This window comes from Triticum urartu, chromosome 1A (genome assembly GCF_056163025.1).
Source record: "Triticum urartu cultivar PI428250 chromosome 1A, HENAU_Tu73, whole genome shotgun sequence".
NCBI lineage: Eukaryota > Viridiplantae > Streptophyta > Magnoliopsida > Poales > Poaceae > Triticum > Triticum urartu.
In genome coordinates this window covers 501,520,432-501,664,610 of record NC_141873.1, presented here as the reverse complement: position 1 = coordinate 501,664,610, position 144,179 = coordinate 501,520,432, and positions in this window count along the sequence as shown.

Below are 144,179 nucleotides of genomic sequence, written 5' to 3'. Positions count from 1 at the left end.
TCAGAAAATAGTTGGTGTCATGGGGTGGCAATGGCATGGTTCTTACATCGATTTTCACCGTCTCGCGGCACGAAGTTTCACCTATTGACACGCAAAAACACTGAAAGAAAGAAAATAAGCGGGTTGACCGACTTAAGAGCCTGCCTCACGATTTGCGCCCTGGGCAGTAAAGTTTATCTTAGCGGTTCGGCAGGCTGTCTTGTGTCCATCTTGCCCTTATCATTTTCCATTCCAACCAAAAATGGAAAGAGTTCTAAATTTTAATAGTACTCCCTCCGTTTCCTTATATAGTGCGTATAGTTCTCAGCTCATATACCAATGAGTGAGGTGGAGGGTGTACTTTGGACGATAATACCCATGTCCTTCCATCCGGTCTCAAAGAGTACTAGTACATCTTTTTCTCTCCCCGTCTCGTTTCTCTCCATCTCTGCTTGGAGCAATGTCACAAATAAATTTAGATAGCTGGATTGAACTCACACAACTAGTGCGTTGATTTATTTGCCGAACAGAGGACGAACTGGGCAGGCACATACTGAGCTGAGCGTTCACTAAAACTTGGAGAAGGAGCGGCCACCGCGAGCGTGTACTCACCGGTCGAAGTGGCAGGGAGCTGTAGCGGCTTGGTCTCGCCGTTGGTGTGTCCTGATGACTTGGTCTCGCCGGCCGTGGTGAACGAGCAGACACCGGCCGTGGATGCATCCTCCAGTCCTCGAACAGCGGTGTCGCCACCAGAAAAGGCGCCGCTCCGTGTCCAAGAACTCGCCCAGACTCGTCGGCGGCTCCGTTGGCGTCGTCGCGGCAAAGCCATTACCAGCTTCCACCCTGCCGCCGATGGTGCACCGGCAGTGCTCACCAACCGCCAAATCGGAATTTTTCCAAAAAGCTTATGCACACTACATAAGGAAACGGAGGGAGTATGTGATTTGTTGATGGGGATGGTGTCTTTGTTGGCGATTGAATGTTTGAAGTTAAGGCCGGAAATTTTGTTACTATTAATTGGTTGCTTGATCCTAGGACAGGGTAGCTTGAAAATTAACCTTCCCAGTTTCAAACGAATGGAAAGGATTTAATGGCTTTTGACGTCTCATGTGCTAAATTTAAGTGGGTTGTTACGTATCGGCCGGCGGATCTTTATAAAATATCAGATCTAGCAAAATCGAGCGGCTGGACATCTTCCCCTACTTTGCAACTGAGGTATGTTGCAGAAACATTTCTAAGAGAGACTGTGTTGTGGATATATTTTTTGCAACATAGGTTGTGTTGCGGGATTGTTTTTATTTTTCAACATAGGTCGTGTTGCGGATTTTTTTCCCATTTTTGTTTTCACTTTTTTGCAACAGAGATATTCTTGCAGAAAAACTTTGTAACTGAGGTGATGTTGCATTTTTTGTTTGTCGTTACCTTTATATGGTGTTATGGAATAATTTTTTGCAACATAATCGATGTTGAAGAAATCTTTCTTGCAACAAATTGATTGTTGCAAAAAAATTGCCATTGTTGTTCACCACGATCTCCTGCCGGACGGCGACAAGGGGGAGAGGAGCCACCCGTCCCCGCCATCGTGCCGCTGTTGGCGTGCGCCCGCAGGGAGGAGCGGAGCCGCCCGTCCCCGCCATCGCTGCCACCAACCGCAAGGTCATCCAGTCCCGACCGTTGCCAAACCTTGTCGCTGGTCGCGTCGGCCGGCTAGCTCACATGCCCCCCCATGAGCGCTTGGTGTTGAAAGTCACTAGCTGCTGCATGCATCTACCTCCACGGGTGCTCTTCATCCTAGGCGTGCTTGGTGCTCTCCATCCTAGGCGTGCATGATGGAGGACGTTGAATGGGTTAGGGAAGCAGAGAAGATGTAAGGTAAAAGAGATCTCGATGAGAGTCCTTGGGGAGAAGATAAGGTAGCGGTGTGTGGGATGACTGGGACATGCGTTGTCCGTAGGAGGCGACGGGTGCATTGGAAAAATCAGCCGGTTGAAGGAAATCTTTTCCCTAAATTTAACCTTATCTATTGGTAGCGAAAATAAAGGGAACTTAAAACTTCACCAAATTATTCATTTTGCTATTTATTTATGGAAATGACTGCATCAAAATAAAATTGAATGTTCGGTTGCTATTAATTACCCTCTCCTATGCATTATCGGTTACCCTATGAAGGTGTCTGGTTCGTTGATTTCATCCCATAAATTGATAACGCTACGGTCCAAAAACGTTATAATTGTTTCATTTACATAGGTGTGTGATCAGTTGCCACGTATTCCCTCCGTACTAAAATAGATGACTCAACTTTGTACTAAAGTTAGTACAAAGTTGAGTCGTCTATTTTGAAATGGAGGAAGTAATCAGATACGTTGTTATTCATTGTTGGTTACACCCAAGTCCGCCATAACAAAATTAATGTCGGCATAGCACCTTCCCAGTCAATCCCTCCTCCAGTGGAGGAGCATAGCCTCACGCAACAAGATTCTTCAACATGAGCCAAGATCAACTCGGTGTTGGTTTTCAAGAAGAGGGTGGATTTGGCTCCTAAGTACACGAGGCTGCAAGGCCCGCGAGGAGATGATGGCTCTTGGGGTGGAGTAAGCCAACAAGACGGCGATGAAAGTGCATAGTTGACATGAAGGATCGGATCTAAATTGTGAGCATCCAAGTGTTGTTTTCCCTGATCTTAGTTCAATTTTTTTATTGTTCTGGAATTGGGGATTTTAGGTATTCCTATACCTACAAAGAATTGCCATCGCATGCTCCTTTGTTTTTGAAATGTAATTATTGTGCTTGCGAGTTTCCATGTTTAGTTGATGTTCTAGGGGTCAGCAATGAGACTGCATTTGCATATTGTTACATGCAGGAAACAAACAACTTTCAGTTTTCCACGTTCCATTGCCAACACCAGCACGATATGCTTACGTTGTCGTTTTGCGTTACCCTTTTCCTCAACCAAGCATCTTCTAAATGTTTAATGGAAAACGACAATACAACAAAAATGATTTCTTTTTTGTTGTTACTCCTACCTCCTTTTTGAATTAATTGCTTTTCATTAGGCTACACACATTTTATCGTCAACACAATTGTACTCTTTCATGGTCTGTCACGTGAACATGCCTCTGCGCATACTGGTATATTGGGCACTACCGAGAAATCGATGTCACGATGCATAGCATGCGGGTAGCACAACAAATTGTGTGTGTGTGTGTGTGTGTGGGGGGGGGGGGGGGGGGGGGGGGGGGGCCAACTACACAAAATTCATATTTACGCACACAATCGATGTTAACAAGCTTAAAATTAGCCAGCGGTACATATTAAAGTATATCGATCTCACGTGGAAGAGTAACTTTATTATGCTTGCTTTATATATATTTTATACTAATGTATCGTGTTGCTACTCAATAACACGTTATATAATTTTTATACTAATGCATCATCTTGCTACTCTATAATTGTAACGCCCGGATAATTAAGCTACAGTAAAACTCTTTTAATGATGCCATGTCATCTTTGATTATTGTTGCTAAACTTTCGTTAGTTTAAACCGATTCAAAAATCAATTCAAAAAATGGCAAACAACAAAAGTTTTCAAAAATTAAAACAAAAAAATGGCCCGCGCCCCTGGTGCTGCTCCCCCGCCTCCCTGCCGCCGCAGTGGCCGCGCCCCTCCCGCTGCCTCCTCTGCTGCGCTCGCCGGCGCCGTCCCGCCCCGCCTCTGCCGCTGCTTGTCGTCGCCTCCATGCCGCCAGGCCGCGCCACCCGGACCTCGCCACCGCCACCCTGCTTTCCCCCACCCCCGCTGCTGCAGCACGCCTTGCGCACGCCTTCCTCATCGGCGCCTCCTGCCGGACGGATCTCGACGAGCCCTCGCGCTCTGGCCGCGGCCACGGCCACCGGCGCCAAGCCGAGCGCCCGCACCTTCGCCCGCTGCCCCGCAGCGCCCTATCGGGCTGGCGCTCATTGCCCGATCCGCCCAACGCCCATGCGCCCGTTTGCCCGCTAGGCCTCTGGGCCACTCCACATGGGCCTCATGCCCTGGAACGTTAAAAAATAATAATTAATTAATTAATCTTAATTAATTAATTAAAGAATTAATTAAACTAATTAATCCTGATTAGATTAACCAAAAAACTAACTAAACTAACTAAAATGTTAGAGTAGACTAAAACAGTCAATGACAGGGGGTCCCACCCCCGTTGACCAATCAATTGACTGGTCAACTGGGTCCCTCTGGCCCACCTATCAGCCACTGGGTACACTTTCGTGTACACTGTGCTGGGTGCGCCTAGCAATTTAGCAGTTATTTTCGAATTAAAAATAATTTCAGAATAAAAATAAAATCTTTACAAAATCATATCTTTTAATCTGTAACTCGGATTAAATTATTTTCAACATGAATGTTGCTCAGAACGATGAGACGAACCCGGATACGCAGCCCGTTCGTCCGCCACGCATCCCTAACCTATCGAACTTGCAACTTTCCCCCTTCGGCTCCTCTGCCCGAAAATGCGAAACACCGGGGATACTTTCCCGTGTGTTTTCCCCCTTCCCCGGTATCACCTCATACCGCGTTAGGCGTTAGGGCACCCCTAGCACCGATACTTGTCATGTCATGCATCGCTATGCATCTGTTTGCTTAAATATTTATCGTTTCTTCCCCCTCTTCTCTCGCTAGACACCGAGACCGACGCCGCTGCTACCCAGTACGACTACGGTGTTGACGATGTTGGGGATCGTAGCAGAAATTTAAATTTTTCTACGCATCACCAAGATCAATCTATGGAGTAATCTAGCAACGAGGGGAAGGGGAGTGCATCTACATACCCTTGTAGATCGCTAAGCGGAAGCGTTGCAAGAACGCGGTTGGTGGAGTCGTACACGCAGCGATTCAGATCGCAGTCGATTCCGATCTAAGCGCCGAACAACAGCGCCTCCGCGTTCAACACACATACAGCCCGGTGACGTCTCCCGCGCCTTGATCCAGCAAGGAGAGAGGGAGAGATTGGGGAAGACTCCGTCCAGCAGCAGCATGATGGCGTGGTGGTGGTGAAGGAGCGCGGGACTCCAGCAGGGCTTTGCCAAGCACTACGAGAGACGAGGAGGGAGAGAGGTAGGGCTGCGCCAAGAGGGAGATCAAATCATATGTTGGACAGCCCCCAATACCTCAAGTATATATAGGGGGAGGGCAGGGGCTGCGCCCCCTTCTAGGGTTCCCTCCCTAGGGGGGCGGCGGCCCTAGATGCCATCTAGGGTGGCGGCCAAAGGGGAGAGGAGAGGGGGTGCCCTAGGGTGGGCCTTAAGGCCCATCTGGACCTAGGGCTTGCCCCCTTCCCACTCTCCATGCGCCTTGGGCCTTGGCGGGGGGCGCACCAGCCCACCTGGGGCTGGTCCCCTCCCACACTTGGCCCACGCAGCCTTCTGGGGCTGGTGGCCTCACCTGGTGGACCCCTGGGACCCTCCCGGTGGTCCCGGTACGTTACCGGTACAATTGATACTCCTACTTGATTTCTACTTTCACGGTGTCAAACATCGCAAATTGCTCAAGGATCATCATGTCTATCCCCGATATGTTATAGTTCATCACGAAGCTCTAATAGCTTGGTGGCAGTGACTATGGAGAACTATCACTATCTCATCTGGAAGATTAACTCCCACTCGATTCAAGCGATTGTAGTACTCAGACAATCTGAGCACATGCTCAACGATTGAGCTTTTCTCCCTTAGTTTGCAGGCTTAAGAAACTTGTCACAGGTCTCATACCTCTTGACGTGGGCACTAGTCTGAAATCCCAATTTCAGTCTTTGGAACATCTCATATGTTCTGCGACGTTTCAAAAAACGTCTTTGGTGCCACAATTCTAAACCGTTAGTATTACGCACTGAACTATCACGTAGTCATCAAAACGTGTATGTTAGATGTTTCCCAACATCTACAGACGACGCTCGAGGTTCAACGCACTGAGCGGTGCATTAAGGACATAGCCATTCTGTGCAGCAACGAGGACAATCCTCAGTTCACGGACCCAGTCCGCATAATTAATACTGTCAAGTCTGAACTAAATTTTCTCTAGGAACATATCTAAAACAGTAGAACCAAAGCGTGAGCTACGACATAATTTGCAAAGACCTTTTGACTATGTTCATGATAATTAAGTTCATCTAATCAAATTATTTAATGAACTCCCGCTCAGATAGACATCCCTCTAGTCATCTAAGTGATACATGATCCGAGTCAACTAGGCCGTGTCCGATCATCATGTGAGACGGACTAGTCATCATCGGTGAACATCTTCATGTTGATCGTATCCACTATACGACTCATGTTCGACCTTTCGGTCTTCCGTGTTCCGAGGTCATGTCTTTACATGCTAGGCTCGTCAAGTTAACCTAAGTGTATTATGTGTGTAAATCTGGCTTACACCCGTGGTATGCGAACGTTAGAACCTATCACACCCGATCATCACGTGGTGCTTCGGAACAACGGACCTTAGCAACGGTGCACAGTTAGGGGGAACACTTTCTTGAAATTATTGCGAGGGATCATCTTATTTATGCTACCGTCGTTCTAAGCAAATAAGATGTAAACATGACAAACATCACATGCAAATCATAAAGTGACATGATATGGCCAATATCATCTTGCGCCTTCGATCTCCATCTTCGAGGCGCGACATGAACACCATCATCACCGGCATGACACCATGATCTCCATCATCGTGTCCTCATGAAGTTGCCTCGCCAACTATTACTTCTACTACTATGGCTAACGGTTAGCAATAAAGTAAAGTAATTACATGGCATTATCATTGACACGCAGGTCATAAATAAATTAAGACAACTCCTATGGCTCCTACCGGTTGTCATACTCATCGACATGCAAGTCGTGATTCCTATTACAAGAACATGATCAATCTCATACATCACATATATCATTCATCACATCCTTTTGGCCATATCACATCACATAGCATACCCTGCAAAAACAAGTTAGACGTCCTCTAATTGTTGTTGCATGTTTTACGTGGCTGCTATGGGTTTCTAGCAAGAACATTTCTTACCTACGCAAAACCACAATGGTGATATGCCAATTGCTATTTACCCTTCATAAGGACCCTTTTCATCGAATCCGATCCGACTAAAGTGGGAGAGACATACACCCGCTAGCCACCTTATGCAACTAGTGCATGTCAGTCGGTGGAACCTGTCTCACGTAAGTGTACATGTAAGGTCGGTCTGGGCCACAATGCCGCCGAATCAAGATAAGACTAGTAACGGCAAGCAAATTGAACAAATCATCGCCCACAAGTACTTTGTGTTCTACTCGTGCATAGAATCTACGCATAGACCTAGCTCATGATGCCACTGTTGAGGATCGTAGCAGAAATTTAAAATTTTCTACGCATCACCAAGATCAATCTATGAAGTAATCTAGCAACGAGGGGAAGGGGAGTGCATCTACATACCCTTGTAGATCGCTAAGCGGAAGCGTTGCAAGAACGCGGTTGGTGGAGTCGTACACGCAGCGATTCAGATCACAGTCGATTCCGATCTAAGCGCCGAACAACGGCGCCTCCGCGTTCAACACACGTACAGCCCGGTGACGTCTCCCGCGCCTTGATCCAGCAAGGAGAGAGGGAGAGGTTGGGGAAGACTCCGTCCAGCAGCAGCACGATGGCGTGGTAGTTGTGGAGGAGCGTGGGACTCCAGCAGGGCTTCGCCAAGCACTACGAGAGACGAGGAGGGAGAGAGGTAGGGCTGCGCCAAGAGGGAGATCAAATCATATGTTGGGCAACCCCCAATACCTCAAGTATATATAGGGGGAGGGGAGGGGCTGCGCCCCCTTCTAGGGTTCCCTCCCTAGGGGCGGCGGCAGCCCTAGATGCCATCTAGGGTGGCGGCCAAAGGGGAGAGGAGAGGGGGGCGCCCTAGGGTGGGCCTTAAGGCCCATCTGGACCTAGGGTTTGCCCCTTCCCACTCTCCATGCGCCTTGGGCCTTGGCGGGGGGCGCACCAGCCCACCTGGGGCTGGTCCCCTCCCACACTTGGCCCACGCAGCCTTCTGGGGCTGGTGGCCCCACCTGGTGGATCTCCGGGACCCTCCTGGTGGTCCCGGTACGTTACCGATAGCACCCGAAACTTTTCCGGTGACCAAAACGGGACTTCCCATATATAAATCTTTACCCCCGGACCATTCCGGAACTCCTCGTGACGCCCGGGATCTCATCCGGGACTCCGAACAACATTCGGTAACCGCGTACATACTTTCCCTATAACCCTAGAGTCATCGAACCTTAAGTGTGTAGACCCTACGGGCTCGGGAATAATGCAGACATGACCGAGACATCTCTCTGGTCAATAACCAACAACGGGATCTGTATACCCATGTTGGCTCCCACATGTTCCACGATGATCTCATCGGATGAACCAAGATGTCAAGGATTCAGTCAATCCCGTATACAATTCCCTTTGTCTACCGGTATAGTACTTGCCCGAGATTCGATCGTCGGTATCCCGATACCTTGTTCAATCTCGTTACCGGCAAGTCTCTTTACTCGTTCCGTAACACATCATCCCGTGATCAACTCCTTGGTCACATTGTGCACATTATGATGATGTCCTACCGAGTGGGCCCAGAGATACCTCTCCGTTTACACGGAGTGACAAATCCGAGTCTCGATTCGTGCCAACCCAACAAACACTTTCGGAGATACCCGTAGTGCACCTTTATAGACACCCAGTTACGTTGTGACGTTTGGTACACCCAAAGCATTCCTACGGTATCCGGGAGCTGCACAATCTCATGGTCTAAGGAAATGATACTTGACATTAGAAAAGCTTTAGCATACGATCTACACGATCTTGTGCTAGGCTTAGGATTGGGTCTTGTCCATCACATCATTCTCCTAATGATGTGATCCCGTTATCAATGACATCCAATGTCCATGATCAGGAAACCATGACCATCTATTGATCAATGAGCTAGTCAACTAGAGGCTTACTAGGGACATGTTGTGGTCTATGTATCCACACATGTATCTGAGTTTCCTATCAATACAATTCTAGCATGGATAATAAACGATTATTATGAACAAGGAAATATAATAATAACTAATTTATTATTGCCTCTAGGGCATATTTCCAACAGTCTCCCACTTGCACTAGAGTCAATAATCTAGTTCACATCACTATGTGATTGCAATGAATCCAACACCCATGGGGCTTGTTCATATCTTGCTTGTGAGAGAGGTTTATTAGTCAATGAGTCTGGACCTTTTAGATCCATGTGTGATTTACAAATCTCTATGTCATCTTGTAGATGCAGCTACCACGTGCTACTTGGAGCTATTCCAAATAGTTGTTCTACTATACGAATCCGGTTTACTACTCAGAGTCATCCTGATTAGTGTCAAAGTTTGCATCGACGTAACCCTTTACGACGAACTCTTTTACCACCTCCATAATCAAGAAAATTCCTTAGTCCACTAGTTACTAAGGACAACCTTGACCGTTGTCCTGTGATCCATTCCTAGATCACGCTTGTACCCCTTGACTGACTCATGGCTTAGCACACTTCAGGTGCGGTACACAACATTGCATACTTTAGAGCCTACGTATAAAGCATAGGGGACGACCTTCGTCCTTTCTCTCTATTCTGCCGTGGTCAGGTCTTGAGTTTTACTCAATACTCATACCTTATAACACAGCCAAGAACTCCTTCTTTGCCGATCTATTTTTGAACTCCTTCAAAATTTTGTCATGGTATGTGTTCGTTTGGAAGTACTATTAAGCGTTTTTGATCTATCCTTATAGATCTTGATGCTCAATGTTCAAGTAGCTTAATCCAGGTTTTCCATTGAAAAACACTTTTCAAATCACCCTGCATGCTTTCCAGAAATTCTACATCATTTCTGATCAACAATATGTGAACAACATATACTCATCAAAAATTCTATAGTGCTCCCACTCACTTCTTTGGAAATACAAATTTCTCATAAACTTTGTATAAACCCAAAATCTTTGATCATCTCATCAAAGCATACATTCCAATTCCGAGATGCTTACTCCAGTCCTTAGAAGGATTGCTGGAGCTTTGCATACTTGTTAGCATCTTTCAGGATTGACAAAACCTTCTGGTTGTATCACATACAACCTTTCCTCAAGAAAAACGTCGAGGAAACAATGTTTTGACATCCTATCTACAAGATTTCATAAATAATGCAGTAACTGCTAACATAATTCCAACAGACTCTTAGCATCGCTATGAGTGAGAAAGTCTCATCGTAGTCAACTCCTTGAACTTGTCAGAAAACATCTTAACGACAAGTCGAGCTTTATTAATGGTGACACTTACCATCATTGTCCATCTTCCTTTTAAAATCCATCTGCACCCAACAGCCTTATGACCATCAAGTAGTTCTTTCAAAGTCTATACTTTGTTTTATACATGGATCCTCTCTCGGATTTTATGGCCTCGAGCCATTCGTCGGAATCCGGGCCCACCATCGCTTCTCCATAGCTCGTAGGTTCATTGTTGTCTAGCAACATGACTTCCAAGACAGGATTACGTTCTACTCTGAAGTAGTACACATCCTTGTCGACCTATGAGGTTTGGTAGTGACTTGATCCGAAGTTTCATGATCACAATCATAAGCTTCCACTTCAATTGGTGTAGGTGCCACTGGAACAACTTCCTGTGCCCTGCTACACACTAGTTGAAGTGACGGTTCAGTAACCTCATCAAGTCTCCACCATCCTCCCACTCAATTCTTTCGAGAGAAACTTTTCCTCGAGAAAGGACCCGTTTCTAGAAATAATCACTTTTTCTTCCGGATCTGAATAGGAGGTATACCCAACTATTTTTGGGTATTCTATGAAGATGCATTTATCCGCTTTGGGTTCGAGCTTATCAGCCTGAAACTTTTTCATATAAGCATCGCAGCCCCAAACTTTTAAGAAACGACAGCTTAGGTTTCTCTAAACCATAGTTCATACGTTATCGTCTCAACGTAATTGTGTGGTGCCCTATTTAAAGTGAGTGCGGTTGTCTCTAATGCCTAACCCATAAACGATAGTGGTAATTCGATAAGAGACATCATGATATGCACCATATCCAATAGGGTGCAGTTATGATGTTCGGACACACCATCACACTATGGTGTTCCAGGCGCTATTAGTTGTGAAACAATTTCCACAATGTCTTAATTGTGTGCCAAACTCGTAACTCGGATATTCATCTCTATGATCATATCATAGACATTTTATCATCTTGTCACGACGATCTTCAACTTCACTCTGAAATTACTTAAACCTTTCAATAATTAAGACTTGTATTTCATCAAGTAAATATACTCAGCATCTACTCAAATCTTCTGTGAAGTAAGAACATAACGATATTCACTGCATGCGTCAGCACTCATTGAACTGCACACATCAACATGTATTACTTCCAACGAGTTGCTTTCTTGTTCCATCTTACTGAAAAACGAGGCCTTTCAGTCATCTTGCCCATGTGGTATGATTTGCATATCTCAAGTGATTCAAAATCAAGTGAGTCCAAACGATCCATCTGCATGGAGTTTCTTCATGCATATCTACCAATAGACATGGTTCGCATGTCTCAATCTTTTCAAAAACGAGTGAGTCCAAAGATCCATCAACATGGAGCTTCTTCATGCGTTTTATACCAACATGACTCAAATGGCAGTGCCACAAGTACGTGGTACTATCTTAAATCTTTTGGCATGAACATGTGTATCACTATGATCGAGATTCAATAAACCATTCATTTTAGGTGCAAGACCATTGAAGGTATTATTCAAATAAACAGAGTAACCATTATTCTCTTTAAATGAATAACCGTATTGCGATAAACATAATCCAATCATGTCTATGCTCAACGCAAACACCAAATAACAATTATTTCGGTTTAACACCAATCCTGATGGTAGAGGGAGTGTGCAGTGTTTGATCACATCAACCTTGGTAACACTTGCAACACATATCGTCATATCAACTTTAGCTAGTCTCCGTAGCCTTTTATTTCGAGTTACTAACACTTAGCAACCGAATGGTATTTATTACCCTGGTGCTACTAGGAGTACTAGTAAAGTAACAATAATATAATGTATATTCAAAATACTACTGTTGACCTTGCCAGCCTTCTCATCTACCAAGGATCTAGGGTAATTCTGCTTCAGTGACCGTTCCCCTCATTGTAGAAGCACTTAGTCTCGGGTTTGGTTCAACCTTGGGTTTCTTCACTAGAGTAGCAACTAATTTGCCTTCTCATGAAGTATCCCTTCTTTCCCTTGCCCTTCTTGAAACTAGTGGTTTTATTAACCATCAACAATTGATGCTCCTACTTGATTTCTACTTTCACGGTGTCAAACATCGCGAATTGCTCAAGGATCATCATGTCTATCCCCGATATGTTATAGTTCATCACGAAGCTCTAATAGCTTGGTGGCAGTGACTATGGAGAACTATCACTATCTCATCTGGAAGATTAACTCCCACTCGATTCAAGCGATTGTAGTACTCAGACAATCTGAGCACATGCTCAACGATTGAGCTTTTCTCTCTTAGTTTGCAGGCTTAAGAAACTTGTCAAAGGTCTCATACCTCTTGACGTGGGCACTAGTCTGAAATCCCAATTTCAGTCTTTGGAACATCTCATATGTTCTGCGACGTTTCAAAAAACGTCTTTGGTGCCACAATTCTAAACCGTTAGTATTACGCACTGAACTATCACGTAGTCATCAAAACGTGTATGTTAGATGTTTCCCAACATCTACAGACGACGCTCGAGGTTCAACGCACTGAGCGGTGCATTAAGGACATAGCCATTCTGTGCAGCAACGAGGACAATCCTCAGTTCACGGACCCAGTCCGCATAATTAATACTGTCAAGTCTGAACTAAATTTTCTCTAGGAACATATCTAAAACAGTAGAACCAAAGCGTGAGCTACGACATAATTTGCAAAGACCTTTTGACTATGTTCATGATAATTAAGTTCATCTAATCAAATTATTTAATGAACTCCCGCTCAGATAGACATCCCTCTAGTCATCTAAGTGATACATGATCCGAGTCAACTAGGCCGTGTCCGATCATCATGTGAGACGGACTAGTCATCATCGGTGAACATCTTCATGTTGATCGTATCCACTATACGACTCATGTTCGACCTTTCGGTCTTCCGTGTTCCGAGGTCATGTCTTTACATGCTAGGCTCGTCAAGTTAACCTAAGTGTATTATGTGTGTAAATCTGGCTTACACCCGTTGTATGCGAACGTTAGAACCTATCACACCCGATCATCATGTGGTACTTCGGAACAACCGACCTTAGCAACAGTGCACAGTTAGGGGGAACACTTTCTGGAAATTATTGCGAGGGATCATCTTATTTATGCTACCGTCGTTCTAAGCAAATAAGATGTAAACATGACAAACATCACACGCAAATTATAAAGTGACATGATATGGCCAATATCATCTTGCGCCTTCGATCTCCATCTTCGAGGCGCGGCATGAACACCATCGTCACCGGCATGACACCATGATCTCCATCATCATGATCTCCATCATCGTGTCTTCATGAAGTTGCCTCGCCAACTATTACTTCTACTACTATGGCTAACGGTTAGCAATAAAGTAAAGTAATTACATGGCGTTATCATTGACACGCAGGTCATAAATAAATTAAGACAACTCCTATGGCTCCTGCCGGTTGTCATACTCATCGACATGCAAGTTGTGATTCCTATTACAAGAACATGATCAATCTCATACATCACATATATCATTCATCACATCCTTTTGGCCATATCACATCACATAGCATACCCTGCAAAAACAAGTTAGACGTCCTCTAATTGTTGTTGCATGTTTTATGTGGCTACTATGGGTTTCTAGCAAGAACATTTCTTACCTACGCAAAACCACAACGGTGATATGCCAATTGCTATTTACCCTTCATAAGGACCCTTTTCATCGAATCCGATCCAACTAAAGTGGGAGAGACAGACACCCGCTAGCCACCTTATGCAACTAGTGCATGTCAGTCGGTGGAACCTATCTCACGTAAGTGTACGTGTAAGGTCGGTTCGGGCCGCTTCATCCCACTATGCCGCCGAATCAAGATAAGACTAGTAACGGCAAGCAAATTGAACAAATCATCGCCCACAAGTACTTTGTGTTCTACTCGTGCATAGAATCTACGCATAGACCTAGCTCATGATGCCACTGTTGGGGATTGTAGCAGAAATTTAAAATTTTTTACGCATCACCAAGATCAATCTATGGAGTAATCTAGCAACGAGGGGAAGGGGAGTGCATCTACATACCCTTGTAGATCACTAAGCGGAAGCGTTGCAAGAACGCGGTTGGTGGAGTCGTACACGCAGCGATTCAGATCGCGGTCGATTCCGATCTAAGCACTGAACAACGGCGCCTCCGCGTTCAACACACGTACAGCCCGGTGACGTCTCCCGCGCCTTGATCCAGCAAGGAGAGAGGGAGAGGTTGGGGAAGACTCCGTCCAGCAATAGCACGACGGCGTGGTGGTGGTGGAGGAGCGCGGGACTCCAGCAGGGCTTCGCCAAGCACTACGAGAGACGAGGAGGGAGAGAGGTACGGCTGCGCCAAGAGGGAGATCAAATCATTGTTGGGGAACGTAGTAATTTCAAAATTTTCCTACGCACACGCAAGATCATGGTGATGCATAGCAACGAGAGGGGAGAGTGTTGTCTACGTACCCTCGTAGACCATAAGCGGAAGCGTTAGCACAACACGGTTGATATAGTCGTACGTCTTCATGGCCCGACCGATCAAGCACCGAAACTATGGCACCTCCGAGTTCTAGCACACATTCACCTCGATGAAGTTCCCCAGACTCCGATCCAGCAAAGTGTCGTGGATGAGTTCCGTCAGCACGACGGCGTGGTGACGATCTTGATGTTCTACCGTCGCAGGGCTTCGCCTAAGCACCGCTACAATATTATCGAGGATTATGGTGGAGGGGGGCACCGCACACGGCTAAGAGATCAATGATCAATTGTTGTGTCTATGGGGTGCCCCCCTGCCCCCGTATATAAAGGAGTGGAGGAGGGGGCCTGCCAAGGAGGATGGCGCGCCCTAAGAGGGAGTCCAACTCCCAGAGGGAGTAGGACTCCCCTTTTTCCTATTAGGAGTAGGAGAGGGAAGGAAGAAGAAGGAAAGGGGGGCCGGCCCCCCTCCCAATTCGGATTGGGCTTGGGGGGGCGCGCCCCATCCCTTGCTCCTTTCCCCTCCTTTCCACTAAGGCCCAATAAGGCCCATATACCTCCCAGGGGGTTCCGATAACCTCCCGGTGATCCGGTATTGTCCCAATCTCACCCGGAACCTTTCCGGTGTCCAAATATAGTCATCCAATATATCGATCTTTATGTCTCGACCATTTCGAGACTCCTCGTCAAGTCCGTGATCACATCCGGGACTCCGAACAACCTTCGGTACATCAAAATATATAAACTCATAATGAAACTATCATCGTAACGTTAAGCGTGCGGACCCTACGGGTTCGAGAACAATGTAGACATGACCGAGACACGTCTCCGGTCAATAACCAATAGCGGAACCTGGATGCTCATATTGGCTCCTACATATTCTACGAAGATCTTTATCGGTCAAACCGCATAACAACATACGTTTGTTCCCTTTGTCATCGGTATGTTACTTGCCCGAGATTCGATCGTCGGTATCTCAATACCTAGTTCAATCTCGTTACCGGAAAGTCTCTTTACTCGTTCTGTAATACATCATCTTGCAACTAACTTATTAGTTGCATTGCTTGCAAGGCTTAAGTGATGTGCATTACCGAGAGGGCCCAGAGATACCTCTCCGACAATCAGAGTGACAAATCCTAATCTCGAAATACGCCAACCCAACATGTACCTTTCGAGACACCTGTAGAGCACCTTTATAATCACCCAGTTACATTGTGACGTTTGGTAGCACACAAAGTGTTCCTTCGGTAAACGGGAGTTGCATAATCTCATAGTCATAGGAACATGTATAAGTCATGAAGAAAGCAATAGCAACATACTAAACGATCGGGTGCTAAGCTAATGGAATGGGTCATGTCAATCACATCATTCTCCTAATGATGTGATCCCATTAATCAAATGACAACTCATGTCTATGGTTAGGAAACATAACCATCTTCGATTAACGAGCTAGTCAAGTAGAGGCATACTAGCAACACTTTGTTTGTCTATGTATTCACACAAGTATTATGTTTCCGGTTAATACAATTCTAGCATGAATAATAAAAATTTATCATGATATAAGGAAATAAATAATAACTTTATTATTGCCTCTAGGGCATATTTCCTTCAGTCTCCCACTTGCACTAGAGTCAATAATCTAGATTAGACAGTAATGATTCTAACACCCATGGAGCCTTGGTGCTGATCATATTTTGCTCATGGAAGAGGCTTAGTCAATGGGTCTGCTACATTCATATCCGTATGTATCTTGCAAATCTCTATGTCTCCCACCTGGACTAGATCCCGGATGGAATTGAAGCGTCTCTTGATGTGCTTGGTTCTCTTGTGAAATCTGGATTCCTTTGCCAAGGCAATTGCACCAGTATTGTCACAAAAGATTTTCATTGGACCCGATGCACTAGGTATGACACCTAGAGCGGATATGAACTCCTTCATCCAGACTCCTTCGTTTGCTGCTTTCGAAGCAGCTATGTACTCCGCTTCACATGTAGATCCCGCCACGACGCTTTGTTTAGAACTGCACCAACTGACAGCTCCACCGTTTAATATAAATACGTATCCGGTTTGCGATTTAGAATCGTCCGGATCAGTGTCAAAGCTTGCATCAACGTAACCATTTACGATGAGCTCTTTATCACCTCCATATACGAGAAACATATCCTTAGTCCTTTTCAGGTATTTCAGGATGTTCTTGACCGCTGTCCAGTGATCCACTCCTGGATTACTTTGGTACCTCCCTGCTAGACTTATAGCAAGGCACACATCAGGTCTGGTACACAGTATTGCATACATGATAGAGCCTATGGCTGAAGCATAGGGAACATCTTTCATTTTCTCTCTATATTCTGCAGTGGTCGGGCATTGAGTCTTACTCAACTTCACACCTTGTAACACAGGCAAGAATCCTTTCTTTGCTTGATCCATTTTGAACTTCTTCAAAACTTTGTCAAGGTATGTGCTTTGTGAAAGTCCAATTAAGCGTCTTGATCTATCTCTATAGATCGTAATGCCCAATATGTAAGCAGCTTCACCAAGGTCTTTCATTGAAAAACTCTTATTCAAGTATCCCTTTATGCTATCCAGAAATTCTATATCATTTCCGATTAGCAATATGTCATCCACATATAATATCAGAAATGCTACAGAGCTCCCACTCACTTTCTTGTAAATACAGGCTTCTCCAAAAGTCTGTATAAAACCATATGCTTTGATCACACTATCAAAACATTTATTCCAACTCCGAGAGGCTTGCACGAGTCCATAAATGGATCGCTGGAGCTTGCACACTTTGTTAGCACCCTTTGGATCGACAAAACCTTCTGGTTGCATCATGTACAACTCTTCTTCCAGAAATCCATTCAGGAATGCAGTTTTGACATCCATTTGCCAAATTTCATAATCATAAAATGCGGCAATCGCTAACATGATTCAGACAGACTTAAGCATCGCTACAGGTGAGAAAGTCTCATCGTAGTCAACCCCTTGAACTTGTCGAAAACATTTCGCAACAAGTCGAGCTTTGTAGACAGTAACATTACCATCAACGTCAGTCTTCTTCTTGAAGATCCATTTATTCTCGATGGCTTGCCGATCATCGGGCAAGTCAACCAAAGTCCACACTTTGTTCTCATACATGGATCCCATCTCAGATTTCATGGCCTCAAGCCATTTTGCGGAATCTGGGCTCACCATCGCTTCTTCATAGTTCGTATGTTCGTCATGGTCAAGTAACATGACTTCCAGAACAGGATTACCGTACCACTCTGGTGCGGATCTTACTCTGGTTGATCTACGAGGTTCAGTAGTAACTTGTTCTGAAGTTTCATGATCATCATCATTAGCTTCCTCACTAATTGGTGTAGGTGTCACAGAAACTGGTTTTTGTGATGTGCTACTTTCCAATAAGGGAGCAGGTACAGTTACCTCATCAAGTTCTACTTTCCTCCCACTCACTTCTTTCGAGAGAAACTCCTTCTCTAGAAAGGATCCATTCTTAGCAACAAATGTCTTGCCATCGGATCTGTGATAGAAGGTGTACCCAACAGTCTCCTTCAGGTATCCTATGAAGACACATTTCTCCGATTTGGGTTCGAGCTTATCAGGTTGAAGCTTTTTCACCTAAGCATTGCAGCCCCAAACTTTCAGAAACGACAACTTTGGTTTCTTGCCAAACCATAGTTCATAAGGCGTCGTCTCAACAGATTTTGATGGGGCCCTATTTAACGTGAATGCGGCCGTCTCTAAAGCATAACCCCAAAATGATAGCGGTAAATCTGTAAGAGACATCATAGATCGCACCATATCAAGTAAAGTACGATTACGCCGTTCAGACACACCATTACGCTGTGGTGTTCCGAGTGGCGTGAGTTGCGAAACTATTCCGCATTGTTTCAAATGTAAACCAAACTCGTAACTCAAATATTCTCCTCCACGATCAGATCGTAGAAACTTTATTTTCTTGTTACGACGATTTTCAACGTCACTCTGAAATTCTTTGAACTTTTCAAATGTTTCAGACTTATGTTTCATTAAGTAGATATACCCATATCTGCTTAAATCATCTGTGAAGGTGAGAAAATAACGATATCTACCATGAGCTTCGACATTCATTGGACCACATACATCTGTATGTATGATTTCAAACAAATCTGTTGCTCTCTTCATAGTACCGGAGAACGGCGTTTTTAGTCATCTTGCCCATGAGGCACGGTTCGCAAGTACCAAGTGATTCATAATCAAGTGGTTCCAAAAGTCCATCAGTATGGAGTTTCTTCATGCGCTTTACACCGATATGACCTAAACAGCAGTGCCACAAATAAGTTGCACTATCATTATCAACTCTGCATCTCTTGGCTTCAACATTATGAATATGTGTATCACTACTATCGAGATTCATCAAAAATAGACCACTCTTCAAGGGTGCATGACCATAAAAGATATTACTCATATAAATAGAACAACAATTATTCTCTGATTTAAATGAATAACCGTCTCGCATCAAACAAGATCCAGATATAATGTTCATGCTCAACGCTGGCACCAAATAACAATTATTTAGGTCTAATACTAATCCCGATGGTAGATGTAGAGGTAGCGTGCCGACCGTGATCACATCGACTTTGGAACCATTTCCCACGCGCATCGTCACCTCGTCCTTTGCCAGTGTTTGCTTAATCTGTAGTCCCTATTTCGAGTTGCAAATATTAGCAACAGAACCAGTATCAAATACCCAGGTGCTACTGCGAGCTCTAGTAAGGTACACATCAATAACATGTATATCACATATACCTTTGTTCACCTTGCCATCCTTCTTATCCGCCAAATACTTGGGGCAGTTCCGCTTCCAGTGACCAGTCTGCTTGCAGTAGAAGCACTCAGTTTCAGGCTTAGGTCCAGACTTGGGTTTCTTCTCCTGAGCAGCAACTTGCTTGCTGTTCTTCTTGAAGTTCCCCTTCTTCTTCCTCTTGCCCTTTTTCTTGAAACTAGTGGTCTTGTTGACCATCAACACTTGATGCTCCTTCTTGATTTCTACCTCCGCAGCTTTTAGCATTGCGAAGAGCTCGGGAATTGTCTTATCCATCCCTTGCATATTATAGTTCATCACAAAGCTCTTGTAGCTAGGTGGAAGTGATTGGAGAATTCTGTCAATGACGCAATCATCCGGAAGATTAACTCCCAGTTGAATTAAGTGATTATTATACCCAGAAATTTTGAGTATATGCTCACTGACAGAATTGTTCTCCTCCATCTTGCAGCTATAGAATTTATTGGAGACTTCATATCTCTCAATCCGGGCATTTGCTTGAAGTATTAACTTCAACTCCTGGAACATCTCATATGCTCCATGACGTTCAAAACGTCGTTGAAGTCCCGATTCTAAGTCGTAAATCATGGCACACTAAACTATCGAGTAGTCATCAGCTTTGCTCTGCCAGACATTCATAACATCTGGTGTTGCTCTAGCAGCAGGCCTGGCACCCAGCGGTGCTTCCAGGACGTAATTCTTCTGTGCAGCAATGAGGATAATCCTCAAGTTACGGACCCAGTCCGTGTAATTGCTACCATCATCTTTCAACTTTGCTTTCTCAAGGAATGCTTTAAAATTTAACGAAACAACAGCACAGGCCATCTATCTACAATCAAACATAAACAAGCAAGATACTATCAGGTACTAAGTTCATGATAAATTTAAGTTCAATTAATCATATTTAAGAACTCCCACTTAGAAAGACATCCCTCTAATCTTCTAAGTGATTACGTGATCCAAATCAACTAAACCATAACCGATCATCACGTGAAATGGAGTAGTTTTCAATGGTGAACATGACTATGTTGATCATATCTACTATATGATTCACGCTCGACCTTTCGGTCTCAGTGTTCCGAGGCCATATCTGCATATGCTAGGCTCGTCAAGTTTAACCTGAGTATTCTGCGTCTGCAAAACTGGCTTGCACCCGTTGTAGATGGACGTAGAGCTTATCACATCCGATCATCACGTGGTGTCTGGGCACGACGAACTTTGGCAACGGTGCATACTCAGGGAGAACACTTTTATCTTGAAATTTAGTGAGAGATCATCTTATAATGCTACCATCAATCAAAGCAAGATAAGATGCATAAAAGATAAACATCACATGCAATCAATATAAGTGATATGATATGGCCATCATCATCTTGTGCTTGTGATCTCCATCTCTGAAGCATCGTCATGATCACCATCGTCACCGGCGCGACACCTTGATCTCCATCATAGCATCGTTGTCGTCTCGCCAATCTTATGCTTCCACGACCATCTCTACCGCCTAGTGATAAAGTAAAGCATTACAACACGATTGCATTGCATACAATAAAGCGACAACCATATGGCTCCTGCCAGTTGCCGATAACTCGGTTACAAAACATGATCATCTCATACAATAAAATTTAGCATCATGTCTTGACCATATCACATCACAACATGCCCTGCAAAAACAAGTTAGACGTCCTCTACTTTGTCGTTGCAAGTTTTACGTGGCTGCTATGGGCTTAGCAAGAACCGTTCTTACCTACGCATCAAAACCACAAAGATAGTTTGTCAAGTTGGTGCTGTTCTAACCTTCGCAAGGACCGGGCGTAGCCACACTCGGTTCAACTAAAGTTGGAGAAACTGACACCCGCCAGCCACCTGTGTGCAAAGCACGTCGGTAGAACCAGTCTCGCGTAAGCGTACGCGTAATGTTGGTCCGGGCCGCTTCATCCAACAATACCGTCGAACCAAAGTATGACATGCCGGTAAGCAGTATGACTTATATCGCCCACAACTCACTTGTGTTCTACTCGTGCATAACATCAACGCATAAAACCTAGGCTCGGATACCACTGTTGGGGAACGTAGTAATTTCAAAATTTTCCTACGCACACGCAAGATCATGGTGATGCATAGCAACGAGAGGGTAGAGTGTTGTCTACGTACCCTCGTAGACCGGAAGCGGAAGCGTTACCACAACGCGGTTGATGTAGTCGTACGTCTTCACGGCCCGACCGATCAAGCACCGAAACTACGGCACCTCCGAGTTCTAGCACACGTTCAGCTCGATGACGATCCCCGGACTCCGATGCAGCAAAGTGTCGGGGATGAGTTCCGTCAGCATGACGGCGTGGTGATGATCTTGATGTTCTACCGTCACAGGGCTTCGCCTAAGCACCGCTACAATATTATCGAGGATTATGGTGGAGGGGGGCACCGCACACGGCTAAGAGATCAATGATCAATTGTTGTGTCTATGGGGTGCCTCCCTGCCCCCGTATATAAAGGAGTGGATGAGGGGGCCAGCCAAGGAGGGTGGCGCGCCCTAAGGGGGAGTCCAACTCCCACAGGGAGTAGGACTCCCCTTTTTCCTATTAGGAGTAGGAGAGGGAAGGAAGAGGAAGGAAAGAGGGGCCGGCCCCCCTCCCAATTCGGATTGGGCTTGGGGGGGCGCGCCCCATCCCTTGCTCCTTTCCCCTCCTTTCCACTAAGGCCCAATAAGGCCCATATACCTCCCGGGGGGGTTCCGATAACCTCCCGGTGATCCGGTATTGTCCCAATCTCACCCGGAACCTTTCTGGTGTCCAAATATATTCGTCCAATATATCGATCTTTATGTCTCGACCATTTCGAGACTCCTCGTCAAGTCCGTGATCACATCCGGGACTCCGAACAACCTTCGATACATCAAAATATATAAACTCATAATGAAACTGTCATCGTAACGTTAAGCGTGCGGACCCTACGGGTTCAAGAACAATGTAGACATGACCGAGACACGTCTCCGGTCAATAACCAATAGCGGAACCTGGATGCTCATATTGGCTCCTACATGTTCTACGAAGATCTTTATCAGTCAGACCGCATAACAACATACGTTTGTTCCCTTTGTCATCGGTATGTTACTTGCCCGAGATTCGATCGTCGGTATCTCAATACCTAGTTCAATCTCGTTTCCGGCAAGTCTCTTTACTCGTTCTATAATACATCATCTTGCAACTAACTTATTAGTTGCATTGCTTGCAAGGCTTAAGTGATGTGCATTACCGAGAGGGCCCAGAGATACCTCTTTGACAATCGGAGCGACAAATCCTAATCTCGAAATACGCCAACCCAACATGTACCTTTCGAGACACCTGTAGAGCACCTTTACAATCACCTAGTTACGTTGTGATGTTTGGTAGCACACAAAGTGTTCCTCCGGTAAACGGGAGTTGCATAATCTCATAGTCATAGGAACATGTATAAGTCATGAAGAAAGCAATAGCAACATACTAAACGATCGGGTGCTAAGCTAATGGAATGGGTCATGTCAATCACATCATTCTCCTAATGATGTGATCCCATTAATCAAATGACAACTCATGTCTATGGTTAGGAAACATAACCATCTTCGATTAACGAGCTAGTCAAGTAGAGGCATACTAGTGACACTTTGTTTGTCTATGTATTCACACAAGTATTATGTTTCCGGTTAATACAATTCTAGCATGAATAATAAACATTTATCATGATATAAGGAAATAAATAATAACTTTATTATTGCCTCTAGGGCATATTTCCTTTAATCATATGTTGGGCAACCCCCAATACCTCAAGTATATATAGGGGGAGGGGAGGGGCCGCGCCCCATTCTAGGGTTCCCTCCCTAGGGGCGGCGGCAGCCCTAGATGCCATCTAGGGTGGCGGCCAAAGGGGAGAGGAGAGGGGGGCGCCCTAGGGTGGGCCTTATGGCCCATCTGGACCTAGGGTTTGCCCCCTTCCCACTCTCCATGCGCCTTGGGCCTTGGCGGGGGGCGCACCAGCCCACCTGGGGCTGGTCCCCTCCCACACTTGGCCCACGCAGCCTTCTGGGGCTGGTGGCCCCACCTGGTGGACCCCCGGGACCCTCCCGGTGGTCCCAGTATGTTACCGATAGCACCCGAAACTTTTTCGGTGACCAAAACGGGACTTCCCATATATAAATCTTTACCTCCGGACCATTCCGGAACTCCTCGTGACATCCGGGATCTCATCCGGGACTCCGAACAACATTCGGTAACCGCGTACATACTTTCCCTATAACCCTAGCGTCATCGAACCTTAAGTGTGTAGACCCTATGGGCTCGGGAATAATGCAGACATGACCGAGACATCTCTCTGGTCAATAACCAACAACGGGATCTGGATACCCATGTTGGCTCCCACATGTTCCACGATGATCTCATCGGATGAACCAAGATGTCAAGGATTCAGTCAATCCCGTATACAATTCCCTTTGTCTACCAGTATAGTACTTGCCCGAGATTCGATCGTCGGTATCCCGATACCTTGTTCAATCTCGTTACCGGCAAGTCTCTTTACTCGTTCCGTAACACATCATCCCGTGATCAACTCCTTGGTCACATTGTGCACATTATGATGATGTCCTACCGAGTGGGCCCAGAGATACCTCTCCGTTTACACGGAGTGACAAATCCTAGTCTCGATTCGTGCCAACCCAACAAACACTTTCGGAGATACCCGTAGTGCACCTTTATAGACACCCAGTTACGTTGTGACGTTTGGTACACCCAAAGCATTCCTACGGTATCCGGGAGCCGCACAATCTCATGGTCTAAGGAAATGATACTTGACATTAGAAAAGCTTTAGCATACGATCTACACGATCTTGTGCTAGGCTTAGGATTGGGTCTTTTCCATCACATCATTCTCCTAATGATGTGATCCCATTATCAATGACATCCAATGTCCATGATCAAGAAACCATGACCATCTATTGATCAACGAGCTAGTCAACTAGAGGCTTACTAGGGACATGTTGTGGTCTATGTATCCACACATGTATCTGAGTTTCCTATCAATACAATTCTAGCATGGATAATAAACGATTATTATGAACAAGGAAATATAATAATAACTAATTTATTATTGCCTCTAGGGCATATTTCCAACAGACGACCCCTCTCTCTTGCTAGAGCAACCAGGCAAGCTCCCCCCTTGATCACCAGATATTGCCTACTCTCCTCTATACTGCTTGCATTAGAGTAGTGTAGCATGTTACTGCTTTCCGTTAATCCTATCCTGATGCATAACATGTCCTTGCTACTACTGTTGTTACCTTTACCTGCAATCCTAATGCTTAGTATAGGATGCTAGTTTATCACCAGTGGCCCTACATTCTTGTCCGTCTGCCATGCTATACTATCGGGCCGTGATCACTCGGGAGGTGATCACGGGTATATACTATATACTTTATACATGATACATGTGATGACTAAAGTCGGGTTGGCTCGAGGAGTACCCGCGGTTGATTCACGAATTGGGGGCTGGAAGGACATACTTTCCCGACAGCCCTCTGTGTGGATCTTTGTGGCGAAGCGACAGGGTAGGTTGAGACCACCTAGGAGAGAGGTGGGCCTGGCCCTGGTCGGCGTTCGCGGTTATTTCAAGATAACACGTTTAACGAGATCTTGGTATTTGATCTGAGTCTGGCTACTGGCCTATACGCACTAACCATCTACGCGGGGACAGTTATGGGCACTCGACGTCGTGGTATCAGCCGAAGCCTTCGTGACATCAGCGACTGAGCGGCGCGCGCCGGATTGGACTGGAACGCCTGCTAGGCTAGGTCTGCTTCCGGCCGCGTTCGCAACGTGCAGGTGTGCAAAGGGCGATGGGCCCAGACCCCTGCGCCATAGGATTTAGACCGGCGTGCTGACCTCTCTGTTGTGCCTAGGTAGGGCTGCGACGTGTTGATCTTCCGAGGACGGGCATGACCCAGGAAAGTGTGTCCGGCCAAATGGGATTGAGCATGTTGGGTTATGTGGTGCACCCCTGCAGGGAAGTTAATCTATTCGAATAGCCGTGATCTTTGGTAACAGGACGACTTGGAGTTGTACCTTGACCTTATGACAACTAGAACCGGATACTTAATAAAACACACCCTTCCAAGTGCCAGATACAACCGGTGATCACTTTCTCACAGGGCGACGAGGGGAGGATCATCGGTTAGGATTATGCTATGCGATGTTACTTGGTGAACTTACCATCTACTCTCTTCTCCTGGTGCAAGATGGAGGTTACCAGAAGCGTAGTCTTCAAAAGGACTAGCTATCCCCCTCTTATTCCGGCATTCTGCAGTTCAGTCCACATATGATACCCTTATTCCATTTGATACCAATGCATACATATGTAGTGTAGCTCCTTGCTTGCGAGTACTTTGGATGAGTACTCACGGTTGCTTTGCTCCCCCCTTTTCCCCCTTTCTATACTCGATTGCTGCGACCAGACGTTGGAGCCCAAGAGCCAGACGCCACCGTCGACGACGACTACTACTACTCGGGAGGTGCCTACTACTACGTGCTGCCCGCTGACGACGACCAGGAGTACTTCAGGAGGATCCCAGGCAGGAGGCCTGCGCCTCTTTCGATCTGTATCCCAGTTTGTGCTAGCCTTCTTAAGGCAGACTTGTTTAACTTATGTCTGTACTCAGATATTGTTGCTTCCGCTGACTCGTCTATGACCGAGCTCTTGTATTCGAGCCCTCGAGGCCCCTGGCTTGTAATATGATGCTTGTATGACTTATTTTTATTTGTAGAGTTGTGTTGTGATATCTTCCCGTGAGTCCCTGATCTTGATCGTACACGTTTGCGTGTATGATTAGTGTACGATTGAATCGGGGGTGTCACAATAATCATATTAGGGCATCATCAAGGCGGACCCGCAAACCTCCCGCAACAGTCTGACCGCGATGTCCAGACTGCGGAAGGTATCCAACACGGTCATGTATCGGTCCGCGAGGCGGTCCAGACGCGTTGCGGAGACAAAGTGGGAGGGGGCAGTGGGAGTCCGGACACCCAAAATGTAGGACTTCAACACCCACGGCCCACCCAATCCCCCCTCTCGGTCCCAATTCCTTCCACTCCGCCCTCCCCCCTTGCTTTGCATGCGCATCCTCCACCTCCGCCGCCGCTGTTGTTCATCTCCGGTTGCCACAGAGGCATTGTTCGACGTCCGCAACCAGCACCGACACTCCCGCTCGATGGAGCTGTCCATCCTGAAGCCGTTTGTACCCAGGTACACTCCGCCCCCTGTCGACGACCTCCATGGCGGACACCACGCCTGGCAGGTGTTCGGTCAAATGTCATTGAGCTTATTTTTAGATATTATGTCATTTTCTAGAGTACGGAGGATGGTTGAATTACTCAACCATGGTCCATGAAGGATGAGCTGTTGTGCGATGTGTTGCTGGCCGTATCCACATATTTCATAGGCAGGAGAAGTGGCGAGCCCTTCCGGAAGCAAGTGCATGAAAAGCACAATTGCACCTTACGACATGTACATCATCCAACCACGCAACATGAGGTCGTTGTTGTATCGCTGGCACGCTATCCAGATCAGCGTCACCAAGTTTTGCGACGTGGTTCGTCAGCTCGAGACAAGGAGGCCATTGTACGCGCTAGAGGACGAGATCGTAAGTTTTACTTCGTCTTGCTCGACTTGTTGATTGATCCATTCACTCAATGTTGGTCTATACATTATATGTAACCCACACGCGCCGTCATGGTATACCATAGGGCAAAGGCACAGCTATTTACGTGTGCACGCCGTTGGATGAAGCTGAAGAGGGAGTATGTGTGGAATGACATGATCCGTTTATGAAAAACTTGTTCGACATCCGGGATCTAGTCGAATTAGAGACATTGTTGTACTAGACTTAATTTGCATCCTATGTATGGATGATTTGTGCTTTTTTCTATTCGAACTTTGATGAATATCAACCGGTTTGCATGAATTTCGCCCGGTTAGTTAAAATGTATGCGGCTAGCGTTGGATGTCGTCTTTCTGCATCTGTGTCTGCGGACCGGTCCCCCCATGTGCGAACGGATGCGGGAGAAAATTTACAGGTTGCCGTTTGAGATGCCCTTAGTAGAAGAATGGTTAGAGGAGGGAGTATATGATATTTGCAATGCCATGTGTTATGGAAGGCACGAGTAATAACCCCCGTGAAGTGAGTATAGCTCACATGGTTAGGATCCTTGCCGTGGAACCATATCCACCCGTATTCAAGTCCAAAACTTGATATATAATACTTTTTTTCTTCTAGTTTTTTATTTCATGCTTCTTGGCGATGTTCTTTCAGGAAAACGTCTTTCCCGTCGGTTAAGAGACACCTACGATAAATTCGTCAATGTCAAGATTTATCGGCTTAGCCTCTCGGACCCGGAGATGCTCATAGGTTTGATAGGGGTAGAGTGTTCGTGTGCGTTTGTACCATGTGTCTCAGAAAAGAAAGAAAAGTGAGTAGCAATACGTGTCAATGGCTAACGGCTAGGTTCCCCGTGTGACAAGAAGTGGTGAGAGTTTCGTTGCAGAACATGGAACCAAATGCACATTGCACGGTGCATTAGATGAAATCATAATAAATGGGGTTAATTGGATAAATGCCACTTGAATTTTGGCGATTTCAAAAAATGCCACTGCAATTTTCAACTTATGAAAGATGCCACTGTAAAGTTTGCAAACTTTAAAAAACGTCATTGCAGACTTTGGAAAATGCCGTTAAGTTTGGGAATTGCAGCGGTGTTTCTCGGAATCGCAAGAATCCGAGTGACATTTATCAAATTAACCTAGTAATATTAAAGTTCGCAGTTGGTGTAGGGAAAAGCATGTTTGAGAAGAAACCGAAAAATTCACATTCATTTGAGTATGGGACCAAATTCATACCTACATTTATTTATTTTGTGAAATACCTATTTTCTTTTTGTTTGAGCATGATATATTCATTTAATTATTCTCTTTCAAACATGACCGAGAAAAGCGAGACAGACTACTTGTTGCATGGTAGTCATATTTTCAATTAATAATACTTGAGCCAATAAGCATACAGAGTATTTAGCTTCACAATTCACATGCACTCCCTCCGTTCCTAAATATAAGTCTTTTCAGACATTTCAAATGAAATACAACATACAGATGTATGTAGACATATTTTCGAGTGTAGATTAATTCATTTTGCTCCGTGTATAGTCATTTGTTGGAATCTCCAGAAAGACTTATATTTGGGAACGAAGGGAGTATGAAATATTTCAGAATACTTGCTCTCCAGTTGTCTTTTTTTCTTTTGAGGCAAACTTACTCGCAAGCTGTTGCATGTCACAACGCATTTGTGAGCCAATTTTGTGCAGGCCTACACGTAATCGGATCCTTGGCGGCCCATGCTCTTGTACTCCCTCTCACTTTAATGGTCTAAACGCTTTTATATCTCTTTGCAGGTGAAGTAATCAACAGCAAGATGCCTCCACGCTGAATGGTTCAGACTTGACACAGCTTCATCATACTTGCGAGGGAAACGCGTCCGTCGACCTGTTGATGGAGCAACTCGTGTCGTTTTGCTTTGATCAGTGCCGGTCCAGAATACGTCAATGGAGATTCTTGGACGTGTGAGGCGCAGCGCACAGCCTTGGATGTGTTGAGAAGAGTTGGAAGCAGACACGCGGTGACAGCAACTACTATAGCTACTAGTAGTACTGTCAATGATTCGTCGCAGAAGGGGAGGAAAGAGTACTACTGGCAATTATTGGAGGCGGAAAAGATGTTCCCTGTTAAGCCTAGCTCTCCCGAGTCTTGCCCAGCACAGACATGTTAGGCCTGCATTGTCGTTTGTATACACTGTCACTGTTCGTCAAGACTTGAGATCTCCGGTGTGTGTACGTATCTCTGTACAATTGTGCTGACTGTAGTTATACCGAAACAAATCCCGTATTCTTAGCGTGAATCTTGCACCCATAAGAGCATCTTCACTAGCCTCCTCAGGACGCTTACAGGACATCTTTTTAGGCTCGAACGGCACTTTTCGTCAAAAAACGGCCCAACCACATCCACGCTCCCCAGAACGTCAAAATAGTGCCGGCAAACCCAGGCGAAACCTGGCACGCTGGGGTCTCTTGGGAATGCCGGCACAAGTTTCGGCGAATCGTGTCTCACCACATGTCCTTTTTCTTGGCCCACTTAATCATTCTCCTCACAAACTTTTGCTTGAGATGGGGTGTGACTAGAAAGACGCTCTCTTTATTTCACCGGATTTCGCCGGATGACCCCAAGACACCAACGTTTTTTATTCGGGTGATGTTTCTGGGATGCCAACGGCTGAAGATGCTCTAACCCATTTGGAACAATCCAAAACCCTCTGAACAAAGTGTGCGCAGGACGACGAAACACGTACCGGAGCTTCGGCATGGATTCTTCTCCGTCCGGTGCTCGGGGCAGAAAGCCCTGCGCTTTTTAATCGCCGGAAAGAAAAAGAAAAGAGAGAGCGGCGCTTTGACGCGTCTCCAGGGAACGCATCAAACGGCTGACACCGTCTGCCCCCTGGAATTTTCTTTTCGGGCCGGTCAGAACAAGTCGTCGGCCGATCTGCCGCCGCTGCCGACGTCGGCCAGCTCCCTTTTTTTCACCCCTGCGGCAGCACAGAGACCGCCGTGCGCAGCGCGCACCGGAATTATGACGTGCCCCGAGTTTCCCTGAAAATGAAAAGGGTAGGATCGCGTGGTACTCCGCACCCGACGGGAACGGGAGGGAAAGACCCGACGAGCGACAAGGCGGTGCGGTAGGGTGGGGTGGGGTGGGGTGGGCCTGTCGCCTGTAGCCTATCCATGGCACGCGAGAGGGGACCGCGTCGTGTACTTGTGTCGTGCGTAACGAGTCAAACGACCGGTCGTTCGCATCGCATCACATCTCGCGTTGCCGAACCCAAACCTACCCGCGAGCGCGACCCGGCCAAGTTGTTGGTTGACCCGAGGCGGCTACAGCCAGGGCCGCCTTGTTCGGTGCAGTTGGGTGGGGTGGCGCGGTCGCTCGCCCACACGCGCCCCGGGGGCGAGCCGGCGTGCGCGACTTTGCGCCATGGACTCACACGTCCCTCGCTCGCTCGCTGGCTCGGCTAAAAAATGGTTGGTGACAGCACCCGGTCAGTTCGGGTTTCAGACGTGCAGGAGTGGGCGAGGTGTGTGTGTGTGTGCAGCTTGCGGATAGAGACGTTCAGTTGTGGATGGACACCTTCCATCTTCCGTCTTGGTTCTATTCTGTAGTGAGTAGTAGTACTCCTGCAAGGCAATGCACTACTGATGCAACCGACATGCAGCCGATGTGATCGAGGCGAGCAGGGGGACGTGTACCTGGCTTCGGTGGAGCGCGCGCGGTCTGTTTCCATGGCACTATCGCATCGAGCCGAAGTAGACGTTTCGTTGGGGACGGACGGGGCAACTTCTTCTTCCAGCTCCGTGATTATATTCTCCTAGCTAGGTAGGGTGTGCTCTTATTCGGCTCTGATGCAGCCACCGCAACCGATGCCATCGAGGACACGGCTCCGGAGATGATGGCACTCTTCCGTATGTGTGCAATGGTGCCACACTACTACGGCATCAACCCGACGAGCAGTGTATGTATTAAAAAGAAGAGAGTCTCGACGAGCAATGTGGCCATGGATATGGACTGGTGGCCGGCTGAACCGAGATCCAACACCTGGAATCCGGAATAGAGCCGGGGCATGACGACGCCACGCACGCGGTCCGCAGCGGCCGAAACGGCACGGCGAGGGATAATAAACTCGGTCGACGGCGATGGGCTGCGGCCAGCCGGAGCGGGTCAGCGCGGCGACATGGTATACTGGCGCCACGGCGGAGGCTCGCGTGCGGTTCCCACGATGGAACGCACGCACTGTGCGTGTTACGAACGCTCATTGCTTGCGGGCAGTGGTGCCACGGCTCTCACCACCACACATCTTGCCCTCGTCACTTGATTTTTCTTGCTGAAATCCAGTCAAAATACGTACGTACTAGCATGGAGTTCGGTTCCTCGTTTTTTTTTGAGACAACGGTTCCTCGTAGGTTTTTTTTTTGAGAGAACAACGGTTCCTCGTAGGTGGTCGCAGCTGCCGAACGTGCCATGCTTCTTCGATCCTTCTCTCCTTTAGCCAAATAAAAACTAAAATGGACCGGTAGTGGGCCGAGGTTGAACCATCACGATTAAAATATCTCTACTATTAAAGGAGAATCGAATATCAAAACACAAAAACTCATAATACCGATCGTCATAGAATTTTAAGCGTGCGGACCCTACGGGTTCGAGAATTATGTAGACATGACTGAGACTCGTCTCCGGTCAATAACCAATAGCGGAACCTAGATGCTCATATTGGTTCCTACATATTCTACGAAGATCTTTATCGGTCAAACCGCATAACAACATACATTGTTCCCTTTCTCATCGGTATGTTATTTGCCCGAGATTTGATCGCCGGTATCTCAATACCTAGTTCAATCTCGTTACCGGCAAGTCTCTTTACTCATTCCGTAATGCATCATCACGTAACTAACTCATTAGTCACATTGCTTGCAAGGCTTATAGTGATGTGCATTACCGAGAGGGCCCAGAGATACCTCTCCGACAATCGGAGTGACAAATCCTATTCTCGATCTATGCCAACTCAAGGAACACCATCGGAGACACCTGTAGAGAACCTTTATAATCACCCAGTTACATTGTGACATTTGGTAGCACACAAAGTGTTCTTTCGGTAATCGGGAGTTGCATAATCTCATAGTCATAGGAACATGTATAAGTCATGAAGAAAGCAATAACAGTAAACTAAATGATCAAGTGCTAAGCTAACGGAATGGGTCATGTTAATCACATCATTCTCCTAATGATGTGATCCCGTTGATCAAATGATAACTCATGTCTATGGCTAGGAAACTCAACCATCTTTGATCAACGAGTTAGTCAAGTAGAGGCATACTAGTGACACTATGTTTGTCTATGTATTCACACATGTATTATGTTTCCGGTTAATACTGTTCTAGCATGAATAATAAATATTTATCATGATATAAGGAAATAAATAATAACTTTATTATTGCCTCTAGGGCATATTTCCTGCAGTCTTCCACTTGCACTAGAGTCAATAATATATATTACACAGTAATGATTCTAACACCCATGGAGTCTTGGTGCTGATCATGTTTTGCTTGTGGAAGAGGCTTAGTCAACGGGTCTGCAACATTCAGATCCGTATGTATCTTGCAAATCTCTATGTCTCCCACCTGGACTTGATCCCAGATGGAATTGAAGCGTCTCTTGATGTGCTTGGTTCTTTTGTGAAATCTGGATTTCTTTGCCAAGGCAATTGCACCAGTATTGTCACAAAAGATTTTCATTGGACCCGATGCACTAGGTATGACACCTAGATCGGATATGAACTCCTTCCTCCAGACTCCTTCATTTGCTACTTCCGAAGCAGCTATGTACTCCGCTTCACACGTAGATCCCGCCACGACGCTTTGTTTAGAATTGGTCCAACTAACAACTCCACCGCTCAATATAAATACGTATCCGGTTTGCGATTTAGAATCGTCCGGATCAGTGTCAAAGCTTGCATCGACGTAACCATTTACAACGAGCTCTTTGTCACCTCCATAAACGAGAAACATATTCTTAGTCCTTTTCAGGTATTTCAGGATGTTCTTGACCGCAATCCAGTGATCCACTCCTGGATCACTTTGGTACCTCCCTGCTAAACTAATAGCAAGGCACACATCAGGTCTGGTACACAGCATTGCATACATGATAGAGCCTATGGCTGAAGTATAGGGAACACTTTTCATTTTCTTTCTATCTTCTGCAGTGGTCGGGCATTGAGTCTTACTCAACTTCACACCTTGTAACACATGCAAGAACCCTTTCTTTGCTTGATCCATTTTGAACTTCTTCAAAACTTTATCAAGGTATGTGCTTTGTGAATGTTCAATTAAGCGTCTTGATCTATCTCTATAGATCTTGATGCCCAATATATAAGCAGCTTCTCCGAGGTCTTTCATTGAAAAACTCTTATTCAAGTATCCTTTTATGCTATCCAGAAATTCTATATCATTTCCAATCAACAGTAAGTCATCCACATATAATATTAGAAATGCTACAGAGCTCCCACTCACTTTCTTGTAAATACAGGCTTCTCCAAAAGTCTGTATAAAACCATATGCTTTGATCACACTATCAAAACATTTATTCCAACTCCGAGAGGCTTGCACGAGTCCATAAATGGATTGCTGGAGCTTGCACACTTTGTTAGCACCCTTTGGATCGACAAAACCTTCTGGTTGCATCATGTACAACTCTTCTTCCAGAAATCCATTCAGGAATGCAGTTTTGACATCCATTTGCCAAATTTCATAATCATAAAATGTGACAATTGCTAACATGATTCGGACAGACTTAAGCATCGCTACAGGTGAGAAAGTCTCATCGTAGTCAACCCCTTGAACTTGTCGAAAATATTTCGCAACAAGTCGAGCTTTGTAGACAGTAACATTACCGTCAGCGCCAGTCTTCTTCTTGAAGATCCATTTATTCTCGATGGCTAGCCGATCATCGGGCAAGTCAACCAAAGTCCACACTTTGTTCTCATACATGGATCCCATCTCAGATTTCATGGCCTCAAGCCATTTTGCGGAATCTGGGCTCACCATCGCTTCTTCATAGTTCGTATGTTCGTCATGGTCAAGTAACATGACTTCCAGAATAGGATTACCGTACCACTCTAGTGCGGATCTTACTCTGGTTGACCTATGAGGTTCGCTAGTAACTTGATCTGAAGTTTTATGATCATCATTATTAGCTTCCTCACTAATTGGTGTAGGTGTCACACGGACCGGTTTCTGTGATGAACTACTTTCCAATAAGGGAGCAGGTATAGTTACCTCATCAAGTTCTATTTTCCTCCCACTCACTTCTTTCGAGACAAACTCCTTCTCTAGAAAGGATCCACTCTTAGCAACAAATGTCTTGCCTTCGGATCTGTGATAGAAGGTGTACCAATAGTTTCTTTTGGGTATCCTATGAAGACACATTTCTCCGATTTGGGTTCGAGCTTATCAGGTCGAATCTTTTTCACATAAGCATCGCAGCCCCAAACTTTAAGAAACGACAACTTTGGTTTCTTGCCAAACCAAAGTTCATAAGGCGTCGTCTCAACGGATTTCGATGGTGCCGCATTTAACGTGAATGCAGCCATCTCTAAAGCATAACCCCAAAATGATAGCGGTAAATCAGTAAGAGACATCATAGATTGCACCATATCTAGTAAAGTACGATTACGCCGTTCGGACACACCATTACGCTGTGGTGTTCCGGGTGGCGTGAGTTGCGAAACTATTCCGCATTGTTTCTAATGTAGACCAAACTCGTAACTCAGATATTCTCCTCTACGGTCAGATCGTAGAAACTTTATTTTCTTGTTACGATGATTTTCCACTTCACTCTGAAATTCTTTAAACTTTTCAAATGTTTCAGACTTATGTTTCATTAAGTAGATATACCCATATCTGCTCAAATAACGATACCCGCCGCGAGCCTCAATATTCATCGGACCACATACATCAGTATGTATGATTTCCAACAAATCTATTGCTCACTCCATAGTTCCAGAGAACGGCGTTTTAGTCATCTTGCCCATGAGACATGGTTCACAAGTACCAAGTGATTCATAATCAAGTGATTTCAAAAGTCCATCAGAATGGAGTTTCTTCATGCGCTTTACACCAATATGACCTAAACGGCAGTTCCACAAATAAGTTGCACTATCATTATCAACTCTGCATCTTTTGGCTTCAACATTATGAATATGTGTATTACTACTATCAAGATTCAACACAAATAGACCACTCTTCAAGGGTGCATGACCATAAAAGATATTACTCATATAAATAGAACAACCATTATTCTCAGATTTAAATGAATAACCATCTCACATCAAACAAGATCCAGATATAATGTTCATGCTTAACGTTGGCACCAAATAACAATTGTTAAGGTCTAAAATTAATCCCGAAGGTAGATGTAGAGGTAGCATGCCGACGACGATCACATCGACTTTGGAACCATTTCCCACGCGCATCGTCACCTCATCCTTAACCAATCTTCGCTCAATCCGTAGTCCCTATTTCGAGTTGCAAATATTAGCAACATAACCAGTATCAAATACCCAGGTGCTACTGCGAGCTCTAGTAAGGTACACATCAATAACATGTGTATCACATATACCTTTGTTCACCTTGCCATCCTTTTTATCCGCCAAATACTTGGGGCAGTTCCGCTTCCAGTGACCAGTCTGTTTGCAGTAGAAGCACTCAGTCTCAGGCTTAGGTCCAGACTTGGGTTTCTTCTCCTAAGCAGCAACTTGTTTGCCATTCTTTTTGAAGTTCCCCTTCTTCTTCCCTTTACCCTTTTTCTTGAAACTGGTGGTCTTGTTGACCATCAACACTTGATGCTCCTTCTTGATTTCTACCTCCGTAGCCTTTAGCATTGCGAAGAGCTCGGGAATTGTCTTATGCATCCCTTGCATATTATAGTTCATCACGAAGCTCTTGTAGCTTGGTGGTAGTGATTGAAGAATTCTGTCGATGACACTATCAACAGGAAGATTAACTCCCAATTGAGTCAAGTGGTTATGGTACCCAGACATTCGGAGTATATGTTCACTGACAGAACTATTCTCCTCCATCTTGCAGCTGTAGAACTTATTGGAGACTTCATATCTCTCAATCCGGGCATTTGCTTGAAATATTAACTTCAACTCCTGGAACATCTCATATGCTCCATGACGTTCAAAACGTCGTTGAAGTCCCGGTTCTAAGCCGTAAAGCATGGCACACTGAACTATTGAGTAGTCATCAGCTTTGCTCTGCCAAACATTTTTAATGTCATCAGCAGCATCTGCAGCAAGCCTGGCACCCAGCGGTGCTTCCAGGACATAATTCTTCTGTGCAACAATGAGGATAATCCTCAAGTTACAGACCCAGTCCGTGTAATTGCTACCATCGTCTTTCAACTTTGCTTTCTCAAGGAACGCATTAAAATTCAACGGAACAACAACACGGGCCATCTATCTACAACAACATAGACAAGCAAAATACTATCAGGTACTAGTTCATGATAAATTTAAGTTCAATTAATCATATTACTTTAAGAACTCCCACTTAGATAGACATCCCTCTATTCATCTAAGTGATCACGTGATCCAAATCAACTAAACCATAACCGATCATCACGTGAAATGGAGTAGTTTTCAGTGGTGAACATCACTATGTTGATCATATCTACTATATGATTCACGCTCGACCTTTCGGTCTCAGTGTTCCGAGGCCATATCTGCATATGATAGGCTCGTCAAGTTTAACCTGAGTATTCTGCGTGTGCAAAACTGGCTTGCACCCGTTGTATAAGAACGCTGAGCTTATCACACCCGATCATCATGCGGTGTCTCGGCATGATGATCTTTTGCAACGGTGCATACTCAGGGAGAACACTTGTACCTTGAAATTTTTAGTGAGAGATCATGTTATATTGCTACCGTCAATCAAAGCAGAATAAGATGCATAAAGGATAAACATCACATGCAATCAATATAAGTGATATGATATGGCCATCATCATCTTGTGCCTTTGATCTCCTCCTCCAAAGCACCGTCATGATCACTGTCGGTGTCAAAACCGGCGGATCTCGGGTAGGGGGTCCCGAACTGCGCGTCTAAGGCGGATGGTAACAGGAGGCAGGGGGCACGATGTTTTACCCAGGTTCGGGCCCTCTTGATGGAGGTAAAACCCTACGTCCTGCTTGATTAATATTGATGATATGAGTATTACAAGAGTAGATCCACCACGAGATCGGAGAGGCTAAACCCTAGAAGCTAGCCTATGGTATGATTGTATGTTGTCGTATGGACTAAAACCCTCCGGTTTATATAGACACCGGAAAGGGCTAGGGTTACACAATGTCAGTTACAAAGGAGGAGATATACATATTCGTATTGCCTAGATTGCCTTCCACGCCAAGTAGAGTCCCATCCGGACATGAGACGAAGTCTTCAATCTTGTATCTTCATAGTCTAACAGTCCGGCCAAAGGATATAGTCTGGCTGTCCGGAGACACCCTAATCCAGGACTCCCTCAGTAGCCCCTGAACCAGGCTTTAATGACGATGAGTCCGGCGCACAGTAGCCTGCCTCAGTATTGCATATCGCGGGCTTTGTAGCCCTCTGCGAGCTGTTTCTGGGTATCGAAGCTCATTTCAGACTGTGGAAGGAGCTATTTTGCCTCGTGCCCCGTTCCAAGAAAGGGTCAATGTATCAAGTGGGCGGAGCCGAAGTATGGCGCATCGCCGGGACCGGATATCTGTCCGGAACCCCAAAGAAGGCGTCCGAAGACTGGCCCTCAGAATGGTTCTATATAGAAGACGTCCCGCTGTCGGACCCTGTCCGGATCGGCCTCCCAGAGTTCGATAGTGCTCCTTTAAAAAAGCGCCTAAGCTGGCGTCCACGGAGCCCTCAAAGGGAAAGCAACAGGGACATTGTTTATCTTATGGGCCGAATAAGATTGTTAGCCCATTCCGGACTAACCATGATCGGAGTTATGGCCAAATGCGTCATGCGGGGGGTGCAGCCGCTTCAGTACAAAAGCCACCCCATGTGGGATTTCAACGGGGAGGACGACGCCACCCGCTACGGCCGTAAAGGGCCAGATTCAGTTGCCACTCTATTAAAGATCTTGTCCACTTTGTACAAGGGGGAAGAGGAGGAATTTCTCCGCGTCAACCCACAGGGTGGATTCTCTATGCACAATCCCCCAAGCTGGGTAAGTGGTCGCTTTTACTTGCTCATCCGTTTAGTGTTCCCATTGTTAAATACTTAGTCTGATGACTTCAACGCAGGAACTGCGCCGGGCCGTAAAGGACATAAGCAGCCCGCCTCCACAACCTGAGGACTCAGGACGGTCTCTCGGGAGGATCCGGACATATCTGTGGAGTTGATTGATGGAGTGTTCCATCAATTGAGCGAGGACAGCGCCTTGGTGGCCATTACGGCCGATTACCCAGGGTTAATCCGAACACCCCAGGTACCTAAGACCGAAGTCCTTGTACCCCGGACAGGGATCCGTCCACGCGTGTTTAATTTCTTGATTGCAACCGAACTTTGCAGGGGAGGTTTCTGAGGCAGAAGGCCGAACCTGCGGCGACAAACCAACCAGGGGCTGCAGGGCCCCATGGGCAGAAAAGAGGTGCAGTTCAGACTGAGGTGTCAACGCGAAGGTATGGCGCGCCCCTTTATCCCAGTCGTTATACCTTCGAGGCACACTTGACACTCGTGCCCTTTTCAGGACGAAGAGACCTCGCCGGGCTATATCCGGAGAGGCTGCTAATCGTGCCTCCACCAGCCAGGCTCCAAGGCCTGGTCCGGGGGCGGAAGCGAACGCAAGGCGTGTGCCGGATGTTCCTCCGACGGAAGATGCGGACGGGTTATCTGCCACCAACTCAGAGGTGGAAAGTGCCATGAACCACAGGCGTCGCCGGACAATTCTTCGCGACGCTTGCTTCTCCCAAGAGGCATTAGATGCCTTCAATTCGGGAGATGCACACCTCCGTGCCGCTCAAAATGGTCTAGCCAGAGCCACAGAGAAATATGTAAAAGACATACGGGTAAGAAATTTTTGATAAATATATATGTAGCAGTAGCCCCCGAGACTGAAAACAGTTAGAATAGCTGGTTTAAGGATCATTTGAAATGCAGGTTCTTACAGAAATGAATTCCCTATTGACCCAGGAGCTGGAAGAGTGCAAAGCCCAACTGGGGGCCGCACTAGCCGCGGCAGGGGAGCCTAAGGAGACCCCCTCTGGTAATATTCATTTCGAAAGATAAGTATGTGGTGAAGCATGGCTTGTGTGTGAATCTGACAAATAAATTCGCAGATGGCACCGGATTGAATCCGGAAAGGCAACACCTCGAACGCCAACTAAAGGCTGGTGAGAGGGTGCTGTTAAAGGTGATGGGGGAGAAGAACTTTCTCCAAGATGCCAACACCCGGCTAGGCGTTGAGCTAAAAGATGTTCGTGCCCAGCTGTTAGACTCCGTGAAGGAGAATCAGCGGCTTCGGCGCGACATATTTAGTAAGTGCTTGAGCGAACCTTTTAAAAGAAAGTTTGGCAGAGCCGTTGATTAATAGAGCAATATCTGTAGGTATGTTAACAGGTCATCCTGCAGAGGAGATGCCCGGTTCTACGAGTGACCTTCTTCCCGAGCTCTTGCAATTGCTCGATCGAGCTCGGCAGGCGATGCGAGGCGTCGCCCAAGTCCTGTGGCCATCCGTCTCCACACCCGAAGGTCTTGGAGAGCTTGCGGAGAAGCTGAGGGGAGCACGGCGGCGATTCCAGTTGTGGAAGATATCAGCCTGCCGTCAAGGCGCTAGGGAGGCCTGGGCTATGGTGAAGACGCGATATTCATAGGCCGACCCCAACCATATGGCCGAGGTTGGTCCTGTAGGGCCCGATGGGAAGGAGATCCCTGTGAGCTTAGTATACGGCCAAGTGGAGTTGGCCGCAAAGTAGTCCTAGCAGGACTGCAAATTAGACAGCCTGTTAGATGGTATTAAGGAGGAGGAGTACAGTCAGTCAAAATGACTATGTAATTTTAATTGACATTTATAATGCCTTCTAGCCAGATTGTAGATCATTTGTCATGGCCGACCTTTTCGCTTCAGCCTCGGGACCTGACGGTCCGGAGTGTGTCCGAATTCCCATGCGGTTATATAGGAACCGGGGAATGCGTGGAGACCAGGCGTAGGGGTCATTGTGGCGTGAACAGACAAGTGCCCGACTAGTTATGTTATATTACATGGTTAGTAAGAAACATCTTCCAGGGAGAATAGTTCCGTTAGGGGTTCCTTTCCCTGGGAGGCATGCCCTAAAGTGCATGTCCATGCTGCGAAGAGAAACACAGAAAAAACATCTGGGGGCACGTGGAAAAAATAAAAAGATCGTCTTTAGTTCACTGACCGAATATTCCCTTAAGAACGCTAGCTTTCGGCTTCACCCAGTCTGAGGTACACGTCCGGCTGACCCGGCAGTAACAATCGCAGAAGTGCTCCGTTTACCGCCTAGCCGAACAATCGGGAACGTAGGGGTAAGCAAGGAGCCAGGCAACCCAGCTTGGCCAAAACTTAAGTCATATCGATGCATATAGTGGTGAATAAAAGGTACATGCGGAAGTTTGACACATGTGTTGGACGTGAAGCCCGTAGAAGTAAGCTTCTGTCAAAAGAAGCCCCCAGGTTTGCTGAGCGCGGATAGCGCGTCACTTTGTGAGCCTCTAAAGGCTATAAGAGGGGAAGAGATAGAGGAGGAGAGAAATTTACGGCAGAAGGTATATATAAAAAATGCACAGAGTAAGGAGACGAACACGGGATCCGGCGCTAGGCATAGAATCTTCGGAGGCGGGCGTCGTTCCATGGGTTCGGCTCGAGTCGGTTATCCGATGCACTTCGTAGGCGGTACGCACCACCAGTCAGGACTTGGTTGATGATGAAGGGACCTTCCCACTTGGGCTTGAGTTTGTCCTTTTTCTTGTGCGGCAGGCGTAGAACTAGTTCGCCAACGTTGTAATTTTTGGCCTGTACTTCTCTGCTTTGATATCTTCGAGCCTGCTGTTGATAAAATGCGGAACGGGCCTTTGCCACGTCACGCTCATCCTCTAATGCGTCCAAACTGTCCTGCCAATCGAGCTCGGCTTCTCTTTCTTCGTACATGCGCACTCGAGGTGAGTCATGAATTATGTCGCAAGGCAAAACTGCCTCAGCGCCGTACACCATGAAGAATGGTGTGTATCCGATGGTGCGATTCGGCGTGGTCCACAGCCCCCAGAGTACGGAGTTGAGCTCCTCTACCCAGTGCGTGTTAGATTCCTTGAGGGACCGCACTAACCTGGGTTTGATGCCGCTCATGATAAGACCATTTGCACGTTCGACCTGGCCGTTGGTTTGTGGGTGATAGACGGAAGCATAATTGAGCTTGATGCCCATGTTTTTGCAGCAAAGTTTTACCTCGTCGGCCGTGAAGTTCGTGCCGTTATCAGTGATGATGCTGTGGGGGACGCCGTAACGGTGTACAACCCCGGATATAAATTCTATCACAGGTCCGGATTCGGCCGTCTTAACAGGCTTGGCTTCTATCCATTTGGTGAACTTATCCACCATGACCAGTAAGTATTTGTGCTTGTGGGTTCCGCCTTTAAACGGTCCAACCATGTCAAGCCCCCAGACCGCGAAGGGCCAAGTGATGGGGATGGTTTGGAGGGCAGTAGGTGGCATATGGCTTTGGTTTGCAAAGAGCTGGCAACCGGTGCATTTTTGGACTAAGTCCTGGGCATCTGCCCGAGCCGTCGGCCAATGAAAGCCTATACGGAAGGCCTTGCTTACAAGGGACCGAGCTGCAACATGATGACCACCGAGTCCGGCATGAATTTTAGCCAGGAGGTCCCGCCCTTCCTCTTCGGAGATGCACCTTTGAAGGACTCCGGTAGTGCTTTTCTTATAAAGCTCTCCTTCATGGACTTTGTAGGCTTTGGATCGCCGCACTATGCAGCGTGCCTCATTTTGGTCCTCGGGGAGTTCCTGCCTAGTAAGGTAGGCGAGGAATGGTTCTGTCCACGGGGCTATGAAGGCCATTATTACGTGGGATGAGGGTGTTATTTCATTGGCAGAGCCGCCGATTGTGTCAGAATGTTCAATGTCGGGCAGTGCGGTTGGGTCCGGGCTGTTGTTGTGTGTATCCCCTTCCCATACTATGGATGGCTTGAACAGCCTTTCCAAGAAGATGTTGGGGGGACTACATCGCGTTTTGCGCCGATGCGTGCCAGGACATCTGCCGCCTGATTATTTTCCCGGGCTATGTGGTGAAATTCAAGCCCTTCGAACCGAGCTGAAATTTTTAGGACGGTGTTACGGTAAGCTGCCATCTTTGGATCTTTGGCGTCGAAGTCTCCATTTATTTGGGATATTGCGAGGTTCGAGTCCCTGCGCACCTCTAGGCGTTGAATGCCCATGGATACTGCCTTCCGGAGACCATGTAAAAGGGATTCATATTCGGCTGCATTGTTGGAGTCCGTGTACATAATCTGTAGTACGTATTGAATTGTGTCTCCTGTGGGGGACGTCAAAATGACACCAGCCCTAGTCCGGCTAACATCTTGGAGCCGTCGAAATGCATGATCCAATTTGAATATGTGCCGTACTCTTTAGGGAGTTCGGCCTCCGTCCATTCTGCGACGAAATCGGCCAAAACTTGTGACTTGATGGCTCGTCATGGCTTAAAAGTTATGTCGAATGGGAGGAGCTCGATGGCCCATTTCGCGATCCGGCCCATTGCGTCACGGTTGTTAATAATGTCATTAAGTGGTACTTCCGAGGATACTGTTATTGAACACTCTTGGAAGTAGTGTCGTAGCTTCCGGGATGCCATGAATACCGCGTACGCAATCTTTTGATAATGCGGGTACCGTGATTTGCAGGGAGTGAGGACAGTGGACACATAATAGACAGACCTTTGAAGGGGGAATTTGTGTTCGTCCGCTTCTCGTTCGACGACGAGCACTGCGCTTACAACCTGATGTGTTGCTGCGATGTACAATAGCATTGGTTCGCCGATGTTTGGCGCGGCCAGGACTGGGTTTGTTGCCAGTATGGCTTTTATTTCGTCGAGTCCGGCCGTGGCTTCGTCCGTCCATTTGAAGTGTTCAGTGCGCCGAAGGAGGCGGTAAAGGGGGAGGGCCTTTTCTCCCAGGCGGGAGATAAAGCGGCTTAGAGCTGCCACACATCCGGTTAACTTTTGTATTTGTTTGAGGTCCTTTGGGATATCCAATTGCGAGAGAGATCGGATCTTGGCTGGATTGGCTTCAATTCCTCTGCTGGATACAATGAAGCCCAAGAGCTTTCCGGCTGGAACGCCGAAAACACATTTTTTCGGGTTGAGCTTGATGTTGTATGTTCGGAGATTATCAAATGTGAGCCTCAAGTCGTCTACTAGAGATTCAACATGTCTTGTTTTGATGACCACATCATCTACGTATGCCTCCACTGTTTTACCGACCTGGCTTGCCATACATGTCTGAATCATGCGCTGATATGTTGCGCCGGCGTTTTTGAGCCCGAAGGGCATTGTGTTGAAGCAGAATGGCCCGTATGGTGTGATAAATGCCGTTGCGGCTTGGTCTGATTCTGCCATCTTGATTTGATGGTAGCTAGAATATGCGTCGAGGAAACACAACGAATCGTGTCCTGCGATGGCATCGATAATTTGATCGATGCGGGGGATAGGGAAGGGATCCTTTGGGCAAGCCTTGTTGAGGTCTTTAAAATCGACACACAGGCGCCATGATTTGATGAATCCGGCTTCCAATAGCTTTGCTAGCTCCTCTCCCATAGCCTGTCTCTTAGGTTCAGAAAAACGCCGAAGAGCCTGTTTGACAGGTTTGAATCCTGTTTGGATATTTAAGCTGTGCTCGGCCAGCCTGCATGGGATTCTTGGCATGTCCGAAGGATGCCAGGCGAAAATGTCCCAGTTCTCCCATAGGAACTATCGCAATGCGGCGTCGACATCAGGGTTTAACTGTGCCCTGATGGAAGCTGTTTTGTTGGGGTCCGTTGGATGGACTTGGAATTTGACTATTTCGTCCGCTGGTTTAAAGGAGGTGGACTTGGATCTTTTGTCGAGTACCACGTCGTCCCTATTCACGGTAGAGCGCAGCGCAGTCAGTTCCTCGGCTGCTAGGGCTTTGGATAGTGCCTCAAGGGCCAGTGCGGCTGCCTTGTTTTTGGCGCGGAGTGCTACATCCGGATCACTAGCGAGAGTGATGATCCCGTTAGGCCCGGGCATCTTGAGCTTCATGTACCCATAATGGGGTATTGCTTGGAAGATTGTGAATGCTTCCCGCCCTAGCAAAGCGTGATAACCATTGCTGAACGGGGCCACGTGGAACGTGACTTCTTCGGACCTATAATTGTCCGGCGTACCGAACACCACATCCAGTGTGATTTTTCCTGTACAGCGCGCTTCCCGACTGGGGATTATTCCTCTAAAGGTTGTGCTGCTTCACGTGATGCGGTTCCAGTCTATATCCATTTTTTGGAGGGTTTCCTCATAGATGAGGTTCAATCCGCTGCCGCCGTCCATGAGTACCTTGGTGAGACGAAAGCTGTCCACTATTGGACTGAGGACCAATGCGGCTGGTGCTCGGGCTGTTCGGAATTTAGGTTCATCATTGGCGTTGAAGGTAATGGCCGTGTCACTCCACGGGTTTACTGTTGCTACTTGGTAGACTTTAGCAAGGCTGCGGAGTGTCCTTTTTCGCATATTATTTGATGTGAAGGTCTCGAAGACTGTTAGTACCGTATTGGAGTCTCTGGGGTGGCTTTCTGTGGTCTCCGTGATTAGGAAGTCTCTCGCCGATCTTGGCCACCTACCGGAGTATCCAACATGCTCTAAGGCTGTGAGTTGGTATAGCGTCCTCTGTGCTATGAATTTATAGGGTCCATTAAGCCATCCTTCTAGTACGGTTCCATGCCCTGGAGAGGGTTTTTCCTTTTTGGTGTTTGACCCGGGTGTCTGGCGATGATGCACCCTCTTGTTTCGGACTGGGCTTGCATTAAGGGCCGGATTGTCCCAAAATTTTGTTTCGGTTTTCCGGGCGCTTTCCATCGCACAGTACTTTCGTACTATGGATGCTAAGTCGGCGAAGCGTGTAATATCACGACGACCTATGGCGTTGAGTATTCCCTTGTCTATGCAATTATTGCAGAAGGATAGAATTGCGTCTTCCTCGCGGCAGCCCTTTATCCTGTGCATAACCAGGAGGAATCTGGCCCAGTAATGATGTACTATTTCGTTGGGCTCTTGCCTGATTTGGGATAGATCGCTAATGTTCGGGTGGGTGGGTGGAATTAAGTCCAAAGCATTACCCCTTCCGAGGCTCATAGGCCGAGGAATTTCCGAACTCGAAAATTTGGATTCCTGGATGTCGTCCAATGAATCCAGTCCGTCGCCTGATTCTAGGTTCAGGTCTTGAGTGATATCCTCCCTCCGCGGACATCCGGCTTGGAGGGATCAGGAATCCGGACGTAGCGAGTCCTTTGGATAGATGAAGGGTCGCCGCACTGTCCCTCTACCACGGCGACGTGGTGGGTGGCTCGGGGAGAGTTAATCTTTCTCAGATCGGTTTTAGGCCCGATCTGGTCATAATCCGTAGCGACTCCCAGGGCGGCGAAGCGGTCCAAGAGCTTGTTTATGGAGGAAAGCTCTATTGGATCTAACTGCTCGGCAAGTTCCGAGTTGACATGAAGATTGTTTTCGATGGCTCGAGAGGTCATCATCGGTGTAGAAGCCGAACAGGTGGTCATAAGAAAACCACCTAGCCGGAGGGTTTGGCCGACAGCCAAAACTCCCTTAGCAATGGTGCCATCTTTAAAGACGGGGCGAGGCATCCTTCCTGATGGCGACGACACAGAGGAACTCTCAATGAAAGCACCAATGTCGGTGTCAAAATCGGCGGATCTCGGGTAGGGGGTCCCAAACTGTGCGTCTAGGCCGGATGGTAACAGGAGGCAGGGGACACGAAGTTTTACCCAGGTTCGGGCCCTCTCGATGGAGGTAAAACCCTACGTCCTGCTTGATTAATATTGATGGTATGGGTATTACAAGAGTTGATCTACCACGAGATCAGAGAGGCTAAACCCTAGAAGCTAGCCTATGGTATGATTGTTGATGTGTATCTTGTCCTACGGACTAAAACCCTCCGGTTTATATAGACACCGGATATGGTTAGGGTTACATAGAGTCGGTTACAATGGTAGGAGATCAGAACATCCGTATCGCCAAGCTTGCCTTCCACGCCAAGGAAAGTCCCTTCCGGACACGGGACGGAGTCTTCAATCTCGTATCTTCATAGTCCAGGAGTCCGGCTTGAAGGTATAGTTCGGCTATCCGAACACCCCTAATCCAGGACTCCCTCACCAAGCACGGAGAAAGAGGGGTTATGATGGAAGACAATGAAGAAGAAGAGGACGACGACAGCTATCCTGGCCATGGGTTCCCTGAATACGATGATACAACAGTGGGGGAAGAAACTGAGCCTGCAATGCGGGAAGAAGGTGAAGAAGAGGCATCAGATGAGCCCACTGATGATCTAGATCGGGCCATTGCCGATGCAAAGAGAAACTGCGCAAGTGATTTGGAGAAGAAGAAGTTGCAGCGCATGTTAGAGGATCACAAGAGATTGTTGTACCCGAATTGCGAAGCTGACAAGAAAAAGCTGGGCACCACACTGGGATTGCTGCAATGGAAGGCAGAGAATGGTGTATCTGACAAGGAATTTGGAAAGTTCCTGATAATGATAAAGAATATGTTTCCAAAGGACAACGAATTGCCCGAGAGTACGTACGAAGCAAAGAAGGTTGTCTGCCCTCTAGGGTTAGAGGTGCAGAAGATACACGCATGCCCTAATGACTGCATCCTCTACCGCGGTGAGTACGAGGATTTGAACGCTTGCCCGGTATGCGGTGCATTGCGCTATAAGATCAGCCGCGATGACCCTGGCGATGTCGAGGGCGAGCGCCCTAGGAAGAAGATTCCTGCCAAGGTGATGTGGTATGCTCCTATAATACCACAGTTGAAACGTTTGTTCCAAAACAAAGAGCATGCCAAGGCGATGCGATGGCACAGAGAAGACCGTAAGAAAGACGGAAAGTTGAGAGTACCCGCTGATGGGTCGTAGTGGATAAAAATTGAGAGGAAGTACAGGAAGGAGTTTGCAGGTGATGCAAGGAACGTATGGTTTGGTCTAAACGCAGATGGCATTAATCCTTTTGGGGAGCAGAGCAGCAACCATAGCACCTGGCCTGTGACTCTATGTTTGTATAACCTTCCTCCTTGGTTGTGCATGAAGCGGAAGTTCATTATGATGCCAGTGCTCATCCAAGGCCCTAAGCAACCTGACAACGACATTGATGTGTACCTAAGGCCATTAGTTGAAGAACTCTTACAACCGTGGAATGGAACAGGTGTACGTGCGTGGGATGAGCACATGTGGGAAGAATTTGACCTAAAGGCGTTGTTGTTCGTGACCATCAATGATTGGCCTGCTCTCAGTAACCTTTCAGGACAGACAAACAAGGGATACCGCGCATGCACGCACTGTTTGGATGATACCGACAATATATATTTGGATAATTGTAGGAAGAATGTGTACCTGGGACATCGTCGATTTCTTCCGAGCAGGCATCCCTTAAGAAAGAAAGGCAAGAATTTCAAAGGTGAGGCGGATCACTGGACGAAGCCTCGCCACCGTACTGGTGCTGATGTACATGATATGGTCAAGGATTTGAAGGTAGTCTTTGGAAAGGGTCCTGGAGGACAATCTGTTCCGAATGACGCTGACGGACGCGCACCCATGTGGAAGAAGAAATCTATATTTTGGGACCTGCCTGATACGTCTCCAACGTATCTATAATTTTTGATTGTTCCATGCTATATTATATCCTATTTTGGACATTATTGGGCTTTATTATACACTTCTATATTATTTTTGGGACTAACCTATTAACCGGAGGCCCAGCCCAGAATTGCTGTTTTTTTGCCTATTTTAGAGTTTCGCAGAAAAGGAATATCAAACAGAGTCCAAACGGAATGAAACCTTCGGGAACGTGATTTTCGGAACGAACATGATCCAGAGGACTTGGACCCTACGTCAAGACATCAATGAGGAAGGCACGAGGTAGGGGGGCACGCCTACCCCCCCAGGTGCGCCCTCCACCCTCGTGGGGCCCATGTTGCTCCACTGACGTACTTCTTCCTCCTATATATACCTACGTACCCCCAAACTACCAAATACGGAGCCAAAACCCTAATTCCACCGCCGTAACTTTTTGTATCCGTGAGATCCCATCTTGGGGCCTTTTCCGGAGCTCCGCCGGAGGGGGCATCGATCACGGAGGGCTTCTACATCAACACCATAGCCTCTCCGATGAAGTGTGTGTAGTTTACTTCAGACCTTCGGGTCCATAGTTATTAGCTAGATGGCTTCTTCTCTCTTTTTGGATCTCAATACAAAGTTCTACCCCTCTCTTGTGGAGATCTATTCAATGTAATCTTCTTTTTGCGGTGTGTTTGTTGAGACCGACGAATTGTGGGTTTATGATCAAGTTTATCTATGAACAATATTTGAATCTTCTCTGAATTCTTTTATGTATGATTGGTTATCTTTGCAAGTCTCTTCGAATTATCAGTTTGGTTTGGCCTACTAGATTGATCTTTCTTGCAATGGGAGAAGTGCTTAGCTTTGGGTTCAATCTTGCGGTGTCCTTTCCCAATGACAATAGGGGCAGCAAGGCACGTATTGTATTGTTGCCATCGAGGATAACAAGATGGGGTTTATATCATATTGCATGAGTTTATCCCTCTACATCATGTCATCTTGCTTAAAGCGTTACTATGTTCTCTTGAACTTAATACTCTAGATGCATGCTGGATAGCGGTCGATGTGTGGAGTAATAGTAGTAGATGCAGGCAGGAGTCGGTCTACTTGTCTCAGATGTGATGCCTATATACATGATCATACCTAGATATTCTCATAACTATGCTCAATTCTGTCAATTGCTCAACAGTAATTTGTTTACCCACCGTAATACTTATGCTCTCGAGAGAAGCCACTAGTGAAACCTATGGCCCCCGGGTCTATTTTCCATCATATTAATCTTCCATCAACAAGCTATTTCCTTTTCCGTTTATTTTGCTTTCTTTACTTTGCATCTTTATCATAAAAATACCAAAAATATTATCTTATCATATCTATCAGATCTCACTTTCGTAAGTGGCCATGAAGGGATTGAGAACTCCTTTATTGCATTGGTTGCGAGGATTTTATTTGTTTGTGTAGGTGCGAGGGACTCGCGCGTGGCCTCCTACTGGATTGATACCTTGGTTCTCAAAACTGAGGGAAATACTTACGCTACTTTGCTGCATCACCCTTTCCTCTTCAAGGGAAAACCAACACAGTGCTCAAGAGGTAGCAAGAAGGATTTCTGGCGCCGTTGCCGGGGAGTCTACGCAAAAGTCAACACACCAAGTACCCATCACAAACCCTTATCTCCCGCATTACATTATTTGCCATTTGCCTCTCGTTTTCCTCTCCCTCACTTCACCCTTGCCGTTTTATTCGCCCTTCTTCTGTTCGTCTTTCCATTTGCTTTGATGTCCTAATTGGCTCGTTTGCTCGTTTGGTTGGAACAGTTGTTTATTTATTACTAAACAGAGAACCTATGATCTATGGATCCTCATCCGTTTGCCAATCTTTTTAAGAGATACAATTATGATGAACCAATTGCTAGTGAGTTTTGTGCACTAGATTATCTTTATGAAGTTTTGCTTGAAATTTGTGAATCTGAAAATTGTGATGAAGTACTTTATGGGGTGATTCACGATGGATCTTTGAATAGAAAGCATGATTGCAATGATGATAGTATAAATTATATTAATGTCAATTGTGCTTATAATATGCAAAACCCTAAGCTTGGGGATGCTAGTTTTGCTATGTCCTCTACTTGTTGCAATGATCATGATTGGGGTGATTCTCCTTTTGATCTTGAAAATTTATTTAAGCCCCATGATGAATATGAGATTGATAATAATGTTTGCAATAATATTGAAAGTGGGTTTGTAAGAGTGTCAACTTTAGATCCCACGTATTTGGAGAATGTTCAATCTTATGAGGTTTTTGATAAAAGTGGGTTTGGAGAGGTCATGACTTTAGTTAATATTAATCCCACTATTTTGGAAGAGTGTCAACTTTGCATGCATGTTGATCATGTTGAAAATATTTTATGTGATAGCTATTTTGTTGAATTTGATTATGATCCTACATGTAATTATTATAAGAGAGGAAAATATGGTGGTAGAAATTTTCATGTTACTAAATTACCTCTTGTTATGTTGAGATTGCTATTGTTTCTTTCCACTTCCTTGCATATGCTAGTTTTTGCTTGCCTTGATAATTTGTTTGCCTATAAGATGCCTATGCATAGGAAGTATGTTATACTTAGATGCATTTATCACATGTTTTTGTCTTTCATGTGAGCATCATTGAAATATTATGCCTAGCTATAAGGCTTTAAAGAAAAGGGCTTGTTGGGAGACAACCCAATATTTTTCCTTGCTGTTATTTAATAAATAATTTATCTAGCCTCTGTTTTGGTTGTGTTTTTTGTGTTTAATTAGTGTTTGTGCCACGTAGAACCGTTGGGAAGACTTGGGGAAAGTCTTTTTAATCTTGCTGTAAAAAACAGAAACTTTAGTGCTCACGAGAATTGCTGCCATTTTTATTTGGAAAGTGCTATTTAGTTAATTATTTTTGCAGATGATTAATAGATAAATTCCTCACATCCATCAATTTATTTTAGAATTTTGTAGCGACCAGACCTCAAACGGTCCAATCTCTATGCTCAGGTGTCATCCCTGGATCAGTAATGCTGACACCACACAATACTTGAAGGATTTATAACAGAGTAGCAATCACACACTTATTACATCGAAAGTCTCAAAAGAGAACTTATTACAATAAATATGGCTTAAGCCCATCTAATACCGATAACAGCGGAAGGCTTGGAAGATAAATGAGTCCATCAACTCCAACAACATCACTGAGTATAGGACCACAACCTAAAACTCCTTAATCATTGTCTGAAAAGTCTGCAACATTAACGTTGCAGCCCGAAACGGGTCAGCACATGGAATATGCTGGCAAGGTAACACATAGAGAGTAATGGAATGAAATAGGCTATTCTATATGCATATTTGGCTGGTGGAAAGCTCTATGGTTACAGTTTTGCGTAAAGCCAATTTTTCCCTACTGCAAAGGAATAAATTTTATTAACTATCATGGTAGTTGTTAAACATTGAGAATGGTTGACAGCATTCTCAATCCCAATTAAGCATCATCATTAATCAAAACCCATCAAAATTAATTTTTAGAGTAACATGTTCAGATTCACATGATAATCCAGGTACTAGATACTCAAGATGTCCATAACCGGGACACGGCTAATCATGATTAGTTTATACACTCTGCAGAGCTTTGCGCACTTTTCCCCACAAGACTTGATCGCCTCCGTTTGGTTTCTCGCACTTCATGGTGTTTGAGAAGACGGATGACTGAGACATAGTCTTTCAGAAGCACTAGCACCTTACGACCGGGTAGACCGTTACACCTACTTTCCCCTACATCTGCTAGTCTACCACTGTAAGAGTTCGCACAACTTAGTCAACTATGCTAGAGCCCATAATAGCTTGTGGCTGCACACAGAAGTTTCTAGCATGAATATTCTCATGATCCCTTTGAGCCTGGGTGGCGGTCCATAAAAAAAACAGGCAATCCTGGAATACCTGTTGTGGTTCTAACTCTGACAGTGATGTAAGGGGGTATGTATGGAGAGGCTAGATCTTAGCTATTGGGAAGTTGTAAACACACCAAGATGTACGAGTTCAGGCCCTTCGCGGAGGAAATAACAGCCCTACGTCTCGGTGCCCGGAGGCGGTCGATTGGATTATAGGCGTATGAATAACAGAGGTGCGAACCCTTCATACTGAGGAGGGGGGTGGCTTATATAGAGTTCGGCGGCCCCTCCTGCCCTCGGTAATGCAGGGTTTAAGGTACATTTAAGGTCGGGCGTTACTGGTAACGCCCCTAATAAAGTTCTATAATGACCATAAAGACTACTTAACAGCTGACCGTTTGCCTGCGGAGTGACTATAGGTCTCCTGGCAGTCGAGTGGTTGGCTTCATGGTCGAGTGATAGCTTCTTGGTCAAGTGTCTTGAACCCGTCGAGTGGGATACCTTCAAGTTGATTGAAAGGTGACTTCTTCTAGGGATGTCCTAGGGTAGGGCTCTTTGGACAGGTCCGTGCCCCTACCCCAGGTACATGGCTTCATCATTAGCCCCCGAATGGATCGAGGTTAGAGTGGGGAAAGAGTTGGAGATCTTTCCGACTGGTTCTTTGGGCTACGTGAGCGCCTTGTTTTGGGCCAACCGTCACGGATGACGTCATCAACCTCTTTCAGTCGCCTTGATCCATTCCAGGCCTTTCGTCGAGTGAATTTCTTTACTTGTGACATACCGAGTGTCGGCGCGAGCGGGGTCTTCTGTTTTAACAAGTTGTTCTGCGGCCCGCGGGTGTCACAGGATTCGGATTTCGGGAAGCGCGCGGGACGGGAGCGACCGCAGTAATCGGAAGCGATAAAGTGGAAGCTCCTCGATCCTCGCGTCGCCTTTTTCGCCATGTACTGCGCGCGCGTCTGCTGCGGGATTTGACTGGATAGCCTGGGCCTACCAGTCAGCCACTCGGAAGCGGCCCCTTATAAGTTGCCGGCTCGGGGTTTCCAAACAGTGCGCTTCCTTCTTCCTCTCTCCCTTCGCGAGTTCCTCTGCCACCTCCGCTCTCACCCTAGCGCCGCAGGTCCGTGCAAGATTTGCCGGCGATGATGGCGAAGGACAAGACATCCGCCCTGGAGTGCGCGAAGAAGGCGGCGGCGCAGGGGAAAGGGAAGAGGTCCGCTCGGGGCGGATCCTCCTCAAGGTCTGCTCTGCCCCGAGGCCGGATCCAAGGCATTTGGATGCCGTCGGTGATCCGGCAAGAAGATCTCGACGACATGGTTGAGGGGGGAGTCATTCCCCACGAAGCCGCGCGTCTCCCGGGGAGAGAGATCGAACCTCAACCTCGCGACGGTGAGTGCGTGCTCCTAGCCACCCATGTCGACCACGGGTTTTCTCTGCCGCCCCATCCTTTTTTCCGGAGCTTCCTGAACTTCTTCGGAGCGCAGCTTCACCACTTCACTCCCAACTCCATCGTATACCTTGCCGCTTTCATTTCCATGTGTGAGGGTTTCTTGGGTTGCTGCCCCCATTGGGGACTCTTCAAGCACATCTTTACCTGTCGTTCCCAATCGGTCAAGAAGGCCAAGTCGAGTGACGAAAGGACGCAGGTGATCCAGCTGTGCGGGGGCCTGGCGATCCAGACGAGGGGAAAGAGTTGTTTTCCATCTATCACTTTCCCGGAGTCGGTCCGCGGTTGGCAGGCGACCTGGTTCTACTGTCAAGACCAGGCGACCCCAGGACAGTCGACTGGTCTTCCCCCTTTCTCTCTCGACCGAGCTGAAAAACCTACTTCTCTGAAAGTGACGCCGGAGGAAAAGGCCCAAGTCAAAGTGCTGGCTGGTCGAGTGGTTGAGCTTGTCCGTGAGGGCGTGACAGGTATGGACTTGCTGGAGGTCTTCCTCCGGAGGCGCATCCAACCGCTCCAGGCTCGTGACCACCCGATGTGGCTGTACTCGGTCTCGACGGCACCACTCGGGTCCACCCAAAGGAGGTTACCGACGAGATGCTGGAGGGGTGGCTGTCGAGCATCACGGGGAACAAAGACAACCCCCGAGGAGCCAGGAGGGTAATTCCACTCGATAACTCGTATGACGTGGACCAGGTATGTCTTTATGCTCCTGACTAAGATCTTGTTTTCTTCATTGGTCTTCTTTGAGTTGGTCGATTGACCTTTGTCTTGTCTGTTGTTTTTCAGGCGACTACTGAGATGTACTCGACGCCCAACGGGGCGCAGGGGCCAACTGAGGAAGGGGAGGCGAGCGGAGGTGAGAGCGGAGACGATCAAGGCGAGTGGGAGTCCGACGGTGAAGGAGAGGGAGGCCACGACGTCGACTCCAGCGAAGAGGAGGAGGAGGAGGTTGAACCCCCCGCCCAGAGGGGCGATCCAAGCTCACACACGATCCAGCGCGGGAGCGTGGTAGGGCGACTGCTCCTGTTGGGCAGTCGTCGAAACGCCCTCGGACCTCTTCTCCTACGCCGACTGGAAAGGCTCCCAAGCACCCACGCGCGACGCCGTCCAAGCCGCCCAAGGCTCTGCCCAAGATGAAGATGGCCGTCCCCACCATTTCTGGGTAATAATAAAACTTGCTTTCCTTCGTCGACCGTGGACAGATCCTTGGTCGATTCATTGAGCCAACTGACTGATTTTCGAGATTTGCAGCGCTGCTACTTTTGAGATCTCCGCCAAGGACGACGACCAAGAGATGGAGGATGCTGTTACCTCCAACCTTGGTACGATTACTGACGTTCTGCTTTGAGTCAATTGAGCATTTATTGCAACTCTGGTCGATTGAATGTTTCCCCTGTAGCTCCTCCTCATGTTATCGACCTCCCGGATGACGACGACAACGAACCGCTGAGAGTGAGGAGGAAAAAGAGGGCGTCGGCTGACAAGACCTCCCAATCTGCTCTGGCGTCTGAGGCCGTAGCTCGGGATGGTGGTGACACCGCTCGGGCTTCTGTGACTTTCGCCATTCCTCTGACAAGTGTGCGGCCTTCGACGTCGACTGCGGATCCGCCTTCGCTTTTTGCCGCGTACCCTGTCCCTGAGGACCAAGCGGCTACCGCAAAAGAGGCTATACGCCAGGCGGGGATCATGATGGAGCAAGTGAAGGTGGCTCGGGAGGCCAGCCAAGCAGCTTATGACGCGAGCTCGACTCTTCAGAGCAACGTCCAGGTCAGTCGACTCAACACTTGGTCTGTTATGATATGCTGTTTGAAGAATCTCTTTTCTGAAGATCTTTGTATCTGTACACCCACTGGGTGTGTCTGCCAATTCTTGGACGAGTGGGGGCACGCTAAGTGCACCCACTGGGTGTAGTCCCCGAGACTACGGTGGACTGCTGGCAGTCGACTGTAGTCTTTATATTGTGCTGCTGTAGCTGTATTTCTTCACTCGGTCTGGTCAGGCCATGTCGAATGGGACTATATCCGGTCGACTGCGGGCAGTCGATTTTTTTTACAGTGGGGGCATGCTGAGTGCACCCACTGGGTGTAGTCCCCGAGACTACTGTCGAATGTTCTTGATTCGGCTGTAGTCTTAGAAACGTCATCATTGTCTCTTAGTTACTCGGAAGAAACTTATTTTGGACGTCTGTCGACTGATTTTTCTTTTTGCAGAAATCCTGCGAACTTGTAGCTCGCTATACTGAGTTGGAGAATCAGCAGATCCAGCTCAACCTTAACTTGAAGCTTGCTCAGGAGAATTTGAAGAAGGCGCAAGAAGAAGCAAAAGGTATGGCTGGTGAGGTTCTGCATTCTTGACGAGTGGCTTTTCTTTCTTGTCCATTCTTGATGTTGATTTCACTTGACGCGCCGCAGATAAACTGGAAGAAGCTCTGAAGAAGAAGGATCAAGATCTTGCAGAAGCGCAGAAGGAGGTCTTGACCAAAACGAGGCTTGCTGAGGAGAAACTGGCTTCGGTCGTAACTCTTGAGCAGGAGAACGCGAGACTGAAAACTGCTCTCGAGGTAGCCAATCAAGAGGTCAGTCGACTGAAGAACGACAACGTGGCTCTGCACGACATGGCAGGTGAGCTGGCGGGGAAGAGGAACGATCTGGAGACTTATCTCGATGGACTCGCCAAGAAGCTGTTCGTCATGCTCGAAGGTAATTACTCTGCTCCGACTGTCTTGCAGTTACCAAACCCGTGTAGAGCCACTGTCTGATTCTTGAATCGTGTTTGTAGAATTCTGCCAGAACTTCGAAGAGGAAACCAGTCGAGTGGAGCCAGGCTTGGACCCCGCCAATTCTCTCATGAAGGATGAGGCTGCTATGAACGTGCTCTGACTGGAGTCTCGCGTTACCAGTGTTGTGAACTACCTTGCTCGACTGAAGGTTGCGATGTCGCGGATCGACACATCACTCTGGCCTGGGACGACGCTTCAGAACGACCTCGAGTCTCTCATGGCTCGACTGAATGAAGTCCCGGGTCGAGTGGCGGAATGGAAGAAATCTTCTGCTAGATGTGGTGCTGATGTCGCTCTGTCTCTGGTCCGCGTCCATTGCAAGGAGGCGCGAGAAGAAAAGTTGGTTGCCCTCCAAGTTGCCAATACCAGGAAGCACAACTTTCAAGACTTCATGGAGACCTTCATCGCTGTTGCCACTCGTATTGCAGACGGGATCGACTTGGACGAGTTCGTCGCCCCTTCCAGTCCTCCTCCTGAGGAATGAAAAACTTTTATGCTTCACTTTAAATTTGCCTCGGAATGCCGAGTGGATTTGTGACCGTTAAAATCTGCCGAGCTGAGGGCTCGAGTACTTTGATCTAAGGTCTGGGACCTTTTAGGCTTTATCTGAACTTGATTTCTCTCTGAATATCTTCATGGTTTGATCCGTCGAGTGGAATTCAATCTTCACTCGGAATAACCTTGTATTTGCGGCGCAACTCCGAAGGAGAAGGTAGCAGGCGTCTTGCGCCTCATGGTCCTTGCGGATTGGGTTGTGTCCTGTACTTAGGCAAGCACTGGGCTGCAGCTAAGCCCCCGAGTGGGAGGTTTGCTCTCACTCGGTAGGATTTTTAAATACTTAGGCGAGCACTGGGCTGCAGCTAAGCCCCCGAGTGGGAGGTTTGCTCTTACTCGGTAGGATTTTTAATCACTTAGGCGAGCGCTGGGCTGCAGCTAAGCCCTCGAGTGGGAGGTTTGCTCTCCACTCGGTAGGATTTTTTAAACACTTAGGCGAGCGCTGGGCTGCAGCTAAGCCCCCGAGTGGGAGGTTTGCTCTCCACTCGGTAGGATTTTTTAAACACTTAGGCGAGCGCTGGGCTGCAGCTAAGCCCCCAAGTGGGAGGTTTGCTCTCCACTCGGTAGGATTTTTCAAATACTTAGGCGAGTGCTTGGACTGCGGCTAAGCCCTCGAGTGGGAGGATTGCTCTCCACTCGGTTGGATTTTTTAAACACTTAGGCGAGCGCTGGGCTGCAGCTAAGCCCCCAAGTGGGAGGTTTGCTCTCCACTCGGTAGGATTTTTCAAATACTTAGGCAAGTGCTTGGACTGCGGCTAAGCCCCCGAGTGGGAGGATTGCTCCCCACTCGGTAGGATTTTTTCAAACTTAGGCGAGTGCCTGACCGCAGCTAAGTCTCCGAGAGGGAGAACTTAGGCGAGTACTAGACTATAGCTAAGCCCCCGAGTGGGAGGATTGCTCTCCACTCGGTAGGATTTTTTCAAACTTAGGCGAGTGCCTGACCGCAGCTAAGTCTCTAAGTGGGAGAACTTAGGCGAGTACTGGACTGCTGCTAAGCCCCCGAGCGGGAGGATTGCTCTCCACTTGGTAGGATTTTTTCAAACTTAGGCGAGTGCCTGACTGCAGCTAAGTCTCTAAGTGGGAGAACTTAGGCGAGTACTGGACTGCAGCTAAGCCCCCGAGTGGGAGGATTGCTCTCCATTCGGTAGGATTTTTTCAAACTTAGGCGAGTGCCTGACTGCAGCTAAGTCTCTAAGTGGGAGAACTTAGGCGAGTACTGGACTGTAGCTAAGCCCCCGAGTGGGAGGATTGCTCTCCACCCGGTAGGATTTTTTCAAACTTAGGCGAGTGCCTGACTGCAGCTAAGTCTCTAAGTGGGAGAACTTAGGCGAGTACTGGACTGCAGCTAAGCCCCTGAGTGGGAGGATTTCTCTCCACTCGGTAGGATTTTTAAACACTTAGGCGAGCAGTGGGCTGCAGCTAAGCCCCCGAGTGGGAGTCTGGCTCTCCACTCGGTAGGATTTTTGAACACTTAGGCAAGCGCTGGGCTGCAGCTAAGTCTCTAAGTGGGAGAACTTAGGCGAGTACTGGACTGCAGCTAAGCCCCCGAGTGGGAGGATTGCTCTCCACTCGGTAGGATTTTTTCAAACTTAGGCGAGTGCCTGACTGCAACTAAGTCTCTAAATGGGAGAACTTAGGCGAGTACTGGACTGCAGCTAAGCCCCCGAGTGGGAGGATTGCTCTCCACTCGGTAGGATTTTTAAACACTTAGGCGAGCACTGGGCTGCAGCTAAGCCCCCGAGTGGGAGTTTGGCTCTCCACTCGGTAGGATTTTTGAACACTTAGGCAAGCGCTGGGCTGCAGCTAAGCCCCCGAGTGGGAGTCTGGCTCTCCACTCGGTAGGATTTTTCAAACTTAGGCGGAACGGATTCGCAGCTAAGTCACCCACTGGGGGATTTCATATGCAAACAAAAGTGACAACAATTATTGGAACACTCTTGTCTTTGGTAAAAATAAACTGCAGAAATTTTTTCTTACTACATCTCGTCCAAGGGAGAACTCAAGTGTAAAAGGGGCGGAGCAGTTCCGCATTCCAAGCTCGTGGCCCGTCGATCTGGCGATCAACATTGTAGAGGTGATACGCTCCATTGTGGAGGACTCTGGTGATGATGAAGGGGCCTTCCCAAGTAGGAGCAAGCTTGTGTGGTTTCTGTTGATCCACTCGGAGGACCAAATCTCCTTCTTGGAAGGCTCGACTCTTCACATTCCTGGCATGGAATCGACGCAAGTCTTGCTGGTAAATGGTCGATCTGACCATGGCCATCTCCCTCTCTTCTTCTAGGAGGTCGACTGCGTCTTGCCGGGCTTGTTCTGCTTCATCTTCGGTATAAAGTTCGACTCGGGGTGCGTTGTGAAGAAGATCGCTCAGCAGAACTACTTCGGCTCCATAAACCAGAAAGAATGGAGTTCTTCCAGTCGACCGGTTCGGGGTGGTCCTTAATCCCCACAGAACTGACGGAAGCTCGTCGACCCAAGCACCTGCCGTGTGCTTGAGATCACGCATCAGTCGAGGCTTTAGTCCTTTGAGAATCAGACCATTTGCTCTCTCGGCTTGCCCATTCGACTGGGGATGGGCGACCGATGCGTAGTCGACTCGCGTGCCTTGAGAGGCGCAAAAAGCTTTGAACTTGTCTGAATCAAAGTTTGACCCATTGTCGGTGATGATGCTATGCGGGACTCCATATCTGAATGTTAGCCCTCTGACGAAGCTGATAGCAGTGCAAGCATCAAGATTCTTGATGGGCTTAGCTTCAATCCATTTGGTAAACTTGTCGACTGCTACAAGCACATGAGTGAAACCACTCCTGCCTGTTCTCAGTGGACCAACCATGTCCAGTCCCCAGACAGCAAAGGGCCAGACGAGTGGAATGGTCTTCAGGGCTGATGCAGGCTTGTGTGACATGTTGGAGTAGAACTGGCACCCTCCGCACTTGTCGACTATCTCTTTTGCCATCTCATTTGCTCTTGGCCAGTAAAATCCCGCTCGGTATGCTTTAGCCGCAATGGTCCGAGAGGACGCATGGTGACCACAGGTCCCCGAGTGGATATCATCAAGGATTATCTGACCCTCTTCTGGCGTTATACACTTCTGACCGATTCCAGTTGCGCTTTCTCTATACAACTGTCCTTTAATGACTGTGAAAGCTTTAGATCGACGGACGATCTGTCGAGCCTCTTCTTCGTCCTCTGGAAGTTCTTTCCTCAAGATATACGTGATGTATGGTATCGTCCAGTCGGGAGTGATTGCCAAGACCTCCGTGACTAGGTCGACCACAGCAGGAATTTCGACTTCAGTCGGATCTGTGGCACTTTTCGGTTGCGGGGCTTCTTCTGTAAAAGGATCCTCCTGGACTGACGGCGAGCGGATGTGCTCCAAAAACACATTGCTGGGAATGGCTTCTCTCTTGGAGCCTATCTTTGCCAGATCATCAGCTTCTTGATTTTTCAGTCGGGGGATGTGATGAAGCTCTAACCCCTCGAATTTCTTTTCTAGCTTTCTTACTGCGTTGCAGTAGCCAGTCATAGCTGGGCTTCTGACGTCCCACTCCTTCATCACCTGATTAACCACCAAATCTGAGTCGCCGTAGACCATGAGGCGCCGGACGCCGAGTGAAATGGCCATGCGCAACCCATACAAGAGTGCTTCATATTCTGCTTCATTATTGGAGGAATTGAAGTGAATCTGGAGAACATATCTGAGCTTATCTCCTCGGGGGGAGACCAATACTACCCCAGCACCAGAACCATTCAGCATCTTAGATCCATCGAAGAACATGGTCCAGTGCTCCGAGTGAACTTGAGTCGGAAGCTGTTGTTCAATCCACTCGGTGACGAAATCTGCACTTGCTTGGGACTTGATAGCCTTCTTTGCTTCAAACTTGATATCTAGGGGAAGGAGTTCAATCGCCCACTTCGCCACTCGACCAGTTGCATCTCTGTTGTGCAAAATCTCTGACAGTGGAGCGTCGCTGATGACTGTAATGGAATGGTCAGAGAAGTAGTGTGCAACCTTCTTCGTGGTCATGTAAATCCCATATACAAGCTTTTGGTAATGGGGATATCTTTGCTTCGAAGGAGTCAAAACTTCAGACACATAATATAGTGGGCGCTAAACTCTGAAGGCCTTTCCTTCTTCTTCCCGCTCGACCGTAAGTACTGTACTGACAACTTGTCCCGTGGCCGCAATGTAAAGCAGCAGAGGCTCTTTACTGATTGGGGCAGCGAGCACCGGCTAGGTGGAGAGCAGAGCTTTGAGCTCTGCAAACGCTGCATCAGCTTCTGGAGTCCACTCGAACTTGTCAGACTTTTTCATCAGTCGGTAAAGAGGCAACGCCTTTTCACCGAGACGAGAAATGAATCGACTTAGAGCGGCCAAGCAGCCTGTAAGCTTTTGGACATCGTGCACGCGTACAGGACGCTTCATCCGGAGTATGGTGCCAACTTTCTCGGGATTGGCGTCGATTCCTCGTTCAGAAATGAGAAAACCGAGTAACTTTCCACCTGGAACTCCGAATGTGCATTTTGATGGATTGAGCTTGATATCATATCTCCTGAGGTTAGCAAAGGTTTCGGCAAGGTCAGTCAGTAGGTCGGAACCTTTCCGTGACTTAACCACAATATCATCCATGTATGCTTCTACGTTCCGACTGATTTGAGTGAGCAAAGATTTCTGAATCATCCTCATGAACGTGGCTCCAGCATTCTTGAGGCCGAAGGGCATGGTGATATAACAAAAGCACCCGAATGGGGTGATGAAAGCCGTTTTGATCTCGTCGGGTCCATACAGACGGATCTGATGGTACCCTGAATAGGCATCTAGAAAAGACAAACGCTCACACCCCGCGGTCGAGTCGACTACCTGGTCGATGCGGGGGAGAGGGAAATGATCTTTCGGGCAGGCCCGATTGATATGTTTAAAGTCAATGCACATGCGAAGTGACTTGTCCTTCTTGGGGACCATCACAACATTGGCAAGCCACTCGGAGTGGTAAATCTCTCGGATGAACTCCGCTGCTAAGAGCCGAGCCACCTCCTCGCCAATGGCTTTCCTCTTCTGGACGGCGGACCGTCGAAGATGTTCTTTCACAGGCTTGGACTTCAGGTCGACTCGTAGACGGTGCTTAGCCAGCCCCCTGGGAACTCCAGGCATGTCAGAAGGCTTCCATGCGAAGATGTCCCAGTTCTCACGGAGGAACTGGATGAGCGCTTCTTCCTATTTGGAGTCGAGCGTCGTTGAGATGTGAGTCGGAGCAGCACCGGGGTCGGTCGGGTGAATGTGAACTGGCTTAGTTTCACCGGACGACTGAAAAGCTGGTTCTGAAGCTGGCTTCTTGGCTCGCAGCAATTCACTCGGATCAGCAGTCTTCTGGTACTCTTGCAGTTCGACTACTGACATATGAGCATCAGCGATCTTTGATCCTTTCTGAAAACACTCCTCTGCTTTCTTCCGATTGCCTGTAACGGTGATCACACCTCTGGGGCCGGGCATCTTCAACTTGAGATACACGTAGCACGGTCGAGCCATGAAGTGTGCATAAGCTGGCCGGCCCAAAATAGCATGATAAGCACTTTGGAAGTCCACAACCTCAAATGTCAAATTTTCCTTGCGGTAATTCTTTGAATCACCGAAAACCACATCGAGAGCAATCTGGCCGAGTGACTCGGCTTTCTTTCCAGGAATGACTCCATGGAAACTCATGTTACTGGTACTGAGCCTGGACATCGGAATGCCCATCCCTTTCAATGTTTCCACGTACAGTATGTTCAGGCCACTGCCACCATCCATCAGGACTTTGGTCAGTCGAGTGCCTTCGACAACTGGGTCGACTACCAAAGCTTGCCTCCCAGGGGTGGCAATGTGTGTAGGGTGATCAGACTGGTCGAATGTGATGGCGATCTGAGACCACTTCAGATAACTGGGTGTTGCCGGAGCAACCATGTTCACCTCACGGTTAATGACTTTCAGTCGACTTTTGCTTTTGACATCAGCAAAAATCATCAGGGTGGAATTGATTTGGGGGTATCCATCGTCACTATCTTATTTGTCCTCAACTCTGTCCGACTCTTTTTCCTGTCTTTGGACTGCTTGCCCTGAAACTGCTGGATCAGGAGCCAGCACTGTCGAGTGGTATGCTTTGGGTAAATAAGGTTACCCTCTTCATCTTTCTTGGTGTGGATGTGACATGGCAGATCCAAAACATCATTTCCATCTTGATCCTTGACTTTCTTGGGGTTCCAGGGCCCCTTGGGTTTTCCCTTGAATTTTCCCTGGGTTACGGCCAGGGCCTCCCTAGGAGCGGCTGGCTCGGCCTTCCGCTTCTGCTTCCGACTGGAATTGCCTCCGGTTTCCTGGACGACTGCTTTCTGCTTGCCACTCCGGAGCCGATCTTCGTCTTCTCCGTTAGCGTATTTGGTGGCAATTTCCATCATCCGATTCAGAGACATTTCTCCGGTCCGACCGAACTTCAGGTTCAACTCTCTGTTCTTGACGCCTTCTTTAAAGGCACAAACTGCTTGGTGATCCGGTACATTCTCAATTGTGTGATGCAAAGTGATCCACCTCTGGATGTAATCCCTAAGAGTTTCACTCGGTTTCTGCACGCAAGACCGCAATTCTGTAAGGCCTGCTGGTCTCTTGCATGTTCCTTCAAAGGTCGTGACAAACACTCGAGAGAGATCCTCCCAAGTGTAGATGCTGCTGGGTGCTAACTGATTCAACCACGCTCTGGCCGAGCCCTCTAACAGGAGAGGCAAATGCTTCATAGCCACCTCATCATTGCCGCCACCAATTTGGACAGCCACTCGGTAGTCTTCGAGCCAAGTGTCAGGCTTAGACTCGCCGGTGAACTTGCTGACTCTAGTCGCCAACCGAAAGTTGGGAGGAATCACTGCGGCCCTGATGGCTCGACTGAAACACTCTGGCCCCGAAACACATACTCTGCTGCTGGCAGGCGCATCCCTGTCGTGGCCTTCTCGGTGAGCTCTGTTCCTGTCCACCAGACCCTGAACGAGGATGGATCTCGCATCAAAGCCTGGGTCCCTGGGGTCGACTGGAACTCTCCGCCCAACACTATGACGGTGTCTGTCATCCTGCTGTCGAGGCGCATATGACCCACTCCTCGGGGGAGGGGTTGGCACTCGACGTCGATCAAACCGGTGATCGCACTACTCATTTCTTCTGTACTGATCGTGCCGGTCTCCACGTCCCTCACGCCTCGGGGGCGATCTTGGGCTGTGAGCCGACTGGACTGTATCCGTTGCAACGGATCAAATGTGGATCCTATTCCGCGACTGAGAAACAACGGAATTCTGGTTCCCCGCTGCCCGGAGCAACACTCTGATTTGCAACAAGCCCCTGCCAGCCTCTGACTGGGAGGGCTGAATCGATTCTGCTATACGAGCCGCGGCTGCCAAATTCTGAACTGGGGTCCGATATACCAGCGTAGGCGGGAAGAGCTGACGTCGACTGGACTCGGGAGCTCGCTGACGCGCTTGCTCGTCGAGTATTCGCTGTAGATTCTCAAGTCGAGTGCGCTCGGCCAGGTTAGCCAAGCGCGCATCCTCCAAGGCCCGGGCCTCGGGGGTTTCTCCGACAATAGGAGTGTGGAGTGCGTCCATGTTCCGGCGGCGAAGCTCCTCTCGCTGCAATGACGTGAGAGGTTCGGGGAGATACTCATCATGGGGATGCGACGGGTCGCCCCCGCCCGCGCCTCCATCAGCGCGAGGGAAACCGGGAGGACTGTGTGTTCCATCGACTGCCAGAACCTCAGCCGCTGGGTTGCTGCTGTCGCACTCGGATGAGGCCTCCGCGGAGCCAGTCGACAGGTCGAACAGGCCGTAGAGGGATTCCTCGGGCTCGATTGCCGCGACTTGTGGGGCTGCCGACTGGCGGGCCACGGCATGCCTCACCCACCTCTGAAGTCTCGATCGGCCGGAGCGCTTGCGCCGGTGGGAGACAGGGCGGGAAGATGACACGGGAGCCGACCGATACTGGGTCGACGGTTGCCGCAGAAGGACGCCACGAACACACGCGCGGAAGTGCGTCGCTCCGCGGACGGGGAGCGCGTCGATGTCGAGAGGCGCCTCCTGAAGCCACGCGGAGTCGTCGGCGATGAACGTGAGCGCGCCAAGACGGATCTCGCGGCCCTCCACCAAAACCCCGCAAGAAACCATGATCAAAGGGATCGGAAGAATTGCAACTTCTCCAATTAGGCGCTAAGATTCCTGCCCCACGGTGGGCGCCAACTGTCGTGGTTCTAACTCTGACAGTGATGTAGGGGGGTATGTATGGAGAGGCTAGATCTTAGCTATTGGGAAGTTGTAAACACACCAAGATGTACGAGTTCAGGCCCTTCGCGGAGGAAGTAACAGCCCTACGTCTCGGTGCCCGGAGGCGGTCGATTGGATTATAGGCGTATGAATAACAGAGGTGCGAACCCTTCATACTGAGGAGGGGGTGGCTTATATAGAGTTCGCCGGCCCCCTCCTGCCCTCGGTAATGCAGGGTTTAAGGTACATTTAAGGTCGGGCGTTACTGGTAACGCCCCTAATAAAGTGCTATAATGACCATAAAGACTACTTAACAGCTGACCGTTTGCCTGCGGAGTGACTATAGGTCTCCTGGCAGTCGAGTGGTTGGCTTCATGGTCGAGTGATAGCTTCTTGGTCGAGTGTCTTGAACCCGTCGAGTGGGATACCTTCAAGTCGATTGAAAGGTGACTTCTTCTAGGGATGTCCTAGGGTAGGGCTCTTTGGACAGGTCCGTGCCCCTACCCTAGGTACATGGCTTCATCAATACCCAGGTGCCTCAATCCACCCAGATGTGTGTTTAAGTTGCCACCTTAAGTAAACCATTAATTAAAAATCTCACATCTGTCATGAAATACTCTCAAACCCAATCCACGTCTACGAGCATAGCATGGCAATAATAAGCAAACGTAGAAGTAACTCCCAGGGGTTTGATAATAACAGGTAATAGGTTCTACCTCATCTACTTCCCAAACCCACAATTTAATTAGATCTTAATCATGCAATGTGTGAGGATTGATCTAATGCAATAAAACTGGGTAGAGGGAAAACATGATCAAAGTGTTACTTGCCTTGCTGATGATCCGGGAAACCTAGCGATTCGAAGTAGCAAGCGGCGCACTCCGGGTACTCTATCGCAAACAAACAAGCATACAATAAGTACTCAACTAATGCACAGGTAAAACTCAAATAAGATATCTAACCAGAAAGTTCAACTTAAGAACTCCGGTTGAAAAATAATAATCAAATCGAACGAAGCAACGAAAGACAAACGGCAAAAGAAAAGGCTTCATTTACTATTCTGGATCTAGGGCAATTTTTACAGTGGCAAAAACTTGTTTGAGTTTGTTAAACAGAAAGAGGGTTTTGAGACGAAACTCCAGGCGGTTGAATCGCCTAATTCCAATAAACGAGCGAAAAGTTAGACTAAAACGAAAATCGGAATAGAAATCGCGATCTGAAAAATCACGGATTTAATCCAAGAAAAAGAAAAACGACGAAAGTTCGTTGAAACAAACGAACGGACGAACGCTCGCTAATGAAATAAACCGGAAAAACCGATCTATTTAAAAAACCGAAACTAAAAAAATGAACAAAACCGTCAGAAAAACCGAACGGTTTTTCGGGAAAAACCGGCGGCGGCGAGGTCTACCTCCGGCGACGAAACCGGCGGGCGGCGGCAGTCGGCGGCGCGGGCTACGCGGGGCGGCGGCGCTAGGAGGCGGCGGCGGCTAGGGTTTGAGGGGGGGTCCGGCTGGGCCTCCCCGGCTTATAAAGCCGGATGGGCCTAGTGTCCGAGTCGGACACGTCCCGTTAGGTCGGTTGCGTTTTTTTATAAATAGTTACGCTCAGAAAAAAAACAAAAGGAATACTAAACAGACTCCAAAAATCTCGAAATAAATTTTCCCCAGCTTCTAAAATCAAGCCGCATAGGATGAACATTTATTTTGGGGCCTAAATGCAATTTTGAAAAACACGCATTTTTCCTAAATTCAAATAAAATAGCAAATAAAACCAAAATAAAATCTTAATTGATTTTTTATTAAATCCTCAATATTTCTTTATTTTGGGAAAGTCATTTTATTCCCTCTCTCATATTTTTGTAATAGAAATAATTGAAGATAAAACAAATAAAATCAAACGATCCTATTTTCAAAATTTGAGACATCTCAAATATGAAAATAACGAAATCCCCAACTCTCTCTGAGGGTCCTCGAGTTGCGTGAAATTTTCTAGGATCAACCAAAATGCAATAAATATGATATGCAATGATGATCTAGTGTATAACATTCCAAATTGAAAATTTGGGATGTTACAAACCTGCCCCCCTTAAGATGAATCTCTCCCTCGAGATTCGGGTTGGCTAGAAAATAGGTGAGGGTGGTTGTCGGTGTCAAAACCGGCGGATCTCGGGTAGGGGGTCCCGAACTGTGCGTCTAGGCCGGATGGTAACAGGAGGCAAGGGACACGAAGTTTTACCCAGGTTCGGGCCCTCTCGATGGAGGTAAAACCCTACGTCCTGCTTGATTAATATTGATGATATGGGTAGTACAAGAGTAGATCTACCACGAGATCAGAGAGGCAAAACCCTAGAAGCTAGCCTATGGTATGATTGTTGATGTGTGTGTTGTCCTACGGACTAAAACCCTCCGGTTTATATAGACACCGGATAGGGTTAGGGTTACATAGAGTCGGTTACAATGGTAGGAGATCTTCATATCCGTATCGCCAAGCTTGCCTTCCACGCCAAGGAAAGTCCCTTCCGGACACGGGACGGAGTCTTCAATCTTGCATCTTCATAGTCCAGGAGTCCGGCTGAAGGTATAGTTCGGCTATCCGAACACCCCCTAATCCAGGACTCCCTCAGTAGCCCCTGAACCAGGCTTCAATGACGACGAGTCCGGCACGCAGTTTGTCTTCGGCATTGCAAGGCAAGTTCCTCCTCCAAGTACTTCATAGAAGATTTTGAACACAAAGATAGTGTCCGGCTCTGCAAAATAAGTTTCCACATATTGCCATAGAGAGAATAATATTTACACAAATCTAATCTGCTGACGTATTCCGTAGCGTGATACACCACGGCCAAGCCTTTATCCGAGTCGTTTCAGTATCCCAGCTCAGCACGTTATGGGAGGCGGTTTCCTTGGCACATCTTGTCAAAGCAGAGATTGTGTCCCCTTATTCCAGGATTCTCATCAATACGGGCGTAGGTAACCCAACCGCGCCTTTGATTACGGCGCTTGGAGATAAGCGAGTTTTACCAGGCTGGTGGGGACATGTAGTTGCGTCCACCCATATAAGGGGATAAGGATCCACCTTTTCACCCACGCCTTCTTCCTCCTTTGCCTATCCATTCTTGCGCACTCGAGCTCCAGCGCCCAAGTCCGCACTACCACCTCAACCTTCTCCAGTCATGTCCGGAGCGGGAGGCAAGTGGATGGTCTCCTCCGTCACGGAGGGACACATCAAAAAGCTGAGGAAGGATGGATATCTGGCTAGCGACATTGCGCACCGGCTTCCCGAAAAGGGGCAGCTCATCCCCACTCCTAGGCCCCATGAGAGGGTGGTATTTCTTCCCCATTTCCTCCGCGGACTGGGCTTCCCTCTGCATCCATTTGTCCGGGGGCTCATGTTCTACTACGGCCTGGATTTCCATGATCTAGCCCCAAACTTTGTCCTCAACATCTCGGCGTTTATCGTCGTGTGCGAGGCGTTCCTCCGCATCCGCCCCCATTTCGGCCTATGGCTTAAGACTTTCAACGTCAAGCCAAAGGTGGTGCGCGGCAGCCAGGCGGAGTGCGGCGGTGCCATGGTTGGCAAGATGGCCAACGTCCTATGGCTCGAGGGCTCCTTTGTGGAGACCCTGAAGGGGTGGCAATCAAGGTGGTTTTACATCATCGAGCCACGCAACGCCGAATGGGTCGCACCCCCTGAGTTTCGATCTGGCCCCCCTACGCGGCTCACCTCCTGGAAGGAGACAGGCCTGTCTTGTGGTAAAAAAGGAGAGCTGACCGGACTCCAAACATGCATCCAAACCCTGGTGGACAAGAGGCTCAAGCTTGTCAACGTAGTCCAGGTTATGCTCATCCGCCTGATCCTCCCGTGTCAACGACGGGCCTTCAACCTGTGGGAGTTCGACCCGGCGCAACACCAAACTCTAAACAGGCTCTTCGACACGACGTACGAAGATGCCTGGAGGATGCTTTTCAAGGGCGCCGAGGCTCCCGCATCCGCTACCGAGGATCGCGGATTTAGTACTCAGCATCACGCTCATGCGGTAAGCTGTTTTTGACCTTTTACAGGGTATAAGTTTTTCATAGTTTGACTCTATGCGGGATCTAAGTTCCCTTATCTGTGATAGGATTGGGAGGTGACGTCCGGACAGATCAACTGTCCGGCTCCTTTGCCCGAAGGCCCAGCAAACGCTCACTTGGCGAGGCTGCTGGTTTCGGCGTCCTATGTGGTGCCGGAGAAGAAGGCCACGAAAAGGGCCACGGGGACTCAAAAGAGTGCCCGGCGCCAGGAGGTGTCAGATTCGTTATCCGACGGTCCCGAAGCGCCTTCCTCTCGTGAAGACGAGGAAGAAGAAGAGACCTCTCCCCCTCCAGCGGGAGGAGAGAAGAAAAGGAAGGCCGCCCTCTCTGAGGAGGCCGGAGGGTCCAAGAAGGGGAAAACCCTTCCTCCGGACTACTCCAACGACGCCGACGACGGCGAAGAGGAGTGGCAACCCAGGGCCAAGCCCCTGGCAAAATCGTAAGTATCCAGATACCAGAGTAATTCATAGTATTCGTTTATTGCACAGCTTTCCCTTATGTCGAATATGCTTATGCAGCCCACCCAAAGACCAGCTCGACGCGTCGTCGAGTGGCTCACTGGACTCGTCGGATGTGAACTCGCTTCCGACGGCTTCCTCCCCCCGCCCTATGGACGACACCGAGGTGTTGTCCCCACAGGTTCCAAGCAGGGAGGAGGTGGTCCCGGAGTTGCCGCAAGGCGACCTCCCGGACTCTAGGAGTAAAGGGGATGAAACCCCCCAGGGCTCCAAGTCCGGCTCAAGGCCGGACACCGCTCCGGAACCTTCAAGGGTTCCGGAGTCTGGCAGGGGACCTCCTTCCAAGAGGAGCAAGTCCACCGTGCCGGCGACCCCCGTCCACCCGGAGGCGCCGGACAATATGTTGGAGGCGCTCCCAGGCGCCTCCATCGATGAGGAGCACCGCGCTATTATGAGTGCGGTGGTCCAGAAGGTTCAGTCCGCCAAGAGAGGACTGACTGAAGCTTGTACTAGCCTTTTGACAGGCTTTGAGGTAAGTAAATAATGTGTAAATGATATTACCGCATAGACAGTAGCCCCTGATGCTCTGTTGGGCATTCGGGAAGAAAAGCCGAATAGAGGATCAAAAAATTCGCAGGAGTCTAACAAAAGGAGTCAATATGCGTGTGCAGGCTTCTCTGCTGGCGTCCGCCGTACTCACTGCGGAAGTGGACACACTGAAGCAGAGCCTCGAGAAGTCCGAGCAAGAGCTCGGGCGTGCCAAGAAGCAGCTCGAGGAGAAGGAATGTAAGAAATACCTTGGTTGAATATGTACATAAAAAAGGTGCAATTGCAAGAAATGACAGGATTAACATGGCTATTGTAGGGGCCACATCTGAGGTGGCGACCCTTAAGCAAGCGCTACTCGAGGCCGAGAAGAGTGCGGCCGCAGAGCGCACCGAGCGGGAGAGGTATGAGGCCGAGGTTGGCAAGGTGCGGCAAGAGCTCCAGGTTCTCATGAAGAAACATGAGAGTTTGGAGCTTGCCTCGAAGACGCGAGCGTCCGAGCTCGCGGTGGCTATTGAAAATGCCAAGTCTGCCAAGGCCGAATCCCAGAAAACCCTCCAGGAGTTGGATGAGGTGAAGAAAGTAGCGGCGGGTAAGGCATTCTCTATGCAAAGTAAACACATAAACGTGAGTTACTTGATACTTACCCGAATTCGGAGCTCTCTAGGGGCATTTGCAGATCTTCCCTGGAGTGTATCCGATGCCGCCGCATTCTATCGAGCCGAGGAGGGCAGCTCGACGGAGAAGGTGTTCTGGTCTCAGTATGCTGAGGCCGGACACCCCGTGCCCCTGAGCGACCAGCTGAAGCAACTGGTCGAGCTCCACAAGGCGGCCGAACAGGCCATGAAGGGCCTCCTAGTTCGACTGTGGCCTGGAGAGGCCCTGCCTGGGAGCTATTTCAGGATGGTGCGGCGGCTGGTGGAGGCCTGTCCAAGGCTCGAAGTCATCAAGCGCTCCGTCTATATTGAAGGTGCCCGTAGGGCCTTTGCCCGTGCTAAGGTGCACTGGGCAGGCTAGATGCGGAGAAGCTTGTGAAGGACGGGCCACCAGCGGGGAAAGAGCATCGCAAGCCCGAAAATTACTATAAGGATGTTCTGAAGGGTGCCCGCCTTGTGGCGGATGAATGTACTAGGGATGTAATTTTTGAGTAAAACTCGCTCGTTTTTGTCCTGTGCGCTGAAAACTTGTTCATATGCGCTAAGCAATGCTGCTTGAATTTAAAATATTACCTTCTGTGCGGCTGTTTATCAATACTAAGAGATGGCGAGTCGTCGGCTTCTGCCCCCTTGCCACTAGTGCTGGGGTGTTCGGGGATAAATCTGGGCGCTCTTTTCCCCATGTTTGGGTCCTTCGAGGGAGGCGCTCAGCCCGACGAACGAGGCAATTGGACTATAATGCGTGAACACTCTCACTTAGCCATAGAATTCTATAATTTTAAATTTCGGCGAAGCCCCTAGTATTCGGAAGACCGAGTTCGGGGCGCTATCCACGCCTTGGCCGGACAGAGCCGACTCGTCGCCCTAAGCGGCATAAGTCTGTAGGGACTCAAAAAAACCTCTCGAACAGCGACCAACTCTCGCTTCATGATGACAGTCAGTTTTAGCTTTCTCCACTGAGGTGCTCGACCCAGCTCAACTGGGGCACAATCGCAGTGGTTCTCCTAGTGCTACCTTAGCCGATATAGCGGAACGTAAGGCACCAAAACATAGGAGCCGGGCAAACCCAACTATTGACCCAAGACATGATTCGGAGCCGCTGCATATAATGCTATAAGTTCGGGGTGCCGCACTTGTGAAAGTGTTCAGACTTCTCACACCATATTGAGGGGTGCTAAAAGCCCCTGGCATATTTTGGCCGTACCAAGTTGTACGGGTGCAACATGTCGTTAAGGAACATTTATTTATAAAAAGATAGTGCAAAAATAGACAAAAGCTATGCATTGTTTATTAGAAATAGCTGCGATCAAAGCAGAATGATACAAGTAATGCGATAAACGAAAAGTTGGACTATTTAACATGTCTGCTCGAGGGACAAGCTGCGGAATAGTATGCAAAACAGGTATACAGCTCGTGATAGAGACCACCTGGGATTTCCATGATGCGGCATGGCTTGTCTGCTTCCCTAGTTCTTGCATCGTTTGTGCAGCAATTGAACTGCCGAATAGGCCTTCCGAAGAGTAGAGTCCTGGAGGTAAGAGAAAAGTAAAAGATCGGCAGCCCCTGGTGCGGTTTAAGCCGTGTTTTGGGCGTGCCGTGATGGTGCCCCTCCCCCTATGCCCATGGTATTTCTAGAGCGTAATTATGTACGCGAAGTACTGGCGTCGCCTTTTTGCTATGGTTGGGGTTGGGGCCGCATTGCTATGCCTGCTCGAAACATGCCAGGTGGTCTTGTTGTAGGTTACTCTAGGCGCGCTTGACGGTGTTCGGACGTTTAATGGCCGGACTGGAGAACTGCCTCGAGAGGCTGCTTTGTATTTCTGCTGCAAGGGACGCCGTGTGCTCCTCCATTCGAAGGGAGCGTTCGGTGTTTCCATTGACCGTAATTACGCCACGAGGGCCTGACATCTTGATCTTAAGGTATGCGTAGTGCGGTACCGCATTGAATTTGGCGAATGCGGTTCGCCCAAGCAGTGCATGATAGCCACTGCGGAATGGGACTATGTCGAAGACCAATTCCTCGCTTCGGAGATTATCCGGGGATCCGAAGACCACTTCGAGTGTGACTGAGCCTGTACAGTTGGCCTCTACACCTGGTATTACGCCTTTAAAGGTCATTTTGGTGGGCTTAATCCTCGAGGGATCGATGCCCATTTTTCGCACTGTATCCTGGTAAAGCAGGTTCAGGCTGCTGCCGCCGTCCATGAGGACTCTAGTGAGATGAAATCCATCAATAATTGCTCTAGAACCAATGCGGCAAATCCGCCATGACGGATGCTAGTGGGATGGTCTCTTCGATCAAAGGTGATCGGGCAGGAGGACCATGGGTTGAACTTTGGGGCGACTGACTCTACTGCGTATACGTCCCTTAACGCACGCTTCCGCTCCCTTTTTGGGACATGGGTGGCGTATATCATGTTCACTGTCCGCACTTGTGGGGGGAAACCCTTCTGTCCATTGTTGTTCGGCGGCCGGGGCTCCTCGTCGTCGTCGCTATGCAGCCCCTTGTCTTCATTGTTGGCGCTTAACTTGCCTGCCTGCTTGAACACCCAACAATCCCTGTTGGTGTGATTGGCCGGCTTTTCGGGGGTGCCATGTATTTGGCACAAGCGGTCGAGTATTCGGTCCAAGCTGGACGGGCCCCTAGGATTCCTTTTGAATGGCTTTTTCCGCTGACCGGATTTAGAGCCTCTGAATCCGGCATTAACTGCTGTATTCTCAGCATTGTCGCCGTTAATGCGGCGCTTCTGCTTGTTGCAACGTGACCTACCACTAATGTCCCTGGTGTCTGAACTACCAGGGTTCTTGGTCATATTGTTGCTACGAGCAAGCCAGCTGTCTTCTCCCGCGCAAAAGCGGGTCATGAGTGTCGTGAGTGCTGCCATAGATTTCGGCTTTTCCTGTCCAAGGTGCCGGGCCAGCCACTCGTCACGGATATTGTGCTTGAAGGCTGCTAGGGCCTCAACATCCGGACAGTCGACTATTTGATTTTTCTTTGTTAGGAACCATGTCCAGAATTGCCTGGCCGTTTCCTCTGGCTGCTGAATTACGTGACTCAGGTCATCGGCGTCTGGGGGTCGCAAATAAGTGCCCTGGAAATTGTCGAGGAATGCGGCTTCCAGGTCCTCCCAACAACTGATTGATCCTATTGGCAAGCTGTTGAGCCAATGCCGAGCTGGTCCTTTAAGCTTGAGTGGGAGGTATTTGATGGCGTGAAAATCATCGCCGCGGGCCATGTGGATATGAAGGAGATAATCCTCGATCCATACCGCAGGGTTTGTTGTGCCATCATATGATTCGATGTTTACGGGTTTGAAACCCTCGGGGATTTGATGATCCATTATTTCGTCTGTAAAGCACAGTGGGTGTGCGGTGCCTCTGTACTGGGTGATATCATGACGTAGCTCCAATGAGTTTTGTCTGCTGTGTTCGGCCCTGCCGAATTTGTGGCCGGCGTGATGGTTACCGTCTCGAGCCGTGGGGTGCCCACGCGATCCGTAGATCGATCGTGTTTGCCTTGCCTTGTCCTCCAACATGTCTCGTAAGTCCGGCGCATATTCCCGTGCCTTGGTACGGGGTGCGGCTTGAGTGGAGGGCCGGGAGGCCTCTCTATCGCGGCCACGAGGTGGCCGTTCGGCCGCATCAAGTGCTTCCTCCTCTAATTGGGGTAGCAACCTGCGCTTTGGGTAACTCTTGGAGGGGCATTCGAGTTTATGCTCTTCGGCCGCAAGGACTTCGGTCCATCTGTCAACCAGCAAATCTTGATCAGCTCGGAGCTGTTGCTGTTTTTTCTTGAGGCTTCTTGCCGTGGCCATAAGCCTGCGTTGGAAACGCTTTTGCTCAACGGGATCCTCTGGCACGACGAATTCGTCGTCGTCGAGGCTTGCCTCGTCTTTGGAGGGAGGCATATAATTATCGTCCTCGACCTCTCTGTCTGTCGCTCTCTCATGAGGGATGGTTTCTCGATCCTCCTGTGCTAAACCTTGCTGGAGGGGGTTTTCTTTGGCACTCTCCGGAGTATTATTATCTCCCGTGCTGGAATCGCCGTTTTTGTGTTGGCGGGATTTTGAGCGGCGCCGCTAACGCCGGTGCTTGGGCTGTTTCTTGGAGGGGTCATCCTCCGCTGTTCCATCCACCTCTCCCTCTTTTGGGGTGTCCACCATGTATATGTCATATGATGAGGTGGCTTTCCAGGGCCTGGTAGGCGCTGGTTCTTCATCATCTCCTTCGTCGGCGTCCATACCGTCGATGTCTTCGGAGTCGAAGTCGAGCATGTCGGTTAGGTCGTCGACAGTGGCTACAAAGTGGGTGGTGGGTGGGTTTTGAATTTCTTCATCGTCTGTACCCCAACCTTGCTGACCGTAGTCCGGCCAGGGCTCTCCTGATAAAGAGAGAGACTTCAGTGACTTCAGGATATCACCGAAAGGCGAGTGCTGAAAGACGTCCGCGGCCGTGAACTCCATGATCGACGCCCAATCGGATTCGATCGGCAGGGGCGCGGAGGGTTCGGAGTCCGGAGAAGAATCCGGCTCCGTGGAGTCACGTCTTTCGCAGAGTACGGGGCTGGTATTCGGCTCAACCGCCGTTGGGATCACAGCCCCCGAGGTGGCATCCAACCGCCCATCCTCGATCGGCGCGGTTGGCTCCGAACTAAGGGTCGGAGCCAATGCGGGTGCGGCCTCCAGGGCACTGTTCGGTGGTAGAGCTAGATCATGCTCGTCGTAACAATGTGGCGCGCTCGGTGGTGGTTCGAGTCCTTCGAAGATCAAGTCCCCGCGGATGTCAGCCGTGTAGTTTAAATTTCTGAATCTGACCTAACGGCCAGGGGCGTAGCTTTCGATCTGCTCTAGATGGCCAAGTGAATTAGCTCGCAGTGCGGAGCCGCCAAAGACGAAGATCTGTCCGGGGAGGAAGGTCTCACCCTGGACTGCATCGCAATTGATGATCGTAGGAGCCATCGGGCCTGACAGCGACGGCACAGAGGAACTCTCAATGAAAGCACCAATGTCGGTGTCAAAACCGGCGGATCTCGGGTAGGGGGTCCCGAACTATGCGTCTAGGCCGGATGGTAACAGGAGGCAAGGGACACGAAGTTTTACCCAGGTTTGGGCCCTCTCGATGGAGGTAAAACCCTACGTCCTGCTTGATTAATATTGATGATATGGGTAGTACAAGAGTAGATCTACCACGAGATCAGAGAGGCAAAACCCTAGAAGCTAGCCTATGGTATGATTGTTGATGTGTATGTTGTCCTACGGACTAAAACCCTCCGGTTTATATAGACACCGGATAGGGTTAGGGTTACATAGAGTCGGTTACAATGGTAGGAGATCTTCATATCCGTATCGCCAAGCTTGCCTTCCACGCCAAGGAAAGTCCCTTCCAGACACGGGACGGAGTCTTCAATCTTGCATCTTCATAGTCCATGAGTCCGGCTGAAGGTATAGTTCGGCTATCCGAACACCCCCTAATCTAGGACTCCCTCAGTGGTCCTTCAGCAAATCTTCCTCTCATTCCCAGGTGGCTTCATCCTCCGTGTGATGGCTCCACTGAACCTTGCAAAACTTGATAACCTTGCTGCGGGTTACTCGACTGGCATACTCTAGAATCTTAACTGGTTTCTCCTCATAGGTCAAATCACTGTCCAACTGAATAGCTTCCAGCGGTACCGTATCTCTTAGCGGTATATCAGCCATCTCTGCATGGCACTTCTTCAACTGGGATACATGGAACACGTCGTGAACTCCTGACAATCCTTCGGGCAATTCCAACTTATAGGCAACTTCTCCCATACGCTCCAAAACCTTGTATGGGCCTACAAAACGTGGCACTAACTTTCCCTTAACTCCAAAGTGCTTAACTCCTCGAAGTGGTCATACTCGAAGATAAACTCGGTCTCCAACTTCGTAAACTGTCTCCTTGCGTTTAGAATCCGCATAACTCTTCTTCCTGGATTGAGCTACCTTGAGCCTATTGCGAATCAATTTCACTTTCTGTTCAGACTCCTTTATCAGATCTGGTCCAAACAAATGGCGGTCTCCAACTTCATCCCAAGACAATGGGGTCCTGCACCTCCTTCCGTACAAGGCTTCGAAAGGTGCCATCTTCAAACTGGATTGATAGTTGTTGTTGTAAGAGAACTCTGCATATGGCAAATTCTCGTCCCAGCTAGATCCGTAATCTAGCGCACAAGCTCTTAGCATATCCTCCAAAATCTGATTGACTCTCTCAGTCTGTCCATCTGTCTGTGAGTGGAAAGCTATGCTAAACTCCAGTCTGGTACCCAAAGTCTCATGCAACCGATTCCAGAACTTTGAGGTAAATTGGGTTCCTCTATCTGATACTATACTCCTTGGAACTCCATGCAGACAAACGATTCTAGTCATGTATATCTTTGCCAACTTTGCACTGGTATAGGTAGTCTTCACGGGAATGAAATGAGCTACCTTTGTCAAATGATTGACTACAACCCATATCGAGTCATAGCCTGAACATGTTCTGGGCAATCCTGTAATAAAATCCATGCCTAACTTATCCCACTTCCATTCGGGTATCTGCAATGGTTGTAGCAATCCGGCTGGCTTCTGATGCTCTGCCTTTACTCTCTGACATACATCACAAACTGCTACATACTCCGCAATATCCTTCTTCATTCCGGTCCACCAGAAAATATCCTTCAAATTCAAATACATCTTGGTATTTCCTGGGTGAATCAAATATGGTGTATCATGGGCCTCTTGTAAAATTAACTTCCTGATCTCTGAATCATTAGGCACATAAACGCGGTCTTCAAACCATAAGGTATCGTGCTCATCCTCACGAAATCCCTTAGCCTTTCCCTTGCTCATTTTGTCCTTTATGGAGGCAATCTCCTTGTCAGTCTTCTGGGCTTCTCTGATCTTATCCATCAAAGTAGACTGAATCTCCAATTCTGCTACATAGCCTCTTGGAACTATTTCTAAACATAGCCCTCGAAGATTTTCGGCTAACTCCCTTGGTAAATCTCCCGTCATTAGGGTGTTGACATGGCTCTTACGGCTCAACGCGTCAGCTACTACGTTAGCCTTTTCGGGGTGATAATGCAATTTCATATCATAATCCTTGATGAGCTCCAACCATCTCCTTTGTCTGAGGTTCAACTCCTTCTGTGTGAAAATATACTTCGAACTCTTGTGATCCGTGTACACCTCGCAATGGTTTCCAATCAGAAAATGTCTCCAAGTCTTCAACGCATGCACTACGGATGCTAACTCCAAATCATGCGTAGCATAATTCAACTCATGGGGCTTAAGCTGTCATGAGGCATATGAAACAACTCTTCCTTCCTACATAAGCACTGCTCCAAGTCCTCGACGTGAAGCGTCGCAATACACCTCATAATCCTTGGTCTGGTCTGGCAAAATCAACACTGGTGATGTAACCAAACGTTTCTTCAACTCCTGGAAACTAGCCTCACATTCCTCAGTCCATATGAACTTGGTATCCTTCTTCAACAACTCCGTCATAGGCTTCGCAATTTTTGAGAAATTCTCAATAAACCTCCGGTAGTATCCTGCGAGTCCAAGAAAACTCCGGATCTCTCCAACTGTTGTTGGCGCTTCCCACTTGGTCACGGTATCAACTTTAGTGGGATCTACTTCTATACCTACTCTGGATATAACGTGTCCAAGAAATCCAACTTCCTTCAACCAAAACTCACATTTACTGAACTTGGCATATAATTGATGTTCTCTGAGATTTCCAAGAACCAAACGCAAATGCTCCTCTTCATTCTTCGAGTAAACCAGGATATCATCAATGAACACTATGACGAACTTATCCAAGAACTCCATAAACACTTTGTTCATCATATTCATAAAATATGCAGGTGCGTTAGTCAGACCAAATGACATAACGATATACTCATACAGCCCATACCTGGTGGTAAAAGTTGTCTTAGGTATATCCTATTCTCGAATCTTCAACTGGTGGTATCCTGATCGCAGATCGATCTTGGAAAATACCTTAGCTCCTTGCAATCGATCAAACAGATCATTGACCATCGGTAGTGGGTACTTATTCTTGATGGTTACTTCATTCAAACCTCGATAATCAACAACCATCCTTAATGATCCATCCTTCTTCTCCACCAGAAGTACTGGCGATCCCCAAGGCGAAGAACTTGGGTGAATATATCCCTTATCCAGTAACTCCTTAATGTGCTTCTTAATCTCCACCAAATCCTGTGCAGGCATCCTATATGGTCTCTTTGATATAGGCTCTGTGCCTGGCAAAAGCTCAATCAAAAACTCAATATCTCTATTCGGTGGCATGCCTGGCAATTCTTCCAGAAATACATCGGGGAAATCCTTTACTACTGGTACTTCCTCCTGCACAACTCCTATTAAACAATTTACTTGAGTCCTCTTCGGCACATGCCGGGATACATACTTGATCCTTCTTCCTTCTGGGGTGGTGAGCAAGATCGACTTACTGGCGCAATCGATGTTTCCTCCATACATCGACAACCAATCCATACCCAGAATTACATCCAAACCTTGTGATTCCAATATTATCAAATCTGAGGGGAACACATGCCTACCTATACTTATGGCACTTGAAAACATCCTTGGCTAGCCAAATACTCCGCTCCTGGTGAGCTTACTAACATAGGTGTTCTAAGTACTTTGGTGGGCAGGTTATACTTATCCACAAATCCCCTTGATATGTATGAATGCGATGCACCAGTATCAAAAAGAACGAGTGCAGTAAATGACTTAACCAAAAACTTACCGATTACTGCATCTGGCTGCTCTTCAACCTCCTCCACGTTAACGTGGTTCACCTGTCCCCTGTTGAAAGGGTTCAGCTTCTTCCAAGAGCTTCCATTGCCATTTCCATTCTGTGATTCAGGACATTCATTGGCATAATGTCCAGTCTTCTGGCACTTAAAACAAGTGACTTGGCTCAGGTCTCTCTTGGCTGGGGTCGATGGGTTGGTGTGGTTCTGGCCGTTGCTTCCTCCATTCCCATTACCATTCTTGGTGCCATTGTGATTGTGCGAGCTACCTCCTCCATGGGTATGCTGAAAATGTCCTCCCGGTCTAGGGGTAAAACGTGGCTTCTGCTGAACTCCTGAAGTGTGCTTCCCTTGTCCATACTTCCTCTTGCGATTCTCAATCTGCTGCTGCTTCCCTTCAATCATGAGAGCATGATCTACCAACTCCTGGTAGCTATTGAAGGTGGCCACCATCAATTGCATGCTCAACTCATCATTTAGTCCTTCCAAAAACTTCTCCTGCTTAGCTGCATCCGTAGCAACGTCATCTGGGGCATAACGTGCTAATTTACTAAAGTCCTCCGCATACCGGCCAACTGTCCGTCCTCCTTGGCGCAAGTTGCGAAACTCTCGCTTTTTCATGGCCATAGCTCCTGCTGAAACATGGGAAGTTCGAAACGCCTGCTGAAACTGGTCCCACGTAACAGTGTCCACATGAAAAGTGGCTGTGAAATTCTCCCACCATGATGCTGCGGGTCCTTCAAGCTGATGTGCGGCAAACTTCACCTTTTCTGCATCCGTGCATCCTGTTGTGGTCAACTCCCTAGCTGTCTTGCGGAGCCAATCATCTGCCAGTATCGGCTCAGTGCTACTGGAAAACACCGGCGGATTCAGCCTAAGAAAATGGGCTAAGTGATCAACAGGTGGTGGTGGTGGTGGTGGGTTGTTGTTGTTGTTCCCCTGATTCTGATTCTGGACTAGCAACTGCATCAATGTGTTCTGCTGCTGGATCAACTGGGTGAGCTCCGGTGGAAAGGTAAATCCGGGGTCACGTCTCGGAGGCATCTGAGGGTTTAGAAAAGATGAGATTTAATAATAGAGGGGGTCTAAAGAGAAAAAACTACCCATATGCACATGAGGCAAAAGCAAACAATGCACTTCATTCAATCAATCAAACAAGGGCATACAAACGATCTAACTATCGCAAAAGTGATCGGACTACTATATTTACATGGTGGACTACTACTACTACTGATGAGGTGGTCTACTAGAAATATACTTCGGTTGCAGACTCCATTATATCTGCTCCGGCTTCATCAACATAGTCATCATCGCTATCATCTGGATCCGAGTCGGTGTCGTCGATGATAATGTAGTCTTCCGGGCGAATCTCTTTGGGTTCTTCGTCTTCTTCTACTGGTGTAGGGCCTCCCATAAATATTCCGATCTTCTTGATCAGATCATCATTCTTCTCCACTAATACTTCGATTTCCTCTTCATAATCTTCACGTGTAGCCTTGAGTTCTTCCTCCAGTTCCTTGATTCTTGTCTTTGCCTTCTTCAGATCTATCATGTCGGCACACATCTGGTTCTCCTGACATCGAATGTGCTGGTTTAATTCTTGGATAAAAGCTGCGACTGATCTATCCTTCCTGGTGCTGATCATCTCCCAGTGCTCATCTTGGCGCCCACAAATCTGGTAGATAGTATCCTTGAGATTGTTGCGGTACACTTCTCCAATACGTCCCATGGCGATGTGAGCTGCCATGCTCTTTCCTAGACTCCAAGTTGGTGCATCAAAAGAAAACTCTATGGGCTCAGTGACTGGCATGAACGTCCTTCCTGGAACTTGAACTTGAATCATCCAGCGCTCTTCTTTAGGTAGAGTGGCGTTGTAGGTTCCGGTGAAGCTTGGTACTCCTATGTTCAGATATCTAGTGACTTCCTTCAAGTGACGTCCAAAGGGTGTATCTTCATCCGGTTGCGTGAACTTGTTCCTTGCACTCGCCATCCTAAAAGAGTAGAAAATATGAGAAGTCAGAAAGAGAAGAGAGAGTGAGTAGTGATCTAGGTCTTTAGCTTAGTGGTCGTGTCCTATAGTCAGCGTGTGCTCTGATACCATCTTGTAGCAACCAGACCTCAAACGGTCCAATCTCTGTGCTCAGGTGTCATCCCTGGATCAGTAATGCTGACACCACACAGTACTTAAAGGATTTATAACCGAGTAGCAATCACACACTTATTACATCGAAAGTCTCAAAAGAGAACTTATTACAATAAATATGGCTTAAGGCCATCTAATACCGATAACAGCGGAAGGCTTGGAAGATAAGTGAGTCCATCAACTCCAACGACATCACTGAGTATAGGACCACAACCTAAAACTCCTTAATCGTCGTATGAAAAGTCTGCAACATTAATGTTGCAGGCCGAAACGGGTCAGCACATGGAATATGCTGGCAAGGTAACACATAGAGAGTAATGGAATGAAATAGGCTATTCTATATGCATATTTGGCTGGTGGAAAGCTCTATGGTTACAGTTTTGCGTAAAGCCAATTTTCCCTACTGCAAAGGAATAAATTTTATTAACTATCATGGTAGTTGTTAAACATTGAGAATGGTTGACAGCATACTCAATCCCAATTAAGCATCATCATTAATCAAAACCCATCAAAATTAATTTTTAGAGTAACATGTTGAGATTCACATGATAATCCAGGTACTAGATACTCAAGATGTCCATAACCGGGGACACGGCTAATCATGATTAGTTTATACACTCTGCATAGGTTTGCGCACTTTTCCCCACAAGACTCGATCGCCTCCGTTTGGTTTCTCGCACTGCATGGTGTTTGAGAAGACGGATGACCGAGACATAGTCTTTCAGAAGCGCTGGCACCTTACGATCGGGTAGACCGTTACACCTACTTTCCCCTACATCTGCTAGTCTACCACTGTAAGAGTTCGCACAACTTAGTCAACTATGCTAGAGCCCATAATAGCTTGTGGCTGCACACGGAAGTTTCTAGCATGAATAATCTCATGATCCTTTTGAGCCTAGGTGGCGGTCCATAAAAAACAGGCAATCCTGGAATACCCAGGTGCCTCAATCCACCCAGATGTGTGTTTAAGTTGCCACCTTAAGTAAACCATTAATTAACAATCTCACATCTGTCATGAAATACTCTCAAACCCAATCCACGTCTACGAGCATAGCATGGCAATAATAAGCAAACATAGAAGTAACTCCCAGGGGTTTGATAATAACAGGTAATAGGTTCTACCTCATCTACTTCCCAAACCCACAATTTAATTAGATCCTAATCATGCAATGTGTGAGGATTGATCTAATGCAATAAAACTGGGTAGAGGGAAAACATGATCGAAGTGTTACTTGCCTTGCTGATGATTCGGGAAACCTAGCGATTCGAAGTAGCAAGCGGCGCACTCCGGGTACTCTATGGCAAATAAACAAGCATACAATAAGTACTCAACTAATGCATAGGTAAAACTCAAATAAGATATCTAACCAGAAAGTTCAACTTAAGAACTCCGGTTGAAAAAAAAATTCAAATCAAACGAAGCAACGAAAGACAAACGATAAAAGAAAAGGCTTCGTTTACTATTCTGGATCTAGGGCAACTTTTACAGTGGCAAAAACTTGTTTGAGTTGGTTAAACGGAAAGAGAGTTTCGAGACAAAACTCCAGGCGCTTGAATCGCCTGATTCCGATAAACGAGCGAAAAGTTAGACTAAAACGAAAATCGGATCAGAAATCGCGATCTGAAAAATCGCGGATTTAATCCAGGAAAAAGAAAAACGACGAACGTTCGTTAAAACGAACGAAAGGACGAACGCTCGCTAATTAAATAAACCGGAAAAATTGATCTATTTAAAAAAACCAAAACTAAAAAAACGAACAAAACCGTCGGAAAAACCGAATGGTTTTTCGGGAAAAACCGGCGGCGGCGAGGTCTACCTCCGGCGACGAAACAGGCGGTTAGCGGCGGCGCTAGGAGGCGGCGGCTGCTAGGGTTTGAGGGGGAGGGGGTCCGGCTGGGCCTCCCCGGCTTATAAAGCCGGATGGGCCTAGTGTCCGGGTCGGACATGGCCCGTTAGGTCGCTTGCGTTTTTTTATAAATAGTTACGCTCAGAAAAAAAACAAAAGGAATACTAAACGGACTCCAAAAATCCCGAAATAAATTTTCCCCGGCTTCTAAAATCAAGCCGCACAGGATGAACATTTATTTGGGGCCTAAATGCAATTTTGAAAAATGCACATTTTTCCTAAATTCAAATAAAATAGCAAATAAAACCAAAATAAAATCTTAATTGATTTTTTTATTAAATCCTCAATATTTCTTTATTTTGGGAAAGTCATTTTATTACCTCTATCATATTTTTGTAATAGAAATATTTGAAGATAAAATAAATAAAATCAAACGATCCTATTTTCAAAATTTGAGACATCTCAAATATGAAAATAACGAAATCCCCAACTCTCTCCATGGGTCCTCGAGTTGCGTGAAATTTCTAGGATCAACCAAAATGCAATAAATATGATATGCAATGATGATCTAGTGTATAACATTCCAAATTGAAAATTTGGGATGTTACAAATTTTTGGGGTTCCAGAACTTGCGTTAGTTACAGATTACTACATACTGTTCTGTTTTTGACAGATTCTATTTTTTGTGTGTTGTTTGCTTATTTTTTTTGAGAAACTTGATAGTAGGGGGAAAACCCCTACTGTTTTTTCATATATCTATATAAATGGGGTGTTTACTTAGACATGTCAGCCAGCCAAGTTACAAGGTGGACCTAGCACCTAGTGTGCAGCTAGGAAGCTTTTAGACAATGTAAGTTTTGGCTACACAATCGAGTTACAAAAGGTGACAAAGGCAGCTCTACGTGCTGCTTTAACTCTATGTTGAAGAAGTTGGAGGTCCTCTTTGAATCGTGTCAGCCAGGTCTCCACAACAGGAGCCACCCCTCTAAAATGTTTGTTGTTTCGCTCTTTCCAAATGCTCCAAGCCGAGGTAAGGAATGTTTCAAAGAAGAAAGGGTTCGACCAAGAGTCTCTTGTAGTTTGTAGAAGATCGAGGCGGCTGTCAAAAGGTGCCCAAACGATGTGTAGATTAGCCCAGGAGCTTTGACTAAAGGGGCAAGTGAAGATCATATGGTCGACGGTCTCCTCGACGTGTTGCCCACATAGGATGTCGTCAAAATTTTCACCAATGTTATAATGCCTCCTTTTGAGCATATTGCGTGTGCTGAGTCTGTCAAGGAAGAGTAACCAGCCGAACACTTTGATTTTCATAGTACATCGCGATTTCCACAGATGTTGGAATGCAGGGTGCGCCTCCCCGTCCCTGAAGTAGTTGTTGTAATAGTCCTTTGGCCGGTAGTACGCCGATCCCCAAGAGTAATGCCATACATCGTGCAACGAGGTCGAGTGGGATATCTAATGTGGAGGGGAGTGCACATCTTGGATTTTTTAAAGCGCTTGCGGCGAGACAGGTAGGTGAAAGGTTTCATGTTGTGTCTTGTTTGCTTATTTTGATGAATATATGGCTAGTAAAATAGTTTATAAACCATAGAGAAGTTGGAATACAGTAGGTTTAACACAAATATAAATAAAGAATGAGTTCATTACAGTACCTTGAAGTGGTGTTTTGTTTTCTTTCGCTAACGGAGCTCAGGAGATTTTCTACTTTAAGATTTGTGTTGTGAAGTTTTCAAGTTTTGGGTAGAAGATTTGATGGATTATGGAACAAGGAGTGGCAAGAGCCTAAGCTTGGGGACGCCCATGGCACCCCAAGATAATCTAAGGACACCTAAAAGCCAAAGCTTGGGGATGCCCGGAAGGCATCCCCTCTTTCGTCCGGGCATCCCCTCTTTCGTCTACTTCCATCGGTAACTTTACTTGGAGCTATATTTTTATTTATCACATGATATGTGTTTTGCTTGGAGCGTCTTGTATTATTTGAGTCTTTATTTGTTAGTTTTCCACAATCATCCTTGCTGTACACACCTTTTTAGAGAGACACACATGATTCGGAAATTGTTAGAATACTCTATGTGCTTCACTTATATATTTGAGTTATATAGTTTTTGCTCTATCTGCTTCACTTATATATTTTAGAGCACGGTGGTGCATTTGTATTATAGAAACTATTGTTTTCTCATGCTTCACTTAGATTATTTTGAGAGTCCTAGAAAACAGCATGGTAATTTGCTTTAATTATGTTAGGCATTCAAGATTAATAATTTTTTTCTTATGAGTGTGTTGAATACTATGAGAAGTTTGATACTTGATAATTGTTTTGAGATATGGAGATGTTGATATTAGAGTCATGCTAGTTGAGTAGTTGTGAATTTGAGAAATACTTGTGTTGAAGTTTGTGATTCCCGTAGCATGCACGTATGGTGAACCATTATGTGATGAAGTCGGAGCATGATTTATTTATTGATTGTCTTCCTTATGAGTGGCGGTCGGGGACGAGCGATGGTCTTTTCCTACCAATCTATCTCCCTAATAGCATGCGCGTAATACTTTGCTTCGATAACTAATAGATTTTTGCAATAAGTATGTGAGTTCTTTATGACTAATGTTGAGTCCATGGATCATACGCACTTTCTTCCTTCCACCATTGCTAGCCTCTCTAATACCGCGCACCTTTCACCGGTATCATACACCCACCATACACCTTCCTCAAAACAGCCACCATACCTACCTATCATGGCATTTCCATAGCCATTCCGAGATATATTGCCAATCAACTTTCCACCGTTCCGTTTACTATAACATACTCCATCATTGTCATATTGCTTTGCATGATCATGTAGTTGACATTGTATTTGTGGCAAAGCCACCGTTCATAATTCTTTCATACATGTCACTCATGCATCATTGCACATCCTGGCACACTGCCGGAGGCATTCACATAGAGTCATATTTTGTTCTAAGTATTAAGTTGTAATTGTTGAGTTGTAAGTAAATAAAGTGTGATGATCATCATTTTTAGAGCATTGTCCCAAGTGAGGAAAGGATGATGGAGACTATGATTCCCCCACAAGTCGGGATGAGACTCCGGACTAAAAAAAGGCCATAAAAAAGAGAGAAAAGGCCCAAATAAAAAAATGAGAGAAAAAGAGAGAAGGGACAATGCTACTATCCTTTTACCACACTTGTGCTTCAAAGTAGCACCATGACCTTAATGATAGAGAGTCTCTTATGATATCACTTTCATATACTAGTGGGAATTTTTCATTATAGAACTTGGCTTGTATATTCCAATGATAGGCTTCCTCAAAATGCCCTAGGTCTTTGTGAGCCAGCGAGTTGGATGCACACCCACTAAGTTCTTTTTGTTGAGCTTTCAATTACTTATAGCTCTAGTGCCCCATTGCATGGCAATCCCTACTCACTCGCATTGATATCTATTAATGGGCATCTCCATAGCCCGTTGATACGCCTAGTTGATGTGAGACTATCTTCTCCCTTTTTGTCTTCTCCACAACCACCATTCTATTCCACATATAGTGCTATGTCCATGGCTCACGCTCATGTATTGCGTGAAGATTGAAAAAGTTTGAGAACACCAAAAGTATGAAACAATTGCTTGTCTTTTCATCGGGGTTGTGCATGATTTAAATACTTTGTGTGGTGAAGATGGAGCATAGCCAGACTATATGACTTTGTAGGGATAACTTTCTTTGGCCATGTTATTTTGAAGAGACATATTTGCTTAGTTAGTATGCTTGAAGTATTATTATTTCTATGTCAATATTAAACTTTTGTCTTGATCTTTCGGATCTGAATATTCATACCACAATTAAGAGAATTACATTGAAATTATGCCATGTAGCATTCCACATAAAAAATTCTGTTTTTATCATTTACCTACTCGAGGACGAGCAGGAATTAAGCTTGGGGATGCTTGATACGTCTCCAACGTATCTATAATTTTTGATTGTACCATGCTATATTATATCCCGTTTTGGACATTATTGGGCTTTATTATACACTTTTATATTATTTTTGGGACCAACCTATTAACCGGAGGCCCAGCCCAGAATTGTTGTTTTTTGCCCATTTTAGAGTTTCACAGAAAAGGAATATCAAACGGAGTCCAAACGGAATGAAACATTCGGGAACGTGATTTTCAGAACGAACATGATCCAGAGGACTTGGACCCTACGTCAAGACATCAACCAGCAAGGCACGAGGTAGGGGGGCGCGCCTACCTCCCAGGCGCGCCCTCCACCCTCGTGGAGCCCATGTTACTCCACCGACGTACTTCTTCCTCCTATATATACCTACGTACCCCCAAACTACCAGATACAGAGCCAAAACCCTAATTCCACCACTGCAACTTTCTGTATCCATGAGATCCCATCTTGGGGCCTTATCCGGAGCTCCGCCGGAGGGGGCATCGATCATGGAGGGCTTCTACATCAACACCATAGCCTCTCCGATGAAGTGTGAGTAGTTTACTTCAGACCTTCGGGTCCATAGTTATTAGCTAGATGGCTTCTTCTCTCTTTTTGGATCTCAATACAAAGTTCTCCCCCTCTCTTGTGGAGATCTATTCGATGTAATCTTCTTTTTGCGGTGTGTTTGTTGAGACCGATGAATTGTGGGTTTATGATCAAGTTTATCTATGAACAATATTTGAATCTTCTCTGAATTCTTTTATGTATGATTGGTTATCTTTGAAAGTCTCTTCGAATTATCAGTTTGGTTTGGCCTACTAGATTGATCTTTCTTGCAATGGGAGAAGTGCTTAGCTTTGGGTTCAATCTTGCGATGTCCTTTCCCAGTGACAGTAGGGGCAGCAAGGCACGTATTGTATTGTTTCCATCGAGGATAAAAAGATGGGGTTTATATCATATTGCATGAGTTTATCCCTCTACATCATGTCATCTTGCTTAAAGCGTTACTCTGATCTCTTGAACTTAATACTCTATATGCATGCTGGATAGCGGTCAATGTGTGGAGTAATAGTAGTAGATGCAGGCAGGAGTTGGTCTACTTGTCTCGGACGTGATGCCTATATACATGATCATACCTAGATATTCTCATAACTATGCTCAATTCTGTCAATTGCTCAACAGTAATTTGTTTACCCACCGTAATACTTATGCTGTCGAGAGAAGCCACTAGTAAAACCTATGGCCCCCGGGTCTATTTTCCATCATATTAATCTTCCGTCAACAAGCTATTTCCTTTTCTGTTTATTTTTCTTTCTTTACTTCGCATCTTTATCATAAAATACCAAAAATCTTATCTTATCATATCTATCATATCTCACTTTCGTAAGTGACCGTGAAGGGATTGGCAACCCCTTTATTGCGTTGGTTGCTAGGATTTTATTTGTTTGTGTAGGTGCGAGGGACTCGCGCGTGGCCTCCTACTGGGTTGATACCTTGGTTCTCGAAAACTGAGGGAAATACTTACGCTACTTTGCTGCATCACCCTTTCCTCTTCAAGGGAAAACCAACTTAGTGCTCAAGAGGTAGCACTGCCCTATTGGAAAGACCTAGAGGTCCGCTCCGCAATCGACGTGATGCACGCGACGAAGAATCTTTGCGTGACCCAGCTTGGCTTCTTGGGCGTGTATGGGAAGAAAAAAGATACACCTGAGGCACGGGAGGACCAGCAACGTATGCACGGAAAAGACGGCATACATCAGGGTCATGCCAACTACGCTCTTACCAAAGAAGAGAAGGAAATCTTCTTTGAATGCCTGCTCAGTATTAAGGTACCGTCTGGCTTCTCGTCGAATATAAAGGGAATAATAAATATGACAGAGAAAAAGTTCCATAACCTGAAGTCCCATGACTGCCACGTGATTATGACGCAACTGCTTCCGGTTGCATTGAGGGGACTTCTACCGAAAAACATTCGATTAGCCATTGTGAAGCTATGTGCATTCCTCAATGCAATCTCTCAGAAGGTAATCGATCTAGAAATCATACCAAGGTTACAAAATGATTTGGTGCAATGTCTTGTCAGTTTCGAGTTGGTGTTCCCACCATCCTTCTTCAACATCATGACGCATGTCCTAGTTCACCTATGTGAAGAGATTAACGTTTTGGGTCCTGTATTTCTACACAATATGTTCCCCTTTGAGAGGTTCATGGCAGTCTTAAAGAAATATGTTCATAACCGTGCTAGGCCAGAAGGAAGCATCTCCAAGGGCCATGAAAATGAGGATGTCATTGAGTTTTGTATTGACTTTATTCTTGACCTTAAGCCGATTGGTGTTCCTGAATCGTGGCATAAGGGAAGACTGGATGGAAAAGGCACGCTAGGAGGGAATCAAATAATATGTATGGATGGACATTCTATCACTGAAGCACACTACACAGTTCTACAGAATTCCGCCTTGGTGGCTCCGTATATGGACGAACACAAGAATTTTCTACGCTCCAAACACCCGGAGCGGTCTGATGACTGGATTACACGTGAACAAATGAGGACTTTCGCCGGCTGGTTGCAGACACGTGCCATGCACGACACCTCTATTGAAGATGACCTGTACTTGCTGTCCCAGTTACCATCTTCGAATATAATGACTTTCAAAGGGTACGAGATAAATGGGAATTGATGTCTACTACACAACCTTCTTCTTGTAGACGTTGTTGGGCCTCCAAGTGTAGAGGTTTGTAGGACAGTAGCAAATTTCCCTCAAGTGGATGACCTAAGGTTTATCAATCTGTAGGAGGCGTAGGATGAAGATGGTCTCTCTCAAGCAACCCTGCAACCAAATAACAAAGAGTCTCTTGTGTCCGCAACACACCCAATACAATGGTAAATTGTATAGGTGCACTAGTTCGGCGAAGAGATGGTGATACAAGTGGTATGTGGATGGTAGATAAAGGTTTTTGTAATCTGAAAATATAAAAACAGCAAGGTAACTAATGATAAAAGTGAGCACAAACGGTATTGCAATGCATTCAAACAAGGCCTAGGGTTCATACTTTCACTAGTGCAAGTTCTCCCAATAATAATAACATAATTGGATCATATAACTATCCCTCAACATGGAACAAAGAGTCACTCCAAAGTCACTAATAGCGGAGAACAAATGAAGAGATTATGGTAGGGTACGAAACCACCTCAAAGTTATCCTTTCTGATCGATCTATTCAAGAGTCCGTAGTAAAATAACATGAAGCTATTCTTTCCGTTCAATCTATCATAGAGTTCGTACTAGAATAACACCTTAAGACACAAATCAACCAAAACCCTAATGTCACCTAGATACTCCAATGTCACCTCAAGTATCCATGGGTATGATTATACAATATGCATCACACAATCTCAGAATCATCTATTCAAACCAACACAAAGTACTTCAAAGAGTGCCCCAAAGATTCTACCGGAGAGTCAAGACGAAAACGTGTGCCAACCCCTATGCATAGGTTCATGGGTGGAACCCACAAGTTGATCACCAAAACATACATCAAGTGGATCAATAGAATACCCCATTGTCACCACGGGTATCCCACGCAAGACATACATCAAGTGTTCTCAAATCCTTAAAGACTCAATCCAATAAGATAACTTCAAAGCGAAAACTCAATCCATTACAAGAGAGTAGAGGGGGAGAAACATCATAAGATCCAACTATAATAGCAAAGCTCGCGATACATCAAGATCGTATCACCTCAAGAACACGAGAGAGAGAGAGCTCAAACACATAGCTACTGGTACATACCCTCAGCCCCGAGGGAGAACTACTCCCTCCTCGTCATGGAGAGCTCCGGGATGATAAAGATGGCCACTGGTGAAGGGTTCCCCCTCCAGCAGGGTGCCGGAACGGGTCTAGATTGGTTTTCGGTGGCTAAGGAGGCTTCTGGCGGCGGAACTCCCGTTCTATTGTGCTCCCCGAAGTTTTTAGGGTATATGGGTATATATAGGAGGAAGAAGTATGTCGGTGGATCTCCGGGCTGTCCATGAGGCAGGGGGCGCGCCCAGGGGGGTAGGCACGCCCCCACCCTCGTGGGTAGCCCGGGACTCTTCTGGTCCATCTCCGATACTCCGTGGGCTTCTTCTGGTCCAAAAATAAGTTCCATGAAGTTTCAGGTCAATTGGACTCCATTTGATTTTCCTTTTCTGCGATACTCTAAAACAAGGAAAAAACAGAAACTGGCACTGGGCTTTGGGTTAATAGGTTAGTCCCAAAAATAATATAAAAGTGCATAATAAAGCACATAAACATCCAAAACAGGTAATATAATAGCGTGGAATAATAAAAAATCGTAGATACGTTGGAGACGTATCAGCATCCCCATGCTTAATTCCTGCTCGTCCTCGAGTAGGTAAATGGTAAAAACAGAATTTTTGATGTGGAATGCTATCTAACATATTTCTCTAAGTAATTCTCTTTATTGTGGCATGAATGTTCAGATCCATAAGATTCAAGACAAAAGTTCAATATTGACATAAAAATAATAATACTTCAGGCATACTAACTAAGCAATCATGTCTTCTCAAAATAACATGGCCAAAGAAAGTTAATGCCTACAAAATCATATAGTTTGGTCATGCTCCATTGTCGTCACACAAGAATGCTCTCATCATGCACAACCCCGATGACAAGCCAAGCAATTGTTTCACACTTTAGTAATCTCAAACTTTTTTCAACTTTCACGCAATACATGAGCATGACCCATGGATATAGCACTATTGGTGGAATAGAATACGATGAAGGGGGTTATGTGGAGAAGAAAAAAAATAAGAAAGTCTCACATTGATGTGGCTAATCAATGGGCTAGGAGATGCCTATCAATTGATGTCAATGCAAGGAGTAGGGATTGCCATGCAACGGATGCACTAGAGCTATAAATGCATGAAAGCTCAGCAAAAGAAACTAAGTGGGTGCATCCAACTTGCTTGCTCACAAAGACCTAGGGCATTTGAGGAAGCCCATTTTTGGAACATACAAGCCAAGTTCTATAATGAAAAATTCCCACTAGTATATGAAAGTGACAAAACAAGAGATTCTCTATCATAAAGATCATGGTGCTACTTTGAAGCACAAGTGTGGCAAAAAAGATAGTAGCATTGTCCCTTTTTATTTTATTTTTTTATTTTTTATTTGGCCTTTCTTTCTTTTTTTCTTTTTTGGCCTCCCCTTTTTTTTGGGACAATGCTCTATTAATGATGATCATCACACTTCTATTTATTTACAACTCAATGATTACAACTCAATACTAGAACAAACTATGACTCTATATGAATGCCTCCAGTGGTATACCAGGATAGCAATGAATCAAGAGTGACATGTATGAAAAATTATGAATGGTGGCTTTGCCACAAATACGATGTCAACTACATGATCATGCAAGGCAATATGACAATGATGATGCGTGTCATAATAAACGGAACGGTGGAAAGTTGCATGGCAATATATCTCGGAATGGCTATGGAAATGCCATAATAGGTAGGTATGGTGGCTGTTTTGAGGAAGATATAAGGAGGTTTATGTGTGATAGAGCGTATCGTATCACAGTATTTGGATGCACCGGCGAAGTTTGCACTAGCTCTCAAGGTGAGAAAGGGCAATGCACGGTTCTGAAGAGGCTAGCAATGATGGAAGGGTGAGAGTGCGTATAATCCATTGACTCAACATTAGTCATAAAGAACTCACATACTTATTGCAAAAATCTACAAGTCATCAAAAACCAAGCATTACGCGCATGCTCCTAGGGGGATAGATTGGTAGGAAAATACCATCGCTCGTCCCCGACCGCCACTCATAAGGAAGACAATCAAATAACACCTCATGTTTAAAATTTGTTACACAACAGTCACCATACGTGCATGCTACGGGACTTGCAAACTTCAACACAAGTATTTTTCAAATTCACAATTACTCAACTAGCAAAACTCTAATATCACTATCTTCATATCTCAAAACAATTATCAAGCATCAAACTTCTCTTAGTATTCAGTGCACTTATTTGAAAGTTTTTATTTTATCAAAAGCAAATTACCATGCTGTTCTAAAGGAATCTCAAAATAATATAAGTGAAGCATGAGAGATCAATTATTTCTATAGAATAAAACCACCACCGTGCTCTAAAAGATATAAGTGAAGAACTAGAGCAAATGACAAACTACTCCAAAAGATATAAGTGAAGATCAATGAGTAGTTGAATAATTATGCAACTATGTGAAGACTCTGTAACATTTAAGAATTTCGGATCTTCGTATTTTATTCAAATAGAAAGCTAAACAAAATAAAGTAAAATGATGCTCCAAGCAAAACACATATCATGTGGTGAATTAAAATATAGCTCCAAGTAAAGTTACCGATGAACGAAGACGAAAGAGGGGATGCCATCCGGGGCATCCCCAAGCTTAGGCTCTTGGTTGTCCTTGAATATTACCTTGGGGTGCCTTGGGCATCCCCAATCTTAGGGTCTTGCCAATCCTTATTCCATAGTCCATCGAATCTTTACCCAAAACTTGAAAACTTCACAACACAAAACATAAAAGAAAATCTTCGTGAGCTCCGTTAGCGAAAGAAAACAAAACACTACTTCCAGGTACTGTAATGAACTCATTATTTATTTATATTGGTGTTAAACCTACTGTATTCCAACTTATCTATGGTTTATAATCTCTTTTACTAGCCATAGATTCATCAAAATAAGTAAACAACACATGAAAAACAGAATCTGTCAAAAACAGAACAGTCTGTAGTAATCTGTAACTAACGCAAACTTCTGGAACCCCAAAAATTCTAAAATAAATTGCTGGACGTTAGGAATTTATCTATTAATCATCTTCAAAACGAATTAACTAAGTATCATTTTCCAAATAAAAATGGCAGCAATTCTCGTGAGCGCTAAAGTTTCTGTTTTTTACAGCAAGATCAAAAAGACTTTCCCCAATTGTTCCCAACGGTTCTACTTGGCACAAACACTAATTAAACACAAAAAACATAACCAAAACAGAGGCTAGATAATTTATTTATTACTAAACAGGAACAAAAAGCAAATAACAGAAATAAAAATTGGGTTGCCTCCCAAGAAGCGCTAACGTTTAACGCCCCTAGCTAGGCATGATGATTTCAATGATGCTCAAATAAAAGATAAGAATTGTAACATAAAGACAACATCATGAAGAATATGACTAGCACATTTAAGTCTAACACACTTCCTATGCATAGGGATTTTGTGAGCAAACAACTTGTGGGAACAATAATCAACTAGCATTGGAAGGTAAAACAAGTATAACTTCAAAACTTTAAGCACATAGAGAGGAAACTTGATATTATTGCAATTCCTACAAGCATATGTTCCTCCCTCATAATAATTTTCATTAGCATCATGAATGAATTCAACAATATAACTATCACATAAAGCATTCTTTTCATGATCTACTAGTATAGAATTTTTAATACTCTCCACATAAGCAAAATTCTTCTCACTCATAATAGTGGGAGCAAACTCAACAAAATAACTATCATGTGAGGCATAATCCAATTGAAAGTTAAAATCATGATGACAAGTTTCATGGATATCGTTATTCTTTATAGCATACATGTCATCACAATAATCATCATAGATAGCAACTTTGTTCTCATAATCAATTGGAATCTCTTCCGAAATAGTGGAATCATTACTAAATAAAGTCATGACCTCTCCAAGTCCACTTTCATAAATATAATCATCATAAATAGGAGGCATGCTATCATCATAATAAATTTGCTCATCAAAACATGGGGGACAAAAAAATATCATCTTCATCAAACATAGCTTCCCCAAGCTTGTGGCTTTGCATATCATTAGCATCATAGATAGTCAAGCAATTCATACTAACAACATTGCAATCATGTTCATCATTCAAATATTTAGAGCCAAACATTCTAATGCATTCTTCTTCTAGCACTTGAGCACAATTTTCCTTTCCGTCATACTCACGAAAGATATTAAAAATATGAAGCGTATGAGGCAAACTCAATTCCATATTTTTTTGTAGTTTTCTTTTATAAACTAAACTAGTGCTAAAACAAGAAACAAAAAGATTCAATTGCAAGATCTAAAGATATACCTTCAAGCGCTAACCTCCCCGGCAATGGCGCCAGAAAAGAGCTTGATATCTACTACACAACCTTCTTCTTGTAGACGTTGTTGGGCCTCCAAGTGCAGAGGTTTGTAGGACAGTAGCAAATTAATCTCAAGTGGATGGCCTAAGGTTTATCAATCCGTAGGAGGCGTAGGATGAAGATGGTCTCTCTCAAGCAACCCTGCAACCAAATAACAAAGAGTCTCTTGTGTCCCCAACACACCCAATACAATGGTAAATTGTATAGGTGCACTAGTTCGGCGAAGAGATGGTGATACAAGTGCAATATGGATGGTAGATAAAGGTTTTTGTAATCTGAACATATAAAAACAGCAAGGTAACTAATGATAAAAGTGAGCACAAACGGTATTGCAATGCGTTGAAACAAGGCCTAGGGTTCATTCTTTCACTAGTGTGAGTTCTCTCAACAATAATAACATAATTGGATCATATAACTATCCCTCGACATGCAACAAAGAGTCACTCCAAAGTCACTAATAGCAGAGAACAAACGAAGAGATTATGGTAGGGTACGAAACCACCTCAAAGTTGTTCTTTCCAATCAATCTGTTGGGCTATTCCTATAAGTGTCACAAACAGCCCTAGAGTTCGTACTAGAATAACACCTTAAGACACAAATCAACCAAAACCCTAATGTCACCTAGATACTCCAATGTCACCTCAAGTATCCGTGGGTATGATTATACGATATGCATCACACAATCTCAGATTCATCTATTGAACCAACAAATAGAACCTCAAAGAGTGCCCCAAAGTTTCTACCGGAGAATCACGACGAAAACGTGTGCCAACCACTATGCATAGGTTCATGGGCGGAACCCGCAAGTTGATCACCAAAACATACATCAAGTGAATCACGTGATATCCCATTGTCACCACGGGTATCCCACGCAAGACATACATCAAGTGTTCTCAAATCCTTAAAGACTCAATCCGATAAGATAACTTCAAAGGGAAAACTCAATCCATTACAAAAGAGTAGAGGGGGAGAAACATCATAAGATCCAACTATAATAGCAAAGCTCGCAATACATCAAGATCGTATCACCTCAAGAACACGAGAGAGAGAGAGAGATCAAACACATAGCTACAGGCACATACCCTCAGCCCCGAGGGAGAACTACTCCCTCCTCATCATGGAGAGCTCCGGGATGATGAAGATGGCCACCGGTGAAGGGTTCCCCCTTCGGCAGGGTGCCAGAACGGGTCTAGATTGGTTTTCGGTGGCTAAGGAGGCTTCTGGCGGCGGAACTCCTGATCTATTGTGCTCCCTGAAGTTTTTAGGGTATATGGGTATATATAGAGGAAGACGTACGTCGGTGGATCTCTGGGTTGTCCATGAGGCAGGGGGCGTGCCAAGGGGGTAGGTGCGCCCCCACCCTTGTGGGCAGCCCGGGACTCTTCTGGTCCATCTCCGATACTCCGTGGGCTTCTTCTGGTCCAAAAATAAGTTCCGTGATGTTTCAGGTCAATTGGACTCCGTTTGATTTTCCTTTTCTGCGATACTCTAAAACAAGGAAAAAACAGAAACTGGCACTGGGCTCGGGTTAATAGGTTAGTCCCAAAAATAATATAAAAGTGCATAATAAAGCCCATAAACATCCAAAACAGGTAATATAATAGCATGGAACAATCAAAAATTATAGATACGTTGGAGACGTATCAGCATCCCCAACAATAAAAAATTATAGATACGAAGTCCGTTACCGCGTCAGCAGACTCCCGCTCCTCAAGGTCCACCAACGTGTCAGGCCACTCCTCCTCCAAGTCAGGCACAGCGTCAGTCCACTCCTCCTGCTCCAACTCAGCCATGTCAGCCGTCTCCGCCGCCTCAGCAATCGCAGAAGAGAGCCGCCGCAGCTATGGTGTGTAGCACTACGAGTCGAGGTAGTACAAGAGGTACAGGCAGAGGCAAGCAATATAAATATTGTCCAAGCCTCGCTCCTCTTCCTCAGAGGCCTTACAACATGACCGAGGAGCAAAACACAGCCATAGTGCAGGCCCAAGTGGACGCCCATTTTGGACCGAAACCGGCACCGCCGCCAAGGGAGAAAGTGCCTGAGGAAAAGATTGACCACTTCATTCATATGGCTAGACCACTAGCTCCCAAGCCTGTTGACTCAGACTATGAGCGCCAAATCAGGAAGGCACATCGAGCATGACTACAGAAGGAGTCAAGCTCGAGCTCGAGCCAAGCAGCTGGCAAAAAATACGGGAAAACCATTCCCCAGTTGGGAGAACAGGCGGCGTAGTCGATCCCCCCGCTTGTTGTGCCAACAACACATGAGAGTACCGCCGCCCTATATAGATGTGGGCAAACCGTTCCCCAGCTGGGCAATCTGGTAATAACTGAGGAGCATATAATGCAGGCTCAAATGCTCAATATCACTGTTGGACAACTCCTTGAGACCGAGCCCATGTCTCCGCTTAGAGAGGAGGAAATAAAACGGAAATATGTTCGCGACCAACCTTTGGTCGAGCCCGAGGAGGTCAAGAACCTCCCAACGAGAATGTATGAATTGCATGATTGGTACATGAAAATTACCAAGAGTTCCAATCGAGAGTCCCTCATGGTGAAGGTCAAGGAAGAGCATTACTTCCATAAGCTAGCTCTGTCCGTTGAGTATTCAGAACTATTTCAGTTATTCAATCAAGATGCACTCGACAAATCTCTCGTCAGTTGCTATTGTCTGTAAGTGATTTATTTCTGTAATTTAAGTCTCAAGCTAGATTTAGTGCTCATTGATCGATCATTACCTGTAATTATCCTCACTATATTCTTTTTTGTGGTATTATGCAGGATGAAGATGTATGAAATGAAAAAAGTTGGATGCTATGGCATTGGGTTCATTGACCCAAATACCATTAATGAACAGACATGGACATATGAATATTATAAACAAGATGTAGAGAATAAAATGCTAGAGTTCTTGAAGCGCCTCAATAGCAATGAAGATATACTACTTCCTTCCAACTTCCGGTGAGTCACACTGTCTTGTACTACAAATTCTATTTTTGCTTACTAGCTAGCTAGATGTTAATAATTAAGTGTATAGGGTTTAGGGTAGTTGATTAGTGTTATGCACATGCCCGCTTAATTAAGACATGCAAACGTGTGCGCATGCAGTTACCACCGGGTCTTGTTAGACATTAAAGTTGAAGAAAGAAAAGTTGAAGTACTCGACTCACTACTTAAAAAAGAAAGTGACTTCACCATCGTGAAGGGGATACTCGACAGGTAATTTCAATCATTATTAACTATATCTCGGCCTATTTAGTTCATCATTTCCTGAGATCAACTATTTAATAACCCCTTTATTAATTTTCTTTGCCAGCGGGCAAGGCTTGGGCAAAGTTCATCAAGGTGACTCCAGGCAAATGGCGAAAAAAGCTGTTGTGGTATCGACCCAAGGTCAGTAATTAAGTAGTACTAACTAGCTACCATCTCTTTAATTCTTGTTTCAATACCATTAATTAATTACCATGCTTGATTAATTATTATCTGATTAAATTATGTTCTCGTAAAGGCCCTGAAGCAGGCGCCGGGGACTGATGTGTCTGCATACTATGTTTTTGAGAACATTCGCATGATGGCGTCCGAAAGGAGCAAATCTCAAAGACAGGAATGGGTACGTTTGCCAGAACACTATTCACAATTTTTACATGATTATCGATATCTAGTCACACAACTAATACACATGCATATTGATCTCCTTCTTAACGGTTCAAAGAGGTGTGGGACCAGCTCCTAGCAACGGAGCGCATACGAGCACTTCAAGAGGAAATAGCGGGATTTTTGCTCGACCAGGTCATAGATCCCAAAGGAGAATACTATTATCCGCTACCGCCCCCATGAACCACTCCCAATTGTCATCGCGCTCCGAAGGCACCAAGGCAACATGTAGGAGAAATTGTATATATATACATGTGTATGTGTGTATAATGGTGGTTGTGAGACATTCGATGATATATATATATATATATAAATGATCGGTTCTACGAGAAATTCTATTTATATATATGCATAACGTGTACAATATGTGGTATCATAAAATACCAGCAAACAAAACAGAATTAAATGGAAAACAAAAAATTAAAGGAAAAATAAAAAAATAAAACCAAAAACCCCCAAATATTTTAGTACCAGTTGGTGTTACCAACCGGTACTAAAGGGCTCCCCGCCCCTGGCGCTGGCTCGTGCCACATGGTGTCCCTTTAGTGCTGGTTCGTGCAGAACCGGTACTAAAGGGGGGACCTTTAGTCCCCACTCTTTAGTGCCGGTTGCAAAACCGTCACTAAAGGCCCTTACGAACCGATGATACATCCCGGTTCTGCACTAGTGTGAGGTAGTGGTGGCTGGGCTAGGCAGCCCCGACGCCCAGTAGTCGCAGGCCGTCGATGACCTATCCAATGTCGCTGCTCCGTTTCAACCCCTAGGAGTTCTGTGTCAGGGACTCAGGGTAAGCATAGAAATCCTACCTGCATTAGTAGTCTCAAGCTTCATACAATCTGTCACATTTAAGACAATTGGTATCTCTGTTTAGTAATCTGTTTAAGAAAAGGAAAACACATCAGGTAGCACATGTGTCTTAGAAAGATTGGCTTTCACTTTTTGAAGAGGTTCGTTTACATTTGCAACTGCACTCCACGTATAGATTAATAGTCCTGCTATTGAAGTTTGATTAATTTTCCTTTTCCAAGTTATTATTGGTCCAGCTATTAACCTCTAAAAAACATTTCTTTTCACCTCTCTTTTACCCCCAGGAACTCTTGTTCAAGCTCCACTGCAAGTTAATAGAAGGAAGTTTGAGGCCTCAATGTTGATACGACGTTGAAGAGTCCAATGTTTCTTCAATATTTATTGTTATCCGAAACTTATGTTTTCTTAACGTGTTCTATGCATTGTCTGACTATTGATTGACTTATCATCCTATCCTTTTTTTAATGTTGGATATTTAAAGTTGAAAGAGAACATATTTCAGTATTTACCTTGAAGTGATAAATGGATGTAGTGCGTGTGACAAAGTAATCCACTTTTGTGGATCCAACACAAATATTTTCCAGGATTTCTCCAAACCAGGACACCATTTTTGGATCATGACCTGGAAAATAAAATTGGCACAAACTTACTGGCATACAGTTGCAGGTCAGCGCGTGATAAAAACATGTAAATTCAGATGAATTTTCCCACATAGTCTTGTGGTTCCTACTTTTCTAGTCATGCCTTTTCCAAATTAGCTTTTAGTCATGCATGCTTCTGTACCCGTACCATTGTTTGATCAACACCGTATTATTTAGTACAAATTAGCTCCATATTTTTATAGGCACGATGTTCTTTTGTTCAATCCAGAGGTCGGTGGACCACATGTTGAAACCGACATTGAGGGGCATGCTACAAATCATTATCGTGCAACTACTTGTCTTACTTTCTTCTTCACTATTATCTTGCGAATTTGTTTGAACCTGACAAAGCTTCTACTGGGTTGATGCCTGAACTTGAAAATGATTGTCGTATACTGTATTGGTAGAGAAAATAGAATAGCTTGATTGATGTTAGACTGTGTTGTGGATTAAGTGGATAGGTAATGTACGTAATCTTCGCACTGTTGTGTCTAACACACATATGATTCAGGTCAGCATCGAGCCCAATGTTTTGGTCCTTCAAGAGCTCAAGTTCATGACTTCTAAAAATTTAAGCACACACCTATAGTTGTGGTCAGATATTGGAGTTGAGTCCAGGTTCTGTGACTTGTTTGTATAAAGCAGCCTGGATGCGTTCGTTTGTTGTAGCTGCTTCTCCTTGTTGTTGGCTGTGTTAATCCAAACTCATGTGCGTTACTTCTCCGGGGAACATGTTTGACTTATACAATACTTTACCTTGATTAACTTCCAATACAAGCTGGGTCTGAACGAGATAAAATGTTGACATTAGGACAACGAGACCAACAATTAAGAGAGAAAATTGGTAGGGGAAGAGATCAGCATAAGCAACAATATTACAGAAACCAAAAAATCTTAGCAAATAAATACCATTTAATAGAGAATAATATGTACTTGCTTGAGAGTTGTGTGTCTTCACCTCATGGAAATATGCTTCTACCTTTATTTTAGAATGAAGCAATCTCACCTGAAGTTTCACTACAAAAAAATACACTTCCGTGATGATATGTGTTTGTCACAGTAGGTCATGTTTTTTGTCATGCATGTACATCCATGACGATTTTATGACAGAATCAAGATAGTCATACCTGTGCTGTCGTAGAAGTGTTCCATGACATTACCAAAATTATCATCACGGAAGTGTCCACTTCCATGATGAAAAATCGTGCGTCACAGAAGTGCTTTCGTCAAGGGTGACCGACACATGGCATCCACCGTAATGGAACGCCGTTAAGCTACCGGGTCCGGTTTTGGATCCGATAACCCGTTAACAGCCCGGACCAATGGTGATTTTCCACGTGTAAAGTCATCATTGGCTGGAGGAAACACGTGTCAGCTCCCCGTTGGCACATGTGTCACTCATCCAATGGGCGAGATGCGCTTATGATATGTTGACACGTGGATCGGCCCAAAAGTGGCCCATAAAGTTTAAATGGGCCAGCCCAACTAAAGGCCCACAAGATTTTGCGGTCCATAATGGGCCGACCCAGCAAAAGGCCCATGAGATTTTGCGGACCATAATGGGCCAGCCGAGCTAAAGGCCCACATGACTTTGTGGGCCATAATGGGCCGGCCCAGCTAAAGGCCCGCGAGATTTTACGAACCATAATGGGCCGGCCCAGCTAAAGGCCCACAAGATTTTGCGAACCATAATGGGCCGGCCCAGCTAAAGGCCCGCGAGATTTTGCCGACCATAATGGGCCGGCCCAGCTGAAGGCCCAAAAGATTTTGATGACATTAGTAGGCCGGCCCATTAACAGGCTGCCATGTTTTGGGCCAAATGCCGGCCCACATTTGATTCGGTCCATTAACAGTCTGCCACGTTCCGGGCCTAATAAAGGCCCATATGAGATCTGGCCCGTTAAAAGCCTACCATGTTCTGGGCCAAATTACGGCCCAGATCAGGTCCGGCCCTTTGAGAGGCTTTGGGCTAAATTATGGCCCATATCAAATTCGGCCTGTCAACTGGACGCTATGCTTTTGGGCCCACTTGATAAATGCCCATTTAGTAATTCGGCCTGATATTAGTTTTGTCCTATTAAAGGCCCTTTTAACATTTCGGTCATATATATATTTCGGCCTGTTAAAAGCCCGTCATATAGTTGAGCCTAACTACGGCCCTGTTTGCATCCAGCCTGCTCACAGACGATAATCTGATTGGGCCAAACAAGGACCAAGACAATTTTGCCCTGTTATAAGCCCATGATTTGATTGGCACAATCATGGGCTGGGATCTATTTCGGCCTGCTGCCGACCCGTGAGCCGTTCGGCACTTTCCAGGCCCAACCTACTTTTCAGCCTCCTAAAAGCCCATTGAGTTTTCTTGGGAAAATAGGGCCGGCGGTTTACTCGGCCTATTAAAGGCCCGAATCTACTAGTGGGCCAGTTTACATTTAGGCCTATTAACGGACCAAGATGACGGGGCCCATGATGCGGATCATACATAGTGATTTGCATGACGGCCCAATTATGTACCGTAATCTTATGGTTTGGCCGGTTTACTGCGAAGACAAGATATATATACAGTAAAATAACTGTAGCATCGTGAAGAAGGAAAAAACCTAGACTATACAATAAATAAATTACAGCATATTACATCCATTGGGCATCAAAGTTCGCCACTATGATAATAAAGCATAAGCAGACAGCAGATTACATACACTGGGCATCAAAGATCACCACCAGTGCAATTAAACACGCTGATAAAATAATATACAAAACTGACAGCACTTTAATAGAGTTCAAGAAAGGTTAGCCCTGCTCGGGAGCTGCAGCGCAAGCAGCTGAGCAAGCTAATGAGACTGCACTTGTTTGACACTTATGTCCTCCTCACTCTGAAAGATAAACAAGTAGACATATGACAGGTTTTGCACATCTAAGTATCAGTGCTGACAATTCATCACATTTCTTACTGATGAATAAAGTGACACAGTTTAAAATAGCATTAACACAATATGGTATTGTTCAGGTCAAGACATGGCAGGAAATGACATTGTGAAGGAGTTGGCAGCTTCACGACACCACTGGATTACAGATCAAGAACTCATAAGTATCAATGGTTAGTGTGCTGTCAATTTATCCCATTTCAGATTGGCAAAATAAGATCACTTGCTCTGTATAGTTTAATTTACATGGTATGAAGAAGGAACTTGGTTGTACAACTGAAAACTTAAATTGAGAAGGACAAACTTTTGTTTATGAAGTACATAATAAACTTTAAACATGCAACTTGATGCAAACACCAAAAATAAACAACTGTTGTAGTCATGCCTAACCAAATATACACAACAAAGTTTGAAGGCTTGAGAAGGACAAACTTACATTATTGGTGAAGGCAGGCTCTATAAAGCCCTTGTCCATGCTGATGGGGGGGGGGCAATTCAAGAAGTTTACCACAGAATCTTCTTCATAAGCATTACCTTTATTCTACATTTTGTTAAGAGCAAATATAGATGTCACAATATAAGAAAAAATGGAGAATATTTAAGATAAGATGAAGAGTGATGCTACATAACCAAGTAGCTATAAATGTAAGTACAATGATACAGGCAAAAGGTACAACCAAGAGCAATGCAGAGCTAAACTTCTTTAGTACCATCGGTGTTATCCAACCTTATGGTAAGAGTAAATATAGATCTTATGTGTAGAAAATGGAGGGCAAAGGAAAATAAGCTGCAGAGTGATGGTACATGAACGACTACCTGTCAATATAAGTACACTGATAAAGGACAATAGGTACTTACAAGAACAATGCAGAGCTAAAAAATTTCATTGGCATTGGATATATTCTACACTAATGTAACCATTCATACAGATCAGATAATTTGGAGCGAACAATTGATAAGCAAGCTATCATGCATACTGCTGTCACATAATGAACCAGGTATGTATGCAAGTATAGTGATAGATGACAACAGGTACTAACAAGAGCAAAGCAGCGGGCAACATATTTACGATATCCTGTCGTTCTTTTCAAACCGGAATTCCTTTTCGAGCAGATTTCCTGCAAAAAAGATCCGTAAGGCACATGCGGAAAAGTAGAAGTTCAAATTGTCATGCGATATCATAGACAGTACCTCATCCTCGGAACAAGACCAGTGCATAACAAGTTTTTTCCATTCAATGTCTTCTAAATTTAGCACAGGAGACTTCACCAGAAATTCGTTTATAGACTTGCCATCAAAGTGTGATTTCCTCAGGTAACACCGATACTGCCGCAATGCTTCCTTGAAAAGCGCAAGCAAGCTTTGCTCGTCATGACTATCCAGATTGACCCTCGCCTACTTACAACAATGTAATGTAAATCATTGATGTGTTCAATCAGCAGAAAACAGGAAAATAATCACCACGAATAATAGCACTTACACGTAAGTGGGACAGGAAGATGTGAAAATGGTGTTTGTCTTCACTATAATCTTCCCATGATGGGAATATATGCATGTAGTCCCTAACAACATTGAAATCGTTGTCTTTTAAACTAAGAATAACTGGAATGGGGTTCCAATCTACAGGATTTGGCCATCTCTGCAGTTGGGATAGGTCTTCGGCCGGTGGACTTGCTGTACTTTTTGTTGGAGTGGGATTTTTCTGTGGTACGATTGGTGCCATGGCAACTGAAATCGGCATAGCTTTTGCTGGAGTGTAGGTCCTATATGGTGGGGCTAGTGGTGTGGCCAGTGAAGTATGGGTACAGTCTGCTGGAGTCGGTCCAATGTTTTGTGTCACTGGTTGCACAACCAATATAAATGGGGTGCTGTCTGATTTCTCCGGCACAACCACATTTTTCAAGGACTTTGCTGTTGTTCCTTCAGGTTCGGCAATCACCCTCTTCCTTTTTGATGTCTGATGCACAAGAATAGCATTTGAGTGGAAAAACATGGTATGATGACAGATGGAATATGTATTTGTTGGGGAACGTAGCAGAAATTCAAAATTTTCCTACGTGTGACCAAGATCTATCTATGGAGAAACCAGCAACGAGGGGAAGGAGAGTGCATCTACATACCCTTGTAGATCGCTATGCGGAAGCATTCAAGAGAACGGGTTGAAGGAGTCGTACTCGTCGTGATCCAAATCACCGGAGATCCTAGTGCCGAACGGACGGCACCTCCGCGTTCAACACACGTATAGCCCGGTGACGTCTCCCATGCCTTGATCCAGCAAGGAGAGAGGGAGAGGTTAAGGAAGACTCCATCCAGCAGCAGCACAACGGCGTGGTGGTGGTGGAGGAGCGTGGTACTCCAGCAGGGCTTCGCCAAGCACCGCAAGAGACGAGGAGGAGAGAGGTAGGGCTGCGCCAGGGAGGGATTAAATCGCGTGTCTTGCAGCCCCCAATACCTCAAGTATATATGGGGGAAGGGGAGGGGCTGTGCCCCCATCTAGGGTTGCCTCCCTAGGGGTGGCGGCTGCCCCAAACCCATCTAGGGTTGCGGCCAAGGGAGAGAGAGGGGGGCGCACCTAGGGTGGGCCTTAAGGCCCATCTGCCCTAGGGTTTGCCCCCTCCCCTCTAGGAGGCGCCTTGGGCCTTGGTGGGAGGCGCCCCAGCCCACCTAGGGGCTGGTCCCTTCCCACTATTGGCCCATGTATGCCTCCGGGGCCAGTGGACCCCCGGACTCCTCCGGTGGTCCCGGTACACTACCGGTGATGCCCGGAACACTTCTGGTGGCCAAAACCATACTTCCTATATATATATATCTTTACCTCCGGACCATTCCGGCACTCCTCGTGACGTCCGGGATCTCATCCGGGACTCCGAACAACATTCGGTAACCACATACAAACTTCCTTTATAACCCTAGCGTCATCGAACCTTAAGTGTGTAGACCCTACGGGTTCGGGAACCATGCAGACATGACCGAGACGTTCTCCGGTCAATAACCAACAGCGGGATCTGGATACCCATGTTGGTTCCCACATGTTCCACGATGATCTCATCGGATAAACCACGATGTCGAGGATTCGATCAATCCCGTATACAATTCCCTTTGTCTAGCGGTATTGTACTTGCCTGAGATTCGATCGTCGGTATCCCGATACCTTGTTCAATCTCGTTACCGGCAAGTATCTTTACTCGTTCCGTAACACATCATCCCGTGATCAACTCCTTGATCACATTGTGCACATTATGATAATGTCCTACCGAGTGGGCCCAGAGATACCTCTTCGTTTACACGGAGTGACAAATCCCAGTCTCGGTTCGTGCCAACCCAACAGACACTTTCGGAGATACCTGTAGTGTACCTTTATAGCCACCCAGTTACGTTGTGACGTTTGGCGCACCCAAAGTATTCCTACGGTATCCGGGAGTTGCACAATCTCATGGTCTAAGGAAATGATACTTGACATTAGAAAAAGCTTTAGCATACGAACTACACGATCTTTGTGCTAGGCTTAGGATTGGGTCTTGTCCATCACATCATTCTCCCAATGATGTGATCCCGTTATCAACGACATCCAATGCCCATGGTCAGGAAACCGTAACCATCTATTGATCAATGAGCTAGTCAACTAGAGGCTTACTAGGGACATGGTGTTGTCTATGTATCCACACATGTATCTGAGTTTCCTATCAATACAATTCTAGCATGGATAATAAACGGTTATCATGAACAAGGAAACATAATAATAACTTATTTATTATTGCCTCTAGGGAATATTTCCAACAGTCTCCCACTTGCACTAGAGTCAATAATCTAGTTCACATCGTCATGTGATTAACACTCACAGGTCACATCGCCATGTGACCAACATCCAAAGAGTTTACTAGTGTCACTAAACTAGTTCACATCATCATGTGATTAAGACTCAATGAGTTTGGGGTTTGATCATGTTTTGCTTGTGAGAGAGGTTTTAATCAACTGGTCTGCAACATTCAGATCCGTATGTACTTCGCAAATATCTAGGTCATATTATAAATGATGCTTCCACGCTCCACTTGGAGCTATTCCAAATGGTTGCTCCACTATACGTATCCGGTTTGCTACTCAGAGTCATTCGGATAGGTGTTAAAGCTTGCATCGATGTAACCCTTTACACCGAACTCTTTATAACCTCCATAATCGAGAAACATGTCCTTATTACTCCAAGGACAATTTTGACCGCTATCTGGTGATCCACTCCTGGATCACCTTTGTACCCTCTTGCCAGACATGTGTCAAGGCACACATCAGGTGCGGTACTCAGCATGGCATACTGTATAGAGCCTATGACAAAAGCATAGGGGACGACATTCTTCCTTTCTCTTTCTTCTGCCGTGGTCGAGCTTTAAGTCTTAACTTCATACCTTACAACTCAGGCAAGTACTCCTTCTTTGACTGATCCATCTTGAACACCTTCAAGATCATGTCAAGGTATGTGCTCATTTGAAAGTACCATTAAGCGTTTTGATCTATCCTTATAGATCTTGATGCTCAATGTTCAAGTAGCTTAATCCAGGCTTTCCATTGAAAAACACTTTTCAAATAACTCTGCATGCTTTCTAGAAATTCTACATCATTTCTGATCCACAATATGTCAACAACATATACTCATCAGAAATTCTATAGTGCTCCCACTCACTTCTTTGGAAATACAAGTTTCTCATAAACTTTGTATACACCCAAAATCTTTGATCATCTCATCAAAGCATACATTCCAACTCCGAGATGCTTACTCGAGAGCTTTGCATACTGATTAGCATCTTTCAGGATTGACAAAACCTTCCGGTTGTATCACATACAACCTTTCCTCAAGAAAATCGTCGAGGAAACAATGTTTTGACATCCTATCTGCAAGATTTCATAAATAATGCAGTAATCGCTAATATAATTCCAACAGACTCTTAGCATCGCTACGAGTGAGAAAGTCTCATCATAGTCAACTCCTTGAACTTGTCGGAAAAAAAAATCTTAACGACAAGTCGAGCTTTCTTAATGGTGATACTTACCATCATTGTCCATCTTCCATTTAAAATCCATCTGTACTCAATAGCCTTACGACCATCGAGCCGTTCTGCCAAAGTCTACACTTTGTTTTCATACATGGATCCTCTCTCGGATTTTATGGCCTCGAGCCATTTATCGGAATCCGGGCCCACCATCGCTTCTCCATGGCTCGTAGGTTCATTGTTGTCTAGCAACATGACTTCCAAGACAGGATTACGTACCACTCTGAAGTAGTACGCATCCTTGTCATCCCACAAGGTTTGGTAGTGACTTGATCTGAAGTTTCATGATCACTATCATAAGCTTCCACTTCAATTGGTGTAGGTGCCACAGGAACAACTTCCTGTGCCCTGCCACACACTAGTTGAAGAGACGGTTCAACAACCTTATCAAGTCTCCACCATCCTCCCACTCAATTCTTTCGAGAGAAACTTTTCCTTGAGAAAGGACCCGATTCTAGAAACAATCCCTTATTGCTTTCGGATCTGAGACAGGAGGTATACCCAACTGTTTTGGGTGTCCTATGAAGATGCATTTATCCGCTTTGGGTTCGAGCTTATCAGCCTGAAACTTTTTTCACATAAGCGTCGCAGCCCCAAACTTTTAAGAAATGACAGCTTTGGTTTCTCTAAACCATAGTTCATACGGTGTCATCTCATCCGAATTACGTGGTGCCCTATTTAAAGTGAATGCGGTTGTCTCTAATGCCTAACCCATGAACTGTCGTGGTAATTCGATAAGAGACATCATGGTATGCATCATATCCAATAGGGTGCAGTTATGATGTTCGGACACACCATCACACTATGGTGTTCCAGGTTGTATTAGTTGTGAAACAATTTCCACAATGTCTTAATTCTGTGCCAAACTCGTAATTCAAATATTCATCTCTATGATCATATCATAGATATTTTATCCTCTTGTCACGATGATCTTTCAACTTCACCCTGAAATTACTTGAACCTTTCAATAATTCAGACTCATGATTCATCAAGTAAATATACTCAACATCTACTCAAATCATCTGTGAAGTAAGTACATAACGATATCCACTACATGCCTCAGCACTCATTGGACTGCACACATCAAAATGTATTACTTCCAACAAGTTGCTTTCTAGTTTCATTTTACTGAAAACGAGGCTTTCAGTCATCTTGCCCATGTGGTATGATTTGCATGTCTCAAGTGATTCAAAATCAAGTGAGTCCAAACGGTCCATTTGCATGGAGTTTCTTCATGCATATACACCAATAGACATTGCATCCAGAATGGCACTCAATGCCTTGGTGCCAATTTTGTAAGTCAATGCAGTGTTAGCTTCAAGAGTGGACTGCAGCTAGTCCGACACAAAGCAGCTACACAGATCATAGTGTAGATATAACGGAAAAACCGTAAGCATCAGAGTAAAATCAGCAAAGTGGAACTTGCTGGAATATATGTGCTAGTATTGCCGGTACGGCTAGAAAGGCTTCGGATACCAGCTCTCTTCAACTGAAGGTGCGGTATTGTTAATATCAGTGTAACTCTCAAAGGCGACACAACTCCCCACATTTCCTTGTTATTCTTATAGATTCAAGTGGGCAGGCCACTACAAATCCTATTCCCATGTTTACAAAATCCTACTAATCAAAGAGGCTCGAAGAGTTCAAAGTGTCCATCACAACCGACCGTATAGACCTCTACACTGCAAACGTCCCTGCTCATCTTCACTACAAGGAACATACTGTACTACTATCATACTCCCTCTGTTCCAAAATATAAGTCTTGGTAGAGATTTCCACTATGGATCACATACAGATGTATCCAGATACATTTTAGAGTGTAGATTCACTCATTTTGCTCCATATGTAGTCCGTGGTTGAATCTATACAAAGACTTGTATTTAGGAATGGAGAGAGTACAAAGAAGAATGGAAGAGGAACATGCTAAAGAAGAGCAAGCAGATTTTGGATAATAAAATGTTCGTTGCGCAGTGCCCACACATGATGAACCAGAGCGCATTAGTAAAGCAACTCCCTGCTGTCTCTCTATATGTGGTGCACGTGCTTTTCAAAAGTAAAGTAGGAACATTAGCTGACCAATTAAATGTTATCTATTTTAGTAATATCAGCATCATATCAGATTCGTACTTGAGCAACAAGTTTGGAATTATGAGTGGCAAGTTGTCTGGCTTGATGGATTCAGGAGCAGTGCTAAGCAGGTACGATGATGGTACTGAATATAAAGGCATGTCTGCATGCAAGTCGCGTGACTTTTTTCATTTGGGTCAGTCGACCATTTCAGGCGGTTGGATGAAGATCCTACATCTCCTAACCCTTCTTCCTCGTCTCTGATTCTTCCCATACAGAACACCGCACGGGCCGCCGGCCGGACCACCGGCCCCCACCGCTTTTGTTCCTCCGCCACCCCCACCCCCACCCCACCTGCGTCGAGTTTTCTTCATTCGGCGAGGCCCCACCACCGCCCCCCACAACCACCGTTCCCACCCGAGCCCCTTCGTTCGCACCAGCGAACTCCGGCGAGCTCTGAAAAATCGACTGACCCAATTTTGAAATTTAGCCTACTGTGATTTAACTAGTGTGGAATATAAAAGGGGAAAACCATAAGCATTGGGAGTATAGTGTTGAGCATGCCATGGCGGATCTGAAGGTGCAAACCGGACAAAGGCAACTTGGCAACCAATATTTTCTTTCAACTAGCAAGTAAGTGATGGACAAGAAATAAGAGTAAAGCAGTGGCGACCTATTTTCTTGCTGCGATAAATAAGTTGAGCAGATACGAAAGAGTACCGCTTTTGGTGCGGCGCCGTGTATGTATCTGCTAAGAATTTGACGGTGCTGCGGTAGCGATGGCTGTCGGCGGTGTGGAAGCAGATCTAGGAGGGTGGACGGTGGCGGCGGGGCGCGGTGGACGAGACGGTCGTAGGAGCGGCACCGACAAGGTGGACGACGACGGGGATGAAGCGAGAGGACGGGATGCAAGCATCCCGGTCCAAAGCCGTGGATGAGAGAGGTCGATCTCTTGTAATGGACGGCAACATCGGGGTATCAGCTCCGACATGGTGGGGGAGGACGGCGGTGGATGGGGTGGCGGACGGAGGAGGCTGGGGTGGAGAGGGTGTTTTGGCGCCCACAGAGTACGAATGGGGAAATGGAGGTAGATAGGAAGGGGGAACCATGTCTTCAGGACGCGCTTGTCTCAAATGCGAGGAAATTTACAAACTTAGCCCCCGTTTCAAATTTCCTACATCACAGCAATATTAGTCGCTTCGGGATAGGACTGTAATCTCGCATACACCGAATATTTGCCGATGAGAGTTTGTTTTTGGCGCCCATCGTGTATGAATCGGGGAGGGAGTCGATTTCGGCTGAGGACACACTGTGTTTTGGCGCCCACCATGTATGAATTCGGGTGAGAGGCGGTTATGTCACGTTTGAGTGAAATTACAAACCTACCCCTATCGAAACCTATAGAAATTGAGCAGATAGGCTTTGCGTGGCAGGGATAGGCAGTAGTAATTTCGATCTCACAGATTTTGGTTTCAGGCGGTTACCGCGACTTTCCCCGCTTCATTCAAATTTTGCGGAGTGCACGTTTACCGTGCCAACTCAATTTGAATCCCGTTTGTATTCTGTTTTTTCTCGGGCGGGATCCATTTTCGATTGGAATAAAATTCTATATACATCATTTTTTATATATACTTTCAAAAGAACAACACCCTTTATACATAAATATGGTTTACAAATGGCATGATCTCAGATTCATAAGGTTGTATCCATCAATTTGGATTTTCAAATATTTGAAACCACTTTATGTTGAAATCCAACGTATGCATTCCTCGCTAACTGTCTCCAATTAATGTGTGTTTCATGTGGGTCTTTTTACTTCTCAAACTTGTATAATGTGTTTCACACACGCAACATATAGTGTAATCCCATTTAGACATTAATTGCATATAAACCATGCATTGTTTCTAATTAAAGAATCTATGGATCACCAATATTGATAAACTATATAACATTACACGTGTCCCCAAATTCAAATGAATATGCATGTTTGATACACCAATTTGCGTTATGATATTATCGATGTCATGATCTCCAGTTTAAATATTTGAATCCCATTTAATCCAGATATTTGTCTCATATAACTATCACTCATCTTATATAGGACTATCTCTCTAGACCTATACGCGTTCATCATCTCTTGGGTTTCTCTCGTGCTACCTGTATGTCGACAATGATCTTTTATCTTCGTAACACACTGACGGTACTCTCTCCCTCGATCTTCATCACTCTATCTCTCTCTAAGTATATCTCGCTCCCTGCTATGTGTCTCTAACTATGATTCTCCATGTGGAATCTCTTTCTCTCACACAAACACAAAACTTTGTCTACCGAGGTCTCATTTCTCTCTACTATTCCTGTGTGTGCCACTCGCACACCCCTCATACAGAGATGTCTTTCGCTCCTTAGGTATGAGAACCTACGACTCTTCCTCTTAAATATCTCTTTCTCACACACAAACACAAACTCTGTCTCCCAGGGTCTCATATTCTCATATTTCTCCACTGTTCTCTTGTATGTCGGTCACACACACCCTCTCTTCCTAGAGATATCTTGCGTTCCCTCATATGTCTCTCTAGCTATCACTCTCGTTGTGAAATATCTTTCTCTCTCGCAGACACAAAACTCCGTCTCTTGGGATCTCATGTCTCTCCGATATTTGTTTGTATGTGAGTCACATGCACCCTGTCTTCATCTCTCTCACACCCACACACATAACTCAGCCTTCTGATCCACTCGACTCCTATCTCTAACGCACACTAGCTAGCATCTTTATCTTTCTATTTATCTGTTTCTCCATCAACCTTCTTTCATTTATAGGTTGATCTCTTTTGCACAATCGTTGTGCCTCACTCCCTCTGCTCGCCATAGATGCATGCTCCAGCCCACGCCACTATCTCTTAAAGAAAAAAACACATGCTCAATTGTCGGGCCTTCTTCCCTGCATTCTCACATGCATGCATATTGTCATACCGATCAGTCTCTCCCATGTCGTTGATCTTATGACTTATGTCCTCTTTATTTTATCTCGATCATGCACGCACGCGCACGCACACACACATCCCACGTATACATGTATACCTCTCACACATGCACGTTCAAGTTCTCTATGTCTCCATACGTAGTTAATTACCCTCAACCCTAACGCCACATCGAATCATTCTCTTTTTGTGTGCACATAACTTCCACCTGGATGGGTAAAACACACACTCACACTTAACAATCTCCTTCTAGCTACCCCCTCTCACTCTTCCCCTATATCCCCGAAACCAATAAGACCATCCCTTCGTTTAATTCCCGCCTACATGCACCATCGATATATAGTAGTCTTCCTCGGTGTCTCTCAAACAAACATGTTCTCTCGATGTCGACTCCTCTCAAGCGCACACACCTTCTCTTCCCTCTCTATGAGCATTTTCTCTCCCACACCCCATCATTAGTGGCCTCGGCCATACACATCACCTCTCTATGATGAAGGCATGCACACTTAAATTACATCCACCACCGAGGACCCCGCGACACACACACAAACACATACACACACGCACGCATGCACCCACCCACCCACCCACACACACAAACACAAACACACACACACACACACTAAGACTCCATCACACACACACACTAAGACTCCATCTCTCTCTCTCTCACACACACACACCCACACACACACACACACTAAGACTCCATCTCACACACACATGCTCTAGGCGGAGCATTTGTTCCTACCACCCTTCATCCAACCTTACCCGTACGATAAACAATCACCTTAATTTACTTGTATAACATGGAAAAATTCCACTTTACTTTAGTAGTTAGCAAACTTATCATCTGTACCCTTCTAAAAAACCGAGTTGGCGATGATGGTGTGCCTGCCATCTTGTAATATAGACCATCTGATCTATATCTGACGGATAGAAAGCAAACTATGATAATTTTACAAAAGATACCCGCACCTCTCTCCACATCCTTATCTCCCACAACCTCATTACTGAGAAACTAAAAAAGAAAGTCTCTGGAACAATCTAGCATGGTGGCTGCTGCCGCCTGCCGGCGCCGTCCATCCCCATGCCTCCGCCCATTCCGACCACAAGTCACCACCACACTCCACTCCTCCTCACCTTATCTCTCATCTTCCATTTTTTCGATGACATTCTCGAGATACCAGTTTTCCGATAAAATTCTTGAAATATCATTAGTTTTTACACATGGGATTACTCTTGCATGGGTAAATCACAACAGGTGTTTTGTAAAAAAATGCATATTGATGTTCTGTGCAATGCACGAGCATCTTGCTTGTAATTATATAACGCAAATCACGAGCAGGAAGTGACATTTTTTTACACAACCATGATAACATGGCCACATAAATCACTACCTAAAGTAAATACCATTATACTTATATCCCGATGCAAAAGGTTGAGTACATGTCCGAAGAGTAGAGTCGCACACATGCACTCTGTCTCTCAGAATCTCTCACACACACACACTAGTTACGTGACACCCACTTAAGCAGACACGTATGTTACAATTTGTGCACCCGCAGGTACACGTGATGCTGCGCATTTATTTAAGCCGGATGGTGAACCCAAATAGTCATTCATTCCCCTCCCGCCGCCTCTTCTCTGGTCGCCGTCGCCTGGTAGCCATGGCCTGGCCAAAGGTAACAACATACGCCATACTCCCACCGGAGCGACGCTTTAATCTGGAAATTTTAGTGGTCATGCATGCATCTTTTTGTGCTAGCACTCCTATATAAGGGTTGACCGGCCGCTTCCCGCGGACGTGCGCGGGCGGTGGAAGAGGAAGGAGAAGGGAAGCGGGCTGTGGAGTAACGTTTTTACCACAATTTCTTAGGAAAATGAGTGCAATAATTGAGTAGTTTTGCAAACTATGAGTACTACACCTGAAACGGTTCAAAACCTATACTCCCTTGCCAGCGCGCGCTTCCCGCATGAAACGGTCAGCGTCACCCTGGAGCGTCAGTGCCACATTAATGCCTGGCCAGAGCGGAGGTGACCTCTCACTGGCGCCAGCTTTGAAGCGGCGCAACGGCCGAGAGAGCGCCGCTTCCGACTGCTCCGCATCGAGGCTGGCCATAGGCCCTGTTTGGATCCATGGGTTAGAGTTAGTTTGAGCTAGTTGGGCCTCAAATAGCCCTAAAGTATCCAAGCATGAGGGTTTAAATTGGAGAAAGTTGCACCGAACCCACCAAAAAACCTATCCCACCCAAGAGGTGCTAACTGGAGATAGTTCTCATTGGGACCACTGAAAAATCACTTTTCTATCTCCATCAAGTGCATTTATTGTCAATCTAACCCTGTCACCCAAACACCTCTTCGGCTACAGTTAGTTCAGGGTTAGTCATGAGTTAGTCTAACCTCTAGCTAAGTTAGAGTAACCAAACAGGAGCAGTATAGGACATGCAAGTTGCTCAAAGCATACAGTCAAATTCGTACGTGAAAGGATTTTTTCTAAAACAGAACATGAAAGGAATTTAATTAGAATGCTCTTGGCATGTCGCTAACATGTGATGAGTTAACCGACCTCAATAGACGGCAAGAATGCCAGCCCGCCGCACTTTGAGTGAGACGAGGAGGGAGAAGCGATATGGGCTGCTGGATTACTAGAGATAGGTGTCGCATGGAAGCCAAGAAATATGGTGATAGCGTGGGTTAGCCATGTACTAGTATGATGTGTTTCATACTCTTCCAGTCCACTTTGGAGATGATTGGTTGATTTTATATTGCTGAATAATATAAAATATTATGAGTGCAAACGCTCCACCACGAGGTTCCTTTCTCCTTCTCGGTCGTCGGGAATCTATGTTCTTCCACTCTATTTTTTACGTGAGCTTTGTTCATCCTTTTGACAACATGCGAGACATCTAGCATCAAGGTGCTTGTGTCATGCAAGGATCGTTTCATCTATATGAAGAACACGTGGGACTGGAACTATGAGACAGACATGTACCCAGGAGTGGACATGCGAACCTATGTAATGTAGCGCAGTAAGTGAAGTAGAAAGGCACAAATAGTATGAACATGCGTGGCATATATGCGTTTGTCTCTTACTACCACTAAATGTTGTACGTGCAATGCCCGGTGATGTTATGGAGTACGTGACTAAGTACTCTACTACTACTATATTAATTTGAGGCACATATTATGTTTTATATTTGTTTACGTGTATGCCCCGAGACCTTCCAACTAGACGTGGCTTTCTCTCGGGTCGCACTATGTATCGTTCATACCACTATTATAGTAGTACTACTACGTGTGGTCTCCGACCTAGAAGTGGAGACGCTCTACCATGCTGTTCATGTCCCACTCCTTTCGCTGACGTGTGGGACATTCAGCACGTGTCGTGTGTTTGGCACTCCTTCGTCGTAAGAGTTGAAACGCTAGCATTCATCAGAAATAAAAAATAAATATAAATCACCAGTGATACTATACCACGTGGTTTCCTTGCTCCTCGATATCGGAAAGAATACTTCCGCTCGCCGACATGTGGAACGTCGACCATCCTGGTCCACTTTCCATGCCCGCAGAACTCCAAGGGAGAGTCACCCCGGTCGTCGTGTCGTAGTAATTACTAATGAGCCGTCAAATCACTGGCCCAACCTTACCCACTGTGAAGTTGCTCGGACGAAGGAACCATCATGACTTCATTGAATTCCGCTTCTTGAAGAAAACTAATGTACCAGCAGTATTGCTAGCTACAGTAGTTACTCCAGTAGAGGCCTCCTTTGGTTCATAGGATAGGAATTTTATAGGAATATGAAAATCATAGGAAGTGAGATGACATGCATCTCAATTCCTATACAAAAAGAGATGCCATTTGATGCATAGGATAGGAATTTTTCCATTGAGTCTAGGCTAATGTACTGGTAATTTGCTCTAAAAACTACAGTAGTAACTAGTAGTACTGGTACATGCTCGTAATTAATTAATTAAACAAACATACGGGCGACATAGACACACACAGACAGTAACTACTAGTACTACTACTTCTCACATGCTGGCCAGACGTCGTCGTTCTCCTTCCCGACTTTGTCGGCGACATCCCACCGTGCTTGGATCTCCGCAGACCTCTCCGCAGCAGTGCGTGCGTCCTCTTCTTTCTTGCGGCGGTGGGCCTCTCTTTTCTTGAGTGCTTTTTGACGTTTCCGCTCCTTCTGTGCGTCTTTGTCCGCCTCTTGCTCTACCGCCCATTCGGCCTTGGCAGCTTCAAATTCCGCCCACATAGGTGTGAGATCGCGAGCGGCGATGAACTCGGCACGGCGGGATGCCACCGCTTCCCTACCATTCTGTGTGCGGTTGTGGGCGGCGAGGAACTCGGCGCGGCGGGATGCCATCGCTTCCTTACCGGTTAGTGTGCCGTGCGGTGGCATGAACGATGCTTGGTGACAGCGCTGGTGGTCGTCGAAGGCTAGATGGCGACAAGAGCGGTTGCATGGACGCCTGGTTGTCAATATGTGCCGCATACGCTTCAAATGCTCGTCACCCATGAGTTCACATTTTACTACCACGCCAGCGTCTGACCACCCTGGCCTACCGAAACCCCTTTCGTCGCTAGCGCGCGCTTCCCGCCTGAAACAATCACCGTCTCTCGAGAACGTCAATGCCGCATTCACCGGCCTTAACTGCAGGTGCAGTTGGTGTGTCACTGACATGCGGGCCAGATGCCTGTTGGGCCCACATGTCAGTGATACAACGCACTTGCGGTTAAGTCACTGAAGCAGCGTCCGCATTCACGCCCGACGCGATCTCTCACTGGCACCGGCATTGCAGCAGCGCGACGGCCGAGAGAGCGCCACCCACGCGGCATCCCGGTGGAAGCGACTGTTCCGCGTTATCGAAACCACGGCTATCCTTCCGTCCGCCGCCCACATTAATGACACGCGGCTGCCGACGATCCTACTCCTACTCCAGCCGTCCATCCGTCTGCCGCGGCTCATTGCCATTCGCCCGCTATATTAACTTGAGCCCCAGCTCCCAGCCATAGCCAAAGACCCACACTCATTCTCCTCTGGTCCCTTCCTTCTGTCGGCACCACTCCAACCATGGCCTCCTGGCGCTCCAAAACTCTCTTGGACGTACTGTCACAGGAGCAGACGAAGGACATCGGTGGCCCCGCTCCGGGCGCGCTACAAAGCTCTCTTGGACGTACTGTCGCAGGAGCAGACGAAGGAGATCACCGGCTCCCCCCGACCGCCCTCCGCCACCACGACCACGAAGCTGGCGCGCGTGTGCGAGCGCAGCCGGCAGCGAGGAAGAGTAGTACACGGTAGGTTGTCGCCACTCTGTTTCCAGGAAGGCAACCGCTCCTCCACTCAGTCGACACCAAGCTTGGTAGGATAAACATCGGCGGCCGATTAGCCGCTTGACGTCGATGTGGAGGCGGAAATCTTCAGAACCTTGTGCTCCGGAGGAGGAGGTTATCGAGGTGGATGAGGAGGAGGCAAAGGCAATAGCCGACTTTCTCAGGTTCATGGCCGGACATGGTGGTCGAGCGCCAGTGATCATTTAGATTAGGTTTACAGTAGGTTTTAGTATGGTTTGTGCGAAATATGTAATGAATTTCATCCAGTTTATAGGAAAAGTTTTCAAAATGTAATGAATTTCATCCGGTTAATTTGAAATTTGCTTTGCTTGCATGAATTTCGTCCAGTTAGTTCATATAGTTTTCGAAAGGTATGCGGGCAGCATTGGATGGCATCCATCAGTGTCCTCGGACAGATGCCAGTGTAAATTTGAGGGCCAGCGCTGGAGATGACCTAAGTATCATGCTATAATCGCTAACAATGCTCCATTATTTCGTAGGGACCAGTTTTCTGTCGATCAAAATCAGATCCGCCGTGTTTTGCACTCCTCCCACAAAAGAGTGTAGACTCTTGCTTACATAAAAATGGAGCAAGTGGACGGCACTGTAGCACGTCATATCACTCAAACTAGCCCGCCTAACACACGGGAAAGCACCGCCCTTGTCATTTTGTTCTGGATTTCTATGATCGATCGCACGAAAATGTTACGCTTTGCAAGTTCAGAATGAAAAGGCGACACACTTACGACTCGTACTCGTCGCACCCCCAACAGTTCAGCTCACACGCCGCTCACCAGAGGGGACACGCGCTGTCTCGCATTTTCACTAACATGTGCGACTACAATTGAATAAACCGTCGATAGCCGAAATCTAATCGCTCGGCGGGCGTCAGCTGAGAAGAGAGAGACGGGGGAGGGAGAAGAGATCGCCCACCCGCCGCGCACGAACTCCAAGAAATATATATGGTGATAATGTGAGGTGGGCCATGGGAGAGTCCGGAGTAAGTGAAGTAGAAAGGCACAAATGGTATGAACATGCATGGCATATAGGGTGTGTTTGGTTGCGTTCTCATCTTAGCATAGTTGTTCCCTCTTCATACATGCTCAACTCAACACCCCTCTTCATGCATGCTCTCTTCATGCACGCTTCTAGTGTATTTGTGCTAAACTAGTGTGGACTCATGCACCCTCCATACACTCTACCAAACCACGATGAGTAATTTGGAACGGAGGGAGTACCACTAAATGTTGTATGTGCAATGCATGGTGATGTTATGGAGCACGTACCTAAGTACTCTACTACTACTATATTAGTTGGAGGCACATATTAGCTTTTATATTTGTTTACGTGTATGCCCCGAGACCTTCCAACTAGACGTGTCTTTCTCCAGGTCGCACTTTGTATCGTTCATACCACCAGTACTACTACGTGTGGTCTCCGACCCAAAAGTGGAAGAAGTGGAGACGCTCTACCATGCTGTTTTTTTGCGCTGGGCTCTACCACGATGTTCATGTCCCACTCCTTTCGCTGACGTGTGGGACATCCAGCACATGCCGTGTTTGGCACTCTTCGTCGTAAGAGTTGAAACACTAGCATTCATCAGAAATAAAAAAATAAATATAAATCAGTAATGATACTATTTTTTTGAAAAAAATATCCTAGTCTACCCCGGTCGTATCGCAGGCCCAACCTTTCCCACTGTAAGTTGGTCAGACGAAGGAACCATCATGACTTCGTTGAATTCTGCTTCTTCAAGAAAACTTATTGTACCCGCAATACTGCTACCACACGCGAAGACTAGACGACACTGTACCACGTCATATCACTAAAACCCACTAGGCCATCATCAAAAAAACCCACTAGGCCATCCTCAAAAAAACCCACTAGACCAAACTAGCCCGCCTATAGGTCATCTATTTTGGAACGGAGGGAGTACGTCTCTGTACTACTATGACTTTCTGTTGTACGTCTCTGTACTTTTGCTATGATTTTCCTACCCTATGAACCAAATGAGGCCTGAATGTATCCGTGTCGACTAAGCCTACAATTTTAGGAGCTTGGGCTATTGGCCGATCGACGAGGGATAAATATAAGCGTACCACAAGCTCATCAGCCCCAACATTTCTCTTTGGTGAGTGTTTTGCAAGTACTATAGCTCGCACAGTAGCTAGCCTACTAACACCAAGAATCATCAAACAAGCCCTGTTGATATGATAAACAGTTCAAACTTACATCTAAGCATGCCATGTATTACATCAAAAGCTGGTGAGGATACATCTGTTTCCATAACTCGGAGAGGGCTCGCATGATTCACTATCAAACAAATGTAGCAAGTACCGCCCACACAAGACAGTGCACTAGCCCTAAGATGGTTTGATAACACGCATCGTTCTGGTAATTAAACACATGGCAATGCAAACTACCCTGGAAGATTAACACGACCAACTATTTCTTGTCATCGATCTCTCGGGCAATGACCACAACACGGACAACGGCATGGGAATCGATCTCTGGGGTGATGTCCATAGGACTGACCGCGACATCGGAATCGATATCTGGGGCGATGTCCATAGGATGGACAACGGCATCAGAATCGATCTCCGAGGCGATGCCAACAGGACGTACCGCGACATCGAAAACGATCTCTGGGGCGTTGTCCACAGGACGGGCCGCGACATCGAAATCATCAAGGACGTCCACCGGCACCTGCACAACCCTAACATATTAGCAAGCACATTGCAATTAATCAAAAACCACAACTATGGTAATAAGCCATTATTTTTTACCTTGTGCAGCTCACCGGGGGATCCCATCCCTCCGGGCGCCATCTCCTCGTCCTCGATGGGGGCCATCACCTTGCCAGGGGAATACTGCTTCTCAACAGCGACTATCTCCTCAAACTCGGCCTTGAGCCTCACATAGGTGGCCATTAGAGTTTCTGGGGTAGGCACAGTGGGGCCCTTGCTGTTCTTCCAACTTTCTTTGAGGAGTTCGTCTGCCAACATCGTCAACTCTTTGGCCAGTGCTTGTTTCTTGGAGTTCTTCGTCTCCATGGGTTGGCCCGCCAACATGGTCAACTCATTGGTCGGTGCTCGCTTCCTGGAGATCGCTGTCTCCAGTGGGTTGTCCGCCGGCAACTCTTTGCCTAGTGCTCCAGGATCCATCAATGAACTGACAAACAAAAAGCAATCAAATGGAAACCACAATCGCAATGAAAACGGGAAAAGAATAGGCTGTGATAATCGGTCGGTGCTTCGCAAAAAGAAGATTCTTGGAATGAAAATATAGCAGCATCACTAATTCGTCCACCTTTCCTTCGTCAGTACAGAAAAAAATGGCAGAAGTGAGTAGCCTGGAGTGAGGTTTTCTTCAAGAAAGGGGAGAAAGGGCTTCAACGAGCGTTCGAGTGAAATGATGGTTGCTTCGTCCAGTCCAACTTCGAGGCCACTTTACCACTGCTGGTAAAGGTGTGGGTTTTGTGATATGATGGGTCATGACGGTCACACCGGGGTGACTGGTGAGTTTCGACTGTAGCACCTCGCTGTGATTTGGTGGATGGCACGCGGGCCCGGGTGCTTTGATGTCCCGCATGTAGATAGAGCGGCTAGTCATATAGGAGTGCTCAATATTGTGCACCGCGACCAAGGCGGAGAGGAAAACAAGAGAACTACGTAATTAATGCATGAGTTTAATTAGGGTAGTTTTGTAAAGTACGAGATACATTCCTCTAATCGCAAAATGCATTGGTTGATGAGATTTGAGATTTGAGCCCTATAAACCGGAAGGGAGGGAGTACTGCACGCGGTGTAGTCTAGTCACTTGTTGAAATATCTAGAAAGGCAAATACTCCTTTCCGTTTTACAGGGCTATACTAGCAATTACTAGTACTACAATAGTGGGCTCAAATAGCAATTTTGTCTCATGCAAGAGCCTGGCTATATGCATGCTCCAAGGCACCTCAGCACGCGAGCATTCGCAACTGCCACGTTCGGGTTGTGCTTGGCTCTTCGCCTCTTCGCGAGAAGACGAACAATGATGTTACTCCTACTTCTACAGTATCGAATCCACTACTTCATGTCCGTCCACCTCGTGCGGGAGGGATGGCGTGTAGCGAAAGCTCCTACTAGTCCTGCCAGCCACCACGCTCATGCGTGAGGGAGGGACGCAGCTTCATTGACTTACTGCTCCTGCCTTTGCATCTATGACAGGTGGGCCCAACAGGTGGTTGGCCCACCTGTCATGCAGCCAAAGGCAGGTGCATTTAAGGCACCGGAGCTCAGTCCGCGAGGGAGAGGGCATTGTAGTAATCAAACTTCTCAGTCTTGTACGAGTTGACGCGACACATCAAAGCACTACACTTGATATAAGTCTTTTTACACATTTCAAATGGACTACAACATACAGATGTATGTAGACATATTTTGCTTCGTATGTAGTCACTTGTTGCAATCTCTAAAAATACTTATATTTGGAAACGGAGGGAGTACAACGCATGCATGCATGCCGTGACTTCCCTTTTGATACTTGCATGTGTTGATTTGATGCACCTTGCCAAATTTTGAATATAAATTTAACTAACCAAATTTTCATGCATGTCACAAAAAATTATGGGGCTGTTTGGATTGTGACTATGTTTGTCTTATGTTGCCACATTATTTTTCCCACACTTGTCACACTTGCCTAACTTGAGTTGCTCAAATTGTTAGACACACTTTGGCTTGCCTAAGGGAATCTTGCCACACTTTTTGTGTCGATGACATGTGGGGTTCACTGCTAATAAAAAAAATTCTTGTCTTAGGTGTGGCTAATAAAAAGACTTGTATTTAGGAACAGGGGGAGTAGAAAATATAAATAATAATGCATGTTGGGGCAACCCACGTTTTCGATAATTTTAGCCGTGGGCTTGTTCACAATTTTTATGAGGGGGTGGTTGTTCATTTAATGGAGGGACTTGTACCAGACTTGAATGATACAAAGTGCGACCTGGCACACCGTAACACCACTTGGAACAAGCGGGTAGCTATCTCAAAAAACAATCAACAACTCAAAAAACGGCAACCTGGCACGTAGTACACAATTTTAATCGATTGTTTTGATGGAATGAAAAAGGAAAACTACCCCACTACGTATATATAGGCTGGAGCCTCCGCGCTTGCTTTCTAGGGTTGCTCTATTCACACACTCTCATCCTCTCCAGATCTAAACAAGATAGGGGTGGTAACGCTGTCTTTCTCCCTTCAAAAAACACTGTATTTCTATCCTCACCGCTGGTTACAGATCCAGATGTATCCCCCTCCACCGGTGAAGGGGAGGAGGGGCAGTGTTTAGGCTGTCGTTGACAGTGAGGGAGGAGACCCACTGCCGGCCGCACTATTATCTCTGGCCGAGCGCCGGCGCGGGAGGTCCTCCGATCCCTTCGTCGTTGCCCTAGTATGGGCAGATCCGGCCTCCCTCCGCCCACCTATCCACATCCCGACGACCTTCAGATATATCTTCTGTCGAAACCACCTTGGCTCTACTTCCCCAGCTTGCTACGTCGCTGCATGTGCATCATTTTCTACTTCTCAGCCCCTCTCGATCGGATGGTCCAATGTCACCTATTTTTTCTTCTATTGTTAGAGGTAAAGCTACTTCATGGAGTTGGATCTTGTACTTGGTTCAAACAAGAAATAAAGTGGGGGTGGGGAAATTTAGCATGTACATCGGACTTGGTACAAACAGGAAGGAAAGGGGGTGAAAGTAGTACAGACTGGTCGTCCAACTGGTCTGTTGGTCGAAAAGGGAAATATCGGGGTAACGTTGTACACAGTGGTATGACCAGGACTAGATTTGCTATCCACACATAGGAGTAGGTGGCTAGAGTGAAAAAATGGGACCAACCCAGATATGTTTCTTGGATGTTTGTTTGTCGCGGCAACAAACTTTGAATCACCACTTTGTGCCCCTGTTTAGGTACATGGTGCTGGACTGCTGGTGCACCCACTGTCCCATGCCCTTATACCAAATATTTAGTTGTTCTTAATCTAATGCCCCTGGTAAATGAAGCCATGCCACTATTATAAGCCATGACAAGTTTAGCCAAATGTTTTTGCTTGTAATTGTTTGAGACTTTGACTGTTTCCATTGCAGCTTTTTGTGCAAACAGGGATATCCATTTCACCAGGTTGCTGTTGTGACCTTTTGGTGCACTGCATAAAACACTTCTTAAAAGAAGTGACTTTTGTGCTGTTAACTGGAATGTCAGAATGGAATAGTTGATTCATTTCGGTGGAACTGCACAAAGGGAGATATGTGTTCCAATCCTCATCATCCATATTGGCGCCATAACCTTCCTTTAGGTAAGAATGATATTTAATGCATGTGTTCATCTCTATTTTGTGACTCCCATGAGAAAATAATGCTATTGTTTACTAGTGCACTTGTACTCCCTCACTGACAAAACGAATTCAGAAATAGAAGGCCAATCATGTACTTGGTTTCACCAACTGATGAGGAGAAAGAGAAATAGAGGATGAAGAGGAAGAAGAAGAAGAAGAAGAAACAGTGCCAAGGTGATCTTGCTGAAGCCAGAGGCCTCAGTCGAGGCCATTCAAGGGCTCCGGCAACGTCTACCTTACATGTGAGACGATCCTCCAGGGAGCCCTTCCACTTTTGCTATCTCTCCTGCAAGGTCACTTAATTAATTAGGAGTACTTAAGTACCAGTAATTTATTGCTTCCTAATTTTCCTATCGGAGTTAAACAAATCTTTAGTAGCACCTTATGTTGAATTATGTACGTGTGCATGTTTATCTATGGAGGTGAATCATGTGGTGGAGCAGGGAGGGAATATTATTAGTGTCATGACATAATAGTGTTATTGTTTTGCATGTCAATTTATTGCCATTGGTTTAATGAGGTCCATCATGAATTTGATGCTACTGTTAGAGTAATATGCTAATGTCTTTCTATCCTTTCTCACCAAGCTAATGAAGGTTTCACCTTGTTCCTACTTGTGCAAACAGGGATCATGTTGTGCCAATCATACATTTTAGTGGAACTACACAAGACAATACAATGAACTGTATCCCAGCCAGTGCTTTAACTATGCTAGAAGTTCTTGGTAATCTTTCGATATAATCTCAGCCCTAGTAAACAAGAGTGATTTCAACCATACATTTAAAGTGCACAAAAATATACACTATCGAGTGATTCAAGTGAGTGCTTTATCATCTCTTATGGGACTACATGAATAAGCTTTTTTCCTTAGGTTTGTACCGGCCTAAGGACTTCATCCATATTAGTTTGTTGTCATCTCTATTTGTATCATGCTACTGTCATGAGAAACTCCGTTATCTTTGCATGTTAAACTTTTGCAGCCTATGATACATGGCAATGCTTTGAGTGTTGAGCTAATTGGCACTGATTAAATAAACAAATACCTCTCTTTAAGAAAGACTACTATGTTGCTAACTTTACCCATTAAGATAATGAGGGTGCTTCTATTTGTTAGTGTATGTTTCATCAACTAGTCCCACTATTACAGCAATCTCCCTCTCTCAATATATGTGCCAACAGGGATGCTCGATTTTGGTGGAATTACATAATAACTTTGGGTGTTTCATTGCCTCGACAGCTTCCTTCCTTTCCTGTCAGTCTCTAATCTGGGCTTGCATTCTTCCTTTGCTGTCAGTCGCTTGGCTTATCTCAGCTTCCAGTCAAAGGAAATAGTAATTGATATGCCACCTCACACAGGTTGGTATTGGTCTTTATCCTAATTATTGTGCTTGTCATATGTATTGGTAATTTGGTATTGTGCTACTGTTTGCCGATTTCATAAAGGAGTAACTTGGAGCCTGAACTCATAGGCAAATCATTACATTGGGTGATTTCAGTAGAACTGCACAAAAAGATCATATGGATAGGTACTTATGCTGCTGCTATGTACTCCAAAGTTCACTCAGACAAGCATCGATGTTGACAAGAAGAAGTGCCTATATTCATTCGAGTATCAACCAGCGTCAACCAGTTGTCAAACTCCAAGTATTAGGAGAGTGAACGCCAAAAATATTGCTTGGCGCATAGCCTAGAAAAACGCAGTCCAGTCTTTGGTCCCAACTTGTGCCTTTTGGTTATCGGTAGATATGGTAGCTAACTGTATGGCACGGAGTCTAAAGATTCCAGACAAGTTGGTTGACGCGTATATTCATCTGGCACTTAATCAGTTTGCACGCTAGGGATGCTCCATTTCAGTTGAACTGCACAAAAAATTTGGGTGGCTCATTTTCTCAACCGCCTCCTTTCTCGTCTGCAATGTAGAATTTTGGCGAGCTACAGGACCAAGATGAGCCAGTAAACTAGTTGGATGAAAGTAGTGGCCAAGTTGCTCAAACCTCCCTCGGCACGAGGCCACTATTTGAGGATAAACCTACAAGCAAAGTTCAGATTGTCTGTGCTGCCTCTTATGTACTCGAAAGTTTACTCGTACAAGCATTAATTTTAGCAAGAAGTACCTTTGACTGAACACCATTTACCAGTCTGCAATGTAGAACTTTGGCGAGCTACAGGACCAAGATGAGCCAGTAAACTAGTTGGATGAAATTAGTGGCCAAGTTGCTCAAACCTCCCTCGGCACGAGGCCAATATTTAAGGATAAACCTACAAGCAAAGTTCAGATTGTCTGTGCTGCCTCTTATGTACTCGAAAGTTTACTCGTACAAGCATTAATTTTAGCAAGAAGTACCTCCGACTGAACACCATTTACTAGTCTGTACCCTAGGTAATTAAAGTTCGTCCATGGATCATATTGGATGTGATCTCAATCATTTGGATGCATAAACATACTGAACATGTGTATATCTGAATCTTTTTGTGAATTATCTATGAATATTGTTGTGTGATCTATCAATATTTGGATCCATAGACATGCTGAACTTGTGTATATATGAATCTTTTGAGTTGTTGATAGTGAATGTTGGCTATGAATATGAACGTGTCCTGTGAACCTGAGTTTGATTCGAATGTTTACCTTTTCTTTTGTACTTGTGTGTGAACTTGTTAGTATTCCTACTGTGGGGTATGTGACATGTGGGTGTCAACGGTACACCTTATTCCTGAGAAGAATTGCACCTACTTTGTTAGGGTAGCAATGGCGCATCAGCTCTTTTTAATCTTTTTGCTCTGTCTTGCCACCTCCCCCGCTCAACCCTCGCCGTAATGTTTTCGGCCACAAAACAAACATAGTACTGCGTTGTTTTGGGGGCTTGATGAAAAATCGAGTGCTGGTTTCTGTAGGTTGCCCCCCAGCAAATGGGCTGCTAGTCCACCACAGACTGGGAGGCTAAAAATACAAGTTGTATGGTGCAGAGGCAAATAAAAAACGCCATCGAGAGCCATCCACTGAAGAAAAAATTTGCTCATGATGTGCTTCTTCAGTCATGCCGCCGGCCCCCTCTTTAATCCAGTTCGCTCGGGGATCTGGTATCATTTTTTTCCAGAGGGCGAACAAGTATCAGCTAGGCCTAGGTTTTGTATTTTAACATGCGTAGCCCACGAAATACGATGACAGTGGTTTCAACTTATTTTTTGAGGTCCATACCGGCCTATGGGCTTTTTCTTAAAGATCGACAGCCCAATGTATTTTTTTAACCACATTATATATATTTATATTATAACTATTATAATATATTTTATAGAGACGTATATATACATTATAAAAACATCCCACGTGTTATTAACTTATAAAAGTAAATGTTTAACAGAAGTTGGCAAGGAAAATCCTGGTTATTTTTGACTCAGAGGCAAGGAAAATCCTGGTGATTGCGTACAAAAGCTCGTGAAGATTTTAAGGACCAATGTAATAATAACGCGTTCATTTTTATTTTGAGCAATAACTCGCTAATTTGTTAATTATGTATATAAAAAATGTGCCTCTCCGGTTTATTTTTTGATATTAATTGCTCCTTCTAACATAACATTATATATATATATAACGAGCCCAGCTAATTCGTGTATTTGAAGGAAGTGCAAATGGGCTGGGATTCCTTAGAAAATATAAATGGGCCGCATTGACGTGAAATTATTTGTTCACACAGCCCAGCAAATGGACTGTACATTCTAGAAAACATGGGTTAAATATATGCCACAATTTTGCAGGCTGACATGGGGGCCAATAGGTCGAAGCCTACGCAGGTCGTTGTCGACTTGGTCAACAAATGATTATGACATCCACAACCATTGGATTTATATCCAATGGCCGGCATGCACCTTCAATCTCTCGTCTTCTTCCTCCAGCGTCGCCGGGACCGCCTGGTCCAGCCTCCGGCACCTAGCGGCTCTTCTTAGCATGCATCACTGTGAAGCGCTACCCCACCGCCGGCCAGGCTATCCCTCCACCCCTCCACACCTCCTATTATTCTCCACCGACTGCAGCCCCATGCCGCACCAGAACTAGTTATAACCCTTCTCCTCTCAATTTGCGACTCCACTGCCGCGTCTTCCCTTCTCCGAGTCGTTCCCGTCCGGGGCCTCGCCGTCGTCCACCGCCTCGCTGCGCTTGGTGCGACATGCTCAACAAACGAGAGTCATCGGAAGAGGACTGTACGTGGAGAGCTTGATGGCTGGGACCCACGAGGTCCATTGTCGCACGCATGGAAAGTTCCTCCTTATTAAGATGAAAAAATGTTTCCTCCACCTGACAGCTGGGACCCACCGGCTGTATCTTCGCACGGAAGGAAGTGCCTCCTTGTAATGCGAAAAAATATTCCTCCCGTTGACAGCCGGGACCCGTCAGATTTGGTGGCTGACTTGTGGGCCTACTAAGCGGATGTGTACGCGGGGCTTTGTCAACTTAATCAACAAATGATTCGAGCAGCTGGACCGTTGGATGTTAATCCAACAACAGTGCTCCTTCTTCAACCTCTGTTCTTGCTCCTGTCTCCCGTGGGCAGCACCGCGGCTGTGCTGCCGCACACCCGAACCAGTCAAGTTTCCCACTCCTCTCCATCTGCGACTCCACCGCCCCGTCTTCCCCATCTCCAGTCTGGGGCCTCGCCGTCGTCCACCAGCCTTGGTGCGCTCGGCATGGTGTGGTCAACGTGGTGAACAACCGAGAGTCATCAGAAGACGACTGTACATGAGAGGCTGATAGTGGGGATGCACCACGCCAATGGACACATGCATGCAACAGAACGCGGCGTGGTCAACGTGGTCAAGGAATGACTTCCATCGGAAGTGGACTGTACGTGGAGAGGCTGACAGCTAGGTCCACGGCCGCAACAAGGAAGTGCCTCCTTATTACATGGAAAATAATGATTCCTCCACCTGACCAGGGACCCATCGGACGGGCCACCGTATTTTGCAAAAAAACGTTTCCCCCCTGACTGCTGGGACCCACCGGACGGGCCACCGTATTTCACGAAAAAAAACGTTCCCCCCGCTGTCAACTCGGACCCATCGGAAGTGCCTCCTTATTACGCAGAAAAAATGAATACTCCCCTGCTAGCTGGGACCCACCTTGGTGGGAGGCTGACTTGTGGGCCTACTAAGTTGACGGGGACGGAGGGCTTTGTCAACTTAGTCAATATGAACGATTCTAGCTCGAGTGACCATATGATGTCCATCCAACGGTCGTAGTGCTTCTTCAACCTCTGGTCTTCTTGCTCCAGCCACCCAAACCAGCGCCGGTCGTGCCACGTGCTCCTGCCTCCCGTGGCTGGCTGTGATGCCGCGAAGGCCTCACCGCCCCTACTACTCCCACCGCTGGCTAGGCCATCCCTCTACTCACCCACAGCCATGTTATTCTGCGGCGACGACAGCCTCACACCGCAGCTGAACCAGTGAACCCTCATACTCCTCTACGCGTGGGCATCCACTGCTGCGTCATCCCCTTCCTAGGCCTTGTCATCGTCCACCGCCCTGGTCCTCTCAGCGCGGCCTGGTCAAGGAACGGCTTCCATTGGAAGTGGACTGTACGTGCAGAGGCTGACAGCTGGGCCATGGCCGCAGCAAGGAAGTGCCTCCTTATTACGCGGAAAATAATGATTCCTCCACCTGACAGCAGGGATCCACCAGACAGGCAACCATATTTCGCAAAAAAAAACGTTTCCCCCCTGACTGCTGGGACCTACCAGCTACATCTTTGCATGCAAGGAAGTGCATCCGGGCAAAAAAAAATGATTCGCCCCCCTGACTGCTGGGACCCACCAGCTACATCTTCGCACGCAAGGAAGTGGCTGATAGTCGGGACCCACCTGGTCGAAGCGTATGTAACATTGTCATTCTGGTCGCGAACGTGTACGTTTATACTGGTCGATGTAGAGGCGCACACGTTGTCCGTGTCAAAACCGGTAGATCTCGGGTAGGGGGTCCCGAACTATGCGTCTAAGGATCGATGGTAACAGGAGCCAGGGGACTCGATGTTTACCCAGGTTCGGTCCCTCTTGATGGAGGTAATACCCTACTTCCTGCTTGATTGGTTTTGATGAGTATAGGGGTTACAAGAGTTCGTATGTTGTGGTCTAAACCCTACAGGTATGATGAGTAATTTCATAATAATCTACCGACTAGCCTGGCCTCGGTTTATATAATGTACCAGAGGCCTAGGATAACAAGAGTCCTTGTCGAATACGCCGGTGGAGAGGAGTCCTTGTCTTGATCACCAAGTCTTGTGGAATCTTCCTCGTGTATACATCGGCTGTCCGAACTGGCCCATGAGCATACGGCCATGGGGGTCCTCGGCCCAATCCAACTGATTGGGAGACGACGTGGTGAGTACCCCCTAGTCCAGGACACCGTCAGTAGCCCCCTGAACCGGTCTTCAAGTTGGGGACGCTCCTCGATTCTTCCAAACTGTTCTTCATCTTCGGTCGTCGGTCTTGAAAACTGGTTCAACAAATCTCCCCATCTTCGATCTTGAGGATCGCCGAAGTAAATCCGAAGAGTTTGCACGTTGGGTATCCGAGGAGCCCCTTTAATTTCTCGGCCTTTATTAATGCCTTGTTATTTTTATGCCATACCTCGGGTTTGAAGTTGTTCCCAGGCGGCAGCATCCTCTTGCGTCCGAGCTCCAACGCCGGACTGCATTTGAGGTATCTTTTGCAGTCGAGCACCAACGCCGGACCGCTTCCGAGCTCCAACGCCGGAATGTATCCGAGCTCCAACTCTAGACTATGTCCAAGCTCCAACGCCGGACTGTATTCAGGCTTCAACACCGGAATGTATCCAAGCTGCAACGTCGGACTATGTCCAAGCTCCAACGTCGGACTGTATCCGAGGTGTCATAAATCACCTTGGTTCAAAAAAGTTGAAGGATTTTAGCTGAGCTTAATGCCGGAAATGCCCTCTCTATGGAGCCAACCACTAGCGCCCGAGCTTTATGCCAGACTGCTTCCGAGGTGGTGCACCACCCCGACTGCGGGCCGATTTTTTGTCAATATTTTTGATTGGTGCAATTTATTCTCTGCCAAGATATATAGCCAGTAGCCCTCAAGGTGTGTATCGGTCTAAAACCCGAGATGCACTTGAAGGATGACATAAGACCGCTGATCCCAGTAGCCCCTGAGACTCAGGTTGATTCACAAAATCGGCCTGAGGATCAACTCCTAGCTCGGCGGAATACTTCGAGACACAAAAAGCGGCGTGCAAATTCCTCGAGACTTAGGTTGGGTGTGGGCGACCAACCTAAGGATCATAATCTCCTCGAAAGCTATATTGCACTTTAAATTTTTTGCATTGGATTGTCAATGCGGTAGCCCCCGAGACACTGGTCGGGTGGCAACACCAGATCAGGGGATTGATACGCCCCTTTCAATATTAGTGAATGATAAGCCCGAAGCCCAGTAGCCCCCAAGCCTTAATGTGGGCACGGGTGGCTGAATTAAGGATCGATATCCAGAGTAAAACCACAAATTATGTGTAATGATTCTGTGTATCCAAGTACTTTACATCATTAATGCTCGGATCCGCATTGTACAAAACTTTCTTGACCGACCATCGGCTTCAACCTCCTCGGCCAGAAGCCGGGGAGTGTTTGTCCTACTTTATAAAGCCGTTATAAGGGCAAAGATTTATGGAAAACAAGGCAATCCGGCCATACGGTTTTATAAACAAAGGTACGCGGAGAGAGATGTTATATTACTTAATGTAAGAAACATCTTCCAAGGAAAATAGTCCCGCTATCGGTTCCTTTCTTTGGGTCGTCATGCTTATCATGATCATGAAACCTCACCTCCGATCAATGTGGGAGGAAAATATTGAGGATTTAGTTCGGGGAAAGTTCCCGAACTTTGTGGTATTAATGAACCAAATTTTTTACTTCTGTCGTTGCCGATCAATGTGACCCTTTAAGATTGCTAGCTTTCTACTTCACCCAGTCGAAGGTACTAACTCGGATGACCCGGTAGTAACAATCACGGAGGTGCTCCCTTTTCGCCTAGCTGAACAATCGGGAACGTAGGGGTAAGCAGAGGAGCCAGGCAACCCAGCTTGGCAAAAATCTTAAGTCAAATTGATGCATATTTATGGCTTTATAACGATGATTACGGAAGGCAGCCCTTGTATATTAAATACAAATGACGATGATATGTTTATTTTGACTCCGTTGCGACCGTTTATCAGTTGATAGTGGCCCATCGTCAGCTTCTACCCCTTTGTGGATACTACGCAGGGTGTCTCTGCATAACAAGACAACCCTCAGCCGACGTCTCGGTGCCTGAAAGCGGCTGTGTTAGCGGAAACAAGGCAATCAGATATGCAGGCTTTATAACTTTCACTTACTCATAGGAGCTTTAAACTAGGGAAGCTAGCTATGAGCCCCCGGTTAGTGTTTGGCGACATCTGAGGTCAAGCCATAAACACTTCAGCCAATGTTATGAACGGCCCGTCATTTAACACAGTCATCGGATCGCTGACCAGTTTACGCTTATTGTGACAGTCAGTTTTCGGCTTTCTCCACTGAGGTGCTTAACCATGTGAGCTGGAAGCACAATCGCAGTGGTTCTCCCTTTGCACACCTAGCCGAATAAAGTGAAACGTAGGAGGCAAGCGCAGGAGCCGGGCAACCCAACTATTGACCGAAGACACAATTTGAAACCCATGCATATTTAGCAATATCCGAGAATGTTTTTGCCGAATCACTAAAGGTGTCTGGCGTTGCACTGCAAGACTTGTGCGGAAAACACACAAATACTTTAAAAGTGCCATAAGCTCGGAAAACCAAAAAACGTCAGTAAAAACTTGACGTCCGAACAAGATCAAGTGTTCAATGCCAATCCGAAAATTAGAAAAAAGCAAAAATTGTGCTTCTGCCGTGCTTTAACATGACACAGCCGATCTCAACACTTCAAGCGGGCCAGCCTATGGCTTCAAGCTCCTTATCCCAAAGGCAGAGTACTTCTTCGAGGCCAGTTTAGCGAACTAAACTCGAGTGGCTTTTTAGAGAGAAGACAGGCTATCCGGCTATTGACCATACACTCGAGTCGAAAAAGGAGTGGTAGAAAAAGACTTTACAACGACCAAGAAGAAAACACATTTACTATAAAATAGCTCATATAAATTTTGAGAGCCCCCGATTGACTTGGGTAAAAGAATTTTATGTATAATGATTCTATGTACCGATGTACTTATATCATATCTGTGTTCACCCGAACTTTAAACGCGTCTTAACCGACCGTCGGCTTCTCCCTCTTTGGTCAACGACCGAAAAGTGTCATGTACTCCACCTGTCAAAAGCATTGACTGTGTATCCGATAACCAGGCAATCAGGCCATAAGGCTGTAACAGACAAAGCGCGCTCAGGGAACTTATGCTATATTACTGGCGAAGTGTAAGAAGCATCTTCGAAGAAAATAGTACCTCCACCGATACCTTTCTTCGGTTGCTCGTTGTTACTATGAGACTTGTGCAACAGATTTTTTGTACTCATGAGTTCCGTTGTGTGTTGACCATTATTAAAAACAATAAGAGCGCTAGCTTTCGGCTTCACCTAGTCTGAGGTACTAACTCGGATGACCCAGTAGTAACAATCGCAGAGGTGATCCCTTTACCACCTAGCCGAATAATCGGGAACGTAGGGGTAAGCACAGGAGCCAGGCAACCCAGCTTGCGAAACACTTAAGTCAACATGGTGCATATTGTGGCGTAATACAAGAACAAGGAACGAAGCCGTACAAGTATAATCATATGCAAGAGGATAGTCTTCATGCAGGAAGCCCCCAAGTAAACGAGGTATTTGAATTTGCTTGCAACAAACAAGGTTTTGACAAAGAAAGTTTTTCGCAAATGACTTTTTGTCAAAAAAGCATAATGCTTGGTCGAACCGAACGAAATTTAGAACTAAAGGTTTTTAAGCATGGAAGCAACTTAGCTGGTTAATGTGCTTAGTGTAGATGCACGGCCCGAGCTTCCGGAGGGACAAGGTCCCAGCCCCCAAGCCGGTCCCGAGGTGGCGGAGCGAAGAGCTCGACACTCCGAAGTGGCGACATAGCACGACCAATGCAAGCCGGCAGTGAGACGCCGAAGTCCCCGGCGTGGCTTAATGAAGTAATGACGAAGCCCTCGGTCCAGCCGAGGTGACGTGGTACGTCGGTACGCCGAGGTGACAGCGCTGCCCGACCCGGATCCTTTACCTGTGCACAGAAAATAATGCAAGCCGGAGATAATAGGAATAATAAAAAAAATTGTTGCATAGTTAATAATTTACGTAAAGTTAGTAATAAAAGAAATATGGCCCGTGCACTGAACACTCGATGAGGTAGAGCTCTCTCAGCGATGTCGAAGTCCCCGAGGCAACCGAACATGTCGGTATGGCGATTCGACCAACAAGGTGATCACGCGAGCCGATTGAGACAACGACGTCGGCTTGCCAAAGTGACCACGTGATGCAGTCGAAGTCGATCACCTACACATATAAAATAGTGCGATCCAAAAAGGATAATTGCTTTTCGCAAAAATAATTTATTGAAAGAGATGTGGCCTGGCGCCGAAGTCATGTCGATGCAGGGCGTCGACGTGACACGGTGAAGGCGTCACCAAGCCTGAATTCGCAAGCCGGTCTGAGTTCCGGATGCGGCATTCGCCGAACTGTATATAGAAACTGACCGAACCACCACACGACCGTTGTTAATGCGGCCACCATTTGATAGACCTGTGTATAGATGATGAAACAAACCAGAGTAATAATTCCTTGGGAAAAATAAACCCAAGCAAGAAAAAATACTAGGATTAATAGCACCTGGTTTATCTATTGTAGCAATCTGAAGAAAGGTTACTCCCAAAATTGGGACTCGATCCGCACACCCATTGCCTGATGGGCGATAAAGCGACGGCCTAGCGATGCTTGCAAAGGTGGGCTCACCGAGGCAAGGCCCCCGGTCCAGCTAACGCGACGAAGCTGGTCGACTGGTGACGCCGAAGTCACCAGAGTATGTTGATGAAGAAATAGCAAAGTCCTCGGTCTAGCCGAGATGATGGAGCGGGTCAGTAAGGAGAAGTTGCAGCCGCCATGTCAGCCGAGGTGTTGAAGCAGTTCGGCATGATGGGCATCAGCTTGAAAAAACAACAGTGCGGCCATGCCGACGCTGGTCATAACTTCTGACGCGATCAATACCGGATTGATGAAGTGCCAAGCGGCGATGTCAGTGCGCCTGACCCGTGCAATCCGTGGGGCGATGGTGTTGGTGATGATTTATCCTTCGCGATGCTGAACTCTTGTTCAGCTTGCCGTGCTGATGATCCGATAAGGTTAGGCTTGACTCGATGAAGCGACGATCTGTCTAGCGCAAGTCGGCAGACGTGGAGCAATGTTACCGGACTGGTGTGACACCAGCACGATGGTGAAGAGTGCCTCAAAGAAGGCTTAAACTTTTATGAGCACGTGTTTAAAAACAAGCACAATACCATAGAAGAAAATTCCTTAAAAAAGGTTGTCCAATATCACGTTCATAAAGAAACATGAATTCTGGTCGGATCCGTATTCGCGCAGAAAACAGGTCCAAAAAGTGATGCACTAATCGGAAGGTTCCCGGAGTTTGACCAGTCGGATCGAGCTGAAATTTTGAGGGGTGGTAGATATAGTAATTCCTCAGACGATCAACGGCTAGATCGTCCAAAGGACGTCCGAGCTAGGTGCTCAAGACCACTCCCTAAACTCATCCAGATTCCCGTCCAGATTTGACAGGGCTCTGGTATATCGTAGATTGCCGGAGATTCCTCCATCGGAACTCGACGAAATTTTGTATGGTTGTTGTAGACTCAATTCCGCACAATTCCACCAAAGAAATCGTCAAAGAGATGCTCGAGGAGGTGGTGGCAGTGGATACAAGTTCGCTGTTTGGAAAAACAGCACGATCGCCCGAGGGCAATGTTGACGTTGAGCCCTCGAGCTCCATGAATGATTTCTCCATGATCTTGATAGAGATCGGAGTTGATGTTGATGAAGGCCCCCGTCCGAACATGATGATCGGAGATGGAGTGCGGTCCTCGGTCGAGCCGGCGACAAAGATGCCGACATCGCAGTTGATCTGTGGGCGAGCCATTGATCCTTTGCCGATCACACATCGGAACTCACAATGAAAGCACCATTGCTGGTATCAAAACTGACAGATCTCGTGTAGGGGGTCCCGAACTGTGCGCCTAAGGATCGATGGTAACCGGAGACAGGGGACTCGATGTTTACCTAGGTTTGGGCCCTCTTGCTGGAGGTAATACCCTACTTCTTGTTTGATTGATTTTGATGAGTATAGGGGTTACAAGAGTTGATCTACCTCGAGATCGTATGTTGTGATCTAAACCCTACATGTATGATGAGTAATGTGATAATAATATACCGACTAGCCTGGTCTCGGCTTATATAATGTACCAAAGGCCTAGGATAACAAGAGTCCTAGTCAAATACGCCGGTGGAGAGGAGTCCTTGTCTTGATCACCAAGTCTTGTGGAATCTTCCTCGTGTATACATCGGCTGTCCGAACTGGCCCATGAGCATACGGCCATGGGGGTCCTCGGCCGAATCCAACTGATTTGGAGACGATGTGGTGAGTACCCCCTAGTCCATGACACCGTCACACGTAGCGTAGTAGAGGCGCGCACGTAGCGTGTACACGTACGTAAAGCGGCCAGGGTGCAAGAAAGTAAATAGTGCCACGTACGTACATATGGGCGGGGTCTCGAACGCCTACTCGCGTGTACATACAGCTAGGGCTCGTGTACATGGCTGGGTCAGAACGGAGAAACAACGTCGTCGTCGTGTTCATGGGGAGCCAACCGGCTGGGTTGGAACGGAATGCGTCATCGTGTTTATCGGGAGGGCTTGGACGAACGGAGGAAACGGCCTTGTCTTCGACCGGCCACGGTCGAAACGGGATCCTGTTCATCGGGAGGGGTCTGGCGTACCGCAAAACAGAGGAAACGGACCTCCTATGGTCGAAACGGGGGTCATGTTCATCGGGAGGGGTGTGGCGTACCGCAAAACGGAGGAAATGGACTTGTGTTGGAGCGCTACGGTCGAAACGGGGGTCCTGTTCATTGGGAGGGGTGTGGCGTACCGCAAAACGGGACTCCACGGGATACTGTTCATCTCCACCATCGACCCCCTCCAGCCTCCACGGGCTACTGTTCATCCATCGTCGACCTCCTCCAGCCTCCACCTGCAACTGTTCATCCACAGGCTCCTGTTCATCCAGCCTCCACCGCGCGCTACTCCACCGGCTACTATTCAACCAGCCCTCTCCACATGCTCCTATTCAACCACCCCTCCACGGACTACTCTTCATCCAGCCCTCCACCGTCTACTGTTCATCCATCCCTCCACGGGGTGGTCCTGTTCATCCAGCCCTCCACGGGGTCCTGTTCATCCAGCCCCAGCCGGCTCGATCGACCAAGGTCCTGTTCATCCAGAGGCAACACCACGGGGTCCTGTTCATCCACCCCCACTGGGAACTGTTCATCCAAACCCCCCAGCAACGCTCACTGTTCATCCAGAGGCAGCATTTATCGGCTTCAGTTTGCAATAGTAGTGAAGGAATCGCTCGATCGGGTTCAGTTAATAGTCATCGATCGATTGCTCGGGTTCAGTAACGCGTAGCCTGCAGTGCAATCGCTCGGGTTCAGTTAGAGCCCAACGCCTCGCTCGGGTTCATTTAGAGCCCAACGCCTCATACCCACGCACGTGTGTGTATGAAAGAAACACGCAAACCTCCGTGCATTGCTCGGCCCCGACCGCCCACCGTAACCACGAACACCCCGATATTTTCCTCTCCCTTGCTTCTACCATGATTTTTCCGTCATGACGTCCCAAAGAATGTCATGCAACTATGGCTCCGGCCTGCCCAGGATGAAAAGCCCATTTTCTGTCATGATTTTTTGTCATAGAAGTAGGATCCCACCACATCTACGATGATACCGGGTTTTGTCACAATTATCGTCATAGAAGTGTCATAAGTATGACAGAATTTTTTTTCGTTCAGCCCAAAATGTCATGGATGTGTCTTTTTTTGTAGTGTTTCCCTATTTGTTTAGATATAAACTCATACTCCCTTTGATCCGAATTAATTAACTCAACATCTATACAATGTATAGAGGACATTGTATAGCGGCTGCATCAATTAACTAGAATCGGAGGAAGTATTACATTCTTCAAATATGGTGTGCAGCTATTTGGAGTGAAGGAAAAAAGAGACGTCTGCTCAGGAGCTATATATGCTTTCTTTTTAGGACATATTTCTCATCTCCTAATAATACTTATTCTTTTTCTGATTTATGTGCATGTTATGCAGCCAACTTAAGAAGTTCTGTTGGGATAATAAAGTAGACAGTCATGCTACATAATGATATAAAGAAGACACCGAAGGAAGTTTTGGAAGTGCTTCCAGTTTAAATATGCATCTTCTTGAATCCAAGTACCAGAACATTCATCTTTACCTTGAGGTATGGTCTACTTCCAGAAACATTTATTCAGTTAATGCATCATTGAAGTGTTGAACCTCAAACTAAATATTTTTATTGATTATTGTGTCATCTATTTGAGGTTGTGATCATGCCTTCAACTTCTATTTTACCTCCTAAATTTTTATTATTGAGGTGCTGCAAGTATTAATAAAGAATCTATGCCGGGGTGAAACTCATAAATTATCCTTGTTGTTGTTGCTTCCTTTTATCTGTTTTCATGTTAGTGAATAATATTATCATGTATTTACAAATTTATCCTCCATGCACTCTACTGTTCTCAATGGAGGAGCATATAACTTTTTTTGTAGTCATTTCCTAAGTTTTGATTAATACATATTACATTTAGCCATGGGAGTGGATCGTAGGCATCCTTGTGTTCCTGATAAGATATGTGAATGTACTATGATTTTTTCCTTTGTAAGATGGGGATTCATGCTTAAATACAAATCATATATTTATTTATTTATTGTTGCCTTCTTATACATACAGAGAAAACCAGAAGTTTATTGTTCCTCATATTGAAGTGAGGCTTCTATTGCATGGCAATTACAACACAGAAACTCTTAGCAAAGCTGAGACGGGTTGCAAGGAGAAAGATAACATGTTTTAAAAAAATTGAATTTCATCAAAAAGTGTGCTTGCTCTGGCTGCTAATTTATTGAGTAGTATTATGTGCTATGTGCCATACCATTGTACCATTGGAAACTTTTCTTGAAAACGAATTTTGTGATATTTTTTTGTAACATACTCCATGTTTAGCTGAAGAAATTGATGGCTGAAGTAGGATTTCTAAATGCACGCATGCCATTTAAATTATGATGTATGGAGAGTAATATTTTTTATCCAAGTTGGATGGAGAAGATATATGTCAAATTGGGTGGAAAAGAGGCCCTATATTTCTCCATTGTAGAACACAAAGCAATAGTATGAAGATAGACTTCGTAAGTTGAGTCATAGTGGTTTGAATACGAGCCACGTGGATTTTGTTATATTATCAAGTACAGGAAGATATTTGTCGCAACACATTCATAAGCCACATGAGCAATGTTGTGAATTACATTGATTTTTTACTAAGCCGTAGCAACGCACGGGCGGTTAACTAGTATATATAGTGTTAACGGTAAAAGGCGCGCACCCCGCGAAGCACGTTCTCAGTTAATGGGTCGGCCCATCTGGTTACACAGAAGCTCCAATGGTTTTGTGAAGCTTCTAGAAACTCCTCGTAGGTTTTTCCTTTCATGTATTTAGTTCATTCATGAATGTTTTTCAATGCCCAGTTTTTCTAAAATTCCATGAACATTTTTCAAATTCGTGATTTTTTGTAAAAAAAAAGTGTGATTTTTTATAAATTCCACAATTGTTTTCCAAATTTTTGAACTTATTTCAAAGAATGAATTTTCCCAAACTCACGAACATTTTTCAAAGTGTTTTTGTTTTTATATTTGAGAATCTTTTTTGAATTTGTGATTTTTTTTTCAAATTCTCAAACTTCTTTAAATTCATGATTTTTTCACTATATTCTTTTTGTAATGTGATAAATTATCAGAATTTGGTTTTTTCCTGAACATGTAATTGCAATTGATTTTTTTAATGACGAGACCAAACTGTCGAGCTAGGCGATCAAGGGAAGCTCATGCGAGCGATCGTGCGCGGGAAGAATTACTGGGTCGTGACCCAACCCGAGTAAGGGCTAGCGCTAGTACCGATTTCGGGTGCCTGATAAGCCTCACAACGATCAGCGCCACTTGGCGCGCTCTGAGCCGCCGCCACGTATCATGCTCTGGGCAGTACCTCCGGATTTTGTTTTTCATATTTTTCTGCACGCGTTTTTGGCTTTTAAATGGGTTTTTAAACTTTTAGGTTTCCCACCGGTATTCCTTAGCTTTTGGACGAAAAAATCAATTTTTGTGCGCTAAAACATATTTTTTTGCTTTCGTGAGAGGCATGGTTTTACTTCCGCAAGAGTCACAATTTTGCTTTTGCGACAGCTACAACCATGCCTCTCGGAAACGAAAAAAATGTGTTTTCTGTTTTATTTTCTTCCGCTAAAAGTACGGTTTTGCTTCCGCGAGAGGCACGGTTTTGCTTTCGCAAGAGGCACGACCGTGCCTCTCAGAAACGAAAAAAATGTGTTTTCATTTTTTTCCTTGCGCGAGAGGCACGGTTTTGCTTCCACGAGAGGCCGTGCCTCTCGGAAACGAAAAAACACGTTTTTTTCCCTTTCGCGCGAGGCACGGCTTTGCTTTCGAGCCATTCGGAAATGAAAAAACACGTTTTTTTTCTTCCACGAGGGGCATGGTTTTGCTTCCACGAGAGGCACAGTTGTGATTTCGCGAGAGGCATGGCCTTGACTCTTTCTGAATGGGGAAAAACTATGCTCTCGGTTTGGTTTTTTCGTCCAGTTTTTTTCGTCAAAACCTATCAACATGGGATCTAGTTTTGAAGATCTCGAACGAGTAATCCAGCAGTGAAAATCGTTCGAGATTTGGACGCACGGTTTAAGTGATAAAACGTTTTGAATAAACGGATCTACGAAAAAAGAAAAAAAACTCAGTGGTTGCGACAAGTGGCGCACATGCAGCGTGCCACTTGTCACAACCTGTTGGGAAACGTAGCATGCAATTTCAAAAAATTTCCTACGCTCATGCAAGATCTATCTAGGAGATGCGTAGCAACGAGGGGGGAGAGTGTGTCTACGTACCCTCATAGACCGTAAGTGGAAGCGTTTCACAATGCGATTGATGTAGTCGGACTTCTTCTAACTCCGACCGATCAAGCACCGAACGCACGACACCTCCGAGATCTGCACACCTTCAGCGCGATGACGTCCCTCGCCTTCTTGATCCAATAAGGTGTCGAGGAAGTAGATGAGTTCGGTCAACACGACGGCGTGGTGACGGTGATGGTGAAGTGATCCGCGCAAGGCTTCGCCTAAGCACCGCGAGAATATGACCGGGGCTTGTAGACTATGGAGGGGGCGCACACGCCTAGGAATAGATGTTGTGTGTTTTAGGTGCCCCCTCCCCACATATATATAGGTGGGAGGGGAGGAGAGGCAGCCATGGGACGCCCCAAGTAGGAGGGATCCTACTTGGGGTCCTCCCCAATTCGGCCTCCCCCCTTTCCTTATTTCCAAAGGGGGGAAAAGGGAAGAGGAAGGAGAGAAGGAAAGGGGGGCCGAACCCCCACATTCCCTTCTCCAATTAGGACTCCTATCTTGGGAGGGGGGGAACCCAATGTGGGCTAGTGTGCTCCCCTCCTATGGCTCATATCTTTCCCCGGGGGTTTCCGGTAACACCCCCCCCGGTACTCCGATAAATATCCGATACTATCCGGAACACTTCGGTGTTCGAATACTATCATCCTATATATCAATATTTACCTATCAACCATTTCGAGACTTCTCAACATGTCCGTGATCTCATCCGGGACTCCGAACAACATTCGATCACCAAATCATATAACTCATATAATACAAAATCGTCATCGAACGTTAAGCGTGCGGACCCTACGGGTTCGAGAACTATGTAGACATGACCGAGACTCTTCTCCGGACAATAACCAATAGCGGAACTTGGATGCTCATATTGGTTCCTACATATTCTATGAAGATCTTTATCGGTCAAACCGCATAACAACATGCGTTGTTCCCTTTGTCATCGGTATGTTACTTGCTCGAGATTCGATCGTTGGTATCCTCATACCTAGTTCAATCTCATTACCATCAAGTCTCTTTACTCGTTCCGTAATGCAGCATCCCGCAACTAACTTATTAGTCACATTGCTTGCAAGGCTTATAGTGACGTGCATTACCAAGAGGGCCCAGAGATACCTCTCAGACAATCGGAGTGACAAATCTTAATCTTGATCTATGCCAACTCAACAAGCACCACCGGAGACACCTGTAGAGCATCTTTATAATCACCCAGTTACGTTGTGACGTTTGATAGCACACTAAGTGTTCCTCTGGTATACGGGAGTTTCATAATCTCATAGTCAGAGGAACATGTATAAGTCAAATACACATGATCTAATCATATTCATGCTCAACATAAACGCGAAATAACATTTATTTAGGTTCAACACTAATCCCGAAGGTAGTGTGTACGATGGTGTTCGTATCAACCTTGGAATCAA